This window comes from Ricinus communis, chromosome 1 (assembly GCF_019578655.1).
Source record: "Ricinus communis isolate WT05 ecotype wild-type chromosome 1, ASM1957865v1, whole genome shotgun sequence".
Classification (NCBI taxonomy): Eukaryota; Viridiplantae; Streptophyta; class Magnoliopsida; order Malpighiales; family Euphorbiaceae; genus Ricinus; species Ricinus communis.
Window position 1 is genome coordinate 1,084,424 of NC_063256.1, and position 123,614 is coordinate 1,208,037.

The 123,614-nt window shown below is 33.9% G+C and overlaps 23 protein-coding genes, 1 non-coding gene and 1 pseudogene across 37 annotated transcripts; 9 read left to right on the forward strand and 16 right to left on the reverse strand.

The window, feature by feature from the left end:
* Positions 1–666: 666 nt before the first annotated feature.
* LOC8270617 (pentatricopeptide repeat-containing protein At2g45350, chloroplastic) lies at positions 667–3,177 on the reverse strand. The gene is made up of 3 exons (XM_015727934.3): positions 3,157–3,177; positions 2,832–2,838; positions 667–2,768 (listed from the first exon to the last, which is right to left on the reverse strand). The coding sequence occupies exon 3, from the start codon at positions 2,727–2,729 to the stop codon at positions 810–812; it is 1,920 nt and encodes a 639-aa protein (XP_015583420.2). The 5' UTR covers positions 2,730–2,768; positions 2,832–2,838; positions 3,157–3,177; the 3' UTR covers positions 667–809.
* A 1,417-nt stretch (positions 3,178–4,594) lies between these two features.
* On the reverse strand, positions 4,595–7,319 carry LOC8270618 (annotated as a pseudogene).
* Positions 7,320–8,409: 1,090 nt separating this feature from the next.
* Positions 8,410–12,030, reverse strand: LOC8270623. 5 transcript variants are annotated; one of them, XM_002511659.4, is made up of 7 exons: positions 11,632–12,030; positions 10,572–10,695; positions 10,331–10,453; positions 10,010–10,227; positions 9,642–9,785; positions 9,161–9,378; positions 8,410–8,842 (listed from the first exon to the last, which is right to left on the reverse strand). In XM_002511659.4, the coding sequence occupies exons 2-7, from the start codon at positions 10,645–10,647 to the stop codon at positions 8,455–8,457; spliced, it is 1,167 nt and encodes a 388-aa protein (XP_002511705.2). In that variant the 5' UTR covers positions 10,648–10,695; positions 11,632–12,030; the 3' UTR covers positions 8,410–8,454. The 5 variants fall into 5 exon arrangements, with proteins under 5 accessions (XP_002511705.2, XP_015583435.2, XP_015583440.2 ...); XM_015727949.3 differs by having other exon boundaries at positions 10,572–10,707; positions 11,632–12,029; XM_015727954.3 differs by lacking the exon at positions 11,632–12,030 and adding an exon at positions 11,144–11,623 and having other exon boundaries at positions 10,572–10,707.
* A 3,359-nt stretch (positions 12,031–15,389) lies between these two features.
* LOC8270624 (LRR receptor-like serine/threonine-protein kinase GSO1) lies at positions 15,390–19,145 on the forward strand. The gene is made up of 4 exons (XM_015727927.3): positions 15,390–15,974; positions 16,756–17,016; positions 17,149–18,015; positions 18,342–19,145. Exons 1-4 carry the CDS (start codon positions 15,554–15,556, stop codon positions 18,821–18,823), a joined length of 2,031 nt encoding a protein of 676 aa, XP_015583413.2. The 5' UTR covers positions 15,390–15,553; the 3' UTR covers positions 18,824–19,145.
* A 2,818-nt stretch (positions 19,146–21,963) lies between these two features.
* LOC8270627 (pentatricopeptide repeat-containing protein At2g45350, chloroplastic-like) lies at positions 21,964–24,247 on the reverse strand. The gene has a single exon (XM_015727938.3). The coding sequence runs from the start codon at positions 24,024–24,026 to the stop codon at positions 22,107–22,109; it is 1,920 nt and encodes a 639-aa protein (XP_015583424.2). The 5' UTR covers positions 24,027–24,247; the 3' UTR covers positions 21,964–22,106.
* A 2,654-nt stretch (positions 24,248–26,901) lies between these two features.
* On the forward strand, positions 26,902–28,151 carry LOC8270628. The gene is made up of 2 exons (XM_002511664.4): positions 26,902–27,081; positions 27,173–28,151. The coding sequence occupies exons 1-2, from the start codon at positions 27,022–27,024 to the stop codon at positions 27,782–27,784; spliced, it is 672 nt and encodes a 223-aa protein (XP_002511710.2). The 5' UTR covers positions 26,902–27,021; the 3' UTR covers positions 27,785–28,151.
* A 1,541-nt stretch (positions 28,152–29,692) lies between these two features.
* LOC8270629 lies at positions 29,693–32,140 on the reverse strand. Its single transcript, XM_002511665.4, has 2 exons — positions 30,643–32,140; positions 29,693–30,555 (listed from the first exon to the last, which is right to left on the reverse strand). Exons 1-2 carry the CDS (start codon positions 30,697–30,699, stop codon positions 29,962–29,964), a joined length of 651 nt encoding a protein of 216 aa, XP_002511711.1. The 5' UTR covers positions 30,700–32,140; the 3' UTR covers positions 29,693–29,961.
* A 146-nt stretch (positions 32,141–32,286) lies between these two features.
* On the reverse strand, positions 32,287–35,344 carry LOC8270630 (myeloid leukemia factor 1). 3 transcript variants are annotated; one of them, XM_048376995.1, is made up of 7 exons: positions 35,188–35,344; positions 34,396–34,709; positions 34,134–34,297; positions 33,966–34,046; positions 33,457–33,532; positions 33,274–33,366; positions 32,287–32,634 (listed from the first exon to the last, which is right to left on the reverse strand). In XM_048376995.1, the coding sequence occupies exons 2-7, from the start codon at positions 34,706–34,708 to the stop codon at positions 32,501–32,503; spliced, it is 861 nt and encodes a 286-aa protein (XP_048232952.1). In that variant the 5' UTR covers position 34,709; positions 35,188–35,344; the 3' UTR covers positions 32,287–32,500. The 3 variants fall into 3 exon arrangements, with proteins under 3 accessions (XP_048232952.1, XP_048232947.1, XP_048232950.1); XM_048376990.1 differs by having other exon boundaries at positions 34,134–34,300; XM_048376993.1 differs by having other exon boundaries at positions 34,134–34,300; positions 34,396–34,718; positions 35,188–35,332.
* A 1,247-nt stretch (positions 35,345–36,591) lies between these two features.
* LOC8270632 (probable protein S-acyltransferase 14) lies at positions 36,592–40,560 on the reverse strand. Its single transcript, XM_002511668.4, has 7 exons — positions 39,879–40,560; positions 39,334–39,553; positions 39,158–39,249; positions 38,206–38,329; positions 38,039–38,124; positions 37,730–37,795; positions 36,592–37,098 (listed from the first exon to the last, which is right to left on the reverse strand). The coding sequence occupies exons 1-7, from the start codon at positions 40,086–40,088 to the stop codon at positions 36,973–36,975; spliced, it is 924 nt and encodes a 307-aa protein (XP_002511714.1). The 5' UTR covers positions 40,089–40,560; the 3' UTR covers positions 36,592–36,972.
* A 1,898-nt stretch (positions 40,561–42,458) lies between these two features.
* LOC8270634 (protein BRI1-5 ENHANCED 1) lies at positions 42,459–44,801 on the forward strand. Its single transcript, XM_002511670.4, has 4 exons — positions 42,459–42,764; positions 43,413–43,940; positions 44,120–44,315; positions 44,422–44,801. Exons 1-4 carry the CDS (start codon positions 42,644–42,646, stop codon positions 44,564–44,566), a joined length of 990 nt encoding a protein of 329 aa, XP_002511716.2. The 5' UTR covers positions 42,459–42,643; the 3' UTR covers positions 44,567–44,801.
* A 1,411-nt stretch (positions 44,802–46,212) lies between these two features.
* Positions 46,213–47,995, forward strand: LOC8270635 (vestitone reductase). The gene is made up of 4 exons (XM_002511671.4): positions 46,213–46,381; positions 46,492–47,016; positions 47,211–47,406; positions 47,490–47,995. Exons 1-4 carry the CDS (start codon positions 46,213–46,215, stop codon positions 47,629–47,631), a joined length of 1,032 nt encoding a protein of 343 aa, XP_002511717.3. The 3' UTR covers positions 47,632–47,995.
* A 453-nt stretch (positions 47,996–48,448) lies between these two features.
* On the forward strand, positions 48,449–49,952 carry LOC8270636 (vestitone reductase). Its single transcript, XM_048370428.1, is given in 5 exon segments — positions 48,449–48,459; positions 48,881–49,404; positions 49,507–49,578; positions 49,581–49,701; positions 49,802–49,952. Coding segments are annotated over 5 exon segments (879 nt in total).
* Positions 49,953–50,362: 410 nt separating this feature from the next.
* On the forward strand, positions 50,363–59,171 carry LOC8270637 (protein transport Sec1a). 2 transcript variants are annotated; one of them, XM_002511673.4, is made up of 21 exons: positions 50,363–50,614; positions 50,813–50,871; positions 51,044–51,125; positions 51,214–51,292; positions 51,534–51,584; positions 51,691–51,787; positions 51,895–51,927; positions 52,247–52,375; positions 52,891–53,082; positions 53,180–53,263; positions 53,366–53,464; positions 53,611–53,684; positions 55,167–55,263; positions 55,601–55,726; positions 55,815–55,910; positions 56,290–56,406; positions 56,514–56,591; positions 57,322–57,542; positions 58,542–58,632; positions 58,739–58,828; positions 59,085–59,171. In XM_002511673.4, the coding sequence occupies exons 1-21, from the start codon at positions 50,542–50,544 to the stop codon at positions 59,145–59,147; spliced, it is 2,031 nt and encodes a 676-aa protein (XP_002511719.2). In that variant the 5' UTR covers positions 50,363–50,541; the 3' UTR covers positions 59,148–59,171. The 2 variants fall into 2 exon arrangements, with proteins under 2 accessions (XP_002511719.2, XP_048231983.1); XM_048376026.1 differs by lacking the exon at positions 50,363–50,614 and having other exon boundaries at positions 51,527–51,584.
* Positions 59,172–60,187: 1,016 nt separating this feature from the next.
* On the forward strand, positions 60,188–65,290 carry LOC8270638 (transducin beta-like protein 2). Its single transcript, XM_002511674.4, has 10 exons — positions 60,188–60,597; positions 60,779–60,884; positions 60,954–61,014; positions 61,100–61,395; positions 61,993–62,132; positions 62,605–62,679; positions 62,863–62,953; positions 63,656–63,859; positions 64,496–64,540; positions 64,848–65,290. The coding sequence occupies exons 1-10, from the start codon at positions 60,385–60,387 to the stop codon at positions 64,931–64,933; spliced, it is 1,317 nt and encodes a 438-aa protein (XP_002511720.2). The 5' UTR covers positions 60,188–60,384; the 3' UTR covers positions 64,934–65,290.
* Positions 65,291–65,493: 203 nt separating this feature from the next.
* On the reverse strand, positions 65,494–65,566 carry TRNAK-CUU. The gene has a single exon. It is a non-coding gene; the product is annotated as a tRNA-Lys (tRNA).
* Positions 65,567–65,650: 84 nt separating this feature from the next.
* LOC107262576 (methylsterol monooxygenase 1-2-like) lies at positions 65,651–67,822 on the reverse strand. 2 transcript variants are annotated; one of them, XM_015728741.3, is made up of 5 exons: positions 67,462–67,822; positions 66,472–66,794; positions 66,129–66,276; positions 65,967–65,999; positions 65,651–65,812 (listed from the first exon to the last, which is right to left on the reverse strand). In XM_015728741.3, the coding sequence occupies exons 1-5, from the start codon at positions 67,789–67,791 to the stop codon at positions 65,702–65,704; spliced, it is 945 nt and encodes a 314-aa protein (XP_015584227.2). In that variant the 5' UTR covers positions 67,792–67,822; the 3' UTR covers positions 65,651–65,701. The 2 variants fall into 2 exon arrangements, with proteins under 2 accessions (XP_015584227.2, XP_015584229.1); XM_015728743.2 differs by having other exon boundaries at positions 65,651–65,869; positions 67,462–67,820.
* Positions 67,823–69,236: 1,414 nt separating this feature from the next.
* On the reverse strand, positions 69,237–74,374 carry LOC8289177 (glutathione S-transferase 2). Of its 5 annotated transcripts, XR_007214289.1 has the most exons (11): positions 74,233–74,374; positions 74,031–74,124; positions 73,737–73,793; positions 73,510–73,595; positions 73,121–73,192; positions 72,584–72,637; positions 72,426–72,501; positions 71,968–72,029; positions 71,400–71,459; positions 70,305–70,486; positions 69,237–69,551 (listed from the first exon to the last, which is right to left on the reverse strand). XR_007214289.1 is itself a non-coding variant. In XM_015729088.3 (10 exons), the coding sequence occupies exons 1-10, from the start codon at positions 74,248–74,250 to the stop codon at positions 70,388–70,390; spliced, it is 675 nt and encodes a 224-aa protein (XP_015584574.1). In that variant the 5' UTR covers positions 74,251–74,374; the 3' UTR covers positions 70,108–70,387. The 5 variants fall into 5 exon arrangements, 4 of the variants coding, with proteins under 4 accessions (XP_015584574.1, XP_048225642.1, XP_015584575.1 ...); XM_015729088.3 differs by lacking the exon at positions 69,237–69,551 and having other exon boundaries at positions 70,108–70,486; positions 74,031–74,121; XM_048369685.1 differs by lacking the exon at positions 69,237–69,551 and having other exon boundaries at positions 70,108–70,486.
* A 704-nt stretch (positions 74,375–75,078) lies between these two features.
* On the reverse strand, positions 75,079–80,863 carry LOC8270640 (ATP-dependent DNA helicase 2 subunit KU80). The gene is made up of 12 exons (XM_002511677.4): positions 80,693–80,863; positions 80,104–80,196; positions 79,865–79,916; positions 79,288–79,419; positions 78,386–78,789; positions 77,510–77,796; positions 77,219–77,414; positions 76,884–77,090; positions 76,376–76,543; positions 75,977–76,285; positions 75,417–75,547; positions 75,079–75,318 (listed from the first exon to the last, which is right to left on the reverse strand). Exons 1-12 carry the CDS (start codon positions 80,705–80,707, stop codon positions 75,258–75,260), a joined length of 2,055 nt encoding a protein of 684 aa, XP_002511723.1. The 5' UTR covers positions 80,708–80,863; the 3' UTR covers positions 75,079–75,257.
* Positions 80,864–81,013: 150 nt separating this feature from the next.
* Positions 81,014–82,645, forward strand: LOC8270642. The gene is made up of 7 exons (XM_002511676.4): positions 81,014–81,191; positions 81,277–81,333; positions 81,404–81,529; positions 81,747–81,813; positions 81,983–82,075; positions 82,161–82,274; positions 82,362–82,645. The coding sequence occupies exons 1-7, from the start codon at positions 81,031–81,033 to the stop codon at positions 82,413–82,415; spliced, it is 672 nt and encodes a 223-aa protein (XP_002511722.1). The 5' UTR covers positions 81,014–81,030; the 3' UTR covers positions 82,416–82,645.
* Positions 82,646–82,831: 186 nt separating this feature from the next.
* LOC8270641 (proteasome subunit beta type-1) lies at positions 82,832–85,511 on the reverse strand. Its single transcript, XM_002511678.4, has 7 exons — positions 85,340–85,511; positions 85,131–85,238; positions 84,334–84,415; positions 83,736–83,865; positions 83,513–83,655; positions 83,335–83,421; positions 82,832–83,092 (listed from the first exon to the last, which is right to left on the reverse strand). Exons 1-7 carry the CDS (start codon positions 85,384–85,386, stop codon positions 83,018–83,020), a joined length of 672 nt encoding a protein of 223 aa, XP_002511724.1. The 5' UTR covers positions 85,387–85,511; the 3' UTR covers positions 82,832–83,017.
* Positions 85,512–90,765: 5,254 nt separating this feature from the next.
* Positions 90,766–91,793, reverse strand: LOC8270643. The gene has a single exon (XM_002511679.4). The coding sequence runs from the start codon at positions 91,615–91,617 to the stop codon at positions 91,009–91,011; it is 609 nt and encodes a 202-aa protein (XP_002511725.3). The 5' UTR covers positions 91,618–91,793; the 3' UTR covers positions 90,766–91,008.
* Positions 91,794–92,376: 583 nt separating this feature from the next.
* On the reverse strand, positions 92,377–98,086 carry LOC8270644 (AT-hook motif nuclear-localized protein 1). Its single transcript, XM_002511680.4, has 6 exons — positions 97,736–98,086; positions 96,864–97,290; positions 95,297–95,364; positions 94,698–94,829; positions 93,105–93,266; positions 92,377–92,956 (listed from the first exon to the last, which is right to left on the reverse strand). The coding sequence occupies exons 2-6, from the start codon at positions 97,207–97,209 to the stop codon at positions 92,690–92,692; spliced, it is 975 nt and encodes a 324-aa protein (XP_002511726.1). The 5' UTR covers positions 97,210–97,290; positions 97,736–98,086; the 3' UTR covers positions 92,377–92,689.
* A 1,994-nt stretch (positions 98,087–100,080) lies between these two features.
* Positions 100,081–104,414, reverse strand: LOC8270645 (65-kDa microtubule-associated protein 4). 2 transcript variants are annotated; one of them, XM_002511681.4, is made up of 12 exons: positions 103,927–104,414; positions 103,615–103,815; positions 103,285–103,536; positions 102,983–103,192; positions 102,747–102,902; positions 102,460–102,619; positions 102,026–102,177; positions 101,844–101,931; positions 101,574–101,647; positions 101,326–101,400; positions 100,981–101,215; positions 100,081–100,785 (listed from the first exon to the last, which is right to left on the reverse strand). In XM_002511681.4, the coding sequence occupies exons 1-12, from the start codon at positions 103,999–104,001 to the stop codon at positions 100,286–100,288; spliced, it is 2,178 nt and encodes a 725-aa protein (XP_002511727.2). In that variant the 5' UTR covers positions 104,002–104,414; the 3' UTR covers positions 100,081–100,285. The 2 variants fall into 2 exon arrangements, with proteins under 2 accessions (XP_002511727.2, XP_048230020.1); XM_048374063.1 differs by having other exon boundaries at positions 100,942–101,215.
* A 3,727-nt stretch (positions 104,415–108,141) lies between these two features.
* On the forward strand, positions 108,142–110,677 carry LOC8270646. The gene has a single exon (XM_002511682.4). The coding sequence runs from the start codon at positions 108,421–108,423 to the stop codon at positions 110,311–110,313; it is 1,893 nt and encodes a 630-aa protein (XP_002511728.2). The 5' UTR covers positions 108,142–108,420; the 3' UTR covers positions 110,314–110,677.
* A 2,830-nt stretch (positions 110,678–113,507) lies between these two features.
* LOC8270647 (LOB domain-containing protein 19) lies at positions 113,508–117,816 on the reverse strand. The gene is made up of 2 exons (XM_002511683.4): positions 116,288–117,816; positions 113,508–113,944 (listed from the first exon to the last, which is right to left on the reverse strand). Exons 1-2 carry the CDS (start codon positions 116,564–116,566, stop codon positions 113,612–113,614), a joined length of 612 nt encoding a protein of 203 aa, XP_002511729.1. The 5' UTR covers positions 116,567–117,816; the 3' UTR covers positions 113,508–113,611.
* Positions 117,817–123,614: the final 5,798 nt, after the last annotated feature.

Sequence of the window (123,614 nt, forward strand, 5' to 3'; positions counted from 1 at the left end):
TGGATCTCTGTTGTCCTTGTATAAGCTGCTGATACAGCTCTGCTGTTGTTGATGCTGTTTTGCTGCTGCTGATGTCGTTGTTCTGCTACGGAGGCTGCAATCTTGGTCCACATTGAGTTTTGATCTCATTTCTGGAGCATTTCGTTTGACACATTGTTGTTGCTTTCAGTTTTCGTTTTGGAATAGCATATTTATGCTATTTATACTGACTATGATTCTTCTTGGGTGCTTCAGCAAAAAGTTGGTAGCTAGTCTGCTACTTTGTTGCTTAGATTAGGTTGTGGTTTTCTCATCAATATAAGTTGGTTTTTCCCCCATTTAATTAATAAAAGCTCATCTGCTTATCAAAGAAAATAATAATGTAGAAAACACCACGGTTTTTAAACTAACCTGGTTATAACATGAATTTTGATATTAACAACCAAATATTTTAAGCTTTATCAGCAAAAATATACTGAACTTGATTTAATTGGCTTGGATAACGCCTGTCTGGCTCAACAATATTTGTAGCCCAGAATAATGACTAATTTGATGGCCCTTTAATATATATAGACAAGATAGGTAGACATATATACTTAAAATTAATTCTTTTGTACCTTTTTTGAGATGTAAAATTACTTATTAAATCTCTGTATTCAGGTTTAGAAAGTAAATATTAAACATATGTACAGAATTATGAGCCATTAAATCTTGTAAATACAGAATTAGTAATTTCTCAACTTAATCCAGTTCTACAACTATATCGTGAAGGACTTACATAGTGACTATTGATAAATAGTACAACATATTCACTCCTTATATACAACGAATCAGCCATAATTTCCAGAGTAACTGAGCTCTGAATTCGGCGTGGGAACACTATCCAGCAATGAATAGATCTCCGTTACTTTAGGATGGGACTTGTCTTGCACAGAGAATTCATGAGTAATACCCTCTAGGTCAATCCAACTGCAACCAGGAATTTTCTTCAAATTTCTTTCTTTCATCATTGTCCTAACCCTACTGGCCTCATCCCACATATGAAGACCCGCATACATATTAGACAGAAGCACATATGAACTCGAATTAGAAGCATCTAGCCTTATTAGATGCTCAGCTAAAGGTTCTCCAACAGTGAAGGTTTGATGAGTTTTACAAGCACTGACTAAAGTCCTCCAAATCACATCATTTGGTTCAATCGGCATTTCTTCTATGAATTTGCTGGCTTCTTTTAGATGCCCTGCCCGGCTGAGGATGTCAACCATGCACCCATAGTGTTGCAGTTTTGGCTCCACTTTGTAAACTCTTCTCATAAGCTCAAAACATATCATACCTTCCTTCATCAAGCCAGCATGGCCACAAGCGTTTAACAGTCCGATGAACGTTATATCATCTGGTTTGCTCCCCACCCTCTCCATCTCTATAAGAAAATGTAAAGCTAATTCACCCATGCCGTGAATGGCCAATCCATTTATCATGGCATTCCAATGATCAGCAGTTTTTCCTTTTATGCCCTCAAAGACCAACATGGCATTCTCTGCGCTGCCACATTTAGAATACATGTCAATCAAAGCAACACCGAGTTTCTCCTCCAGGGAAAACCCATTTTCCTGTATATAGCAATGTATTTCAACCCCTTTTTCAATATGCCCTAACTGAGCAATTGCAGAAAGAACAATCAACAACGTGGCATTGTCAGGACACAGATTACTCTCTCTTTGCATATCATGAAAGATACCTAAAGCTTCCATGCAGTAGCCATTTTGTACGTAACCACTCATCATGGCATTACAAGCAACAACATCTCTATCTGGCATGTTATCAAAAAATTTCCTAGCAATATCAACATAGCCTAATTTAGCATACCCATCAACCATGTTAGCCCAGCTAATTATAGTCCTTTCCGGCATCGTATCAAACAAAGCCTGAGCATCTTCCATCCTCCCACGTTTCGCACACCCATCAATCATTGAGTTCCACGAAATCAGATCTCTCTCAGGCATTTTCTCAAACAAATTCCAAGCAAGCTCGAATCCATTGTCTGACCGCATATACCCACTTAATAAAGAATTCCAAGAAACTAAATTTCTCCAATTAATCGGCATAACATCATACAATTGACGTGCCAGGTCAATGTTACCATGCTTGACATAACCAGCTATCATCGAATTATATGAAACAGAGTCTCTCATGGGCATTTTATCAAACACTTGACGTGCGTAATCTATGCATCGACATTTTACATACAACCCGATCAAGCAATTTTGCAAAAACACATCAGACCCGAATTTTAATTTTCTCAATAACCCATGAATTTGCATTCCTTCCTTAACCAACCCCAGTCGAGAACATGCTTTCAAGACCAAAGAAACCGAAAACTTGTCCACAAAAACCCCATTCTGAAGCATCAGAGAGAAAATTATTAACGCTTGTTTTGGGTCATTTCCATGAGAGTGAGTCTTGATTACAGCATTCCAGAGAAAAGGGTCCTCTTTTTCTCGTGCACCGATAATATAAGCATGACGTGTAAAGAAAATATAGCGAGCAAATTCGTGAAGTGCCACGTTTGGTGAGGAAGAGAGAGACAGTATGATTTTAGTAGTTAAAGAAGTGTTTTTGATAAACCCAGTTGTTATCATCCTTGCATGGACTTGATTTATGTCGCTTGCAGTTTTGCATTTTCGGACAAGAATCAGAGTTGATAGCGGTGAATTCCACGGCTGTTGATTTGTACTGGCACAGATAAGCATTAATTGAGCTAAACTTCTCCGATCTCTAATTATTCAGAATGAATAGCCTGTCGCAGAAGATAGGGTTAAACGGTATTCTAACGCCTATTCCGCGCGTCACTGGATAGGGCTGGGCATGGCATGGCATGGTAGGCCCAGACGGCTGAAACAGGTCTAGTAAAATACATTCGAGGTAGTTAAGTAATTCTCATACGTAAATAGTAAAAATATAATATTTTTCATAAATAAAAATCCAGATTTTTGGAGCTCTGAGTTTTAATGCAACCGGAAATTTGGATTCTGTTTTAGTTATGGCCAAATACCTATTAAAATGTTTCAAATCTCAACAGTGATATGACTTAATTATATATATATAATATTCTTAAGAAAGTAAGTCCCGGGTGAATTTAATTAGGCACACAAATTCAAAATCATACGAAAACGAGACTTTAATTACATGAGTAGGAGTAGTTTTTGTTTATGTCAGGGATGTAGTTGGCCAGCTAAAAAGTTTGTTTCCACATTGTTCATGTCTCTCCGTTTTCATTTGTTACATGAAAACAATAATTCTACACCAATTTTTCAGCTGATGAAATCTATTGAATTTGTTGCCAACTTATCTAATAAGGCATTTTTTTTAAGAAAAATTATGTCTTAAGAAAAAAGAAGAAGAAAACGGATGGACTTTTTCTTTTTTTTTTTCCAATTCTTTTAAAATCATTTTATTGATATCTTGATTTGGTTCTATGTTATGCAGTCGAACAAGACAGGCGGGTGATCTTTTTCAACAATGAGGAAGGTCAAAGCAAGGCAATTGTTTCTATATAATACTTAATTAACCGTTGATCTATTCACTACTGTAAGAAGCTGATTTTTTATAAAACAAAAAGACATTGTAATTATAATAAGCAGAGAAATATCGAAACCTCGGATGAGAGCAAAAATCAGGGATGATACTCAAATTCAAATTTAATAACACTATTCTCAATATTAACTGTCAGATTTTAGACAATATTTACGATCTGCAAACGGTAGTTCGTTTCCACCCCTCTATTTCCGCACGTCTTTTAAACGAATTGGCGTTCCATTACAATCCAATTATGGTTTGATAATATCTTATTGGTCCTTCATATATATATTTATTTTCTTTTTTTTTTTCTCATTTCAAACTAGTGATTGTTTTTGTCTAATTCAAATGCTATTTTAAATTCAATCAATTTTGTCATGCTTTGTTTGCCGATAGAAGTGTATCCTAGCTTGTCAGCAAAGATTTTCAGTAAATAATACGAATGCAGAGTTATTGAATTTTCATCTTTTGTCATTATTTATGTTGGGTACATCCTAATTAGATTTAACTAAACACCTCATGATTCTTTGAACAATATTAAGGAGAAATACTACCTCCGGATCAAACTAAATAGTATACGAAAGTGCTTGAACCCTATAGTCTAGGCCTCATTGGCTTGAATTTTTAGTCGCATATCACATACAAATTCTAATTATTAATCAAATTCTTCTTTACACCCATTTCAATGAGAGACCATGTTTCTCCTGAATCATAAAATTATCGATCTTTTATCCATAAAACATGTCCAACCAATTGCGAAAATACTACAATGTTTATTAGGCAGACGACATTACAAATAACTACTTCACAGCTTCGATACAGGAATGCGATTGCTTAACATTCTTTGCTTCGCATTCAATTACAAACAGAAGAATTATGCAACTAAACTCCCTTAACCAAGTAATTCCAGCACTAAAAAACTTCATACTTTCTCATCTAAATACCTAAACAGTCAGAATAGGTTACTTCCAAAACTTTCTTCATTTCCCTCAGAAATTTGGAAATCAGTTGTACAACTTAAAAGAATGTCTATATCAACCTATGTACATATAAAACATCACTCACAAAAATTAGATTCATCAAAAGTTTTAATTCTACTTTTTCATTTTTGATGCCTGAATCAATTTCATTCATTCACCATAAGCTATATGCATAGTGTAGCATGCCAAATACATGACACAAAACAACAAGGGCCTTTCGTAACTAGAACCGATCATTTCATGGGTGTGAAAATAATCATAATCATGTTATGTTGAAAACGATATTGGTAGTCTATCTGGCCATCAATCGATCCTTTCAAAGTACTTTACGAGCACAACACCATCAAAACCTTCAGTCAAGATCACCCTATTGTCCGATATGTAAAGCTTCATTCCATCTGAAGTCAACAAAACAACAAAAAATGTTTTAAAAGAAAGAACAGCAATTTTCATTCATGAATTCCTAACTAGCAAATGAAAGGTAGAAATTTTTTAACTTGCATACTGTTCACTATATGCTAAAGATGTCAAAAGTTAGGCTAATCTACCTTCTAGAGCCTTTTTCACATCAAGATATATCAAAACATTCACATTCCGCCTCATACCTGAAAGACAAAAGAATCAATTCAATCATCAAAAGATGCACTTTCTACAAGAATCACTAGAAGAATTGATCTTGTATTTGAAAAACTATAATATATGCTCTGATTGCTACTACAGTGATCCTTCTTGTTTCCCTTTATCAGCATCCTTCAACTTAAACTACAAATGACCTTCAGCATAAATCCACTATTTGACATGTTGAATGCTAGACACCGAAGGATCATCTAGTAAGCATGCCCAATAAGCTGTCAGGTGATTGCACAAAATTATCCAATAAATGTACGAATTCCGAGGAAATAGAATCCTCACATGATCGTAATACTTAATTAGGATCTTCAACATGCACAATTAGAGACCCAGTATTATTACTAAGTTTGATAATTATCAAAACAAAATTGACGGAAAATAAGATGGAGGTAACACAGCACGTCTTCACAATACAAGGTCATGAATAGTAAGAGAATAATGAATTATACGATTGAAGAGAAACCCTACCACTAATTTCTTCACCATCAGTTGGCAAGCCACATGAGAAGTGAATATGCAATCTTTGCATGCGCTTTAAGCCAGACTCCAAAATAGATTCCAAATTCTTCTTATAGGTTCCATGTACGCACACTACAACCGCATGAAAAGATCAGTAAATATATACAAAAACCTTAGAGTATATAAGTAAAAGAAAAGGGAGAAGTATCATATGATAGAACAATGATATTGCACAAATTATTTGTTTCCACCTGGTATTTCATCAGCTAAAATAATTGGCTTCAGTAAACTTGCAGATTCAACTGTCTGCGCACTCATAAGAAAGGCATTCAAGCATACATTCAATCAAAGAGAAATCAAGGCATGTCAGGATTTATTACAACAATGGAAAAATCTAACAATTGTACCAAAAGGATTTGTCACCTTTATTGTGTGGCCTTGGTTTGCACGTATCAGAAGCTCCCCATTTTCCTATAGGAGGCTGAATCGCTGCTTATTATCCCTTCTGACAGCCTGAAATTTCAAACATACAAAATTATAACCTAGGGCAGCTTGTGCAAGAAAATATAATTTGATACAAGAATTAAGAAGTAGATGGTGAAGATAAAGGTGTAGATGTCAGGCAAGCAAAATATATCAACAGACCTGGAAAGTAATAAAAGCAGACCAATGCTTATTATCCCTTCTCTAAAATCCTTTTCAACAATGGCTAGATTAAGCAAAAAAAAAAAGAAAAAAAAAAAACAATGGCTAGACGCACAGCCCTTGGTAGCACTGGACATTTTATGATCTTTCGTTAACATTTCTATGATCGTTAACATTTTGTGATTGTTCTTTCGTTAACATTTCTATGATCGTTCATTGCCCAGTTATTGTCTTTTCATATATGTTAATTGATGCTATATACGGAGTATCATGTCCTGTGTCCAAGAAGATTTTTGTTGAGCTGTATCAAAGAAAAACAGAACCTTCATTTTCTTCTATTTCTATTTTTGAAATATGTAATTGTTGTAGTTTTGGCATTGTAGAATTCATGACTGGTAGAACATATGCTGATTGTTGGGCATGTATTTTTTCCTGTGCAACTTCAATAAAATTGTACACGTTGATTTGGCATTGTGCTTCTCTAACTGGATGAACTAAAATATTGATTCACTCATGTTTTCACTATCTTTTTCTTTTCCTGTCATTTAAAGGCTGCTTTGTTAAGACTATGCGCGCGTGTGTGTGTATAGCAATGTGTTCGGTTGCATTTACTTCTTATCCTTGTTTAATGCAAAGATCTTTCCTTTTAGAACACCCTCCCTTTAATCCGAGGGAATTGTAAATCCTTGTTCCATGATATGCTGGCAATTATTAGCAATCTGTAGAAGCATGACGCTATGTGGTTACATGTTCTGGCTTAAGTAATCTAATATATGTGTGTGCTATGTGGTCACCTGCAATCCTGAATTTTGTTTTGAGGTTTGCCTTCTTTTCTTCTTAAAACCTATTTTTCTATCATCCCACAGTTTTATGCTTTGTGACTTCGAGTTAGAATTCATTGTGGGCTTCTGGCTTATAGGATATGAGTACAGTATGTATGTTGCACTGTGCTGCAATCAGGATTGCTTCCTTCTCATAGTTCTCAGTATCCTGAAAAACAAACATTGTTGGGTTAGTTTGAGCTACACTGCTCTTGCGTACTCCAGCCATATAGTGTTTCCAATGTAAACCATGTATTGCATATATTGAATTTCATCATTCAATTTTAGTTATTCACTTGCCATATGAAAATATATGAGTCTGTTATTGAGCAATGAATTTTTTGTTACTGAGTTTCCTGCTGCCTTTGATTTGTCTTTCATTAACTGCTTGATTGTTTTTACTTCTAATCTGTGTAACTGGCCTAACTATGTAGGAGACTGAAGTGGTCCTTTTTTTTTTCTTTATCTCTTTTCCCTTGGAGACAAAAAGAATCACTAGTCTTTCTGAGCATCAACTACCATCATCCTGACTATAGTCTAGGCTAGAGAGAATTATGATAAAGTTGGTTGTGCAATGAATGTTCTTTCATGGAAATGTGCTTAGTTCACAAGATAGGAAGAAAAGTTTCGAGGATTGGTTTGCACATTCATATAACTGGAATCTAGTAGCAGGAAACTGTCTTTCTACAGACCTGCACTGTAAAGATATGATAGGCAGAACCTCTTCATCCCCACTTGCTTAAAACTTAATATGTATATATATATATATATATATAGTCATGGACGGTATATTGTTGAGAAATTTGAGCTCAATCTTCACAGATGCGTAGATTTGTAAGAGATGCATGGTTAAGTACATGAACCATAATTTTTTCAATATTGTAGATCCCGTGACACTGGTAATAGTTTTTGCATTTATAAGGTCAGGACCAGCTTTTTGAACCTTACCAAAACTACTTACTACGAAGACAACAGGGTTCAATCTGAAATGTAGCATTACCTTTCTTTTTCTCATATTAGCATCAAAACTTTTCATTGGGCGCAATGCATTTTGAATCATCCATGCTGATTGCATCACACTCTATTCAAATAGTGAGTGAGTTTGTAACATCTTATTGCCGCAGAAGCACTCCCCAATTTCCCGATGAAGAAGTCTAAACTACATACTAGAGCTCATACTGGCCTTTCATAAATTATTAAGCAAGCATCATAAATTAACTTTTTCATTTCTGAAGTTACGTGATCAAACAAAACTGTAAACGCACTTTTATAAGAAACCTATCAAATGCTAAATAAGTAACGATTGCCGCCAGCCAAAATAAAAATCAAGAGAATTTAAAAAAATAAGAAGCAAGTATTACATATCAGAAATCATACTTAGTTCTACCACTCATTAAAATAAGGCACAACATATCAGAAATGTCAGAAGCAGATCTGAAGAAATTCCATGATTCGAGCATTAGACGTTTCCTTGATCCCTTAAAATGCACCACCTTGACATCCAAAGGCATTCCGTGAAATTGACCTGCTCCCTCAGGTGGTGTCCAATTATATGTAGCACATGGTAGAAAGAGGACTGATGCACCTCCCATCTCATCCATAAAAGCCTGTGCTTTACGAAATCTCGACAGATCAAAGCCAGGGTGTGATCTTATGACCCACGCAAGAGCTAACTGATCTCCAAGCATTCGAGAAGCATTCATGTACTTGGAAGTGTAGACTTCTAGCACATGCTGAAGGAAAATCTTTGCTCTACAGCCAATTTATATCATGAGCAAGTGTCAAAAATTTAACAATTTAATTTCTATTTGCCTAGAATTTGGAGAACATAAGGAAAGAAAAAAGAAGGGGAGAAAGCCAAATGACAATTGTTTCTCCCAAGTTATATACCAAAAAACCCAAAAAAAGACTCAATTTAATCACTATCCTAGCTAACCCACAAGGTTGTGCAGGATCAGAATTAGAGTCTGAAGAACCTAGGCAAACCAAACAAAAGAATTATCCAAACAGTTTTTGCAATCCAATTAATCACAGTGAAAAAAGGAATACTAGCAAATGCAAATTACATACCTCAAAATTGACTCGGCAGTCCCCCTTACTGCAATAAACCCAGAATTTAAAGGCTGCTCTTTGTTGTTGCGGAAGGTGAGGGCTATATGGAAATTTCGATATTCATGAAAAATGCGCCCGAGGTCATCAACCACAGCTATATCTGAGTCTGTAAAGATGTAATGGCTTTTATGAACTGGGTTCTTAGCAAGCTCCTTGAGCTTCGTGTCTAGAAAATTCTACATAAACAACATACAAATTGCAAAAGAGAAATTCATACGCTCATCAGCAGTATGCATATTTTGGAAGAAAATAAGATAAAGCACTGCAATGGAGTTAATTAGGACTTGTTGGCTTGGTGGGAAGTAAGAATATCAGGAAATCTTGTGCAGGATAAAAACAAAAGCAAGAATAAGAAGGTTCATAAAAGATGCCATAGAAACAAAACAACAAATTCAAAACAGAAATATTCTACCTATTTGGCAATGCGATGAGCTCTTACAATGTAAGATCTGATTCTTTGAAGCATCAACTTTTCTCTAGAATATTCTCCCTGAATAGGATACAGAGTAACTTTATCTCTTTGCAGCAAGAGATCAGATGCTGGATCAGTTAGGATGATAACATTGCTTTGAGGCATAGTCACCTGAAATTGTACTTCTGAAATAAGAGTCGCAATAACTACATAATGGAAGCAAGTGGACATGGTTCTGATAAACTATTACATAGATATGATTCGGTAGATATTAGGCAGAGCATACAAAATTGAGAAGAAATTATATAACTTCCAAAGGCTAACAAAATGTCATCACATATATTATACATTTCGATTAAAACATTTTCAAGCATGACTTCAACGGAATCAATTACCTGAATGAAATTAATGAATACATTCAAAATGGCCATTGACCTCTCTGTCTTACTGTAAGAAACATTCCCAACAGTGACAAAGTTTGATGATCTATCATTAGGAAGAGAATCCAGTGAAGTGTTGTAAATGGTAAAGACGGTAACAAATGCAACGTTATCTCCAACATTGGAGCCAGAGGAAGAATCCAGCAAATGGGTTTTGTTGAGAGCTTTGGAGCCTAGACAACATTAAAAACATGAATCACATATACAACAAGCAAAACAACAGTAACTATGCAAGAAACAATAACAAGTAAAAGAAAAGTAAAGACTATAAGAAACCTTCACATTGCAACCGATCAGGCAAGCCTTGGCCAGCAGCAGGCCCAAGAACCAGATGATCAGACTTTTTATTCCGATTCTTCTGGGGAGCTTCAGTGACCGAGTTCGAATGCAATTCCAGCACTAAAATCAATTTTATTTTTTAAAATTTTAAAAAATAAAGCAACAATTTAGTTCATGTATCGGATAATGAATAAATAGAAATATAAAACATAAGGAGAAGGGAGGGAGGACAAATCACCAGAGAAGATATGAAAGATGACGAGAAGCAGAAAGAAAGAAAGGATGAAACGACGCCATCCACTCCATGTTCTCATTCTTAATCAATATTTCTATTGGATCTTAAAGTTCAATAACCATACGCACTGAAGTTGTTCCTAAGAAAAAGGGAATATTAAATACTAGAGAATTAGCAAACCAAACCATAAACAAACACGATAGAGAAAGCTGACAAGTCAAGAATGAATTGATTTCGACCCTAATATTTGAAACTAACTGCAGAATTAAGCAAGTCGTATAAAACGCTAATGATAAATGTAAAACGATATATATTTTTTTTTATAAAACAAAAAGACATTGTAATTATAATAAGCAGAGAAATATCGGAACCTCGGATGAGAGAATACTCAAATTCAGATCTAATAACGCCATTCTGTATATTAGCTGTCAGATTTTGGACAATATTTAAACGGTAGATCGTTTCATGGTGGTGGATTGCAAACGGAGGGAATTTATTAGGGTTTTGAGGTTTGCTAAGTTGAGTAATAAATGTGCTGTTTTAGTACAAAAGAATGCCTATCAAAGTTGTTTTACCGGGTTTAGATGGCATGGAGTGCTAGAGAGAGGGACACGTGTTGTCAGATCAGTGTTTTTGTCAGTCGGTAACAGATTCATATTGGGAGCACCACCACTACTATAGCCGGTGCTGCGAGTTTGAAAAGGAGCAGTAGCCGTTGGATTAAGTGCGTAGATCAAAAGTCAGGCGAGGAGCACGTGTTTCGTGGTTAATTTTATGATGGTGGGTTTTCCAAGTTCAATCGAATTAAGAATATGGCAATGACCACCCATTTAATTTCACTAATTGGATACCAAAATCAAAACTGTGGAGTAAAAGGGTGTAAGCTTTAGAAACCAGATGTCATGTGCTATGGTTCAGGTTCAAGAAAAAAGATGAATATATCCTTGTTTTGTTAGTTAGATGTATTATATGGGCTGGCTAATTTGGTTAGTATCGATTGCATGAGAAATTAGGAAATGTTTTTGAAGATGGTGACTGTGATTTATAAAATGAAATGACTAACCCTCTACTGTGCATGCGTCCCATGGTGGCGGGTTGTGTTTATCCGCAGCCTTTTTTCGCGCTTTCTGGCTCACACAACACAAACCCTACAATCAGAAGAGAGAGAGGCTTCAAAGGATAGGTTAGGGATTTTATGTTTTGTTAGGCACGCTGAATGGTTTAATGCTTTCCGGCCCATTTGAGTGTTTTGTTGAAAATCAGCAACCTCGAAACGTAAAGCCCAATAAGATGCATCAAGCAAGAACCCGAGTCCAATGATAGCTCTCCTGTTTTTTCATATTTTTCGGTGTTTAGCAGCGTATTAGCTGATTTTAATATGTAACGCTCGAGCCAAAAGTGTTTGTTTTTTATTTTTTTTTGTTTTTTAAGAAAGAAAGAAGCACAAGTGTTTGATTAGAATTATAAAGCAGTTATTGATGAATTAAAGCAGCTTATTAGAATTATAAAGCACTAATATTATTACAAGAAATATAATTATCGTAGAATCTTGATTTTTTTAATTAAATGACTGCAAAGGTAATTAAAATTGTCAAGCATAATTGATGATAAAAAGGAATTAATGATGAAAGAGAATAAGTGGTGGTATAAGGTAAGAAAATGATAGCGAGGGAGAGAAGAGCAGAAAAGAGAGAGGATGAGAAGAAATTTTGTTATGAACAATTTCATCTTTTGTTTTTCCAATAAATCACACTCAAGAAGCAGCCGTATTTTTGGCATAAAATTAGAGAAGAAGGTCGTAGAGAGACATGATTCATGTAATTATATATGGTTTTATGATCTAAGGCTATTCCATTCATCTGAAAAGCATTGTAATGGGAACGCAGCCTCCCCTTAGCACAGACATAAAGATATTTGAAACTATCTCAAACGTTCTTTAAGAAAAAAAAGAAAAGAGAAAGTGTAATAATTTGAGCAGCTACATAAAGCAAGCGCCTTTCTGAGAAAGTAGAACGTATCCCACTTTCAAAACATAGAAATAAAAATGGTATTGCATATCTTTTTTCAGAAAGAAATTGATGTATACTGTGTGTGTGTGTGTTCATGGCTGGCTTGGCTTCTTTATTTGGAGTCCTCCAGCGTAATAGAAGATAAATACCTAATGATGGGTATTTCTCTAACAATACCTTTCGTAGGATCACTGCTTTAGAAAATGAACTCTTTCTTTTTAATTTTTTAAAAATCTTATGAATAAAACCGAGCAAATATGGTCAATTTGATTAAATTATAATTGATGGATTTTCTTATTTTTGAATTCTAATTAGACTGAACTTGCTCAATTAAAACAGTGCCTGTGCTGTGGGGTAAGAATACAAGTAGAAAAGACCACTGACTACTCCCCCTTTGAGGAGTTATTATCAAATATAGCTTTTCATTTGAATATGCAATGTGTGCTCACAGCCATACAAGGAATAAAATGATAGTTGTAAAAGCTGTAAAGACAGAAGAAGGAAATGAGCAATCCAGCTAGGATTCTGAGACTGTGGTTCAGTTTCTTCAGACCAAAAGGCTAAAGAAAACCATTTCAATCATTGTTTTTTTCCTTTTTGCTTTACCTATATTAAATTAAAATCATAACAAAAGAATATGATCTTTCCCCATTAGAGTCACAACTTCGATCATAACTAGTCAAACCTAAAGCTGTTTTCCATGGCAGGTAACGAAATTTGGTGTGTGGGGATCTGTTGAATTATCATCGTCATCTATGACTAATTACGTAGTCTAAAAGGAAATAAAGCAATAGGAAAGAAATAAAATGATAAAACAAAAGTTGGGTTTAAGGGGAACAATTTCTACATATTCACACACATTATGATGCAATTCTTTACCTTAATCTTTACATGAGATTAACATGGACAGCTAGGTGAACCTACAAAATCTGTCCTTTGGATTGTTCACAAATAATGGGTTTTCACAAGCTGTGAAATGAGAAGCTTGGGTCCTTTAGAGACGAGGAAACATGGAGTCCAAGTTCACATGGAGATGAGACACATAATCAAGAGTTTTCTCAACCGCTTTAGAAACATAAATTTGGAAGATTAAGCACCTTCTTTATTGGTAAACATCAATTATTATCTCGTGCAATAAAATTGCCCCCTGCCAAAGGCTTGTAATTTGAATCAATTATTGATTATGGTTTCTACACATTGTATGGAGAAATTTATTTATATTTTTAAATTGAAGAAGAGGGAGACAAAGTGGAAGAATCGCTCAGCAAGTTGAAAAACTGGGGAACTTTCAATTTCATGACATGTGGTTGGACATACATAATTGGAAATTTATAATGAATTTTCTTCCACCCACCGCACACCCTTTTTGTCTCAATGAATATATTATGGTAGTGTATGCAGTGAATCTGACCTCTACCATCCAACCTACCTACGTTTGGCATGGGCCACACTCTACAGCTTTCCCTCGAAATGGAGGGAGGTATGGAAAAAGCACCTTTTGCGTTCCTTGTTGGCTTCATTTTCCTTTTGAAACTATCCCTTATTGTTTTTAGTGTTATACAGTCGTATTGGCCTGCAATCAATCAAGGAAAAAGACTCTCCATTTCAATGACAAAATGATTAATTGGTTGAATGATTAAAAGATTTAGCCGTCTTTTTTTTTTCATGATTAAGTTCTTTTTTTATAAAACTGATAAATAAAAAACTAAAATTTAATTTAATATTTATAAAATCAATAAACAGAAAAATAAAATTTATTTAAATAAATAAGATATAAAAATAAATATTTTTATACATATTTATTTATTTTTAATATTTATTTTTAATTTTAAAATAATAAAATAATTAAACTACGATTGTTTCCAATTTATATGTTATTCCATATATTTTATACTACTCGTATTTAAAATATAAATTAGAAATAATTTATTTTAATATTTCACTTTCATCAACAAAAAAAATTGTTAATCTACTAACTTTGATACATTTCTAGTTTTTGAAGGTTTTACTTTTTTGTATAGGAATTTTCATTAAAAAAAAAGCCACGGAATAAATTCATTGTTTAATGAATAATAAGTTATTATTATTATATCTTTTATTTCAAAAAATTTCATGAATTTATAGATTTTATAATTTATTTAAAAAGTATAATTTCTGAAATCTTTTAGTATATGATAAATTTAATTAAATTTATAATCTTTAAAAAATTTTAATCCAAACAAAGCGATTTTTATTTATCATAATCACTTGGCTTATTTATTACGCTATCTAATATTCCATTAAAAACGAACTTTCAAGTTACAAGACAGAAGAACAAAAATCAACCTCCCAAATTGTACTCCCAGTAAAATCTCCGCATTAGTGATCCCCGAAGCTAAGGGTTTTGTCTCAGTTCAAATAAAAACATCTAGGGATTTTGACCCAGTTCAAAATTTAAAAGTTAGGGATTTTGAATTTCCGGAATGTTACTTAAGATTGGTAGCCCTCTCCACTCTCCATACGCAATCACGTGGGGATGAGAATTTTTGAGTTAGGCAAATGTAGGAAATGACAATTGAGGACCAATGTCCAAAACGGCCCCACATATCAGACCTTACTGTAAAGCCGATTGTACTATAGCTTTCTACGTTCTCTATCTATCACTCACGACGCATCTGACGGTTATCATGGATCAGAAACTGGAACCCAGCATCTCCACTTTGATAACAGACCCACACTGGATGCTTTGGGTCCCACCATTTAAAAAATCACTTTTTAATTTCTATTTTTTTTCTTTAAACTTGAAAAAATGACTTTTAAATTCTATAGAAAAAGAGAAAATGTAGAAAAGAGTTGCTGTAGTTTGTGGATGTGCGTGTGACCAGTTATTTATTTCTACACTCCACCAGTAACTCAAAAACACTTTGCTACTGAACTTAAAGATTCGAATTCCTGCACATTTTCCCTCATTTTCCTTCGCTTTCCTTCAAGCCAAACATGCACAGTCTTCTATTCTACCTTCTCTCCCTCTCTGTCTTCCTCTCACAAACTCTGTCATCCCCAACTGAACTTGAACTCCTAATGCAAATCAAGGCCAGTCTTGACCCAAATAACCGGTTCTTGACCTCATGGGAACCCAACACTAACCCTTGCAGTGGGTCTTTTGAGGGCGTGGCTTGCAATGGGCAAGGCAACGTAGCTAATATATCTCTTCAGGGAAAGGGTCTTTCTGGTCAGATACCGGCTGCTCTAGGTGGGCTCAAGAGTTTGACTGGTTTGTATCTACATTTTAATGCATTGAATGGGGAGATACCAAAAGAGATTGCTGAGCTTACTGAACTTAGTGATTTGTATCTCAATGTGAATAATCTATCTGGGGAAATTCCAAGTCAGATTGGTAACATGTCTAATCTTCAAGGTCAGTGTTTTGGCTATTTTTTGAAATTCTGCAAATTTGGTTAGCAAAATTTGTGTCTGTTTCTCAGTAAATCTGAAGTTACTGCATTTGGATTTAATAGTTGTCCATTGAAAAGCTTCAATCTATAGTTGATATCAACTTTTCCATTGAAAAGCTTCAATCTTGTATAACTTACATGTTGTTTCAGTATTTGTTTCTAACCGGGTTTTGTTCTGTAGCTTGGAGTTATTGATCTTGTTCTAGTTTATTTTTGAAATGAGAGAATCTCAAAATTTAACTGCTTATCATGAAAAAGCTTAAATCTTGACTAATTAGAAGTTAAAAACTTTCTGCGCTTAGTTAAATAACTGACTTGTGTAGAGAATGAAATGAAGCTTTTGCATTAATTTTCTGTTGCTGGATATTAATTGTGTAAACTCTACAGTATTTTAATTTTATTCTCCTTCATCGTGCTGCCTGCTTTTATTTCTACCTGAATAATTACTTGAATAGTTGGCCCCATTATTACTTAGATAGTCAAGAGGTCCTTATTATTTTACATTATTTTAAATTCCAAAAATCATTGTTGTTGCTCTGTTGGGTCAATATTTCAACTAGCATGCTGGGATCTTTCTTTCAATCACCGGCACTGGGGAATGGATTGATTGGACCTTTATTTCAAATAGAAAAAAGGAATGGCCTTATTTTCTGTTTAGAACATTAAATGAGCAATCGTCACACTTTCAGGTTATAACTGCAAAAATGGAAAACTTTTACCTGATTTATGCATCTTCCTTTGCAGTTTTGCAGCTGTGTTACAATAAGCTGACTGGGAGTATACCAACACAATTGGGATCTCTAAGGAAACTAAATGTCCTTGCTCTACAGTATAATCAGCTAACTAGTGCAATACCTGCAAGTTTGGGGGATTTGAAATTTTTGACAAGGTTGGACTTGAGCTTTAATGGCCTTTTTGGATCTGTCCCGATAAAATTAGCCAGCGCCCCTATGCTACAAGTTCTAGACATCCGTAACAACAGTCTCTCTGGGAATTTACCTGCAGGTATAATGGTTTCTCAAACTCTGAGACATCCTTGCATTTGCTTTGCATTATTTCTACATTGATTTTGCAAAAAATTGAGTTGAAATTGACTTTGACATTATAAGTTTATTTTCTTGTTGCTGAAAATTGAAGCTCTAAGGAGGCTGGATAATGGATTCCAATATGACAATAATCCCGACTTATGTGGAATTGGGTTTCCTAACTTGGAAACATGTACAGCTTCTGGTAATTTGAACCCGAATAGGCCTGAACCTTTCAAACCTAATGGTACTTTGCAAAGAGATATCCCGGAATCTGCAAACTTTACTTCTAATTGTGGCCAAACTCATTGTTCAAATTCATCCAAAAACCCACAATTTGGTATCATCTTTGGTGTAATTGGAGTTTTCATTGTTTTAACCATCATTGTACTTTTCACGTTCACATGGTACCGCCGTCAAAAACAGAAAATTGGAAGTGCTTTTGATGCTTCAGATGGACGGCTTAGTACAGACCAGGCCAAGGAAGTTTACAGGAAGAGTGCCTCTCCACTTATTAGCCTAGAGTATTCCAATGGGTGGGATCCCTTAGCCATAGGCCAGAATAAAAATGGACTTTCTCAGGAATTTCTTGAAAGCTTCATGTTCAATTTAGAAGAGGTTGAACGAGCGACTCAATGCTTTTCAGAGGTGAATTTGTTGGGGAAGAGTAATTTCTGTGCCACCTATAAGGGAATCCTAAGAGACGGATCAGTTGTTGCTGTAAAGTGCATCACCAAAACAAGTTGCAAATCAGATGAAGCTGACTTTTTGAAGGGGTTGAAGATTTTGACCTCATTGAAACATGAAAATTTGGTGAGGCTGAGAGGCTTTTGTTGCTCCAAAGGAAGGGGGGAGTGCTTTCTCATTTATGATTTTGTCCAGAATGGAAATCTGTTGCAATACCTTGATGTAAAAGAAGGCACTGAGAGGGTTCTTGAGTGGTCTACCAGAGTATCTATCATAAATGGCATTGCCAAAGGTCAGTATATGTGCTTTCCTATTAATTTACATGAATTGTTGCTGTTCTTGTTTTTCCTTCTTTGATGTATTAATGTTTTTCTAGAACCAGTTACCTATCATGTCATTCCATGTATTTGTTGTTGAGAAGCTTTTACACTGCACATCTGGGGAAAACTAAATAGTAGCATATCGTATGACCATTACAGTAGTGATTATTGTTAATTTCTAAATGATTGCATGGCCAAAATAAAATTGAATGAAATAACTTATGCAGTACTAAGAAGTATATAATCATCTTGTATTTATGGCAACTAAAGTTGTTCTCTTTATCATCTTTTTAAACAGGTATTGGATATTTACATGGGAATAAAGGAAGTAAACGTGCTCTATTTCACCAGAATATATCAGCTGAGAAAGTGTTTGTTGACATACGGTATAGTCCATTACTCTCAGATTCAGGCTTGCACAAACTCCTTGCAGATGACATTGTTTTCTCCATACTCAAAGCCAGTGCTGCCATGGGATACCTAGCTCCTGAGTACACAACTACTGGTCGTTTCACTGAAAAGAGTGATGTTTATTCATTTGGTATGATTGTCCTCCAAATCCTCAGTGGAAAACAGAACATCACAGCAATGATTCGCCATGCAGTGGAATCATACAAAGTTGAACTTTTTATTGATGCAAAGCTCGAGGGGAAGTTCTCAGAATTAGAGGCAATCGAACTTGGGAAATTAGCTCTTCTTTGCACTCATGAGTCTCCTGATCAAAGGCCAACCGTGGAAACTGTATTGAGAGAAGTAAGTGGATTTACTGTTGCTCCTTAATTGACATGCAGAATCATGGGAGTTTCGCCTCAATTTTCAAATGACAAGAGGCGAGGGTTTGATTTGATCCCTCACTAACTACTGGCTGATAATAAAGCTGCGTTGCTAATATCTATCTAACTGCATTGTCCTTTCTTCAGGGCTAAAGTTATTGTAAACATTGGCTGTTACTGATTTACTGTAATCCAAGGCTCGAAAGTTGTAATGAGCTAGATTTAGGTGCAAGGATGATTTTCTCTTTCTTAGTGTTCTGTTCGAAGTTTTTGTATGGTTACCCAACTAGAAAATGTGCTATCGGCCTGGTCCTTCCAGAATTTGCTAAGGTTGCAATACCCATAATGTTTCCAACATGTGATACTCTGGAAAAATGTTGTGGACAAAGAAATGGACAATAAATAAATGGACAAAAGAATTCCTAGAATGTGCCAAACAGAGCGAGCCTTAACTTTAAACAAGATGGCCTATTTGAATTGATGGGACTAGGCTGTCTAATTTGGCACATGCTACATGAATCTTTCTAAACAAGAAAAAGGGTCTCGAGACACAACACAACGTTTGGCTTATTATTGTTTTTGCTCACCTGTGAATATTTCTTGTCCTCTTCATCTTTGCCTTTTTCCTTTTCTATTTTCCGTTCTTTTGAAACACAACAAACCAAAAAATGCCATTAACTATCAATAGAATCAGCATATAAAATGTTTGTAATTGATATGGATAAGTATTTCAAGTTGTTCTTTTATTTTACATTCATAAATTTGATATATAATTAAATTTTCTTTATTAGATTTGCAAAAAGTCAGAAGGGGGTATTGGCTTGCGCCCCCAAGAATTGGCAAAAATCCAATTCAAGTATAAATTTATTGATTCCCTCCTCCTACGCGTGAAATGGAATTGGGACCAATCTAATTCCATTTTACATAGCTCTAGAACTCCTTTTCTTTTATAATAAAGCTAACCAATCTAATGGACACAAACCCCTGTTGGTAGCTTTAGCCACCCAATCAGCAGCCCTGTTAATGCTAGTAGTCACTATCACGGCTATAATTTAGCTACTTCCCTGCAGCAAGAAGTAAAAAAAAAAAAAAAAAAAAGGCTCCTTCAACTTGAACCTGGCTGTTTGATTAATTTCCCCAACATGGCAATTGGCAAATCCATTTTATTACCTGTGCGTTAAGGCTAGATAATAACAACAAATGATTTTGACTACTCTTGTGGGAATGAATTTTTCATTCTTGAATTTGGCAGGTCAGAAGAGAATTCTGTGCTTTATTTACGAGTCCCTGAACTTGTCTTTCAATTCTTCCGATTCGCTTTTTAAGTTTTGAAGCTCATCTTGTGTTGCAAATTGACCTTTCTCCATTGTTTTGGTTGGGTTCGGTTGGACTTCTTTTCCTGCTATTGCCAAGTCATCCATTGACAAGGAACATTGTCGTATTAAGCTTTTCTAATTGCAATATAGTAGCGGGTGAACAGTGTCATGGAAGGTTGGTTGCTGTAGATAGATTTATTGTTCGTTTCAGCAGTTTAGCTGCTGCTGCTATGTATTGTTGGTTTGTGTTAATGTGTTTTTATTTACGGCTGCATGGTATATCTGCTTTTCAGTTTTAATAATATAAGAAACAGACGAGTGGGCCAATGAGCCCTTTATCATAGGCAATACAGATGGGTCACCTATAATTAAAAGGTCATGGATACAAATTTTACTATCCTAAATGGTTTTCTTTGAAGCGTTAATTTAGATGTACAGGATTAACAATCGGTTCTATTGTAGTTTTTTAGGGTGAATTTTGTATGGAAGAACCCCTAATCTATATAATATCTACTGCAGGACTACTGTTGGCACCTGTACGACCAATCAAGTAACTAGTTATAATAATTTTGGTATTGGCTTTACATATTCACTTCACTACCACCTTAATCATTTAGTTCCTCCATTTCGTATTGATGTTATTATTTCATATAAAAATCGTGTTCAACTCTTTATGTTATTTAGAGAATTATTAGATCCATTTTCCACATTCTTCTAGTTATTCTTATGTTGTACGGTTAGTGTTCATTTTCCAGTTTGTCGAGAGATGGATAAATTATTAGTTGGAGATATAATTGCTTTTTGCACGGCGCAAAATGTTCTGGTTATTAACAGCAAATACGAACAGGGAAGCTTGTATAGTTAGCCTGATAAATGAATCTAATCATGGTTTTTGGCTCCATTGATGCTGATGGAATGATTTGGTGCTGTTGATATAACTCTGAAAGAGTGGCAATGTACTGATCTGGTGTTTTATTTTATGCTGATGTTGATCCATCTGTTGCTGCTGATGCTGTTCTAATGTTGTTGCTGTAACTATGTTACTGGTGCTTTTACCTGCTTTTGCTGTTTTACTGTTGTTGACCGCGTTCCTTGCTATTGTTCTTCTGATGCTACTGCTGCTAGGGTAGTTGCCATTGGTTTGGTTTAATCTGCTGCAATCTGTCTGGATCTCTGTTGTCCTTGTATAAGCTGCTGATACAGCTCTGCTGTTGTTGATGCTGTTTTGCTGCTGCTGATGTCGTTGTTCTGCTACGGAGGCTGCAATCTTGGTCCACATTGAGTTTTGATCTCATTTCTGGAGCATTTCGTTTGACACATTGTTGTTGCTTTCAGTTTTCGTTTTGGAATAGCATATTTATGCTATTTATACTGACTATGATTCTTCTTGGGTGCTTCAGCAAAAGTTGGTAGCTAGTCTGCTACTTTGTTGCTTAGATTAGGTTGTGGTTTTCTCATCAATATAAGTTGGTTTTTCCCCCATTTAATTAATAAAAGCTCATCTGCTTATCAAAGAAAATAATAATGTAGAAAACACCACGGTTTTTAAACTAACCTGGTTATAACATGAATTTTGATATTAACAACCAAATATTTTAAGCTTTATCAGCAAAAATATACTGAACTTGATTTAATTGGCTTGGATAACGCCTGTCTGGCTCAACAATATTTGTAGCCCAGAATAATGACTAATTTGATGGCCCTTTAATATATATAGACAAGATAGGTAGACATATATACTTAAAATTAATTCTTTTGTACCTTTTTTGAGATGTAAAATTACTTATTAAATCTCTGTATTCAGGTTTAGAAAGTAAATATTAAACATATGTACAGAATTATGAGCCATTAAATCTTGTAAATACAGAATTAGTAATTTCTCAACTTAATCCAGTTCTACAACTATATCGTGAAGGACTTACATAGTGACTATTGATAAATAGTACAACATATTCACTCCTTATATACAACGAATCAGCCATAATTTCCAGAGTAACTGAGCTCTGAATTCGGCGTGGGAACACTATCCAGCAATGAATAGATCTCCGTTACTTTAGGATGGGACTTGTCTTGCACAGAGAATTCATGAGTAATACCCTCTAGGTCAATCCAACTGCAACCAGGAATTTTCTTCAAATTTCTTTCTTTCATCATTGTCCTAACCCTACTGGCCTCATCCCACATATGAAGACCCGCATACATATTAGACAGAAGCACATATGAACTCGAATTAGAAGCATCTAGCCTTATTAGATGCTCAGCTAAAGGTTCTCCAACAGTGAAGGTTTGATGAGTTTTACAAGCACTGACTAAAGTCCTCCAAATCACATCATTTGGTTCAATCGGCATTTCTTCTATGAATTTGCTGGCTTCTTTTAGATGCCCTGCCCGGCTGAGGATGTCAACCATGCACCCATAGTGTTGCAGTTTTGGCTCCACTTTGTAAACTCTTCTCATAAGCTCAAAACATATCATACCTTCCTTCATCAAGCCAGCATGGCCACAAGCGTTTAACAGTCCGATGAACGTTATATCATCTGGTTTGCTCCCCACCCTCTCCATCTCTATAAGAAAATGTAAAGCTAATTCACCCATGCCGTGAATGGCCAATCCATTTATCATGGCATTCCAATGATCAGCAGTTTTTCCTTTTATGCCCTCAAAGACCAACATGGCATTCTCTGCGCTGCCACATTTAGAATACATGTCAATCAAAGCAACACCGAGTTTCTCCTCCAGGGAAAACCCATTTTCCTGTATATAGCAATGTATTTCAACCCCTTTTTCAATATGCCCTAACTGAGCAATTGCAGAAAGAACAATCAACAACGTGGCATTGTCAGGACACAGATTACTCTCTCTTTGCATATCATGAAAGATACCTAAAGCTTCCATGCAGTAGCCATTTTGTACGTAACCACTCATCATGGCATTACAAGCAACAACATCTCTATCTGGCATGTTATCAAAAAATTTCCTAGCAATATCAACATAGCCTAATTTAGCATACCCATCAACCATGTTAGCCCAGCTAATTATAGTCCTTTCCGGCATCGTATCAAACAAAGCCTGAGCATCTTCCATCCTCCCACGTTTCGCACACCCATCAATCATTGAGTTCCACGAAATCAGATCTCTCTCAGGCATTTTCTCAAACAAATTCCAAGCAAGCTCGAATCCATTGTCTGACCGCATATACCCACTTAATAAAGAATTCCAAGAAACTAAATTTCTCCAATTAATCGGCATAACATCATACAATTGACGTGCCAGGTCAATGTTACCATGCTTGACATAACCAGCTATCATCGAATTATATGAAACAGAGTCTCTCATGGGCATTTTATCAAACACTTGACGTGCGTAATCTATGCATCGACATTTTACATACAACCCGATCAAGCAATTTTGCAAAAACACATCAGACCCGAATTTTAATTTTCTCAATAACCCATGAATTTGCATTCCTTCCTTAACCAACCCCAGTCGAGAACATGCTTTCAAGACCAAAGAAACCGAAAACTTGTCCACAAAAACCCCATTCTGAAGCATCAGAGAGAAAATTATTAACGCTTGTTTTGGGTCATTTCCATGAGAGTGAGTCTTGATTACAGCATTCCAGAGAAAAGGGTCCTCTTTTTCTCGTGCACCGATAATATAAGCATGACGTGTAAAGAAAATATAGCGAGCAAATTCGTGAAGTGCCACGTTTGGTGAGGAAGAGAGAGACAGTATGATTTTAGTAGTTAAAGAAGTGTTTTTGATAAACCCAGTTGTTATCATCCTTGCATGGACTTGATTTATGTCGCTTGCAGTTTTGCATTTTCGGACAAGAATCAGAGTTGATAGCGGTGAATTCCACGGCTGTTGATTTGTACTGGCACAGATAAGCATTAATTGAGCTAAACTTCTTCGATCTCTAATTATTCAGAATGAATAGCCTGTCGCAGAAGATAGGGTTTAATTACAAGAGTAGGAGTAGTTTTTGTTTACTTTCAGGGGTGTAGTTGGCCAACTAAAAAGTTTGTTTCACATCATTCAAGTCTCTCCATTTTCATTTATTACATGAAAACAAGAATTCTACACCAATTTTTCAGCTGATGAAATCTATTGAATTTGTTGCCAACTTATCTAATAAGGCATTTTCTTTTTTAAGAAAAATTACGTCTTAAGAAAAAAGAAGAAGAAAACGGATCGACTTTTTTCTTTTTTTCCATTTCTTTTAAAATCATTTTATTGATATCTTGATTTGGTTCTATGTTATGCAGTCGAACAAGACAGGCAGGTGATTTTTTTCAACAACAAGGAAGGTCAAGGCAAGGCAATTGTTTCTAATGCGTTCCTATATAATACTTAATTAATTGTTGATCTATTCACTGTTGTACGAAGCTGATATACTGAATATGAAAGTAAAAAAACAACTGAGCATGATACTGATTAAGATATATAATAAATTAATATAATATATTGTAGCAAATTCATCAACATTTTTTTCATTTGTGTGAGATAAGTCAGCGCACATAGATTTACATTAGTGGTTTGGTTTCATACTTAGGTATTTTTGTAACATATGATGTGTCGGATAATGATTTTGATTCTAATTGCTGACAGAGAAAAGATTGAAGAATTGGGCATTTGGATCATTAATTTGGAGATAATATGCCAACACTTGATTCATTAATTTTATTGAATTCCACGGAAAATATTATTGACCAATTAATTCTATTATTTCCTTAAACTATTAGTTAATGATATATAAAGCTTAATACAAGTGTATTATATAGTTATGAATTTTAGATTTAATAAAATTACAAAACAAAAATATTAGAAATTCCGTCATCGGTATATCAAATTCAAAGCGGGTTGCGTCTCGCCCTGCCCCATTACCACAGCTTCATTTAAAAGGTGCTGATAACTAAACAATGACGGGAACGGGAGTCCAATGCTACGAACACTAAAAATGACTCTGTTAGTCTGATAAACACTAAATTCAAAACTTGTTCGCATCATCGAGGACCAACTTTTTTCCTATATTATTTTATCAGAATTCAAAGAAATATAAATCTATTCTGCAAGTTGGGAGGCAACGACTTTATACAGTAATTTTCATAAGCATCATCATCTTCTATATCATATCATATCATAACATATATATATATATATGGGCCAAAGCGTCAGCATCAATCCTGCTCACAGCGACTTTTGCTTAGCTTCTCTTTTTTTTTTTTTTTTCCCCTCTTTTTGTTTATATCTGTATGACGCAAATAGATTGAGAAAGTTGATAAGAGTACCGCCGAGGTACAATTTGACCATGTCCATGTACACTGTACAGCAGTAGTACGACAACGAAAACTTAAACAAATCTGAAGCCTGGTCATTATGTTATTTTCTATATTTAGATGAAAATCTTGACTATCTTTAAACTATATTCTCCATAAAATTAATGTTTGATGAAGCATCCATGGGATATGACAAAATCAGATGCTTTAATCTCCACTGGGTCGAAGCTCATGTCATATTTCAGTTTTTTGTCATTATAAATTTGGTTAACTATTTACATGCTTGGAATATTCCCTCCCCAGAAAACAAAACAATTACATAATTTTTAATAGCAGAAAAGGAATATTATACTAACAACAGAGATAAAATATAAATCTCAGAAACACTGTGTATACTACTACAACGAGTAAGTAAATAACATATATTATAATTAAATAATGAATAAATAATATGTATTGGATTATTTATGCTCAAGCAGATGAATGAATAGCAGTGGTACGGTTGATTGAGTCCAATGGGATTTGCTGCACCAATACGAATGCATACATGGGAACCAAATAGTTAGCTTGAAGACTGTACGGCCACTATGCGGGTCAATTCCACGATAATTAAGCAGAGTAAGAAAAAAGGAAAATCTAGCCTTACTTGAAATAAAGTAATCAGAATTATGAATTAAGTTGTAAATTAAAACGTCTACGACTCGTCCAAATTGCAATTGGCATTAAGTTGTTACATAAACTAAGAATAATAGAAAAGTAGACCTGCTTATAAAACCTACCCTCTTACTTGTTAATTATGAGTCTTATCAATTAGGGATGTTGCATGCATCGATGCGGCAAGTTGTGGCCTTAAATATTAGTATTACAAATAGAATATACTATCATTTAGCTAATTAATTACAAGGGAATGATAAGATTAAGAAACTAATGCAAACTGTCACTCGTCATTCTGATGGGTCATTTCCTATTAATATAGATTCTTTTTTTCTTTTTTTTTTTTTTTTTGGGGGGGGGGGGGGTAATCAGGCAGTATAGGTCAACTTAGTAACAAGCTGTTAATATGTAATGAATAGAGGTTCAATTTGATCAAAATAAATGGATTTGCTGTTTATTTGACTACAAATGGGCACATAAAGTGGAAGCTGTGGTGTAATTAACAAAATTTTCATATAAGAATGTGACTTTACATTTTTTTGAAAAATAATAACTTTCAACTTATTCATTTCTCATGCAAACACTCGACCAACGTACCAAACAAAGCGACCTTTTAATTTATGTTACAGGTCAATATTGACAAATTAGAATAGATTAGGCAGAAAAGGTAATGTAAGGAAGGCCATAGTTAAGAAATTCAAAACCCGAGGTAAGAAAGAGGGAAAGATAATAAATGTAATTTTTATATTATTTTTTGGGGGTGTAGATGTAAGCACACGAGGTCATTAACTCGATATGCATGTGCACGCAAATGTCAACGCCTGCAAAAAATGAATAAACCAACAAAATCCCCCTCTCTCTCTCTCTCTCTCTCCATTTTACCCATTTATAAACCCTAACTGCCTAACCACAAACTCCTCCGCATCATCACTCTTATCAAAAACAGACAAGAAAATATGAAGCTAGTTTGGTCTCCGGATACCGCTCTAAAATCTTATATCTACACCGTTAAATCAGTAAGAACTTATCACTTGAATTCTTCTTTCCCCCTTTTCAATTTCATTTACTTCATTTCTCATTTTATTTTATTTCTTACTGTTGCTGAAGTGTAAGAATTTAAAAGAATCCGGCGTTCCTGAGCTTCTCTCCGCCATGGCTGCCGGCTGGAACGCTAAAATGATTGTTGAGTCGTGGTCCTACGGTAATCCTATCGCCACGAGTATCGGCCTAGCTGTCGCCGCTACTCACACGTGCGGAAGGCACGTCTGCCTAGTTCCGGATGAACGATCAAGAGCAGAATATCTAAAAGCTATTCGAAGTTCTGCCGGCATGGCGATAGAGACCGAGGTGATAATAGTCGGGGAAGCTGAGGAGGCGGTGGCGGGGCTCGTAGGGGTAGATTTCATGGTGGTGGATTGCAAACGGAGGGAATTTATTAGGGTTTTGAGGTTTGCTAAGTTGAGTAATAAAGGTGCTGTTTTAGTACGAAAGAATGCGTATCAAAGTTGTTTTACCGGGTTTAGATGGCATGGAGTGCTAGAGAGAGGGACACGTGTTGTCAGATCAGTGTTTTTGCCAGTCGGTAACGGATTGGATATTGCTCATATTGGGAGCACCACCACTGCTATAGCCGGTGCTGCGAGTTTGAAAAGGAGCAGTAGCCGTTGGATTAAGTGCGTAGATCAAAAGTCAGGCGAGGAGCACGTGTTTCGTGGTTAATTTTATGATGGTGGGTTTTCCAAGTTCAATCGAATTAAGAATATGGCAATGACCACCCATTTAATTTCACTAATTGGATACCAAAATCAAAACTGTGGAGTAAAAGGGTGTAAGCTTTAGAAACCAGATGTCATGTGCTATGGTTCAGGTTCAAGAAAAAAGATGAATATATCCTTGTTTTGTTAGTTAGATGTATTATATGGGCTGGCTAATTTGGTTAGTATCGATTGCATGAGAAATTAGGAAATGTTTTTGAAGATGGTGACTGTGATTTATAAAGATTTGATCATTGTTAATAGTTTGCTAGTGTCTTTGTATACTTTGGTTTGCTCGTATGTAAAGAATAAAACACTTCTTTTTTTCCTCTCCTTGTGCTCCTATTTTCAAAAAGAAACAAATGTTTCAGTAGCTTGTTTTGAGTAAATATGATTAATCTCTTTCCCACTTTTCTTCTCATTTATTCCGTAGCTTCAACACCCAACTCAATATTATCGATTCTAAGAAGTTTTCTTTTTTGTTTTGAAAGCAATAGAGATATTCATTAATAATGAAGTTTGAATAGTACATCTTAATATAATTTAAGAAGCATTAAAAGCAAAGATTTACTTGAAAATAAAATAATTTTTTTTCTTTTCTTATATATATATATATATATATATCTCTTTTAACCTTGTCGTTAAAATTAGTCAATAAAATTCACTCGCAAGGCAGACCTCAAATGATCCCAAATAGATTATAGAAATTAACATAATTTTCATAAACATTAAACCAAAAAAAAAAAAAAACAACAGTAAACCAATATATATACACACACGTAAACATCAAAATATGTACGGATCCAAAAAGACAAGTCTTATTGCATAATAAAACAAAACAAAAAAGAAGGGCAATAAAAAATGTGGAATAAATTTATTCTTATTTACTATTTTTCAAAATTGACTCAGCAGTTAACGGTTGAATGAATTATAAAATATATAACTAAATTAGCAGTAAGATTATCAATGTAGAATTGGAAGTATGCAAACTTTTCACTAGAACATAGCAAATCCTAAAGGAATCATTCCAGCACCTGAGACACTGATAAATAAAAGAATAAAAAACATTAAAGAAATGAACTTTACAAGCAAATTTTTTGTATAAAATAATATAAAGGGAAGAATTTAGGAATTCCATCTTAATGTTAATTTGCATGAACTTGAAACAGACTATAAAAAAGAAAAGCTAAAGAATAGAGTTAGAATGATTGGATTGTTATTTGTTCCTGAAAATTTAAAACTGAAATCGAAAAACGAAAAAGGAAATCGATTTCCTGCTTTTCTTTTTAAATGATAGAAAGTCTAGTTTGTTTCATCGATTTTGTTTAAAATGTCTGAAATTTGAAGTCCTTACAAGATATCATGTGAATATTTTGTTTTCGCGAAGAAGAAGACATTTTCTAGCTTTTCTCGATTGAATGGAACAAAATTACAAGTATGGTTAACAGTGATGATGACCAATGATAAATAAAACAATAATTAAAAGTAGGGGCTTCAAGGACTATCTTCACTTGCATATTCTTTTTTAAGGGAATTAATAGAAGGCGCCTTCACTGTACAATTAGTCCATGACAGAAGCCCCGAATTTACCCTTATCAAAATGGATACATGCAAGACTCACTTTAGGTAAAATCAATAAAACTGTAATTCTTTTTTAAAAAATACTGTTTTCTAATTTTTTTAAATACAGCGTGATTATTTTTAATTGTTTTTTTATTCTTTAATTGTTTTAATATTTTAACACATTAAAAAAAAAAATTTAATACCAGAAATTCGATCAAAAGTAAAAAAATAAAAGTATTTTTGTAATTTTTCCTTTTAGGTATAAGGATCAATTAAAGGCTGTTTAGAAGTGATTATTGGGTATAAGGAATAATGTGAATCTGAGCTCTTTATTAGTCTCAAAAGAAGAGCCCATATATCGACACTTTTGGGCGGAATCAATCTATTGGATTTGAATCCAAGCGATTCAACTGAACTTTTTTATTTATTTTTGGGTATGTAGTCGTCTATGAATTCCTCTCGGCTTAAAAATTAGCAAGTCGACTTGCAGTACAAAAACTAACTCCAGATGGGCGCTGCTTCTCGTTTGCTATTTACAGCTTGATAAAGAGATCGCTAGAAAGTTAAAAAGAAAAGAATCTACGACCAGGCTTCAATTTCTTCTAGCGGAGAAGTCACTCTGTAAACATGCTCCTCCCCAGTACACCTATCAACTCTAGTAACCCATTTACTTCTTTTTCTATGCCCACCCTCCTCACTGACTTTGCTGCCTATTCTGGTGACCATCAGTCCTTCTCCAATGGGTAAAAAATGAGTCTTAAACGCACTAGGCCAGGATCCTTTATGAAATGCGTTGTACCCAACTATAAGCCCCCTTCCATGCTTTTCGCATTCTTGTGCAGCTCTAAGTACTTCTTTACAACCATCAATTTTGCAATCGATAAGCACAAAATCTGCTTCTTTATAGTCATTTGACAAAAGGGTCTTGGCATCTCCTATGACAAACTTGACACAATCTGCATAAGTTCCTAGAGCGTTTCTTGATTCATAAAGATCTGATTCTGCGGACAGAATACACACTGCTTGTCCACCTGTTTGATGTGCAGCTGCCACTAATGATAGTCCGGTGGATCCTGCTACTCCAGCAGATGCCATCACCATTAGTCGTGCATTGTTTCCTGCTGCCAGGGCAGATATGAACTCAGCTATATCAGGCTGCTTACTTCTTTTGCCCTGCAAAATTAAGAACCCAAAAATGAGAAAAAAAGAGAAACAAATGAAGTTTTTCACATATAGAAAGAGTTCAGGAGATGTAATTACCATCTTAAGGGCTCTGAGATAAGCTTTAGTCGCATTCTCAGGTGACCAAGAAGCCATTATCTTTTAGTATGAAAATGTATTAGACACACGCTATAGAATATTTGGCAGCAAACTATATGCTTCAGCATGAGAGGCAACGCCTTTTATATGTGAGAGCAGGAGAGTTAACATCTCTTATGGCATTAAACTACGTGTACAAAAATATGAAAGCAACTAAGGGAGGTCTTTATTGAAAAAAGTTCTTCTACGCCAACTGGCATCATTGAACTTTGAATTGAAAACCCATCGACAAAAACAGTCTAACTTTTAATCCTATACTATAAAATTTCTCTCAGCGGAAGTTTAGCCGGATAAGGACAGGTGGGCTTACTTGTTCAATATCTATTTGAGTAAGGACATTAGTGGTTTCGACCAAACCACTTATTCCTTTTAGGGTTCCAAGAGAGAAGACAAGGCAGAAATGATAGAGATCAATTAACTTCTTGTTTTGGTCTCCATAATTTTTCCATTTTGGTTTTCAAGTTGATGTTCGTTGAAGCTTGTGCTAGCGGGGGAAGAATTATATCTTTGGTACTTCGAAATTTTAAAGATGAGCGAAACTCTTAGGGATTAAATGCAAGCAAAATATATACAAAACCCGAAAAGGGAGTCAATGACAGACAAAATAAGTAAAATATTTTATCGTCCATCGAAATCCACTGGATCTTGAGGCTTGAGCTATAGTTGATGAATAATTTTAGATTTAGCCTATTTGATACTGCAACTTGAACGCGGTTGTCTGATGAATAGATTGGGAGGCAGGTGTTGAATCTACGTACTTGTCTCGGAACCAGGAAATAGAACCCGAAAGCAACGATAGGACATGTCCCTTGTGTCGCCAACTCGACCATGAACTGTGGGCACTAGGGCACTACCCATAAGCCATGCCCTGTATTGCTATTATTTCATGAAACAATTATTGAATCACCCTCCTGGGTAGGTAAAGTCGATCAAGTTTCGTTTTCTTTTGCGTTTATTATTTAATGCAAGAATCTTGATTTGGATTTGTTTGGATGCCTCCGACTTCTGAGGTTCTCCAAACCACATTAAAAATTAGAGAAATACTGTTGGTCCCAGCAATATAAGCGTATATATGCATACAAGAAAACAGACAGGACAGACTGCCTATAAAAAACACTAAAATAGAAGATCACGGATGTCTTCTTTGATAACCAATGTAACAGCCAACACTAAGATCTAAGTTGGATCACATAGCCATTATTAATGCCTGTGCATTGATTATTGCAGCCTTCCCTTGACATTGTATAGCATCTTCGAGAGGAAGGTCCTTGCTTGTTTTTTTCGGTTTGCAAGTTATTGATCCCAAAAATTAGTGGGGAAACATTGGGGCGTTGTGTCGCTGGTCGGAAGCATCTGCAGGTCAGCATCGTTTCATATATAACAGATTTCCGACTGATATGAAAATAGAAATGTACATATTTCTGAGAAATTGAGCACACTAATAATCTCTCTTATAATTGTTTTAGAACCACATAGAAAAAGAAAGCATTACGGTAGCAGACCTTAACTTTTCTGCAGTATTGCAAAACAAAATATTTGGTATGACATATTACCAATTTTCGACTACTGTTAAAATCACAAAGAGAAAGTCAAAATCACCTTCATACAACCTGAAAACCAAAGCTCCAGAAATTCGAGCATGGAACTTATTGTTTAAGCCAAACAATTGTTTTTATGTATAGTCTCGGAATAGACAAAGATGATACCACCAAGACCTCCTAAAACACTTGGCCGCTCCATTACTAATTCTACTGTAGGAACTATATAAGCAAGCACCATAATTTTCATTATGTATCTCTCAATCTATGTTGATCCTAACAACCTTTTTGGTTCTTCCTGCAGACGTTGGTTCAGTAATATGGGATTGTTCTGCAGATGGAAGTGCCCAGCCTCCCCAGGTTGCCATGCCCTTCTGTTTGCTGTTGCTAGAACCTACTCAATCCAAGTGGATAAATGATTATGCCAAACAACACAATGCCAGTGTCAGTTATCACATAGCAGACTTGAAGACTACATACATTAATCGGAAAGAGATGACAATACTTGAAACAACAACACTAAACACAATAATAAGATATGAAACAGAGGAATAAACTAAACATAATGCCATATAATGCAACCCCCATAGATTGATCTCATGTTTTGCAGTAAGTGAAACTCAAATAGCCATAAGCATGCCTATGAATGTTACACCAAACAAAGATCTCATACAGCATGGGCATGCAGAACAAAGATCATGCAAAGTCCCACTAAATTTTAAAGTAATCAATAACTACCTATTTTCATGCAAGGAAAGCACTTTGCTAAGACTGCAGCAGCACATTTATAATGGTCATGGCCCATAATTGATAACTCTCTACACCAAAAACAAGCCTATTCCTAGGTTCCAACCTTTTCCATCTAAAGGGCTAACTGCAACCCAAAAGAAAGCCTAGACATGGCATGGCCCCCATAAGTCTGAAGGGAATATGACCTTTAAGCAAAATGACATACAGTCAACAAAACAAGAAGCAACAAGGTAAATACAGAACCAATCGGACGTATTCATGCAATGAGGAAATTAGTGGTTACCTGCAGTACCATGCATATCGAATTGATCACTCCGGTCAGGCAACTGTCTTTTGCCATTACCCTTCCATGCTTCTTCAAAACCAGCAAGTTCATCTGACAGGCCGTTGCAAAGTTAGTCCTACTGCACTATTAACCAGAGGGAATTGAAGATGATCCCTCATCACATAAAAAACAGCAGCACACCTTCATTCAAATTGTGCAGGGTTTGCATTGTGTCAACCTTGCCATCTGAAGTAAGCTTCCTTGTGACTGAATGGCCCTAAATAAAGAAGCAAAAGCATTTCAATCCACATGCAACAAGGAAGTACTAATTGGTTCCTTCTTTGCCTACCAACAAACGACTGGGGAAGCAATTACCAGAACACATGGTATGCGACAAAGAAAGTAATCACAAAAGGCAGAAAGCTGGCAGATGAATAACATCAGATTCTTAAGAAATTTACTGAGACATATTTCATGAGTCTACATTGTACCTAAGGGGCCCCAGAAAAGAATCCCATAGTACTGCAACACATCAATGACATGAACTCGTAACATTGTGTACACATGGAGAATGCAGTGAAGTGCAGTAATGAACATTAACGGTTGACATAGATTTATGTCACATAGATTTTAACATCTGAGGCTTTTAGTTGATGATCTAGAATTTTATTCAAAGTTCTGAAAGAATGCATCGTTGACAGGATACTAACCTTATCATGAATCCCTCTAGAGATCCTATGTGTTGCTTGGCCTGTTGTTTTGTCTGCTTCTTTGCTCTCCTCAACAATTACCTAATGCAGAATCACAACATTACTACAAGAAGAAACTGGAAAACAATTCAACTCGCCTAGAAATCTTTTCAAAAGAAAGTTACTTACTCCATCGTTGCCTGCCCTTCTGGTCCTTGTAGAAGTGTAATACGCTCCATCTACTCCACCATATGTGACTTTGCAAGTCTGGAAACTGAAACTGCGAGCCTGAGACTTAGTCCCTTCTATCCTGTTATAATCACTCCCATGATTCACAGTCTTGCTCTTCTCTTCTGCTAGACCAGCCACAATTGCTATTCTTTAGAAACACATAATTGTTATAAGCAAGAAGGAAAAAAAGATACATATCTCAGTGAAAAAGTTCATCTACCATCAAAACCGTCATCGGGATGCTCAACTGATGGTTCATTCTCCAAGCCAGTGTCTGTCTCTTTCTCTTTTTCGCTCTCATCATCAGAGTTTAATTCCTCTATAACTATTCCTTTTGCTCCATTGGTTTGCGACACATCACTAGTAGAAGAATTTGAAGATTGAAACATGCTCCTAAAAGGGCGAGTAAAGAACGGGTCATCAAATGGATCCCGCCCTCCATATAGGCTGGGCCTCATGCCAAAGCCACCGAAATTACCAAAAGGGTCAGCCATGCCAAAGAAATCATCTCTCCTTTCTCTTCCCCTCTGCATCCTATAAGAACTAAACTTTTCAATCGCCAGAGAGAGAATAATAGTTTAAGCAAACATAGGCACATTTTTAAAAAGATGATCCCCGGAGAATAAAAAGAAAAGATGGAAAGTAAAATTCATGGAAATTAAATTTCAAAAAAAGAGAATTACTAGCAAGAATTTTAATAACCGAAAAAAAAAATAATCAGCGATCATCGAATTAACGCACAGACATTTAAAACCATACATCTATTCCATTTGGCTGCTGAGAGATGGCGGGAAAAGAAAATAGAATCTAACAATTTAAAATAATTCTAATGAAATCCTAAATAAACTAATCAGGCATTAAAAATCTGAAGGAGAAAATTAAGAAGAAGTAAAACGATTGTATTGCATCAACATCAGAAATGATAATAAAAAAAAAAAAACCTAGATATGCTAGGGTTTGTAAGCTCCAAAGAAACTGCGAGGAAAATGGATAAGAAAGCAGATAGAATTACCTCACGTGGCGTCGAAAATCGGCTGAAATTTAGCGAACAGAGATTGTCCAGGCGATGGTGAAGGAACCAGAATCATCTCCAATTGTCGTAATTCGAGGATAATATATGGCGATTATTCGGTGTCAACGTAAGTGGTTAACGGGTAATTTTTTGATTTTAAGAATTTGAGCTCGTGACACGTGTTCATTAGTGCTCTCTTTTTTCTTTTTGAACCATTCCATTACTACTCTCTTTGCTCTGCTAGAATGTTCGGGTCTAATCTTATTTATATATTATTTATTATTTATAATTAAAATTTGTCCTTTTTATTCTCTTAAATTAAGTAAAGGAAACCAGAAAAAAAACTACCAGTAATTTAATTTATTGACGGATATAATTTATCATTTATTTTTTGACAAATAATTATCTATCTTGCGGTTAACTCATTAATTAATTTACTACTAATATACTATTGCCATTAGTTTCATAATTTTTATGATTTTATACCTTATAATTATTTTCTTGATATTTTTATACCTTTTCTATTTATTTTATTATTTATAGATTTTCAAATAGACTGAACGGATAAGTCTACTCATTATATGTAGTCACATTTTCCACCCATATTACATGAACTAAAAATCAAGTAATTTATACAATTTTTTTCTTATGTTTGTTCAATCGGTTTTACTTTCACCCATTTCCTTCTCAACTGAATAATCTAGCGGAGATAAAATTGTTTACATTTTAAGCCATTAATAAAAACTTTTTCAATTCCAGCTTCGCAATTAGCCACTAAAAACATCATTTTCGTTCCTAATAATACACAGGTACGAAAATTTTCCAAATTTATTGCCAACAGAGCAATGAATTAGTAAACAGTTTAATACAAGAGATTAAATAATATAGCAATGTTTAACACATCTAAAACTTAGGAAATTGGACCCGAGACGCACAGCCCTTGGTAGCACTGATCTCCGACCCAGAAGTGTCCACACACGAGGAAAACTTGGAAGAGGTGGCTATTTCCTGATCCACCCATATTACATTCTATGGCTGGAGTACATCCAGTTGCTTCTTTAATGGCTTTTTCAATGCTGCTTAGTTCATAAAATTCATCGTTTGGTTTGATTCCTGTTAGCAAAGCCTGAATGTTAGAACTGTAACGGCTACGAACTGTAAAGAAACTACCAGTAATTTAATTTATTTGACAAAAATAAAATTCGCACGCTACACTCATTAACTGTATATATATGGAAAAAAAATACATGTCCTGGACCTGAACGCTTTGGACGAAGCATCTCTGAAAATGCAAAAGAAGCGTTGATATATGGAAATTGTGGGAGATATTTTTGCAGCCAACGGTACGCAATTGCATTGAGACTTTCTCCAAGCACAGGATAAAATGCAAAACAAGCCGAAGTATAGATAGATCAATCACCTCTACCAGGTCAGCAAAAGCCATATATTGATTTTCTATCCCTTGTAATGTACAACAAATCCTACAGAACACATGGGCGTGCCATTACATTCCCTTCTTTTGTCGTTCCCCGGACCCCTCAAAATTACAAGAAAAAGAAAATACATCAGATGACTATCCCCTGCTAGTATTCCTCAAATGTAGATTTTGGTCTCTCTCTCTCTCTCCAGCTATTCTGGAAAGATGCCCGTGGGAATGAATGGTTAGAAGCCCAAATTAGCAGTAATTTGTTTATCTGATAAGACATTGTGTCGCATCTTGATGCAGCTCTATATCTCTATTGTTACACCAAAAGATTTTTCAGGTCCACGTGGCACAACTGGCTCCTAGAACTCTTGTGAGTCTAACTCAGGCTTTGATGGATATTCAAGACCCTGAAGTGCAGGCATTCGTCGCAAATCTTCCTCTGAATAGGCCGGAATAAACCAATATCGTTTATCTGCCCCAAATACCTGGTATACAAATATCAACATGTTTATTAAAGATCAATAGTGTATGAAGATTAATAGAGCACATAAAATGCTTCCGACAACCATGCGACCTAAAACTTGAACTAGACAAAGGAAGTTTTAGCGACTTCACAATGAGCTTTTGTGACGCAACTTAAATGATAGTCACTTCAATACATCATTAGTAAGATGCTTGATGATGTGATAGAAAATGATTAGTTATGCTTCGACATGACACAGACTGCCAGCAATTTGCTGATGACATGCATTATCACTCCATAGCTCTAGCCTAAAACAGCAATAGTTACAAATTGATAGCAACACACCCCATGGCAGTAAGGAGGAGAAACCATTCTGCACCAACCATGCCTAAGATGCTCATTCAGATTATTTCAGGTGCCATTCATATGCAGAAACATCTAAGAAGAAATTTCAGAAGGTGATACACCCTCAAGAACCTCAAATATAATACAGAAAAATGATTTCAGTAAATTAGAACCATGCGCAGTCGAGTGTTTGAGCATGATATATCATTTCACTACAAGGAATTCCTATTTCCCAGGATTCATACATGACAGATTAAAAAAAAAAAAAAAAAACCAGCAATAACAATAAATTGCAAAAAGAAGATCACCTGTTCAAAATTCTTCCTTCGACCAAGGTCATAGCGCCACTTTGGTGTGGTTTTCTTCTCATACGCCTGATTACAAGGCAAACAGGAAACTTAGCAGATCCCTTAACAATATAGCGTCAGTAATCTAATATACTATATCTAACTTTGTGTACTGCGAGCTCCATAAGAAAACTGTGGAAATTGAGCAGCTAAAACCAGAAAGGGAGAACCAAACACAAAACTCCCACTTAATGTTTAAAATCGATAAGCCAAAGCCAAACAAGCATAACATCTGATATAGCACAGACCAAGTTAAGCAAAAGAAAGTACCTCAATAGTTGTGGTATTAGCAGAAACCAATGATATGTGCATGATCAGAAATCCAAGAACACTTAATGCAAACGCCAGATTCAAAACTGTAAAAGAGACAGTAGTTATAGAAAGATATAGACTTTACTGATTAAGTAGGTCATATGAATAAGCTAAGTAGATCCTACCGAAGGCAAGAAATGTGGTCGCAAGAGTCCCAGGTGTTCCAGGAATCTCTCCATCACTAAAGAATGCTATAAAGTGTGGCAGCAGCGACAAGGTCACAAGACTTGTCTCAAGAAATGTGTAGAACTGCATTAACATTCAAGATTATAGTTAAGGAAATTTAAATTAAAAGATCTGCTAATGCCCGAGCCAGGAAACCAAACACATATTTACACCAACAAATAAATTGAATCTGAGTACAGAAGTGTGACCATTTCTTTTATGAAGACCTCTACCACTGCTACATATTTCCCAGGATTTATCATTGAATGGATGTTTAAAGTATAATATGCTTTCCAGCTTCACATTTCAGAAAACTAAAATTACAAAAACTTGTAAAGAATAGCCATAAAATGATGCCTGTTCTCGGGAGGAAAGATCTTGGTCAACTGCTAATTTTTCAAGTTATACAACAGGCTAGCGTGCCATTGGTCTAGATCAACAATTGCATTAAATGAACAAACTCTAAACAGCTTATCAGACACATGTATAGCAAGCTCATAATTTGTAAAACTTTTCTAAACTTCTCATACATTGCATATAAACATTAATGGGGAAGCAATGAGAACGGTGAAATAAAGGTGATGCATGAAAAGGATATAACTCTAAATAATTTCAGTCCCACATGCCACAATCTCAACTGAAGGCATCATTCCACCTACTCATGAGAAAATATAATTGCCGAATCAATCATCTATAGGTTGACCATAATGATTCTACTGTTAACCAAAGCTAAATCCAATTGACAGTTCTTCTCTAGCAATCTAAAAGTTTCATCACTAATCAAAATTATACAAATAGATATATTTCTAGTGAAATGTACAGTTAAGAGACATATCCCTACTTTAGCTATAATCATAGAAAGCACGTTATGAACATAAAACATGCAGGCTTCAGCAGAAAATCACAACTTACCAAAAATAGAAGGAAATATTTATAATTCAATGCCCCAACACAATTTACAACCCACACACAATGATGGTCCATCTTTAGCACACACCTCCCACCTGAAAGAAGCAAAATGACCAATTAATATTTTTCTGTTAGCAAGATTGGAGTCAAAAACCAGAGAACATCATAAGAAAACTCACAAACAGAACAATGGTGGCATCGAGGTGGTTTCTGCTGGTTGCATTTCCGGCAATAACGAATTCTTTGATTGGATGAGTCGGTCAGCACACCACTAAAATCTGAGCCATTCAACGGGTCAGCCTCACCTCTTTCCTCGTCAATAGCAGGCCTCCAATTAGGAGGCACACCACCCGGATCAGTTAGAACAACAGAAAAGTAACTCCATAATAGCATCACCAACTGAAAATTAAAAAATGAAAAAAAAAACTCTCCACTTTTATTTGAATTTCTGAGAATACTCAGTCAGATACTATCTTAACACTATTTGATGCTACAAAAATATATTCTGAGATCCGCATCTATCCAATCCCAAGTCAATTAAATAACAAAAAGAAACAAAATCACACAAATAGAAAATGACTAAACTTACCATTTGTTTGCATTACCATTTACACTAAAATTGACCAAGAGTATGGAAAGTTTTTATGTGTTAAAAGACTCTTTATATATTTAAAAAAAAAAGAGAGAGAGAGGAGGAAAAGTGCTTGAAGCAGTATGATCTTACCAAACAATGAAATGGGATCAAAACAGCAAGAGCAGTGCAAGAATCAAAGCCACCATCTTGCAAAGCAGGGCCGTAATTGGTCAAAACGACAGCGTAATAGGTGACACCGACAACGCCAAGAACCAACAAGATCATGATCGAGCCAAGGCCGCGAAGGGCCGTACAGAATTTGAATACATTCCAAGCCATAGCAGCTCCAGATCTATGCATACTAAAAATTAAACAAAAGTAAAGAGATTTAAAACCCCAATTCTTCTTTTTTTTTCCTTTTTGCCTTCTATTTTGGTCTTGAAGCTGGAGGATTAAAGAGTATGGTTAGAATTATATATCTAAATAAAATGGAACTCGAGAAAGTGAAGGAAGAAAAGGAGAAAGCGATAATTTCTTCTATATATGTTAGTGTTATGTTGTGATCTGTGAATCTAGGGTTTATCGGATTTAGGATTTGAGGAGGCGGGGGGTTTGTGTGGAATCCATGTTAGAAGACGAGGTCCATCAATGGTATGGGAGACAGAGACGGAGACTGAGAGAGAGAATTTTTTATTTTTTCTTTTATTAGTTTTGATTTAATATTATATTAAATTATTTTGATTATAAAATTAAATTTATAAAAATAATTTAATCAATCGTTATAGACAAAGTATAATTACGGGATGCTTAAGTAAAATAATAAGGATTGGAAGATCTTTTCAAAGCGTATTTATGTTAATCAATTTATTGTACTAAGTGTATTGCTATTAGTTTATTTAAAAAAAAAATATCAATTAGCTATAGATACATGTATTATATATTGGTTAAAAGATATTAACTTAAATAGTATTATTTTTTATTTTTCATTAAAAGATTATTTTTTCTTTTTAAAAAAAAAAGAAGAGGAAAATTAAATATAAAATTGCGATTGTAATTTAATGCTTTTAATGAAAATTATTAATGATTTTACTTTTGTAACGAACGCTTTTCTGATTTGATATTTTGTGTAACAGTTTACTAAAAGAATACTATAAACGGGAGATGCTTCTATTGTAATTATTAGCGGCAACCTATTTGTTATTCCTGGTGAAACGCTTTGTCCGTGTCATAATATTGTGCATTGTATTATTGTAAACACTCAATTTAAGAGTTCACTAATGTACTTTCCCAGATTTCTCTACAGTATATATTATCTAATATCAAAAGCAATCAATTTCAAGAGAAATAGATAACTATTATATTTTCAAAATATTAATTAATTAAAAATATATTATATTTAAGGGAAGTTGGTGGGTAAAGTTTGTTGGCTCGTGTCTTTGTGTTTAATAATAGTTTGGCGTTTGAAAGACCCCTCTGTTCTGAGGTTAGATTTCAGAAGCGTTCGTTGCTAACTGAATAATTATGAAGATCTTTTTCATTACCTTTCATGCCTTTTAAGCACAAAACCACAATTCTTTTAACCTTTCGAAAGGGCTGAAAACATAAATTTCCAATACAGCCCGCTCTAGATATCGACTTTGGTCGGACGAAATGGGTCCAGTGCTGCAGATAGAACTCTGCCCTCCACCTAAATCAAGCCTACCAACAAGCCCATAACCATTGTCTAACATCTGCTATTATAATAAAAAATATATTAACCATCTTCCAAATTTATACTTAAAAATACAATTCTTTTGTATATAAATACATCTAGAACGAATTTAAAATTTATCACATAAAATTCTTTTGTATATTAATGAAGTTTTCTTAAGATAATTTTCTGAAAGATGGGCAAAATCTTGTCACAATTATATGTGTTTTTCTTTCTAGAAAAGGAAAAGAAATACACACATAATTTAATGGTTTGTCTAGTTTATTACGGTTTTACTGCAAAGACTGGCTTGCCTATTGTAGCTGCGGAACACAGGCTTCATTGCATTATGGATGAGATGAAGCTTCATCGATGCCAGCTGTCAAAACATGCCAAAACTACAGTTAGGTTTATTCTTAATTACATGTGTTTTAAACGTATTATATGAATATTATCCACAATATTTCGTCCTACTATTTTTATATATGAATTCATATGTATGTCTCGTTTTTTCATTTCTGAGCTATCGCTTGCCACAGATCCAACTTTCTTAATTTGGTTTGTTGGTCTGAAGCAAAAAAGAAAATTTGTTGAAAAGATTATGAATACAGGAAAAATGTTGACCGAATAGTCGAAAAACTAAAGAAAGATGCAAAAAATGATGCCATCTGAACACGAAAAGCACAACTGATGATAAGCATCTGCACAATGACAGTTTTAGCTGCATCACATTACATCTAATTTTTAATCTGTTGTTTTGGGTTCCAGCTGCATAACAAATTCTTTTTTTCTTTTTTTTTTTTTGGTTTTAAAACGAATTCAAACGGTGACGTATACGAAAGAGAGAGACCTAATAACAACCCACATTTTGCTTTCCTGTAGCATTGACATTAAATACAAAATATATATTAAGGAAATGCAGTAAGACTAAAGTATATAAGGCAGATGATTTAAGAAGCAGATGACCCCTTAACTAACGCAGATTTTAGGGGGATAATAATTAATGAGAACAGTTGTACAGTAGGTGGCTTGAAGAGGATATATATATATATATATATATATTAGTCGCACACGCAAAATAAACAATAGCTATCATAATAATAAATAAGAGTGGTGTATAAATGCTAGCTGCTGCATGTTGTGACATGTAACATTTATAAAATTCTTGTAATTATGGGGTTTTTAAGGAGGTAGCTAGCTAGGTAAACGAGATCTACTACAGCAGATGGAAGAGGAGAAAGGCACAGTTTGTGTAACTGGCGGAACCGGTTATGTTGCTTCTTGGCTGGTTATGAGACTTCTTCAACGTGGTTACTCTGTAAGAGCCACTGTTAGATCCGACCAAGGTAATTTCTTTTCCCTTTGTTATGTCGCAGAGAATTTGATTCAGTTTATATGGTTGTTAGATAGACTATTATTCTTATTATTATTTAAACTTTTGGATAAGATAATGCCTCTCCCTTGGTATGAAAGAAGATTGATATGGGTAATTACAATAAATATTTTGATGTTGAACTCTTTCTTTTTTTAGTTTGTATTTAAGCAGAACAAAGTCTTTGCTTGGCATTTGGATTTGAGATGTGTTATTTTGCGGTAGATTTTGTGTGTTTCTTGCTAAGAATTTGATACGTGTTTCGATGACTTAAACAAGTTGAGTTTCAAATATTTCTTTGAATCATTATATGCACAAAAACAAAGGAAAAAGATGCATAATTCGCATATTATTACCCCATATGCATTAAGGAATTTTTAGTATAAATAAAGATGCACTTATATAATGACATTAGTTTATACATTAAATTTATGAGCCAAGTCTTAAATGATTATGTATTATTCTGATGTGCATAAATTTCATGGACAGTTGACTCTTAACAAATTTATGCTTAATGAATTTTCTCATGTTGCTGTTAAAAGAAAACAAAAGAATGCGAGTCTCATCCAAGAAAAACTGTCTTCTCAATCCTAACTTATTCGGCACTGAGCTGCCATTGCAGAAAAGAAGAGAGACCTCAGTTATATAACAAACCTGCCAGGAGCTGCGAAAAGGCTAAAAATTTACAACGCAGAACTGAACAAGCCAGAGAGTTTTAAAGAGGCAATTGAAGGCTGTGTAGGTGTGTTCCACGTGGCTCATCCGATGGATGTTGAAGGGAAAGAAGCAGAAGAAACTGTGACGAACATAGCAGTTGAAGGATTGTTGGGCATACTGAGTGCAAGCTTGAATTCAAAGACAGTGAAAAGAGTTGTTTATACTTCAACCGCAGCAACAATAATGTACAATGACAAAGGTCTAAGCGTAACAGATGAAAATACATGGAGTGACCTTGACATTTGTAGAAGAAAGAAGCAGTCTATAAGTTCTTCGTATTTGGTTTCCAAAACAGTAACTGAAAAGACGGCCCTGGATTTCGCAACAAAACATGGGTTGGATCTTGTCACGGTTGTCCTTCCCTTGGTTGTTGGACCCTTCATTTGTCCTTATATCCCCGGTTCTGTCTACTTCGCTCTCGCTGTTATCTTTGGTACTTGTCTTTCTTCCTTTATTTTCTCTCTTTATTTATTCAAGCCTCAAGACCAGGGAATCGGTATATTACTTTGTTTTATATAGTATAAAGTTGCAAGACATTAAATCTCATTTATTTATTTATATACTCACTGCCCTTCACATTTTCATGTAAATGGTATTATACTTTTGGTATAGGGAATGCAGAGCTGTATAAAGATGTTAATAATTTCTATATGGTGCACATTGATGATGCGGTTGGTGCACATATATTCCTCCTTGAAAATCCTAATGCAAAAGGGAGATACATTTGTTCTTCCATTCAAATGACCACTCACGCAACGGTCCAATTTCTTGCTTCGAAATACCGTCAATTTCATATACCCGCCATGGGGTGAGTTTTATTTTATCCTTTTTTGTATTTCTTTTTCCACTTATTTTTACAATAGCTTGTAAGAACATTACATGATTTTTCTTACCATTTAGAGATCTATTGGCAGTGACTTGAAGGAAATAGAGGAATCTAGCATATCCAAGCTCTCATCAATGAAACTCTTGGACTTGGGTTTCAAGTATGGGTTTGGCATTGAAGAGATGTTTGATGGAGCTATTCAGTGCTGCAAAGATAAAGGGTTTCTTAGTTAGTTGATGATTCAAACAACAAGTCAAAATTTGTATAACAAATTCTTTTTTTTTTTTAACAAAATAACAATTCTTTTTTTTTTTAATATCTTTTGTTGTATAACCAATCCACACAAAGTATTACATGCTTTGTGCTCCTGTATTGTAAAGTATACAACACTCATTTTGAAGATTTTTTAGATAGATTCAATTTACCGTATTATTTTATAGATAATAGTAACATGTCGTATTTATATTAGTTAATTTTAATTATGAATGATTAATAATAACATTTAACTCAAATAATATAATTTATAACTAGTGATTGTTAAATTTACTTAAAAAAATTATCTGCTAACAAAATGTGTATATTTCAGTAAATAATTGGATAAAAGAACAAGCATTTATAGGAGATGAAAAATAAAAGAAATAAAAAAAATATTTACTATGGATTTTAGATTTGCTAACTTCAGAAACTACCAACTAAGTGCTTTGAGCTTTTTGTGATATATAAATCATCAAATCAGTTATTTTAATTCATTGGATTGGTTTTTCAGTTTCTCACTAGTTTATGAGTTTATTTAAATAAAATTTACCACCTCCTATTAAGTAGTGACTCTATGGTGGGTGTTGTTGCTGTTATACTAGTCAGGTTTAAAGGTGCTGAATGAGACAAAATAATTTGATGAAGAATTCAATTTCTAATTAAATGATCAAAGTGCATTCTTGTTAGGTTTTTGAACGTCTTTCTTTTTGTAGTTGATGGTAAATAGGATGATAAACTTAATTTCTGATTAAACAATGATAATATAAATTAATCTTATTTTAAGAGAGGGTAGAGTTGAAGCAAAAATGGTAAGTTTATTCCAAAAAAGGAAAGGGTTGAGTGCTCTTACATCACATTACAGGAATTGGAAAAACACCATTTATTATTTGGTTTGAGAAATTCAACATAGTTAAAGAGCAGAGAAAATGAGAATATACGTAGTCCAAGGAAACGACAATCCTGTTGTCGTTTTGCAATGCCCACAACGTACAACCTAGCCCACAACCCTTTCGGAGTTCCAGACCAACCAAAAAACATTAAAGACGCTAGGAGAGATAACAGCTAATTTGTGCTTCATCTTTCTTTAGATACAGAGAGACATGGAAGGAAGGAGATAAAAGCTATATAGGAGATGCTGGTTTTAGCATCATGGTTAGGCTCCTTTTCACAGCTTAATTCTTTTTCTTTTAAATTTCACAGTTGAAATTAATAGTCTAATACGTACCTTTTTTTTTCTCTTTGGTAAGCCAAAGAGATCAAGGAAAAAAGGTTATTATGAATTTCTGTATTTCAGTTGGCTTTCCTATTTGGGAAATCTTTTCGCATTATCAAATCATTTCTTTCTAGTTTGTACTGAAAAGTACTGTCTTTTGTTGTCTTTCTGTATATTCTTCAAGTGAAAGAAATGATTATTTATGACATGAACGTTCGATCAACTTAATTTGCATGCTCTTACCTAACAAGAGAAATCGCTGGCCTTCCCTTTTTTCTTTTTGGCAACTAAACTTGTCATGACTGATCAGTTATATTTGCACCCAAGGAAATGAGAAGGTCACACGTTGTTTTCAATTCCCGAACAACGCTGCATTAAGACCCCAAAACAAGCAAAAACTAACACAAATGAATGTTTGTGCTCCATCTTCCTATAGCTGCAGAGATAGAGAGATGGGGGGAGACACAGACAAAGGTACAGTATGTGTTAACAGGAGGTACTGGTTTCTTAGCGTCCTGGCTGGTCATGAGACTTCTTGAGCATGGATACTCTGTTCACACCACTATCAGACCCGACCCAGGTAATTTTTTTTTTCTTAATTAGGAATCGAGACAGTGTCTTTATTTATCCTTTGTCATTTGAATTGTTTCGCTTGGAATCGAGCATTTTAACGTTTTGACGTGTGATCAGAACATAAAAGGGATGTTAGCTTCTTGACAAGTTTACCAGGAGCATCAAAGAAACTTCAAATATTCGAAGCTGATCTCAGTGATCCAGACAGTTTCGAAGCAGCCATTAAAGGATGTATCGGTGTGTTTCTAGCAGCTACGCCTGTTGATATTGAAAACAAAGAACCTGAAAAAGTAATTGTCAAAAGAGCACTTGATGGTGCATTAGGCATCTTGAAGACATGCTTGAATTCCAAGACAGTGAAGCGAGTTGTGTATACTTCAAGTGCATCTGCAGTTGTGTTTAATGATAAGGTTGCGCATGCAATGGATGAGAGCTTTTGGAATGACACAAATTATATTAAATCCCTTATGTCCCCTTTTGCTTCTTACTTGATCTCCAAGATATTGACAGAGAAGAAAGCTCTTGATTTTGCACAAGAACATGGATTAGACCTGGTGACAGTAGTTCCTTCTTTTATTGTTGGTCCCTTTAATTGCCCCAAATTTCCTGGCTCAGTGCACACATCATTTGCTATGATACTGGGTAAGTGCCAAAAAATTGACCATAGTTAACAACTTATATTTGGCCTAATATTCTAGTATAGTTATTTTGTAGTGCAAAATTAAGATATGAGAAGGACGATAGCTGTATTTTTCTTTGAAAGTGGCTTCGTATTTTGGTTCTAGGCTAAGCTTTTATATGAATCTGCTAATGTGATTTAGTTAAACATCATTCAGGCGAGAAGGAACAATATAGTGCTCTGCTCAACATGTCAATGGTGCACACCGATGATGTGGCTAGAGCACATATCTTTCTCCTTGAAAATCCTGATGCCAAAGGGAGGTATATCTGTTCTTCAAACACCATGACCATTGAAGAGCTGTCTAAATTTCTATCCCACAAATACCCGGAGTACCCAATACCTACAATAGAGTGAGTAATTTATCTTTGCCTTCCTTCATTTGTGAAGTCATTATGAGAATGTTGATTTGATTTTACTTTCTTGATCTTGACAGTGCTTTACAGGACATTAAAGGCCATAAATCAGCTAGATTGTCGTCTCAGAAATTACTGAAATTGGGTTTCAAATTCAAGCATGGGCCAGATGAGATGTTTGATGATGCTATTCAAACCTGCAGAGAAAAGGGCCATCTTTAGTTCAGAATAAGTTGGTTGTGATCATTTTGTAAAAGCTAGATTAAATAGGGGACTGGACTTGTGTTTCTCAGTTCTTTATTGATTAAGTTTAAGAGGACAATTTAGTGAAAATGTCTTCATAATTGTGTTTCCACCAAGTCATTTCTTAATTTTATTTAGACATTTTATTCTTGTGGTTTTTTTTTTTTTTTTTTTAAATATAGCAGCCAGCATCGGTGTGTTTCATGTAGTAACACCTGTTGATTCCGAAAACAAAAGAACCTGAAGAAGCAATCATCAGGAAACACTTGATGGAACATTAGGCATTTAATTTTTGAAATCATGCTTGATCTCGAAACAGTAAATGATATAGAGAATAAATCTTCTCCAGATTTGGCACCTGATTAGGAAGTCTATATTACATCTATTTAGTAACCATTTACTTATAATTTTCCTATTCTTTGTTATCTTCCTAATTAGAGTAGGATTAGACACTTTTCCTGTATCTATTATACTTGTCATTGTAGCAGTAGTCAACATTCAAATATCATTATGGTATCTGAGCCTCTTTTGCTCTAAGGATGTTTTTCCCTTTTCCACCATGGCCTCCTCTTCTACCAAAAGACTCGTATTAAAGGCTATAAAAGCAAAGGTCGTTCTGAATTTATTATTTTGAAACAAAATATTTGAATTTTGGAGCATTTTAGCGTTCCGTTTCAAACTGTTTTGGATTATATATATATATATATATAATTTAATTTTAAACCATTAAATTGTTATTACTAAATAATATAGATTAAATCACACAAAAATTTTAATAAATTAGTGAAAAGAATACATGGTTAAACAGTAAAGCACAAAATGAGATGCAGAATTTTAAATTTTAAATTTTAAAATTTTAGATTTAATTCGTTCTTATTGATAAAAAGAGAAAATATTTTATTTAGTTAGGGTTAAATGTTATTAAACTACTTAATTCAATTCAATGATATAATTTAATAATATAATGTTTTTATATAATATTAATTCATCTCGGCTTATTTCGTTAATCTCGCCATTTCAGTCCAATCTCGATCGTTCCGGTCCGAGATAATCGAGATTTTAGCCGATACTAAACAAGAGATATTTTGTTCCATTTTTTTTTTAATAAAATGAGACATTCCGGTACTGAATTAATAACCTTGGTCCAGGCTCATGACTTTTAACAAAAGAATCCCATACCAACATGCATGCCATTGTTAATTCTTTGAAACACAATATACTTGAACAGAGAAGAAAGAGATATCAGCTTCCTGACAAGTCTACCAGGAGCATCAGATAAGCTAAAAATCTTGCATACAGATCTTTGTGATCCAAACAGCTTTGAAGTTCCTATTAAAGGATGTGCAGGTGTCTTTCATGTGGCTGCCCCCACCTATTTTGATCCCAAAGAACCTGAAGAAGTAGTCCTAAAAAGAGCAATAGATGGAACCAATGGAATCTTAAAGGTGTGCTTGAACTCAAGGACAGTGAAGCGAGTTGTATACACTTCTAGTGCAGCAGCAGTTGGTTTTAATGACAAGAATGCACAAGTAATGGATGAAAGTTTTTGGAGTGATATCAATTACATTAAGTCACTAAATCCCTTCGCGAGGGCTTTCTGGGTTTCCAAGACATTGGCTGAGAAAAAAGCTCTCGAATTCGCTGAGGAACATGGTCTGGACCTTGTGACTGTAGTCCCTGCTTTTGTTGTTGGCCCCTTCATTTGTCCAAATCTTCCTGCATCAGTGGAGGCAGCATTAGCTATGATTTTTGGTAAATATCTCCACAACAATTTCTTTTCGGCTTTGTCAGGGTTGAAATTTGACTACTAGAGATACTCCAGTATCACTGAGCCAAAGTTCACTTTATGTTCAGGTAAGTCAGATCTATATAATCATCTGTTACATATAAGAATGGTGCACGTTGATGATCTTGTAAGAGCACATATCTCCTTCTTGGAAATTCTAGTGCAAAAGGGAGGTACATTTGTTCTTCAGACATTATAACTATTGAAGAGATGTCTAATTTTCTTTCTGCCAAGTATCCACAATATCCAGTACCAACAGCAGAGTAAGTACTCTATTAGTCCTTCTCCATACATCCTTCTTCTGGTCGTGCAAGCAAAATGATCATATATATATATCTATATATTTTTTTTTCTTGTTGGCAGATCACTGAAGGGTATCGAAGGAATTAAAGACCCTCTTATATCATCCAAGAAACTAATAGATTCTGGTTTCAAATTCAAGTATGGACTTGATGAAATCTTTGATGGAGCAATTCAATCCTGCAAAGCTATCTCTAGTTTTATAATTACGTAATGATCCTTGGCATGTAGGTATTAGTTTCTTCTCAACCTTATATAAAGTGAATTTCCCAGTTTTGTAATGCTTTTAGACTAATAAATACAGCTCTAAAAACGTCAGCATTTGCTTACTAATTTATCATCATTATTTTTGAATAAAAATGCCTTAATGATAAATTTAATATTTTCTACACTGTTTATTGTGATCGTAAAATAAAAATCATGATCCAAAATCAATATATTTAACATTTAATTGGACTCATAAAAATTGAGGAATAAATCTGACAAAATTTCCCCTAAGTTCGAAAGTACAAATACGCTGTCGTAGAGCAACAACGTGTTGATCATCACTTGTCCATTCAAAGCGCGAAGTACCCGCTGCAAGAGACATGTTCCCACACACACACACACAAAATGTAACGGCTTTCAATCTCCATCCTTCTCTCTCTCTCTCTCTCTCTCTATTCTGTAATCAACACAACGCACAAACTTGTGTCTTTCTTTTTCCAAACAGATTCTCTCTCTCTTTTTCTTTTAACTTTGATTGGATCATCGCTGTGTTTTTTATATTGAAAACAAAAATCGTGGGCTTAATTTATTTTAGAATGTCATTATCCGATTCTGAATCTTCTTCTCATGGCGGAGAGTACAAATTCTTTCGTCAAACCAGCCGCGATCGTAAGTTTCTTCATGTACTCGTGCCATATTTTCTAAGTTCCTTTTTCTTTTCATTACTGTTTTTGGCGGGAAACTGTTAGCAGAAAATGAATACACATTTTGTAATTTATGTTACTTTAAAATTTTTTGCTTCTCTCTATTACTCGAACCATTTTGAGTTTCTTATTGATAACGTGTTTTTTTTTTTGGTGTCGTCAGGTTTATTGCTTGAAATGCTTGGATCAACAAGAACAGGGGAATCGAAATCAACATGGAAGGTACGCTTGATGTACTAATTATTTTATCGAATTTTAAATCTATTAAATTGCTTGATGGAAAGCGTTAAGAAAAATTGTATTACCTGTGCAAATGAATCTAAGATAAATTTTCCATAGTTATAGCTGTGTATATTTCCTTTCGCCAGACCTGAATTCACAATCTTGTTTTCAGGTACTTATTATGGACAAAGTTACAGTGAAAGTCATGTCTCATTCTTGTAAAATGTCAGATATCACAGACCAAGGAATTTCACGTAAGTTTTATCGTTGTTTTCAATATGACTAAATCAGCTCCTGGAAATTTATACTTGAATCGGATAAGAGATTCTGGTTTTGTTGCAGTGGTGGAAGATCTTTTCAGGAGGAGAGAACCTTTACCCTCCATGGATGCTATCTATTTTGTCCAGCCATCAAAAGAAAAGTAATTTGTTTTTGTTCAATCAAATAATAATATAGTTAATTTTTGAGAGAAAATGCACATGAAAAATGTTCTGTATATAAATGATCAGTATTGCCCCTTACGTTCTGGCATTTTGCTTCATTCCATGCGCAGTTTCACTGTATCTCAATTTCCCGTAAAATTTTCCTATTTTTCCCTTGCGCTAACATAAATGCTGAGAAGTGTGGGACCCACTTTAACTCTGTCTTTTACTAGCATGCAGTGTCGTCATGTTCTTGTCTGACATGTCTGGAAGGGAGCCTTTATACAAGAAGTATGTCAAAGATCATAGTTTTCCCGAACTGTAGCTGTATTTACTTGAATGTTTTATATTTATTACATTTTGATTATTTTTCTTCCACCTCTGCCTTGTTTTCCAGAGCATTTGTTTTTTTCAGTTCACCGGTTCCCAAAGAATTGGTTAATCACATCAAGTGTGACACAAGTGTGTTACCTCGCATAGGTGCTTTGAGAGAGGTCAGGATTTCGTTTTCTTTTTTTCACCTTACTGATACCTGAGACATGAGAATGAACTATGACTTTCATTTTGTTTGCAATGTTCTTCTTTGATTGATAATATGCAGATGAATCTGGAGTACTTTCCTATAGATAGTCAGGTATGTTCTTACAACTGGCTTTTCATATCTGCTTGTTCCAAATTTATCACTATGTTACTTTTCTAGGGGTCTTCATCCCGTCCATTTTGGTCTCCAAGTAGTAAATGCTATCTTATAGATCCTCTATCTTCAGAAATGGATGGATTAAGCATACTCATATTCTCAGATATCTCTTCTAAATATTTTCTATTGTCTATGCTTAGCCACTTGATTTAATTAGTTAGACATCTTATAATCTCTAACCATTATACTTTATTTGATGCTCTGGCTATTAAAAGAAGAGAGTTAACATGTTGTCTTTGAGACCGTTTTGATGCAGGCATTTACCACTGACCATGATGGAGCATTGGAAGAACTCTATGGTGAAAATGCTGAGAACTCACGAAGATTTGATGCATGCTTGAATGTGATGGCAACTCGAATTGCAACAGTGTTTGCTTCATTGAAGGTAATCGATTTAGAAAATGCAGTGTTTATTGATAATTATCAAAGACTTTCAGAAATATGACGTTGTATGGCACAAAGTGAAGAACAGATTTTATTAATTCAATAAGGAGTGCTTATCTTTCCATTATCTTGGATGTATTATTTTCATTGGTGACACGCATGTCCTTTTCTTTGAGGGTCTACGACTTCCTGAACAATATGTTCCTTAAATTTATGAACTTCTTATTCGAGGACTCGACAAAAACTCTTATGTGGACTGGCAACCATGGGTCTTGCTCTTTTTCTAGGTTTGCCTAAAAGTTGTAAAATACGCTGAACCTTTTGCACCACACAGTATTGAGAATATAGCCTGCCTACTTTCAGGCGATATTAGGGACTTTGCTGAATATATGGACTAAATTATCTTATATCTTTTCCATATCAAACTAAACAAATTGCTTCTAAGTGAATGATTTTCTACTTACCCTTTTTCTCCCTGTTTGTTTAGAATTCATTGTTTCTTTTGCAATTACTTAGGAGCTCCCTTGTGTGCGGTATCGTGCTGCCAAGACGCTAGATGATGCATCAACAACGGCAACCTTTCGTGACACAATTCCGACGAAGCTTGCTACGGCTATATGGAACTGTATGTCAAACTATAAATCCATTCCCAACTTCCCGCAGAATGAGACATGTGAGCTGCTCATCCTGGACAGATCCATTGATCAGGTCACCTACAGCTTTTCTGTGATGATTACTCTGCTTTAATTAGTTTGTCAGTTTTCTTTATAATAACAGTTGGATGTCATGGACTTCTGTGCTTCAGATTGCTCCTGTCATTCATGAATGGACTTATGATGCCATGTGCCATGACTTATTGGATATGGACGGAAATAAATATGCGCTGGAGGTAATTCGTTGTGGTTGGTTTGTCCTTTTAGGGATTTTGGGAATTTATTTTTCATTTCTATGTTTTTGTTTTTTTGGTGTGAAATGAAATATTGCATGTTAGGTGCCAAGCAAAAAGGGTGGTGAGCCTGAGAGAAAGGAGGTCCTTTTAGATGACAATGATCCAGTCTGGCTTGAGCTTCGTCATGCACATATAGCAGATGTATGTTATGCACTTATATTATCTTTTATGACTTGGATACACCGTGAGTCTAGCCAACCCAACTTGGGGCAAAGGCTTGGTTGAGTAGTTGATTTGGGTACGTTGTGAATCTGAACACTCTTTTCCATTAACTTGGCATATATCAGGCTAGTGAACGTTTGTATGACAAGATGACCAACTTGAAAAAGAACAAAGCTGCACAAATGCAACAAAATGCAAGGTTAGAGTGGCCCAACTTTCTGAAAGCTGTTTTGCATTTGATGCGGATATATGCAATCTTATAAGGTTCTCTCGGTTAATAAGTTAGTAACTCATTGTGTACCTCGATACTATTCTATTCATGATATTTCAGCATTGACCTTTTGAGTTTATCCTTTAAATCTGAATTCATGGCTCAAGAATTTACCTAAAAGGAACTCTAAATTTATAGCATTAGCAACTTTTTCTTCTGCTTTAATGGTTGGGGAGAGGGAAAATTCAATAGGCATTTGATCACCGAGCTAGTGCCACAAAAGTTATAACTATGATTCTGATCCGAGTATCATGGCAAGGAACTTATTTGAAGTTTTGTGGGCTGAAGTAAATTGAGAGGGACCGCCATAGAAAAAGGCCAGTACTCAATTGAGTGGCATGCGACTAAGAAGAGGTTTGAAGAGTATCTCCTGGATGAAAAGACTTCCTGGGATATTGTGATTATTGTATAGACGTCGGTCCCTTCAGAGGAGACAATGATTAAGTTTTTATTTTTTTTAATAAATTCAGAACTTTGGATTAAGCTATTCTTTAATATTATTTTGACCTGGATCATGGATTAAAATAATGCTCGAAATTCGAATTTCATATCACTGAAATTTGTTTCATATGTTTCTGCTTGACAATAAATTTTCCCCTTCTGAACATGGTATGGTCAATTTCAGAGGCATTGTGGCTTATTGGTATAATCACCAGTTCCGAGTTCAAGATGATTTTACAAGGCCTGGGTTCAAGCTGCAATATTGGGTGGAAATGGACAAGTGTAGATCTAGAGGTGGATGGATAGGAGCAGGGAAAGAATAAGAATATTTGTTGTGGTATTGATTGGAATTCCTACAGCAGGGTGACATATAGGCACTTGTTTTAAAGACCTAGAGAGCCAAGGCCATCTAGTTTGAGACTGTTAAACAGTTAAGATAATATCTAGGAATGGATAATGGGAAAGATGATATAGAGAAATGTATCAATTTGATAATATTTTGAGGAGCGGTGGTGAAAATGTTGGATTATGATGTTAGAAGCCTACTCTGGGTAAATCTCTGCGATAGAAAACGGTACCTGAAAGCACATATAGTTAGCAAAAAATCAAGCCCAAGTACAAAAAACTTTGGACAGTTTTATGTTGCATATTATCGTATTGTATTTGGTAGAACATAGATTCAGTTCGTCACTGGTACTGCATGTGCTTGTTAAACTTTTATCACTTGCATATTTTTAACAATTAAGTTGAAGCAGCATTAGGTGTTACGCACTAATCATCCACGAGACATATTACGCTTTGCTTTCTAGAAATGAAAATTTGCATGTCCCATTGATTTGTAGATAAAGCATGCTTGCTTTAACTTTTCTGCTCTTATGGTTATCATTTACTTGTGGGCTGAATAAAAGAGTTGGGCCATCGAACTTCCATTTCCTAACAGTTCTGATGCTGAAGTTTCACTTTTTGCAGAGATGGTGCTGAAATATCTACACGAGATTTACAGAAAGTTGTTCAAGCCTTGCCAAAATACAATGAACAAATTGAGAAGCTGTCTCTTCATGTTGAGGTTTGCTTCTTCTCGAAATCAGATACTTCCCGTTCAATGATGTAACTTCGTTGTTACATATAAGCATCATAGATTCTAGCCTTATGAAATCCAAATGCAAACTGATAAGTGCAATTTGCATACACATAAAATGAGAAACTAAGTTCATACTTTGTGTACTCAATATTTGTTTATACCACTAGATCAGTTGCGACTAAATGGAACTGAAAAACGTAAAATTCTTTTTAGTAGTTAGGCTATTAAAAATTAAGAATGAGAAATTATCAGGAAGTTCTCAAGGTGTAATTTTCTATTATGTTTTTCCCTTCTGGTTTGTTAATTGATTATTTCACTGCAGATAGCTGGAAAAATTAACAGCATTATCACAAAATTGGGCCTTCGAGAACTTGGGCAACTAGAGCAGGATCTTGTTTTTGGAGATGCAGGAGGTGTAGAAGTTATTAACTTCCTAAGGACAAAGCAGGTGATAAAGCATGGAGTTGTGATCAATAAAGTTGATGTGCTTAATGTCTTATATAGGGTTGTTATAACAAAACACTTCTCCCATGCAGGATGCATCTCCTGAAAATAAGCTTCGTTTGTTGATAATTTATGCATGCGTGTACCCTGAGAAATTTGAGGGTGACAAAGCTACAAAGCTAATGCAGGTAACTACTGATTTCCTATTCATTGACGTGAAGTGCTGTTTGAGGAAATGATGCATAATTATGAAAATTGCAACCCAAGTATTTTCCACATTAAATATGATGATGCGGTGCAATCTGAATCTGAAGTAGGAAAAGCAAATTAGTAGCACATAAAAAGAATGGAATGGGAATCATCTGCAATACTGAAGCGGAAAAATTAAAACAAAATAAATTTGTAATCCTGTACTCGATTATAATTTACCACAATGCTTCTGTTAGATTAGTCTTCCTGTTATGCCTTGTAAAATTAGAATTGGATGTGAATTAAGATTCTTGGTGATGGAAAGTTTTACGTTCAGGCTAGTTACATGTTTTTATTCTTTGATCGGTCATTAATCAGTTGGCCAAGTTATCGGAAACGGATATGAAGGCTGTGAAAAATATGCGATTGCTTGTGGGATCATCTGTTACCAAAAAGGCATCGGGCAGTTTCTCACTCAAGTTTAATAACCAGAAGGTACAATATGCACTTACTTGGGGTGCTCATAATATAATATATAGTACTTTCTGCAATATTTTCGCAAGTAGGTCTAACAGGCAAAGAATGCTCCTTATGGTTCTCAGACAAAAACGGCAGCCAGAAAGGATCGAACTGGTGAGGAAGAAACGTGGCAACTCTTTCGATTTTATCCCATGTTAGAGGTAAGAATTAAGTCATAAAACATGTCTGCATATTGTATCTTATTGAACTGGTTAACAAATGAGGTATGCTGAGATAGTTTTATGATGAAGTAAAGGATGCTGAATTAGAAGAGGTCCTAAACAATTGTGATCTATCCTCTGTTTTAAGTCCTGTATAGGCAAATATGGGTATTTTTCATGTTGTATAGAAGAACTTCTAGGAATGGTTTTCTTATTCTCTTATTTGCTCAGTTCTTAAAGAAACATACTGATTTTCCTGTACGTGTGATGCTGCTGCTTGTGATCAGGCCACCTCCTGTACCTATTCTTAGGATGGTCAGTCAACTAAGCAATGCTTTCAATCTTCTTTCATATAAGTTTCTCATTTAGTTAGGATAAACAGGATGAATGGTATTTACTGTCTAGTCATGATCCTTTTAAACGTTTGTCTCAAAGCTGGAGGATTAGTGGTTACTTTCAGCAATTGCGGAAGTGATATTGCAGTTGTTTTTCTGTAGCTTCAATCAATCAGTGGCTGGAATAATTTTGCGAAAATGCTGCGGGAATTTGGTGAAGCCGTCATTTAAAAACAGAGAAAAAGAAAGTCATTTGCTTTATCACGGTTGATGCATGCAAATTTACTTTTAAATAGCATATATTGTAAAGAGTCGAGGAGAAACGAAAGTTACTAATGTCGTCTGTTATATGAGTGTTTGATTGGATGATTGAGGTAACTGAGTTTCTGGTCCAGGAGCTTATTGAGAATGTTAACAAAGGTGAATTGCCGAAGAATGAGTATTCGTGTATGAACGAACCAAGTTCGGCAGTTGAGCCGGAGGAGACCAAGAAAGGATCAGGTCGGACAAGTAATGCCCCCGTCGCTCCAGAAAGAAAAGCTCCTGCTCATTCAATGAGATCAAGACGAACTGCAACGTGGGCACGGCCTCATCTTTCTGATGACGGATATTCAAGGTATGCTGGGCTCTTATGCGTGTTTGTTTATCTCTGCTGTGACTTAAACATCCAGCTCATCCGTTCTGTTGTGATATTTTCAGGAAGACATCTTAATCTGTTAGGGTGTTAATGCTGAATATTTTTTTGATAATAAAAATTGGTTCAGCCTGAAACATGTCACCGAGTGTCCACGGATGAGATGTAAAATCAGAGTCTACTAGTAAATTAAGTGGTATAAAACAGAATGGAGACTCACAGACCCTTAAACTGAAAAACACTCCCTAACCCACCTCTTAAAAAATATACGCAGTAAAATAAATTGAGCAAAGTTTTTATTGTAATAGATGACCTCTAAAATACAGCTTAGTGAAGTAACCCAAAAGAGACAAAGGAGATTTAAAGGCAAGTGGATGAATTGATGTCTAAAGGCTATGTGCGAGAGAGCTTAAGTCCTTGTGTTGTTCCGGTTATTTTGGTTCCAAAGAAAGATGGCACTTGGAGAATGTGTATGAACTGTTGTGCAATTAATAAAATAATAGTAAAGTATCGTCATCCTATCCTTAGGTTAGATGATATGCTTGATGAGTTGGATGGTGCATGTTACTTTACTAAGATTGATTTGCATTTAGCATATTATCAAATTTGCATGAAAATTGGGGATGAGTGGAGAACAACATTTAAGATTAAGTATGGTCTTTGTGAGTGGCTTGTAATGCCATTTGGGCTTATGAATACACCTAGCATTTTCATGAGGTTGATGAACCATGTATTACGTGAATTTCTTGGTAAATTTGTAGTTGTCAATTTTGATGATATTCTAGTCTATTCTAGGTCTTTCGATGATCATGTTATGTTATGCATGTGCATAGGATCTTAGATATTCTTAGGAAAGAAAATTTTTTTGGTAATCTAAACAAGTGTAGTTTTTGCATGGATAGGCATTAGCGGATATAGGTAGCATCTCGAAACTTGTTATGCTTGAATTTTTGTTGGCAAGTCTTCATTGCCTTTTTGCAGTGATTCAGTGTTGAAGAATGCATCAACGGATTTGAAGAAAATGGGGCAGCGTATATTTATATATATCATTGGTGGTGCAACTCGATCTGAGGTAAAAATCTTCACTTCTCTCTTTTTCAAACTGATTCAACTTTCGAGTTGCCGCTCTTTCCTTTTGTGGATCTTTCCTGATGCCTATTTGGCTTTGCTATTGTCAGCTACGAGTTTGCCACAAGCTCACAACCAAACTCAGGAGGGAAGTTGTTTTAGGTTGCACTAGTTTGGATGATGCTCCACGATATGTAACGGTATCGTGTTCTTAATTAGGAACCATTTTGCTAGACATACTTAGAAAATTATGGATGCTAATTGGTTACCTGAATTTAAGTTGTATGATCCGAGAAACTGCACCATATCCAAGTTCATTTTCACTCTTTATCCTGTATCTTTTCTTTTGTTCTTACTTCTTTTTTATAGTTTTAATCACGCGATTATGGGACATTAATAAAAGTAAAAGATTTCAAGCGTAGTTCTTGCTGCTCATTCATTTCTACGTGTTGACAGAAATTGAAGATGTTGTCGGAACGCGAAGCCCCCCCAACTGATGGCCCCAGATTCCAAATTTAGCTCGAGAGAAGAACGTGAATAAATGTACTACTCCCAAATTTCTCTGTGTTGTATCGCGTTTGGCTTTCTGTTTTGTTATAACACTCTCCTGCTAAACTAGGTCAAACTTTCATGCTCTGCAGATAAAAAGGGGAAGGGGGCATCAGACTGAGCAAGGTAGTTTTGTTTCTCAAGAATCAAAGCCTGGCGGTAAAGGGAGCTGGAACACGATCCGCAGTTTGCGTCCAGCAGCCAATGCGCCTGTCTTAGCCTACAGTATCATCTTCTTTTCTTTACATCAGGACAGGGATGAACTTTTTTGGGGGGCCCTAGGATGTCCTTAGAAATTGAATCTAGCCCATCACTGTAACTATTGTAGTAATATGCCTTTTTTTCTTTTTAACCCTTTTATAATGATATCAATATGGAAATCTATTGTTTGGGTTCAGTGAAATTGATGGTATACTAGAGCTATCTTACAGGTTTCTTAACAAAACCTGCAAATACTAGTTTTCTCAAAAGGGAAGAAATTGTTGAGGTGATAGAAATCAATGATACTCAAATGTTTTTCTTCTCAACCAATAAAATTAATTTCGCAATTGGTTGGCTATAAACCTCTACAATAAGTATAATTAAGTGTATGAGATTTTTAAGTTTATTTATAACGAGATATATGAAAAAATTAGTTTTGAGAATACTAAACTTAATTTTTAATAATAAATTCATTTTATAAGTAAATGTCACGTTGACTCATAAAAATGCTCATTGAATTATTATAATTTCATTTTAGTTATTATAGAATAAGAAAATATAATAATAATCATAAGTTATTAGAAAATGCTTTCGAAAAAAATTAGAAGTATAAATATATACTTTAAGAATTTAAAAATAATTTAATAAAATTATTTAGAGATATAAAATTTTTACTGTAAAAATTATTATTAAAAAATAAATTAAAAATATACATATTTATTTTAGAAATAATTTGATAAAATTGTTAAAAAAATTGTAAAACTTACCATGGAATTGGTATTTAGGTCCTCTACATAGAAAATAATTAATCTTTTCACTTTCCCTTAAATATTTTTTCCTGTATCGAAGACGCACTATAGGCGACACGTATAAACTCCCCCGCCATTTTCATTCTCTCAATCTTCAACACATCCTCTACCTTGCCACGCTCACGTTTCATTATCTACAGACAATCTCAAAAACCCTAACCAATCTCCTCCCTCTTGTTTACTCCATAGTTACGAAAATGGATCCGGTTCTTCCGATTGCCATTGTTTCTATCCTTCTTGGAGCTCTGATCGCTATTCTCTTCTTCAAAAGCTACTTCCTCAAGAGAAAATCCGAAATTAAATCCATCGCCCCTCCGGAGCTCCGTTCGGATCCTAAGAAGCCTACAAAACATTCTCAGCCTGTTACCAAAAAATCTCACTCCAAACCTCACTCTCATGCCGCTGATAAGGTATTCCTCGTTTAATATTTGGTTTCTATGTTTAATTTACTGTCCAAATTCTTATGAGTCTGAGATTTGAGTTCGATCTCAAATTCTTAAATTATATTGTGCTGTGTGCATTTTCATTGTAACGAAGTGAAACGGTAAGGTCATTCTATCAACGTGTATTATTTTGATTATGCTTCTGTAGGAACAAAATAGGCGACATCATCCTTTGGATTTGAACACTTTGAAAGGCCATGGAGATGCAGTAACTGGGTTATGTTTCTCCAATGACGGGCGGAGTTTGGCAACAGGTACAAAAGCAATTTGTTTGTTCTTTTGGTAATTATTGTTGCTTAACATTATTTCTTGCATGCAAACAGCTTGTGCAGATGGAGTGGTTAGAGTATTTAAGTTGGATGATGCTTCAAGTAGAAGTTTCAAGTATGAGATCAATATTGTCTCTTTATAGATGATGTTAGTTGTTATTAATGGAATTTATATTTATTTATACTGAACTCTTCTGCAGGTTTTTGAGAATTAATTTGCCAGCTGGAGGGATTCCAGTGGCAGTGACCTTTTCTGATGATGCTTCTTCTGTAGTAGTCGCTTCACAGACTTTGTCAGGTGCATCTTTATATTTGTATGGAGAGGAAAATCCCAAACCAAGTAATGATTCTAAGCAACAACCCAAGCTTCCGCTCCCAGAAATCAAATGGGAACATCGCAAAATTCATGAGAATAAGGCTGTGATTACTCTAGTTGGAACTGTTGCAACATATGGAAGTGCAGATGGAAGTTCAATTGTTGCCTCTTGTTCAGAGGGTATGTGCAAACAGATATCTTCCCATGTGTCTGATTTAAGTATCCATTTATGTGTCTCATATGAATAGCTCCTTGAGTTCTTGGAATTTTTATATGTTTGGTTTTGTAAATATAGGTGAAGTTGGTGCCTGCTACCAGATGGTTCACAAAATGTGTTTTTTTTCTTCTAAAAAAAAGCCTATCCTTTTTTCTTGTTTTCCCCTTCATTTCTAGTGAAACTAGGAGATAATATCCTGCGCCACTTTCTCCTCCAATCCTTCGTTATAACTTTGAAACAAGGGTAAAGTAATTTCTATAGTTTTCTATTGTCTGATGACTACTTGACATCATAATTACGGTCATAGTAGCCTCCCATTGAAGTTGTCGTTTTAACTTGTCAAAGTTGATTATCTGTTTCAGCATGCCTTAATGTATTTTATTATTAAATGCATTTTGTTTTTCAAAGAGCACGGCTAATTGCACCACACACTTAGTAGTAGGTGCATATTGCAATTTTGGGTAATGTCTCAAGTTTGAAGTCCCCTCTCATTTAGAAGCCAAACAAGAAAAAAGAAAGAGCGCTGCTGATTTTCTGCACCTTTTGATGCTACCTTGCAGGTACCGATATCAAACTGTGGCATGGGAAAACTGGGAAGATTTTGGGGAATGTTGATACTAATCAGTTGAAGAACACCATGGCTGCTATTTCACCAAACGGACGCTTTGTTGCTGCTGCAGCTTTTACTGCAGATGTGAAGGTGAGTAATTTGTGATGGTGTCATGTTAAGAGTGTTGCATAGTAGGCAATTATAGACACGTTTATAGTATGGTTGTAGTAGTTATGAATGGATAGTCTCAAAAAGGCTTGGGCATGGACTTTTTGGCGTGCCTCTCATAGTATCCTGTGAGAATGATTGTTACTCATATACCAGTAGTTTTGGTGGAAACATTAGATATATAATGTTGCAAGGACTAGGAAAGGGACATGATAAAGACGGCCATTGCTCATCCCTTCCCCCAACCCAAAACTCACGTCTCTTTATTTGATCTTTCAGAGTTCGTTTCATTATGTTTATGCATGGCCATGTTAGGTCATATTAGCATAATGGCTCTGCCCTCGGATAAGTATAACCTATCACTAGCAACCGCATAATCTGAACTATCCTTTTGGATCCTGAAATACAATGCTGAGCTGTTAAAATTGTCATTTTCTGTTCATTTTCTTGGCAGGTTTGGGAGATTATATACTCAAAGGATGGTTCCGTCAAGGAGGTTCCAAAAGTTATGCAGCTTAAAGGGCACAAGGTTACTACTTAATTCAGTGCTACAAAAGAGTGTTTGTGTCTGATGGTTATTGGGTTAAATTCTCAATTTAGCTTAAATGCATTATTTACTGTATTTTCCTTATACTTCTTTCCTGATATCTCTCTTTGTAATCTGCTCTTGTGATAGGCTTCTTATTTCTTTCTTTCTTTTTTAAATTTCCAGAGTGCAGTAACTTGGCTATGCTTTACCTCAAATTCAGAGCAAATTATTACAGCCTCCAAAGATGGTTCGATAAGAATTTGGAACATAAATGGTATGTTCATTGATAGGCTTTTATTATGTTTTTGTACAAAGTGCTTCTTAAGCATTAGAGCAAATATCTATATCTAAGGCCCCCTACCACCACCACCATATACCAATAAACCAAGTCAAATATTCTTTGCCAGTGGGCTTAGTAATTAAAAGACGAGGATTGGCTGGGCTGTTTTTATTCAGTTTTTAACTGCTAATTTAGTTGAAACTCCAATGCTTAAACATTTGTTCTTGTCAGCATTGAATTTGAGAATTGGGTTTAATTGCCTCTTAGTCTATCCCATGTTGTAGCATATTGTTCATAACATTGGGTTTTTCATGCTATAGGTGTAACTGATTTCGTCTTCAGTTTGCTGCCTAGTTTTGATGTTTTTCTTGATAAGATAAGGTAGTTTGAGAAAGCAGATATCATTGTCTTGGTAGGGAAACTAATGATTTGTGGACTGTGCTTCTCCATATTTACCTTTTGTTCACTGCCTTAACCACAACCAAGCCTCGTTCCCTTTTCTCCGTTCCCTAACTACCAATGTATAGACGTCAAAAGGAGATGAGAATTTAAAGTTTTACTTATAACAAACTACCATTTGAAATAGTTATGCTGCTAAGTTAGAATAATTTCTCAGATACCAGTGACATGTTTCGCTTTTGTTGATAACTATCTATACGATCATTTTTCTGAGATCCTTTATTGATGTTCTTCAAGTTCGATACCATCTTGACGAGGATCCAAAGACCCTAAAGGTGTTTCCAATTCCACTCCATGATTCACATGATGCTACTTTGCATTGTGATCGACTTAGTTTATCCCCTGATGGGAAGATACTGGCAGCAACCAATGGTTCAACATTGCAGTGGTTATGTGTTGAAACTGGAAAGGTTCTAGACACAGCTGATAAAGCACATGATGGTATGTTTTCCTTCTAATTTTCATCTGTATTTTGATAAATGTGTGTGGGGTTTGTGTTTCAATTGCAACAAATGAATTCACATTTAATAACATTTATATAACATACTTGTTCTTTTTCGTGGTGGAATGGAGGAAAGATGATTTTCCAAGTAATTTAGGAATGTGGCTTACTCGAGTTCAGTTTTTGTTGTTGCTAATCAGCAATCACAATTTTGATTCAATGATTTGTCTTGATTAGATGTCAGAGAGAAAAAGTAGTTTTCTTGCAATATGAGATTAGCCTGCCATCCGAGGATTACTAATACTTGAGAATTCTTTAGTGTTGACTGTCAAAGTACAGTCAGGTTTTGTTAATGTAGTTTTTATATGTATCGTTTCTGAAGCTATACATGTAAACTTCGATCAATCTGGTTAATTTAAAGTAAATATGCTGAATAGAATTAGGTGTATAGTATAAAATATTTGTTCTTGATGTGTGGATCTGTGACTTCCTAGTTTCAACTTTTACTATCGTTGTTTTCTTTTCTCCCGACTACTTTAAACACATATGTGATTGAATCACACTTCACACACTTTTGCCAAATCCTTGAGATATTCTCCTAGTGAAACTTGCATTAACAGCGTTATATAATACAGGTCAAATCACATGGATCGCATGGGCGCCAAAGACCATCCCAAATGGTAATTCACCTTATCGAAACTGAAACTAGTCTATTATACTTTCACTGATGCGCATGCCGGATTTTGAAGTTTAGAGGATTTTGATTCTTCAACAATCTAGCTGCTTTTATCAGTAGCCATGTGGACAAATTTGATAGAACAGTAGCACGCTACAAACACAATAATTAATGGTTTTAGCATCACAAGTGGGCCTTAGAAAAAAAAATACTATATCTATAATGCTTCTAATTTGATTGGTTATGTGCAAAATGTTGGAGATGAGTAGCCAGTTTTAATAATTTGATGTTCGAGTCTTATCGTGTTACAGGTGATGGACAGGCTATGGTTTTGGCCACAGCTAGTGTTGACAAGAAAGTAAAATTATGGGCTGCTCCATCGGTGGATTCGACCTAAAGGAATATTTGATATTGCTAATTTTAAGCTAAGGGCAACGAGCTTCTGATTTGAGTTGTCGGTGATCCTAGCTTCATGAGTTTTGAGGCTTACATTCCTCTTAGATTAACCACTTAAAAGGAAGTTAAAGAGTAGCGGGGAAGTGGCAAATTATGGGATCAGGGCGGATTTCAAATTTGAAATTGAGAAACCTAACTCGTTGCCTAATCCGACTGAAAATTTTGGTGGTAAACACAGATTTAGATAATGAGTTTGCTTTAAATGGTGTACAATTTATATTGCGATAAACAGAATTGTACCTCTTTTCGAAATCAAGTTCGCAGAAACTCGATGCCGGGATCTGTTTCTGTTGGCCGACGATAACTTCTTTTCTCATATTTTCTACTGCCATATTTGTTTATTGCATGTGTCAATCTTAGCGGGAAAAGAAAAAAGAAAAAAGCTATCTGATACCTCCTCTCATATTTTCTACCGTCATATTTGTTTATTGCAAGTGTCAGGATTTAAAGGGAAAAGAACAAAAAAAAATATGTTTCTGAAGCAGTTATTGCAAAAAATTTCGCCCACCGTGGGGCTCGAACCCACGACCACAAGGTTAAGAGCCTTGCGCTCTACCAACTGAGCTAGACGGGCTTGCTGTTACGTTCTATTTTATTAAATTAATGGAATACGGTTTATATATTTGGATTCCTGGACATGATTTACAACATACGACGATAATGTAAAAGCTTTCTTTAAAATACATGTTTTAGGTCCCAATTATGAGCTTTATAACATCACAAATTCATTTACTATTTTGGAAGGAAAATGCATAGGAACATACGCAAGTTCTCCACATCCCCACGTACTCCAAAAGCTATCCAAAGTGAATTTGTGATACTGAAAATAATGCCAATTTTCTGTCACCATTTTGTACGTAAATTGTTTTCAAATTTCCTTCACGAAATAAATAGCTGTTCAGAATATATATTAATAAAGCGACTTAAAAACAATGACTTTTCTTAAATAAGTATGGATTATTAATTTGTAGTACCTTTTTGAGGGTGGACCTGTGGTACCGGTAGCCCTGATAAAAGAACAAAAGGGGAAGTTTTAGTCATGCATTAGTACCATCCTGTAGTTTCAGACAACAAAGCTCTTCAAAGTAATTTTTCTTTTTCTTCTTAAATGTAAGTTTTGATTGATATGTACTCACACTATCAGTTCCATAAATATAATCACAGTATGTGAAAACTGATGCAAAGTTGTTATGACTTCGGCCTCCAACATAATGATGATAGTCGTGATACTCTGCCCCTCCATAAAATGGAATATATTTTGTAGGACTCCATGGAATATCATATCTGCATTATACAATCTTTCTTTTTATTAATTATTTTCATCTTAATAATTAGTTAGCATTACATATAAAGACCCCTTTTCGTGCCATTGAAAATTAAAGAGTTAAGAATGATTGAGATGTTATTATATATTTTCAAACTGAAAAAACCAAAGCAAGCAATATGTGCCAAGAATATAAAGGTTTCAAGTTAGAATACCCGCTATGAGTCTCAATAGCTTCCAGTTGCCTCAAAATGAACCATAGCCAATAAGTGATAATGTGTCCAGGAACTAAAGCAGGACCAAGAAATGAAGGGATCCCAAGTATCAAAATCTCAGCCCAATGTGCATACGGTGCTGCTAGTGCTATTGGAGCTTTGTATTCATGGTGAACATGATGGATCTTCTCGTATCCCCATTTACAATGTAGCAATCTGTGTATCCAATAATTAAAGTAGTCCTCTATCAGAAAATACACCAGTAATTGCCAAAATAGTTCCCACCCTGTGGGAATTGCCAAATCAGTTCTGATGCCAATCCACTGCAACAAAACCATTTACAAGATTTATTTAAGGGGATTAAACAAGTAACTAATTAGCAATGAACGGACAGAAGTTAGATAATCTCTTGCTTACTAAATAGATTGATTAAGAGCTCTCTTAGATCAAACTAAGAATAGTAACAAATTTTTATTGTTGATGAGTCTTTTCAGTTTTATGAGAACCCACAAAAGGAATAGCTCAAGAAATCCCAAATGCACCTTAAAAAGGGTGAATACTAGACGCACAAAATTATTGAAAAAAAGAGACAAGGTTGCTAGACTAACTGAAAATAAATGAGAAACAAAAGAAAGGATACAGGGATGGGCTGCCGCCAGCCAAAAGAATGGTATCCCTGAGATAAGAATGCTTAGGGGTTTAGTTTTCTCAAGAGGAGAGAGGGAGGACAGAAGTAAGAGATCCATTTTATAGTTTGATAGCTACAACATGTATAATATTATTGTCATTATATTTTTGTATATTATATATATATATATATATTAACTGACTCAGAACTATAAGCAAATCAATTTTAAATATGAATCCTGAAAACTCGATCCGTATATTAAATTTGGAAAAGAAAATCATAAATCCAAAACCATGCAACAGCACATCTCGAAAAGAAAACCGAATAGTGTTCTACATAGATATGCATAATAATATATATACCTTAATGGTAGGATAAGTAATAACTTGGACAGGGCCAACAGCAAGAAGAAAAGTAAGCACGACATGTTTGTAGCATCTGAACATGTCGGAAAATGATTTCTTGATTTGGGGCTGAGTCTTGTACCTTCCCAATTTCTGGGATCCACTTAGCTCCATCAACACATAAGGTAAAGGAAATATGGAGTAGAAGATGATCAAGAAAAGGATGTTGTGATAATGAAGAATATAGTCAGGTTTATTAGCTGAGTAAGTAAACCATAATTTCTCAGCTAAGGTCAGCTCTCTACCTAAAGCTGCCTCTGCTTCTCCCAAATTCTGATAAGGCAGCATTGTTATTGAGAAAGAGATACAATGGGAAAAGTACAGATGCATATGGCTTTTATTACATGGAATTTAAGTAACTGTTTACTTTTAGGATAATTTTTTCTATTTTCATCTTTTTATTTTTATAAAAAAATTTGTAAAATATGTATAGAAATTTTTTTTATTTTCTATTTTAGACTTTAAATAAATAAAATGAAAACTCCTTAGTCTTCATTTTAAAACAGTTAAAAACATTATTAAAAAAAAAAAACATGGTAAATTTATTTTCAAGGTTTTTTCAAATTTAGTTGTAATTTTAAAAATATAAAAAATTTGTAGTTTTTATTTTAAAAAAAAAAATACCATAAATAAACACACAATTCTATTGTTTTTTTTTGGGTTATTTAAATCGTTGTTAATGTATTCTGGTCAATTCTATCTATTTTCATTAAAGTGGGGGGACAAAGTCCCATTAATGATAATACCATTAATGGAAACACACCCAGCATTACCATTTGAGGTAGAGGCAAAATAAATAATAAATTAGAGTTAGTCGAGTTTTAGATTAATGGAAGTTGTTAGTTAGTAACATATAAACAACATCATATGTACATGCCAAGTGTGTGAATAACAACCAAATTTTTCATCCTCTTATATATCTTATTTTTCTATATATATATAACTGTAATATAACCATAGAAGAATTTAAATAATTCAAATTCATCAGGTTTGGTGGATGTATTAAATAGACAACATTCAAGGAGGTGTGGCACGAACGGGACCAGGACTAAATGAAGACGTCGAGCGTTATGAGCGTGTCTTATTCTTTTTTGGAAATATGAATATTTATTAAATCCATATTTTAATATAAAAATAAAATTAAATATTAAATATTAAACAATATTTATTTTAAAAAAATTATTTTTAATAATTATCAATTATGTTGATAGAGCAATTAACTTTATATAACAAATCTGACTGTTTGAATACTGGATTAAATTTTTTCTTTTTTTTCTATCACTTTTATAAAAAAATTTAATATTATGTAATGGAAAACCATAAAATTTCTAAAGAGGTATATTAATATCGAGTTTTGGTATAATAAAAATAAAAAATAAAAAAGAATTTGCTTTTTATTTTTTCTTTCCTTTAGCAGAATTCAATTAGTTTCATTGTTGGGTAATTGGAAGCCCCAATTTTCTATAAGTCAGGGGCAGGTGTGAGAGATATTATATCTTTATTTGGAAAATATAAGAAATAATCTTTTTCTTTTACTGTGTGTTACAATATCAAACATATAGTATTTTTATTTTTATTTTTATTTTTCTATCAAATATAAGAAACATGTGTGGACAGACCATCTTTTCCATTATTAGGTAGTTTTACAATCACGAACATTGATTTTTGTATCTGCAGAAAGTCCATGTTATTCATTCATCATCTCTGAATATAATAAAATCGTGACATTTATCTCTGAATAAAATATCACCCGGAGTGGGTTATTATTACACAGAGGACCTCATCCGATCCGATTACATTTCCCAAAGCTTGCATCAGAAACTCAACCTATATAAATATATATGTGTCCAACTCTTCAATTTAACCAAGAGATGAATTTAGAGCTTTTCTGTGATTTTTGCACAGAGCAAGAACTTGACATCTTTTGTTGTTACCGGTTCTCCTGGCAGCTATATCTTCAAGGATTTTTTTTCTTATGTTTAAGCTTGCCTCCGCGTGTGCCAGATTTGCTAGCTTCCAAGCATTTTGCAAGGAAGCATTTCGTTTGCCTGGACATTGATGTTAATATAATGAGATGGTATTATTTCCTTTTCTCAATAATGAAATTGTCTTTTCACCAGAAAAAACAAAAAAAAAAATAAAAAGAAAAGGAAAAGTTGGGTAGATCAATGGCACTTTCATGCGTAGTACGCTGAAGTATAGACCATTGGATGATAAGCATATAAATCTTAACCATCAATTAATCAAAAGATTATTTAATGAGTGATAACTGAAAAAGTGATATAATTTCTTGTCGGTTATCTGGTATAGTTCGTGGTTTAGAATCCAAAAGCCACCCGGCACCCAATCAACCAAGCATATAGACTACACAACCATAAACGGGATTCAAACCGTAGCCAAGGGAGGGGGGATGAAATCTCCAAGCATCTATCTTTCAAGAAGCTTAATGTCTAACTTCAACTGCTGGATTTGAGTTTCAGTAGGCCATTCCAGGGACCCAATTTTCTTAGTCATAATGTCAATTTAAATTATCAACTTTGTTGAAGCATAGCATCTCCCCAGAATGTATGTGTGCTTTTACTACAATGGCTAATCAGATGCAAGTTTTGCTGAAAAAACACTTGAATGCAGCCATCATCTTTAGCATGCAAAACTCCCATAAAAAAATAAACTAGATTAAGCGTTATTCATCCGCGGCATACCAACCACTGTTTATAATATTAAAAATAAAAATGAAATTCAATTGATACAACAGTTGGAACAGTAGTACAGATTGCAGCACATGACAACGAATACCATACCTGACATATGATAACAAGTGTTGGAAACCAGATCTAAAGCACTGCATTAGGTATTGCTTGTGAGTGAAGCTTCAACACCAGAGTTAATGCACTGCATCAGGTTGTGATTGTGGGAGTGCAGCTATGAACTCCGGCAAGGCCTTGCATGACTCGTATATCCTACCTAAAGTAGGGAATTTGGACTGCATAAACAGCCAAAAGAAATTTATGCTTTTAACTTCAAATCTTTCATCTGATTTTCTGCCCTCACACCATCTATTTTACATTTAACAGAAGTTATAGCAATGAAAATTAAATAGACAAGCTGAGATTCATTAAAAGAAGAATTCATAGTTTGAGAACCAGGCCCAGAATATAATCATGAAGTGACAATAAAAAACTGACAGACAAAAACTCTATCATCTGAGAAAAAGGTAATACATGAAAGGATTCTAGACAAATTTGGTTAATAAAATACTGTCAGTCATCTCCTCCTAGATGTAGCAATGGGGCGGCTGATACGCTGGGGAAGAAAGCCCTTTCTTGTTCTAATCTCTGTTTTGATCTAGCTAGTCAACATGTATGGCTAAATCAGATCCTGAAGGTGTAATGTTTATCTATCAGTGAAACTTCCAAGCTTTTGTCCAAAAGAAATCTCCTCCTAAGGACCATCATTATGATTGAGGAATATATCCTTTGTTCTTCACAATCTTATGAAAAATTAAACTTGCAGCCTGATAATGATGGTTCTTTCTCATCAATATAAGATTTTTCGTCTTGCTTTGTTTCACTTTTTCTAGACATAGACGTAAAGTTTATTTGAAAATTTTGATGCATCATTCAGGTTAAATTATGTTTATCCGATGTTTTATGAACCAGAACCACAAAGTAATTAATCAAAACTATATGAACAAATAATATCAGAAGATTAACAACTAAGAGAAAAATGAAATGAGTACTCGAACATTACACAATAAGCAGTAACTCAGAAGCATAAGCAGTTAGATAGAGATAGCATTAAGTATTCCTTTAATATTGAAAATAACTAGTGTTCACTTTGATATTGAAAAGAATTGTAAGCTAAAGAAAGGAAATAATTGAGAAAAAATGTTTTACCATATCAAGTTTGAATCTCATCATAGCCACAGCTATTTGTGGGGCCAGAAACACATCAGCCTGCAAATTAAAACCTTGGGTAGTCAGGTTAGCCTACAAAGTGTATAATTTCGATCGCCTGTCATTAAAATCTCTTTCATTTCTTTAATGTGCATAAAATTTAAGCATCACAGCATAATCAACAACTTTGGTAGGGTTCAAAAAGTAAACTATGTCCATAAAGTAGTTTCATATTACAAAAGTCACATAGAGAAATTTAGAAAAGTATTAGTACATAATTTGTTATGTCAATTAAAGAAAATGAAAACAAAAGTAGAGAAAAGGAAGGAGGATATACAAATGGGAAAAAGACATGGACGGTCTAAGAACAGGTTTCCAGAAAATCAAATAAATGCCCATCTGTGAGGCACAAATACACCTCCAGATGTGGCATCCATTATATCCACTTTATATAAGTTCTTGCAAAGAGTGCATGAACAAAACATAGCATCCAAAGCAAGTAGAAGCATTCAAGCATTATTAATTGTAGCCAGTCCAATCAAAGATAAACAAAATGTTAAAAAGAGACCATATACACTGCTTCTCCAGTGGCATATCTGCTGGCAACATCTTTCAACAACTTCTCAAGAGCTGTACAAAGCGTAAAACATCTCGCATTAAGTGGCAATCAAAATTCAATAATTTGGAATCAAGTTAACAGAAAATTAATCATTGAAGACAACACAAGCTTTAAACAGAGCAAAATGCCTGATGCAACTTTTATGCTGCCGGAATTCAGTTCATAACAGATGTAGCTTTCAAGCACAATTTAACTTGACTGTTTCATAACAAATCTAGCTTTCATGCAAATTTAAAAAGTTTCGCAAGTCACATGGTTTTAGATGTTTTGATTTCCAAATAGCAATACTTTCAATTTTTGCCTCGCATATGATTATGGATATATATTTTGAAAACCTTCACATGTTGGATTAGAGCTAATTAACTCATGAGAGAAAGAGAGAATATGCCAGTAATGAATATACTTACCAGCAAAGCCTTTTTCAATGCTAGACTGAGCCCATAATAATGGCTCTTCAGGACCAACTTTTTCTTCAACTACTTTCTATGAAAATGAAGAGCTATCGTAGTGAGCCATTTGTTAAAAACTAGGAGAAATAAAAATCATTCATGTGAATAACAATTACCAATACAGACACCATGTGAAGAGGTTGTATGCTGGAGCTGACTATACTGGCAGCCTGTGAGATGAGATACTGATCATCCACTGTTGCACGAGGATGAGTATGAACAGTGCGAACATATGAAGCTTGCAAATGCATGTCTAGAAATGCATGACAAGTACAATATGGCCCATAGTTTTACTCATATTTTCTTCTAAGAATGAAAGTACACAAGTATGTAATATTCAAACTGTATGGTACTGGCCTTGCATTTGATGAAGTTAAAAGCCATTAAATCGTCAAGTTTTGAAACTTTAAAAAGCTTACCACTATTTTCTATTCACATGACCAATGCACACGGCTTATGCAATGCACATAAGATTACTTGCTCAATTTGGAGCCCAAAATGCAGATATCACATTAAAAGATATGGACCTCAGACCAATACGCTAGTTCCAAGTATCCAATTCCCCATCTTCACATTCTGCAGATTTATACTCTTTTTTATTTCATAATCACATAAGTTAACATTGAAAGAAAAGAATGAAGACAGCAGATCACCTGCATATTCAGAGCTCTTCGCTGAGGATCTTCTGGCAATAATGCCTTTTGAGGATACTTTTCTTCCAAATACTAGCCAACAGTACCATTAATAGCAATTACAATTGAATATCAGAAATGAGTTATAACACGACAAATATAAGATAACAAAAGGAGTGTTAAAGATCTCAGAGACACAAAACTATCATGACTTATTTAAGTACCGATTGAATTTTATAAACACGATAAAATGGCATGCAGCCACGAAAGAAATGAAGAAAAATAAAGAGCATTTATTGGTGCGACTCTGCAGTCAGTCACTCTATACTTGTAAGCCTTGTGTTAATGTGGCTCTTGTATACATATAATCATATTATACATATTTACTTATTAAAGTGAAGAACACTGACCAGAAATATAGCATAAGAGTCTGAGACTACCACATCACCGTCAACCAAAACCGGAACATAATGGAGAGGATTTAATTGTTCAAACTCTGGGACGCATGCACAACACTCGATTAATTCTATGAGATAACAGCATAGTTGCTAACATTTTTATTTAATCAGAATTTTTATTTTTTTTCAAAACCTTTCTTGGTAAGGAAAATATACAAAAAATCACTTTTGACTCTTACCTGGAGAGAACTGCTCTCCTTTAGCAAGGTTCACTGCTTTGTACTCATAAGCAAGCCCTAAACATCTATTACTCATCAGTCGTGCTTAGAAACAAATCAAAGCGTCTAGACTAACATTCTCTTGAAAAAGAAAAAGTAAAGTTGCTAATAATAATATAGACGACCTTAGCAGTTCCATTTCTTGAATATATTATTTTATTATTGTTTTCAAATTTGAAAATTGGAACAAATTCAGTATACTTTGTGAAAGATACAAAGAGGCTTTCAACAACAGGAAAAGAGTATAACAGATACCTTTGAGGTTTAAAGCAAAGCGGATACGCCACGCACAGGAGCTCTGCCAGAAAGAATACAGGACAAGCTTTGGCGATGAACTGTTCGTGATCTGCTACAAAATACGTAAAAAGGAAACTCAGAATCAAATAAATAAGAAAGGATGTTGAAGTTATGATGAAATCGACCCTCTAATTTGAAAGAGATTAGAGAGACAGGTCACCTGGCTGCTGTCTTCCATTATAAACAAGGTGAGAAGCTTAAGCAAAAATCTGATTCACACTTGGATAACTAGCACTCCAGCTGATAGAGCAATTACGAACAACAGACCAACTCCACTTTTCTGTCACAAGTTTGAACCAACGCGCATCTCCTTTTCTTTTGCACTTTCCAACTTTCCTGCGTGTTTTTTTTTCTTTTTGTCTCTGCGAGTCAACAAGCGGGCAACATCTTTCTATGTTAGACTTCTTTTTATTTTATATTGAATTTAATTATCTACTAATTTTTTAAGAACTTAATTCACATTTAACTTGTTCATTTTATAAATTTATTAAGGATTTCATAATATACGTGTACTTTTAATTAACATATAGATATTTTCAATTATGAAGTTAATATAAAAGTTAAGTTAAAATTATAATACTAATTTATTTCATAAAACAAACATTTTGATATTTATTTTCTTTCCACTTCTTATTCTATTTAAATCTTTTTTTTTTTTTTGACAAGAAAATGAACTTGATTAAAACGAAGAAAGATTATCATTATTCTCAAAAAAAAAAAAAAAAATCAAATATCAAAATGAGGTAATTCTGTTTTGACTAGAAAAACTTTCAATTTGACTAAAAAATAAAAAATTACATGTATATATACGCATAATTTAATTTTAAGAATTAAAATATATTTTAAACAAATAGACCATTCACATGATGAAATGATGCTCGTCCAACTTTCACGGTCGTGTTCACGCGATCAATAATGAAAATTTCTAGCCTCTAGGATTTTCTCGATTAAAAACCTGATACAGCTTGCAAAATTTACCATATACCAGCACGGCTATATCGAGAAATGACGAACTAATTGTTTTTTTTTTTCAGTTCCGAGTAAAAGCCTGTAACAGCCGAACCAACTTCAGATTTACATGCAATCAGAAGTTTTATCAAAATTATGATGCCTGTACATGTACATATGATTTTCGTCATAAAAACGGCCACAGAACTTTATGCCTAACACCAGGAACTCTTGTTCTCACTCGATTTTTGGCTCCTTTTTAACGAAAAAGCTTCTAGCTTCATCATCCGTAACCTCACTGCTTAAACAAACAAAATAGAGCCACACATGATTAATGGCTAAGATTACAAATGCTTTTAAGACCAAACTAGGAGAATAAAAATTGGGAAGAAAAACCTGTCTATGGCTTCAGACTTGGAAATCAATGTGAGCTCCTTTGATGCAAGAAATTCACAGAAACTGCCAAGCTTTTTCCCCTGGCAGAATCTGAAAAGATCGTGAAGGAAATCATTGAACTGTTTTGGTTCCTGCCACAGGAAGAAGCTTTAACATTTAACCCAGATATCATTCGTCTAGCTCTAGCTGTCAAACAGTCAAAACTTGGAAGAACTAGCTCAACCTAGATGATGGTTGCACAAAAGTGCCAGAACAATAGCCCCCCTCTTATACCTTTTGGTTTAAAAATCACCAGGGATTAGAACATAGGGAATATCCACTTAAATCACAACATAGGAACCGGATAGAGTGAAAAAAGTGTCAGGGGAAAACAGTGACGTCACTACATACTCATGTCCATTTCTGTGACCATAAATATCAAATAAGATACTTGCCCTGAGTGAAGGTAAGTAATCTTGGAAATAATTGGGTAAAAAGAAGAAAACGAAAAAAAAAAGCTGAAAAAATATAATTTATATGAATTTGTAAACCACAATTCGAGAAAGACTAAAGATACATACTTGCTCTAGAATGCAGCCTTTGCGAAGGGCAGCCAAACATTCCAGTGCTCTAGGATAATTATTCCCTTCATAGCAATTCTCCACAATGCTGTATATCTTATTCTTCATATCCTTAATAGCTTTACCAACCCAATCTGGGTTATCTCTACGCGACAACATGGCTTCAAAATCCTGGACAGGATTTGAATCCCCAATTTTCTCAACGTCGCCAGACTTGATAGCTAGAGCAATAGATGAATCTCCATAATCCCTATCATCATCTGAGCCAGATGGCTTCTCTCGCAAAAATCGCCTGGTTGATTTTTTTCGCTGCAAGCAAGATAAAATTATCAATACCTCTGACAACCTTGGCAGGAAGATATATTTTTCTATATTACAATAAGGCTCAGTAGTAATGACCTTTGGATTCTCCTTGACCTCAAAGCTTCTACAAAATGCATCAATGACAGATTTGTTTCCCGAAAGAAGCTCTGGATCAGGTTCTGTTATTTTCTTGAGAGTTCTGTCTAGTGGAGGTACAGCTGCATCTGGGTGCTTTGATTTTAACTCAAGGTGATGATAGAAACGCTGAAACACATATGCCTGAGTTTACTTAAGTGAAACCACAAATACCTCCCACTGGAGGAAGATCAAGAAGCAAAGACTTTCCTTGATCATCCTTTGGAGGCTTTTATCTAGCAAATCTTTCAAAAGATGTTAATACTAATGATTGCAACACGTGAATTCCTGCTATATATTGGTAAATAGAGACAAAAGAAACAACTCATGTTATAAGATAAACTTGAACAGGACATCTTTCTACATCAGGACACCACATGTCTGGATCTATGAACAATGCATGAAACAAAGTTAATGTTCCCATTGTGAACTATCTCTACTTGGCCTACACAAAACAATTTCAAATTACCTCCAGAATAGGATTTGGGGTGAAGTCAGGCAGAAGAACTTCCTCTTTGCCAGGTGTTGCAAGGTCGAGCATCATTACAAGGTTATCTGCTGCCTCTTGCTGTTGTTCACTCGGCTGCCATGAGGCAGGAAAATTGCTGAAAGAAGGAAACTGAAATTCTCGGACATCCTCAGCAAAAGGAAGCACATTGAAGTAAAACGAATCAGGCTGTCCAACCAAACCAGCAAGCACACTTGAATGGGAAACTGAACCCAAAGCTATAAATGAAAGGGAAAAAAGAAATAGACAAACAATTTTGATGTGAGGGAACTATAATAATTCATATCAAAACCTACAGTCTTGTCTTTCTCAGATAGGTTGGGTGTCAAAACACCCACAACAACACTCCCCTGGCCTTGTCTCCAAACGCATCGCACAATTGCAACCTTATCCATCTCCTTCATTGCTCTTGCTAAGGCAGAAACAGCAATTGTAGCCCTCATATTACCCGGTTCAGCAATGAAGATGTTGACATCTTTCATATAATAGTGTCTTGAATGATCAACATGTGTTCAGGAGAAAAGAAAATGTAAGACAAAAAGTTATTTTTCAAATCATATTGACTGGGACCAAAGGAGATACTTCACCGCAATATGTTTGCAGCATCAGTAAAACCAAGAAGCTTCACACTCTTTTCCGGTTTAAACTTGACAGCATCCAACTCAGCAGATGAAATAGGAATCACTTGGGGTCCATATCGATAACCTTTGATTCTTTGATCTGGTGGTACAACCTTATTAGGATCTTCAACACTTTTGTACTCATAATCCACTTTGACCTCGTGTGTGGCATATTTATCAGTTGGAGGTGCTTTATCAGAACGTTTCTTGAGAGTGGGAAACTTCTCCTCTGAGGTTTTTTTATAGACCCATACCTAGTCATAAATAATTTGCATAAAAAATAATACCAGAGTTTTCAATGAATTTTATAAACAAAAAATGCAGTAGTATCAGACAAAAAAAGTCCAGGACTGAAACATTAGAAAATTAGATGCTAATACAAAATGTAGAGTTGTTCATGCAGAAACCATCATGGCATGATGATGGCAAGAATGACATAGAACCCTACTACTGTGGCATAGCCTTGTAATGCGCATGATTTCAATTAAACATTGCACCTAGAGTGAGTGACTTGATAAGACCTCACAAAACCACGATTAAGGTCAAATAGTTGGCTGCCTTCTCCACACTAAACCTTAGCAGAGGCCAGCACACATGCCAAATATCCCAGACAACACATTGCCAAAGAGCAGTGCCACAAGACTTTAATGTCATAGACTCTGATGGCAACACAAACAAAGAAAAATGACAAATATTGAACAGTAATTACTACAAGGAAAAAGAACAAATGAATTGCTATAAAATAAAAGACACAATCATTCTGCATACATAAAAATTAACACACGGATCATGTGTCAAGGATGAACACTTAAGATATACAAGAATAGAAACAAAGTATCTTACCTTAATCTTCAATTTGGGACTGATTTCAAGATCGCCCCTGAAAATTGTGACTGGAGAAATGTTTCGAGTTCTAAGTGCACCTAGCAATGAAGTTGGACTTTCAACGTATACAGTTTTAGCAGATGTTTTCTCCGAAAATAGATGCAACAGATGGTCATTCTCATCCACTATTCTCTGATCTATATCCTGGCTTGGTCTGCCCCTGACAACAATAGTTTCCATTCTAACTCCATGTGCAGCCATTTGTAGAGCTATAGTGCTCACTTGATCTTCTTTGGTTCCTTCATATGGTTCTTTAATAGGATTTCCTGCATCTGTTATAAGACACAGACGCTTTTTTCCTTTGTTTGTCAGTTGATACTTTTTTATCATCATATCCATACCAACAACAATCGCATCAAGATCTACTAAGTCAAGGCGCCAAACACTGGGAAAATAAGGAGTGAAATGCTGAGCATATATCAGGTCACTGATATCTAATTATAATATTACCTCAACCCACTAAAATTTGGATGCCAATATTTCCTAGAAAGATTTATTTTAGAACCAATAAAAAATGTCAAATTCAGATGACAGAATATTAATATGACATTAAGACCTCAGAAGTTTTAAGTTTAAAATGCATTTTAATCTAGAAATGACCAATATACTTTTTAATTTCACTTGACAGAATATAAAGGACATCCGCCAATTAGGTGCGCACACACACACATGCAAGGATCTCAGGCAATAGAGGATAGCATTGCAAGGCATAATCTTGCTTAACATAGATGTATTAATGGAGTTTATTCCACATAATCCCAAAAATTCCCATTAGAAGAACAGAAATTAGTGATAGTAGTAATGTGATGCACTAAGCAGAGAATAAACTCCCACAGAAACTACTGTAATTTCGTGGATACAATCACCAGCAACAGTTCCTCGCGGAAGATGGTGTAACGCTTCAACAAGATCTCCATCAACAACCTTCATATTCTGTAAAACCAGAACATGCTCATATCCACCCACTTCCACCGTCAGCTCATTGACAGTTTCTGAGGAACTCAAGAGAACATGGTTAAACAATTCTTCCTTAAGAAGAAAATCCAACCCAAAATGAATATGTACTGTGAGAATATATATATATATATATATAAATATATACTTATTACCATTAGCTGTCAATATAGCTCTAACTAGTAGTACTTAGTGTAAATTTCAGAGTCAGCTTAGTGTAGTTGTACCTAGTTTACTTGTTAAAGCTTATAAATAGCTTGTCACTATTCTCATTAAAGATAAGTCATTCAGTTACACATTTACTTTTCTCTCTCTATTTTACTATTCCGCTTATCTGGTCAATCTCCTTCTTAGGTCCTTTACTTTTACATGTACATTATCTGTACAACTGCATAAAATTAGCAATCAGCTACGTACACTTATTATTACTTCAACAAAGTATGAACATCTCTGTCATCTATAGCATGCTGAGCCAAAACATACCTTCAGTTCCGAACACGACAATTCCAACTTCATCAGATTTGCTGTAAATCAGCTGCATATGATAAAGGAAGGCAATAAGCACCACTACTGACGACAATTGATAAATATGTCTAGCCCCTAACACATGAAATGGATCTATAAATTCGACGTGAATAAAGGAAGATAAAACAAGATGCAAGAGATTAAAAAGAAAAGAAAAGTAAAGAGAAATAAGAGTAAGTGACAAGGGGAAGTGATACCTTTTTTTGTATGAGCATAGAACAGATTCTTTCAATCTCAGGAAGAACATTGTGCATTGATGGACCAACATCGAGTAACAATATCAATCCTTCCTGCTTCCCAAAGTACAAAATATAAATGTATCTCAAATCTGCACTCAAAATGCATATGGAGGGTTCTTTTTTTTGTTCCTTTTTTAACTTTGAATATATATAAAAAAAGTATTGCAAATAACACATACCAGTTGAATAAGAAAAAGACTTACTCTTAAAATTACGTAGAGATAATTTGTGAATAGGAACAAACCCTATTAAGATATTTATCTTCATATAACTGACCCAACGTTTTGACCCAAAATATAAATTAGAAAAAAAAAGAAAAAAAAAAGGCCACGGTGATCAAGCGCACTCTGAGTGAAAGATTCGGTATCAAAAATTTCGTGATGCAGGCAGTGAAACATAAATCATAGATAAAAGCATGTGAAGTAGTATAGACTAAGAAATTAATACTAGTAATTTGTGAGAACTCCAAATATTTGCAAATTAATCGAAATAAAGGATGGAAACAAATAATTGTGGATAAAATAAGGTAGCTAGAGAATTGTGTTACCCGATTTCGAGCCATTGCATAGGCAGAAAGGAGCAAAAGCTTGTTGCAGAAGCTGAAAATGGGAAATTCGTGTTTCACTTTGTGATTTGGTTGTGCTTTACACTGCTCTTTCTTCTTCCCGCCTCGGTTACCAAGTTAAAGTCAAATTACCGAAAAGTCCATAACTCAGTGAAATTAAAATTTAAAATAATAATAATGACAAAACGGAACCGTTCCAAACAGTCAACGCGGCATCGCCATACGCCAGGTGGACTGCCCGCTCACAGTCCGGGTCAGAGATAAAAAGAAGGTCCACAGAGGCTCAAAAGTATTTGCAGAGGCAGAGAGAGAGATTGAAAATGGTATCAATGGCAGCTCCAACAACAAGCGCCTATTGTGGCTACTATTACAAGACTCGCAGCAAAAACTTTAATGGCTTAATCCGTCCACGAGTTATCCTTTCTCAACAGCAAAACGACAACGACAACAACAATAAACCAAGCGACCAAATTGCTCGAAGGTACCTCTTCCACTCTATCTCTCTCTTTAAGCTTAATTAAGCCTCCGGTTGGAAGTTTCTAACAAAAACTGTCACAAATTTGAAGGGAAATCATATTGAGGAGCAGCGAAATAGCAGTAGTTGGTGCCATTTTCAATCTCAGGTTCGTTAATTTTAATTGTTTCTCTGGAAAAATTCCAATGGTTTTGGATTGAATTACCATGTTACTGCAGTGGAAAAAAGCCTGAATATTTGGGAGTACAGAAGAATCAACAAGCATTAGCTCTGTGTCCGGCTACTAAGAATTGTATTTCAACTTCTGAAAATATCAGCGATCTTACTCATTATACTCCGCCTTGGTAAGCTTCCATTATGTTTAAAATGAAATAAAATTTAATTAAATTCGACAGAGTTGCGTGTGGCTTTTACTTTTTTTTTTTCTTTTCTTAATTGAATAAATTATAATTCTAACACGTGAAAAAGGAGCGTCCACCATTACTTTCCTTGTAGTGGCTGGTGCCAACTACGACCTGTCAAGGACAGCGCAAGTCCTTACTATTTGCTTATTGTTTGTAGGAATTACAACGGGAACAGAAAAAAGCCGGTGAATAAAGAAGTGGCAATGAAGGAGCTTCTTCAAGTGGTAAAAGAAAACCTTTATTTTAAATTACGGATTAGGGGTCTTTTTTCTCTGTTTATTTTCACTGGATTTAGCTAGTTGGACAAAAAATTCACATGCTTGCAAATTAAAACTTAAAAAACTTCCTAGCTGAAGCGTAACTGGACAAAACATCTGGTTGCCCTTGTTGCAGATACAATCAACAAAACCGGATAAATTTACACCCCGGGTTGCAGAGAAGAGTGATGATTACGTGCATGTGGAATACCAAAGTCCAATTTTAGGGGTAAGTTTCAAGTTTTCACACTTCACCTTTGCTGCCAGGCACAGAAAATTGTTACTCTTACTAATCTTGATATTGTTTGAAACAGTTAGTGGATGACGTCGAGTTTTGGTTCCCACCGGGCAATAACTCCACTGTGGAGTATAGATCTGCATCACGGTTAGGGAACTTCGACTTTGACTACAACAGAAAGAGAATCAAGGTGAGATTTTGATGATAATTGGGCTTTTTCTACTTCGATTTGCCACTCCCATATGCTTGCTTAGTGACCCTGGCTGCCATTCATTAGACATTGCGAGAAGAATTAGAGAAGAAGGGATGGGCTTCTGCAGACAGCTTCTAAAGATAACAGAGACAGGATGGGCTTCTCGAGCAGTGTTCATTAGCTGATCCCATACCGTACATCTCTAATATTGTTGTGAAATAAGGAACAAATTGATACCATCATTCTTTCTTTCTAAAAACTATGATAATTTTGGGGGACAAAAAGATAATGGATTCTTCCCAGGCTGACTACAATCAACAATACATTTTCAAGTGAGACTAATATACATGTTAAATTTTTCACCCTTAGAATTGAAGTCCAGATGTTTATCCTTAATGTGATATATCATGTTGGCTTTCACCGTCCATCTCATCTCGATCAATTGAGGTTTATATATATATTTATATATAAAGATCCATTACTATTTTGAAAAAACAAAGCATAAGACTTTCAAGGTTCATAAAAATCTTAGCCAAAAGGTAAAAAGAAAAAAAAAAAAAAAAAAGAACCTTTTAATTTAGATGTCAAAAGGATGTCCCAACACATGAACTGCATTATCAAATCTACAGCTAGGAAATGTACTCGTCGTCCAAATGGACTGATTTTAAGGCTACACTGATCAAGATCGAAATGCTGAAGTGACGACCAAATTCCAGAAAAACAGCAAGCTTTTGAGCAGATCAATCTTTCCTAAGTTCCATATACTCCCGACGAATACCATCAGCATTTAGAACGACAATTTCAACCTTGTCTCCCTGTAGCACAGGCATGATAGTTTAAGGGTTAATGGAATACATGAACTACATAAACTGTGTAATCACAAATAAGCAAAATAAATTTGTGGCACTTGTATGAAATGAGTGTGCATATAGTCCCGGTGAGGGTGTATCTGTATGTATACAAATGAGCATATGCATGTGTATGACATTTGAATAGTCTCCTCCATAAGAATGAGAAGTATGTATTCCAATAATTGTAAAGGGAACCAAAAGCCTACAGTATATATATCCCTCTCGGTTGCAGAAGCAAAAACAGTTTTCACCAAATCAACAGCTTCTGGTTCTGAAAGAGGAGTTACAGCATCCTGCATAGGTCATACAATATAAGGATAAAAGAATTGAAGAGTAAAATACAGAAATACTTCTTTGCAAAGAAGATGAGCCAAGAATACACACCTGGGCAGGCAATAAGAGAGGGCTGGGAGACTTTAGTTGATTGTCCAGAAATGGCATAATAAGAGTGGAACCAGAACCCTGGGCACTGTATCCAACCCTCTCATAGGAACCAACAGCATCATAAGTATAGACACAACCTTTTCCTACAGTTTGGTTAAGAAAAGGCACATTACTAATGCCAAGAAACAGCTTAGAACAGCAGCACCAGTTTCTATTAGTTTACCTTCACTGTCAAGGCCACCTAGAACGTTAAAAGCATAATAAGGAAAGAAGCGTTTGAAGTAGAGAGTGTTGGATAGTAGCTGACCCATGGCAGGGCAGCTCATCTGCTTGTTGTGCTGATGCTGATATATCTGAGTTTACAAAGAACAAAAAGAAATGACCACATCATAGAAGAACAAGTGTCCAACAATCCAACATGGCTAAAAGCTGTTCACCAAAATCATAAATTCACAAATGTTAGGACATATAGTTATAGTGCAGCAAGTCTCACACAAGACCTAGCATGAGAAGACAGTCATACATCATAAACTATATACATTCATTAAAACTTACCTATTGTCAGTGATATGCATGCACATAAACTGAAACAGAAACGACTTATAAGGGTATTAGAATAAGACATCATTTGATATCAGTGCTCCCCTAAATTTAGGTTATGCCCATAAAACTGAAGATTTGAGTATCTAAATAACAGACATAAAAGCTAAGAACCAAGGTGATATTACAAGAAGAAAAATTAAAGTAAAACAAAAGGCCACAGTTGCTACAAAATATCCTTGGTTTAAGTGCCAAAAAGAGTAATCAAGTAAAAGTCTTACCAAGTGCTTTGCTTTTAGATGCTTCTGTAGAGCCTGGACATCAGCTTGAAAGCCAGAAGATGCCATTACACTTTTTTCAGCACTAAGCATAGCAAAGCACATCCAGTTAGTCTCTCTCAAGAAAAAAAGAGAGAGAGAGAGAGAGATCAAGCATAACAACTCAAAAACAAATATTAAATAAATAAACAAAAAAATTCTTTTTCATAAGTTGACTTAGGACTTCAAACTCCTGTATCATTACCAACATTCAATTAAAGCCAATATTAACTAAATATCTAATAGAAGTGTCGTAAAGGTGCGGACATTCATATGGGTGAGCAAGTGAAAATCAATATTCAAAAATCAAAATAATTATCATTTTACGGAACATAAGTTCAGCTGCAAAATCAAATATTGTCACAATATGCAGTGGTTGAGCAAACTATAGAATCCAAAAGATCGAATTCAATTTCATCCTGCCTTCTGATAAAATTTACTGGATTACTGAATGAACATGAACTCAATCCCAAGACAGAAGGCAAAATAAACTGATTCATTTCCCGAGTGGTCTACTAAACTAGTACAAGTTGAAAAGTGTAAATAACACTAAACATTATGTTCTGTGCCAAATTCAGACCACAACAATTTTATTTTACAGGGCATATAGCCTAGTTAGGAATTAGTGTAAAAAACCAAGCCCTAGCAGCTTCTATTAAAACCTAGAATTACTTTAGAAACCCACAGCAAGTGGCAAGTAGGCATATCAGCAATCAATATACGCACACAAAAGATGCAAATCGAGACTGGAAAAAACATACAGTTGACAGATTTTGGAGTAATCTCGAGTGAGAATATTGTATCCAGTGGACATACGTGTGTCAGCAGCGATAACACAGTAATCGGCGCCGGCTATTGCAACACAAGATCTGTGAACGATCAATATTTTTTTAAGAAATAAAAATAAGCTCAAAATCGCAATAGAACGGGATTAAAACAAAACTACAATAATGAGAAAAAAAAACCGTACCCTCCATTGTTATCGTAGGGCGACCAGTTAGCTTGTTGCTTAGTCATGGTGTACGGAAGAAAACGAGAAGATAAAGAAAGATAGGGCAAAACAAATTCCACAACTCAAACTGAAGTCTTAATGATGGTCTGCTTTTTCCCCTTTTCTATTTCTTCAGATCTTGTGCCTTGTCTTTTGGATCAAGAAACCCGCAAAGGGAACGGTAATACGACGGCGTTTTGGATTTAGATTCGTACGTTTTATCTCAGTCCAGCTTAAACGAATTGGTGGCCCATTAAACGAGTTGGACTCCGAATGTTAACCAAGTTTCGGCCTGTTTACACCAAAAATAATTTATGACTTTCCTTTTTTAATATAAAAAAGTACAAAGGAAGGCCTCTTGCCCGAAAACAACTCCGACACAGCGAAATCAGGGTAGAAAAGCACAGAGTAGTAACAAGTAGCAACGTCGCTCTCTAGCATATAAGACGGCACAAGAGGAACATCTATTTGCCAACCAAAGAGCAATTTGATTCCCTTTTCTATACACATGAGAGATCCTCACATTCTAATTAAGCTGTGGAAGCCCTATACAAACACTAATCAAGTTTGACTTGAAACTATGAATGCATCAAAGTGATACGGTCATGTCCTTGCTAGTTGTGTTCCGTCGCTATGGCGGCAAATGTCATATCCTTTTCACTAATATAGGACGACATTTGATGTCCATGCTAGTTGCCTGTCATGGCTCATTGTTTTGGGAACGAATTTCATGTTGTCACTAGTTGTTTGTCGTCGCTATTACTTATCATCGCAAAATTGTTAAAGTGACAAATATCTCGTCGTTGTTAACGTTTTGGCGACAATTATACAGTAAAGAAAAAGACTCTGGTTCAATACACGATAAGCGACGGATCATTGGGCAAACAACATATGGACAGGCTTGTACTTAGAATGAGAATGTCAAGCCCAAAAAATTCCCTTTTCACTTTATCCCCTTTTAAATGGACAGCATATAGATGAATTCTCAAATTTGAAAATTGTAGAAGATTTAAAGATGAAATTTGATTGAAAATAAATTTTAAAAAAAGAAATTGCGAGAAAAGGAACAGACAGAGAATTCAAGTAGAGTGACAAAGAGAGGAGGCAAATGTGGATCATATATGAATGGCTGGTTAACTTCTTTCTGCTTATATCTGTCATCGGCATTATCGGTTATCAGGTCATTAATTTTAATTTTCATTAATTTCATAACTGAGTCAAGCTCTTTCATATACATATCTCGATTTGATTTCAGCTAATGCACTTGACGGATCTCCAATTTGATTACCTAAACCCATACGATTAAGCATCTCGAATTAACATGGTGATTTGGCCGGAGTATGTAATTCAAGGACTCTTGTGCTTCACCTTTCTAGTAACAGGACATTGGTTTTTTTCTCTTTTGTCTCTGCCTTACCTCTACTACAACGTCAAATTGTAAGTCCATTATCTTTCATGATTTCTGAGTTAAGATTACAGGTTTATATGCTACCCAATCGATATTTAATTGTTATCATAACGAACCGGATCACTATTTTATTCAATTAGTAAAAGAAAATGCTTCAGGAATGGATTCAAAATAAAGAAATGTTAAGCATTTAATTATTTTATCTAGGATCATAAATGGCGCTTTAATTGATTTCTGGTTGAAATTCTTTTCTTTTTATGCCATTTCTGCCATATGATTTGTAGAACTATGTCAGGTACTTGCAGAGACGACACTTAGTTGATGTCACTGAGATTTATAATCAACTAAATCGGGAAAAGCAGCAGAGGATTTATAAGCTTGGTTTTCTTGTTGTTCTTTTAGGCCTTTGTATATTCTGGTAATGTGGCAAAGATCCACTAACTTTCATTATATTGCTGAACCGATTTAATTAGGTATAGATTGCCTGTTTCTGTAAATGTGTTTTAGGTTTCTTTGGACGATTGGAGAAGCATTGGGTTAATCAGGGATATTATTGCTCTGGCCAAGTTTCCCTGCTGTGAGTCCTTGAATTACTCTCTTTGCAACCAAATTTTGTGCTTTTGATTGGGTCATTAAAAAAGGAATAGAACCAGTATCTGCAATCAACAGACTTAATAGTAATGAATATGAGCTTTAACTGTATTTTTCTGCATCCTTCAGATTTGATGGATAACTTGGATTAACATCAAAATCGGATGAATAGTTTTTGCTGCATCAATATGAGTTGTTTGGATGTGTGGATCCGAATCCATCTCGAAAGTTATTTGTGCTGATGTCAGTATTAGGGACGGCAGCAGTGACAACAAGAGGTGGTTTTCGGTGGGGCTGCCGCCGCTACAATGGCAGTGACTGTCATGGTGTTGGTAGCTGCATTAGGAATGGCTATACTGATGACAGACATATATGATAGTTATGTGGATATTCCCTGCAAAATTACCAGGATCTGTGTTGTTCATTGGACTATATAATTGTCTTAATGTTTCTTGGGCCTAGGAATTGTACAAGAATGTGTGTGTAGCAAGTGTAAGCAATGTACGAACCAGTTATGCAAAACATAGTTAAGTTTCTTAATCCGTGCATCGGTAACTCTACCAAGTTTTCCGATTGCTATATTATAAATTTGAAACTATTCCTTATTTATTTCAAGTGTCAATCCTTGCATTGTCGTTTTATAATCTCAAGTATTGCCTGCTTCTGTATGTTTCTACTCACTTCTCCTGTTGATTTCAGGTTTTTTCTTTTGGTGGAAGAGTACAAACTTTGGGAGATCGCACTCAGGGTTTTCTGTAAGTTTAGCATGAATTTGACTCGTAATGCAGTCTGTTTTAATCACATGCTATATGATGTTCAGAATGGGAGGGGAGGGAATAGGAGGTAGAAATGAAATGCAAATAGCACCATTATCCCTGTTTCTTTTTCTTTGAAATATTTTGCTTTCAGTGATTTGTTAATATAAACGTATCTTCTGCAATTTTGAAAATGATAAGCATCAGTATGGTATGAATGAAAAAGCTGCTTGTATAATATATTAGACAGCATTAAGATGCGTATCCATCCTTACGAATTTTATAAAACAAAATGGAAAGTTCTATAGAGTATTAAAGATTCAACATATGATTGAGGAAGTTAAAAAGCAAGCAGCAATGAAGCCAAATATAATACAATAAGTTTATGGATAGTCAAGGATATGATGTTAATTAGATTGCCTTTATAGCTTAAATGGGCATCAATTTTGCACTAAACCACAGCATATCAAACAAAGAACCAAATGTGTCATTTGAATATGCATAAATAAATTTACCATTGTTCATTGGATACTTGCATCTTTTAATCTCAGTACAGACTTAGTATTTAGAGTCTTCTTCCCCTCCTTTTATTATATTCAGTCTTTATATGTATTTCTTAAATAAAATGAATAAAGAGAAAATGAAATGAACTATATTTTCAATATACAAATCTAAATGAACTGAATCTAGAAGTTTTAATCAAGCCACTTTGCAAGTCTAAACGGGCCAAATAAGTTAAAGCTTAACTCTTTTCTTTTCTTTTTTTAATGACAAACTCGTGTATTAGACTCGAGTTTTACTCATTAATCTTATCAAATTTGTTTAAACAAATTCTTGCTCATTTATAACTTTAACTTTACTTCTACTTTATATGGGAATCTATATATTCGAAATAAAATTTTATTTAAAGTTATACATAAATATTCTATGTGTCAAAATAAATATTCTATGTGTCAAAAATTAAACACACATATCAAAAAAGTTTAAATCTCAAAAATTAATATATATATATATATATATATATTGAATTTATAAAATTAGTTATATCCAAATTAAATTTTAATAAAATAGATAGATTTTAAATTAATTTTATTTTGTAAGCCAGAATTTTCATAAAATTAAAATATTTTTTCAATGTCAGTATTTTATTTTTATCTTATCTCTCGTAAATTATTTTTATTATTATTATTATTATTTATTTTTAACATAATTTTCAATTTATTTAAAATGAATATTATAGTTATTAATTAACACCTTAAATAATAAGGTAAGACTAGAAGATTCTATTCAACCCTTGAGCTACGTGGCCCAGTGATTATTCAACCATTCATACAAATCCTAACCCATCAAGAAAATTGAAGGCAGGTCATGAAGACAAACATTCTACAAAAAGAGAAGATAATTTTGATGCTAATTTTGAAGATTAGGGACGTAATTATGCACACGTCACTTGCAAATGATGCCCTTTTAGAAATAAATTTCAATTGCTTCTGATTTATAATCCTAACTAACCTTATTGACTATGTCCCCTGTAATCAGTAATTGATGGTCTGGATCCCAATTAATTATAATTAGGAGAAACTATTAACCCTAATTTAATATGAATTCTTCCCCGACAGCATAGGGGGTGTTTAAATATTTTATTACTATTTTAGTTGAAAAAGGTGTTGATTGATTATAAAATTGCCAAAAACTTTTCTCTGGTTTAAACAAAAATCATTGGTTCCAAATATACGGTAATGATGTCAAAGTTTAAGTTGACTTCAATATAGAGTTTTTTTTGAAATAGATGTATGTATATCCCATGTGGCTACTTCAACTATATCATATTTATTATTTAATAATTGATATATTCAGAATAATTACAAAATTTTAAATATATATAAATAATATATTTTATTATTTAAATATAAGATAATTAAAAAATATTTCAGTCATTTAAACCGTTAGATGCAATACATTAAAAAAAACATAAAAGTCTAGGCTAAGTTTTATATTTGGTTTTGATAGTGAATAAAAAAATTTAAATCAAGAAAGCAATTAAGCAAGTTGCAGAACCTCTCATATATATATATATATATAACTAAAGCTCAATAATTTAATAAGCGAAAGAAAGAAAAAAAGCATAAGAACTCATTCAAATCAATATGACAATATGCCACTAAATTTTATGCATTTATTTACAGATAAGTTTTTAAATAAATTTATTTGCAAATCAGTTTCAATGATCATTATACTTTATATAATAATATGAAACTCATTTTAAATAAAATAAATTTTGTGTTTGGTTTAAAGGTGATATTCAATTCAATATTTTATTTTAAAAAAAAAATATCTGTCCTGTATATCATATGTTTCTTTTTAAAATAATGTATATTATATTTATAATTGAAGTATTTTAAAATAGTTAAAATATGAGAGAGGAGAGGAAAAGAGAAATAAAATATTTGAATAATTAAGGGTACTTTTATTATTATAAATTCAATTTTTTTATCAAATATATAATAACAAATTTCATTAGTTTAATATAATGAGATAGAATTCCAAATAAATACTATTCATATCAAACATTAAATTTAGATTTAGAAATAAATTCGATAAAAAATCATATGAACAATAGAAAATAAAGAAATCTAAAAAGCAAGATAAAATAAACAGAATCTATTTTCTGCTCATTTATATCACATAATACTTTACAAGATACAGACAGTTTCTCATCAGCTTACCCCTAAATCTAATGCATGACTTGCAACAAGAACACATTCCTTACTAGAACTTCACATGTCTAAGAGGAAATGGGGGAACTATTTAACAACATTTATTTGCAGAAACTGGCCATGTACTTGAAATTTCTCATTTCATGTTAAAAGGACAAAAAGAAGATATATATAACATTAATAAGCAGCTGGCAAGCAAAGAAGCCTGTCAGTAATCAACTCCTCCCTCCATTTCTGATTCACCTTTGCTATAAACTCCTCTATCCTCCTGTCCAAATCTTTATCATCATTCTCACCTTCACTATTATACAATTCCTCTATATCAATGCCAATATCATCTTCATTGTCCTGTTCATATCCATCATCTTCCTCATAGTCATCACCACTACTACTACTACTATCATCATAATATTTAAGGAGATGATCCTGATCAAGCTGTTCTTCTTTCTTGATGATCATGTTATTCATTTCATACACTAAAGAAGAGTAAGGAAAAAACCCGTCAAGATGATCTCCTGCGGTACGAGGTGTAGGAGAACTGTTACTTCCACTTCCAAGAGATATGGTGATAATGATAAAGCTAAGCATGAAGAACAAGGATACACCACTGGACTTTCTCATCACAACCATAAGATCATAGGTGGAGACAAGAAATTTATCATGTTTATCAAAAACTGATGATGATGAGGAGGAGGAGGAGAGTGATGAAGAGAAAAGAATCAGAAGAGGGAAACTAAGAGAAGGGAAGATATATTTTACAAATGTAGGCACTTTTCCTGTCTTCATGTCCCAACTGGGTCTGTTTCTTCTACTCTTGTCCTTTTTCTTGCCTAGTGCAGAAGAGTATCCCTTCTGTTGGGAGATTTTATATAGCCATCTTGATAAAGATTATTGATTTTTCTTTTTTAGTATAGAAAGGCTATGAATTAAACAATTAGAAAGAGGTTTACCAAGAAAGTTACATAAAGTCTGCTTCTGGACTTGGAAGGAGTTTTGGTTAATTAATTGGATTTAATAAATTGATAGCAGACAATGAAATCTTGGTGACTCTAAAGCATTACTATTCCTTTACTTTTCTTCCTCTTAAAAAACATTGTTTCTTGAGTCATAAGAGAACCAATTATTAAAAAGGATTCAATGAACAAAAGGAGTCAGATAGATAGAGAAGTTCATTACACATTAGATAATTTAACAAATAAAAAAAGCAATGTGAACTGAAGAAAAAAAAAATGATATTATATATATATATTCAGCCAGTGACCTGAGTCTTCCTTTTTCTTTTTATAATTAAATCTCGCATGTCACCAAGTTTGCCCAGTTGCCCTTGAAGAGGACAAGTAAGAAGCCTAATCACTTCTTTGAAAATATATATAATATATAGAGAAATCGCATTATAAGAAAATCCATCATTGCAGTCAATCCAGCCAAATTATATACGGAATTTCTAGTGACAGTTTCAAACTTTCACTAACATCGTCTCTCTAGAGCAAAATAAGTCTCAAATTTATGCTTTAAGTTGAAAAATGCAAAGAAAAAAAGAATTGGTTAAAGATTTGCCAAGGGGAAAGGATTTTAGAACTGTCACTAATAAACGCAGGCAAACCAGCATTCTTCACATCCAAATATTTCTACCCATGACAAACTCAAGAAGCCTACTCCAATTAGCTTAATAATCAGAAAGTTTGTCTAGTCAAAGAACAGTATGTCCTGCCTGGCACCTACTTCATGCTAAAGCAATGCTTAAACAAGCGTACAGATAACTGTGATAAGAGGAGCAGTATAAACTCCTTGTGGAATATCAGGATCAATCAATGTAGTCGGTTAGAGATCTTGAGATTCTTGACACAGGCTTATGAAATTAACCTTCTGGTAAAGATATGTTGATATCAGTTCCTGATGTTCTCATTTCCTGCACAGGTTGCATGGTGGTCCAGTTTTCCCTTCGAAATGAAGAGGAATTTTGCAGCCCATGTCCACCCATACTGTCATCTCTTTCTGCATTAGTAACAGGTATAGGAATAGCTATTGTTTGGGCTGGTGTAATGCTTGCAGGTACTGGATCAATCTTTATCTTCTTTGGTTTCTGGTCTTGGTGGTTCCCAGGTAGGAAACTACCTACCACAACCTGGTAACAAAAAGATTAGGCAAGAACCTTAAGCCTTGATCCATTCTACTTTCGGAGTAATGAAGGTCAAGGCATAAAAAAGAATTATTTAATATTGATACCACTATGTCATATTTCCTACTGCTACAATTAAAGAACAGAAACTTACCTGCACAGGACTAGCAGCTACTAGAAGTCCAGCGACACCCCCTCCTACAACTCGACCATCTGGGCTCGCCAAAGAGACACTCATCCCACCTGATCTACTCCTAGTCCCCTGACTCTCAGTTGGCATAAATGAACCAGACAAAGAAAGAATTTCAAAGCGGCCCTACAAAAAATGATAATATTTAGACCTCTATGCAGAAATTAAACTTCAAACGGTCTAGGTGTTTAAAGATACGCATAGATATACATATAGATACTGGAAAATATACAGGAACTCAGAATTCAGTATAATCAATATGAAATTTCGAGTATACTTTGCCACTATACTCTTAATATTAAAGCTCAACTTCAAAAAGTTTTGCTTCGTCTCTTTCTGTTCTCCCATAGGCTCTTTCTTTACTTAACCAACAAACTAATAGCACCATTAAGACTATTAACAAAGTGACATGTACAGAGAGAGCTAGCAAAATTTTCTTCTATCTCTAGAAATTGACATGTATATAGCACTGGCTAGTATTAATTAATGACGCAAACTGAACACTGGACACTCTTTTTCTCGCCAATACCAAAAGACGAATCAACTTCAAGGTGATTCTTTCAGTTTTGCAATATGCAGTGTTTTTCAAAGAGAGGTGAAAAAAAGGAATGTACTTTCATCTGTTATAGGTTGAACAAATGAGAATAACTAGGGTAATAAATTATCCTATATAAAACAAGGACCCAAAGGAATGTTTCTATCAGCACCACCCCCACCAATTTAGAATGGTTTGATTCTCAACCATTTTTTCACACTGAACTAGCTTCCTAACTTTTATGACCAGGCAATGAACCATTCTTAGTTCAAGGAATAGGTCCATCATTTAACTGAAGTGATTTCTCAAGGCCAATAAAAACAGCCTCAGGCAGTCATGCAAGTGCTAAATGCTGCATGTTACTAGAAAGGCCAATGCAAAAAGGAAGAAGAACAAGAAGCAGAAGCAGCTGACGGATAAGGAATGAACTAATTGGGCAGTCTGGGGAATAGAAGAAGAAGCAGGATCAACACTGGTATGTTGTTTCTAGGCTCTCCTGTTAATTGCTTCTGCATAACACTTTCACCTTCTTCTAATTCAGAAAGAACAGAAAATGAGTTAAACCTTGCATCTCTACTTTTAATTGTAGCAATCTTTTGTACTGTATGATCATCTAGGTTTTATCAATTTCAGCTGATATTGATATCATGTCAGAAGATTATCCAAAATCGGACTTGGGAAAAGCAATACAGACGTTACATACATACTAACCAGATTTCAATTAATGCTGGCAGAAATACAAGTATATTAACTGTACCAGAAATTATACTATATAACTTATAGTGCCAACTTATAATATTGGATTTTAGTTGTCAGCCATCAAAATTGATTTGAATATAATACCTTGGTTTCATATGGCATCAAATTCAAGTCAGATGTGAACACTTAAATGTGAACTATAATAAGCACAGATGTGCATTTCAGAGGCAAGTTATAGCAATAATGAAAATCAGCATTAATATATCCAGAATTGCATTCCTTTTGAATAGAAAGGAGGAGTTAACCAATAATAAATGGCTTACCTCATACGTCAAAGTACCCCCCGAAGAGTCAGGTTGGCGAAGTGTAACATTTGAAATTACTCCATTAGCAGATAGAATGCAAATAGCTCGAGGTCCTTGTTGTGAAAATGATATCACCTTCATAGTAACATCCTTAACCAAAGAAAATCACTAGCAAAGTGAAACAAAGCCTTATTGGAGAGATAAAAAGTTGCAATTGGTCTATCTTATGAAACTTCCAGTTTTAAATTAATACTACAAACCAATGAGTCCATGACTTAATTCATGCAATTAGCAAGCAAATTTTCTTTTTTTATATATTGGTGGGGCAGGTTGGGAGGTAGGGGTAGCATAAATCACCAAGCATAAATTTGACAAGTGCTCCACAAGAGCTGCTGCTGAGAGAAATAAATTTACTTTTTTTCTTTGAATGACTAACAAATAGTTATGCAAACCATAGAAGAGAAACAAAGACATAAGTGGCATAAGAAGTTGTAAAGTCGCTGCAAAAGCAATTTACAGCAAATATCTTTGCAGTATCCTGCCGCTTCCCTATCAGCAAAATAAGTATAAAAGTTTAATTTTTACTGAAAGTTCATTTTCTTTATGACCAACTATACCTCTCCTGCGTTGACAGTGATGACATGGGGAGTAAAATTTGTACCAACTGACCCAGATGCCCAGTCACCTACAAGATAACAGCAAAATATTAGAAGTAATTTAAAAGTTAGCATATAAAAGTAATTTCCTAGTAGACATTTATAGCCCTCTTCATTCTGAAAGCAGAGAGTCAAATTACTTCCTTTATTACTTGGTAATCTACTAATATATCTACAAATGGGATAACCGCCTTTTTCCCCTTACATCATAGAAAAGGGGCACTAGCTAGAGCAGTTCACACAAACAAATGAAAGCGGCTTTAAAATGGAAGTTTAGGCATACACATGAAACAAACATACTCTTCTTTACCACTCAGGCAGTAGAAACTTCCACATCTCAAGATGGTCTTGTGGATAGAAAGGAAAATGCTATTAGGTCCGCCATACCCGAACTTTGACCAGAATTTGAAATTTACAAGTTCGACCATTTCTAATTTGTCATGGAAGCCACGGAAATATAAAATTTGAATGCACCAAGCTGTCAAAATGAGTTTCAAGACTTGACAATTTCCTAGAAAAAATAATTTTCTGAAAAAATATCACCATGTAGGAACATATACATATCACCTCACAGTGAATAGATGACATATCATAAGTCATGTGATATTTATATAACAGAATATATTTAGCACAAAGAGCCGAAGTCAGACACTCGCCAAAATTGGCATACTTGAATACAAGAATTTAGTTTCTTCTCAAACCAGAGTTAACCCCACTTCGCACCATCAAGGGGCTTAGTCGGTAATTTCAGTTACAATCATCACTAATAAGCTGAAAAAGAACTGACAAATGTCAACCTAGAAGTCTTGACTGCAAGAGAAGTAACAAATGTCAACCTAAAAGTAACATTTATTGCTTTAGACGTAATCTTGATGAAGCCATGCATACATGCGGTAAAGCTGTTTCTATGAAGTACTAACATTTCAAAAGCAGAAATTTTCCAAATGAATCATAAAATCTAGGGATAGTAATGGTGGCTAGATATTTTTATCCTACTTCCTTCCCAAGTCAATATAACCTACAGACATTGCCAATGAATGAATCCTACATAACAAGTTTCATTCTGTTTCTATCACCGGATATTGCTGTATTATTTATCAGCAAAAGGCAAGGCCAAAATCTTTTGCCACAAAGAATATTCTCATAATCTCATTCATACAGCAACCCCACAAAAACCCATCTTTTCATTCTCAGAACCAGCATTATTTTTCCAAATTTAAACAAGAGCATCTCCCAAGGTCCCACATAAACTTCAATAAGTGTTATAATTAAGCAAGGGAATCTTTGAAGGCAGTTTAGAAGTCTAACAAACTGATTAAGACGCTAATTCCAAATCCCAGTTGCATAGCTACAAAGACCCATTCCACTATCAAAAACAGAATCAATGAACAACAACTCACTAAAATGAAACCAGAGTCATCAAAATGAGAACCTTTACCATCTCAAAAATGTGACATGCACATTCAAATCCTATTAAATAAAAACATGCTTCAATTTGAATAAAAGACTCCAAAAGGGCAAAACATACCTGAATTCTCCATTCCCATTTTCTTGTACTTCTTCTTCTCAAAACCACCTGACCAAACTTTACCAGGCTTTCCAGAAGAGAAATCTCCACCAGGAGGAGCTGAAGAGGAAATTGGCATTGGTGATAATGCCCTAGCTACCGTCCCATCGGGTCCATATTTCCTAGGCCTACCTCTCTTCTTCTTTTCTGTTGTTCCAGTCAATCCTAGACTGGCTTGGGACATAGCCACTGCTGGTGAGCCAGCAATCTGGCTAGAGTTTTCAGTCCTTGGCGCCACATGATAAGTTGATGGAGCTTCAGCTCCTATCACTGTAACTCCTGAAGTTAATCCTTCTCTTGTTTCCATGCGCAAAAATTCACAATTGTACTCAGATTCACTCTATCAAACAACCAATTTTTTAACAAATCTAGATCATCATTCCAGTATCTGCAACATTAGAAATAAAATAAAAAAGTACATAAAAAACTGGAAATGATTGCCATAATCCTTACCTCAAAGCTAGATTTTCTTGAAAACTTAAATACCAGAGCTTATATGCAAACTAATCAAGCATTTTAATCAATATTGTTAACGATCAAAACTTTGTAAAACAAAAGATTTGTAGAATTAGCAGAAACGAATAACAAAAATAAGTGAATACGAAGTCAGGTTCACTTCAAAATCTTAAAAGATTCAAAAAGAAAAGATGAAGTGAAACCAAAATTCACTAAAAAATCATCGAAAAAACTATAAATAAAGATAGAAACTTTAATAAACACTTTAAAGAAACTACTCCACTTAAAAACTACACACAAACTCAAATTTTGACAACAGAAAACCAAAAAATGCTAAAGAGAAAAAAATAAATAAATAAAAAGAAGAAGATCATGACCTGTAACAGCAACTTCCAGTCTCCAAGAAGCACTTTTGAAGCTTTAACTGAAACTGTTATGACACAAAAACTTTACACATTTGCTGAGCTCAAACTGTACTAACACAAGTTCCACTCAATTTTCACTCAAAACAAAACCAAAACACATCAGCTAAATCAAAGTTCTTTCCTTTCTCAAAGAATAAAGGTAGGTAACTGGTTGTTTCCTGAGAAAATGATTTCTCGAGAAAACAGAGCACCGGTTTTCACTTCCTTTCCAGGTGTCGGGAAAACCGCTGTCCGGTATTTTCCCTGTCTGAACAGAAACCACTTTGAGGAAATGTAAAAAAAAAAAAAAGGAAGTGAAAAACTAAAAAATAAAAATAAAAATAAAAATAAAAATAAAAATAATTATTATTTATTACAGAGAAATGAAAACGGAAATGAAAAAGAATTAGAAAAAATAAATCTATAAAATAATAATATAATCAATTATTCAATTATTTGCTAAACCCGATAAATACAATTGATTTAAGAGAAATTTCACGTCCGTGATGAGGGGAATTGAATTTTGAAAATTGAGTTAAAATATTGGTCAGAATAGTAAATTCAAAAGCGAAAAAAGAAATACTAATAAGAAAAGAGAAGAGTATGTGAAATAAGGTAAAAAAAGTAAATAATAAATAATAAAAATAAATTGGTGTGTTTTATTTAAAGCTGCAAAGATAGCGTTTTAGGACCACCTTTTTCTTGCCGCTGACCTGCTTTTTGTCTTCTTCGGCATATTAAAACATGAGATGTTAACATTTGCCCTTCAAAAGGATTTAATATTACAAAATCATGCCACTGTCGGGAATCGTAGCGTAGCGTAGCTTTAGTTTCTTCCTCTTTTCTTGGGAATTCTTTGTTTTCAAAAATTTCCAAGGTATATTAGCAAATAAACAGGACACTTGCTGCCTGTATCAAGAAAACAAGTGGTGATTGCGTCACCTGCAGTTGAGCTTCAGGTTTTCTGACGGTCGTAATCTAAATGGACTCATTGTCTGGAACTGAGGAAAGACCATTTCCATTTGTATTCCATTTTTCTTTTGCTATTTACTCTTTTCAAAGTATTTAATTCGGACGACTGATGGATATTTTAAATATTTTATACTCTCTTCACTAATTTAATTCAAATAATAACTAAAGGGTATCTAAATAATTGAACACTGTTCACATAAACTGTATTATTATAATTTAATAAATTTCTAAAAATTATATATTGAATGATAACTTGAGGCTTATTACTTTAACAGCGTGGGCAGTGGTCAAATTTGGTATCACGGATTGGCGTGATGGATCTTTTGCTAAATCTTTGACTGCTCTTTTTGTAGATACATTTTTTATTTTATGCTTTGAGCTTATCTCCTTTGACGATAAGATGTTTAAATGCTAATCATTACAAGTTAATCTCTAAAGAAAGAAACCGGCCGGGTGTTTGTGGATGTCAAATTCAGGTTTTACACACATACTGAATTATTTGTATTGTATCCCTTCACTTTGTACAGTTTTAATACCAAAACTCAAAGCCCAAACTATGAAAATTAAGGCATGATAGTTAACGTAAAGATATATGATTAATCTAAATTCTAACTTTATGGCTTAGATTAAAAAATTTAAACCCAAATTAAGTCTGACGAGAATATTATTTTTAGATTTATCTGAAAATAAAATAAATTAGTGGAGACCAGATAAAACTGATCTAGAAATCACTTGCTATTTTATTTGAATAATAATAATAATAATAATGGGTGTGTTAAAGACATTGTGTTGTGGTGAGTTAACATACCTGCAAAAATCTTATTGGCAGGGGGTATTGACTAAAGGGCGTATTGCTGTACGGAAGCAAGCGGTCAATTATAACAGACCCTGAGTCCCTGACCTGGGCAGGTAGCTGAGTAGTTACAATTGTCCGAGGTTGCTTGGCAGTTGGCACTATTGTCTTTCAGTTTCAGTTCTATCTTAGTGCACTGCACATGCCCACCAGACCAAAATATTTCAATGGGCCCGACATTTTGATTGCACAAGATATTAGTAACTAAACTCTCCTGTCTCCATCTTAAACCTATCCAATCCACCACCCACCTAACCAACTTAATAGTGTTATTTTATGGCGAAACACAGATAAAAATAAGATTAGATTTAAACGCCACCCCCAAACTCTCTCATTCCGGATTCTAAAATATATATATTGTATTTAATTGGCTACTCAATCAAAGACTATATATTTGCAGACAAGAGGGCTACAGAATGATAAGGAGGATTTACATAAACCATAATTCAATTAGTAGATGGACAGTAAATTCTGATGAACTTATCAGACATAATAAAACCAAATGTACCACTATTTCATATAAAAGTTTCACTCCCTGTAATACATGTGCCCAGCTTCCATAAGCTGGCAAACCACCAACCTTTGGCGAAACTGAACCCCACAACAACTTCCTTAATATGCTGGGTGTACAAAACTGTCGAGCAGTCTAAATTTACCTCAAAAATTAAAGAATACAAAACAAAAGAACGGTCTGAAATTCATTTTTCGGCTGCAGATATGTCAAACTTGCAACAGTGTTTTTGTGTTTGTGTTTGTGCTCCTTCAGGATAGAGAATACCAACTCTTACCTCTTCGAACGAATACTCGATCTGTTCCACAACCTTCTCAGCTGTACTGGCAGCAGAAGAAACGCAAGGGGTAGCTGGTGTTGAAGCCATCAGCATTGGAGTAGATATTGTAGTTGGAGTTGTTGGCACTGGAATTGGAAGTGTCTTCGGAGTTGTAGTTACTGCATCTCCAGCAGATATCGGTCTGGTAGGTGTACGAATTGGTGTCTTAATACAGGGATCCGCTGTCTGCAATTTTTCATTCCCCATTCCTTTCTGATCTTCTACGAAATTTGCTATGTTGGCCTTATAAGACAATGTTAAAGGAATCGGAGAGAGTGGCTTTCTGATTAAGTCTGATTCGCTTTGGCGGACTTTTGCAGAAGAATTCTTCTTTACCAAATGACCAGCAATCTCTGAGGTTCTCCTACCTGCAAATTTTTAACAAAAATAAACACCGTTCAAGTTTTCCATGTATTCCATTGTGTTACTTGTGGCTACCCAAACAATCATAAATGCCAAGTAATACGAAGATATTCGATTAAACTATATGGCATAATTTAAGCTCTGATTAAATGAAAACATACTGAAGGTCTGGGATGCAAAACCACCATATTGCTGATTACCTAAATAGCTGTTCTGATTCACACTGTCACCAATCTTGTTCAAATCCACGTAATCACAAGATGCATTTTGAGCTTTTAAGTTCTGAAGCATTGCTCCACCAAGGGAGAGCCTTTGATTACGTGCTACTCCTATTGAAGTTCTAGAAGGCTTCTTTCCGCTCTTTGATGGACTGGGTTTTGCTCCAAAAAGTGCTTCTTGCTCTACTATCAGCTGGACCTGACGTTTCTTCTGGTCCTAAAATATAAGAAGAATAAACTTAACATTGAGTTAAATCCTGTCATATGTGTCTCGGTGTAGAGAGAGAGAGGTAAGAAGAGAATGTAGCTCTATACAAATTCTCATACTCTTTGTCTAATCCTCTCTTGTTCCTTCTCTTTCCTTAGGTAGTTGTACTCTTCCAACCTAGAAAGAAGTCGTTCCTGAACAATCAAAATTCATAAACTTAATTAGAGTTCAACGAAGATGTAACCCAAATCAAAATAATAGACATGTTGAAGTAAATCCAATACAGCTCATAAGGACCAAATCAAGATTCGGAACGAAGATACCCGTCTCACATTAATACTTGTAGGACTACGGAGAAAGTGCTTACACCATCATATAAAAACTGAGTTCCTCGTTCTTTCTCCCAAACTATGGTTTTCGAAGTCAACGCCTCCACCATTGCTGCTCCACCACAAACAACCAAATCAACGAAATTCATACACAGATGGGAAAGAATCAAAATAATAATTTTTAAGTTAGGGATACTCTCAAGAACATTCTACTAGTGAAGGAGCAGCATTATGAAACCAAGGTCAAAAGAATGCTTTCATAACTAAAATGAAACCATTTTGAGAATGGCAGTAAGCAGTATCTTTACCAGGGATTTTGTTGACAACTGCTCGAGCTCTCTCAGCACGTTTCAGGGTAAGATGTGCACCTCTTCCAGCATTATAACGATTGTCATCCTAGGATCATACAAGGTTTGGATAGGAGATTCGATCGAGGATAGGTTATATTGAATAAAAATATATCCTTTTAGAAGCAGAAAAACTGCCCTACCCTGTTATACTCTTCGAGCCAGCACTCTTCTTCACGAGCAGCCAACCATTTCTCCACCTTGTCAAGTATTTCCTTCCTACTGAAAGCCTCCTCTTTAACCCTTTCAATTTCGAGTTCAATCTCTTCAAGTAGATGCATAGGGTCCACAGCACCTGAAAAATGATATCACAAAACAGTAGGACAACGTCAGTTGCTAATTTCCCGGCAATTCAGGTCCTTTTGTTTTCGGAATATTCCAGCAAATTTACGACTTTTACATCAAGAATTATTTGCACCACGTGCATTATAAGGGTTTCAATTGTTTCATTACACAAAAGGACATTTAGCCTTCATGGAAAATCACTGATCTTGGCATAGACTTCTTAATAAGGGTCTTCAGTGTGCCGCATGGATAATATTATTAGAAAACTTCAAAATACTCCACAAACTCTTACCAGATGCTAACACTTCTACTGAAAATTCTGGAGCACCAAGTGCTTCTGTTACCATGTGTATGTTCCTGCATATCTCTTCTAGTTCCAACCTCTTCTTAAGAACAAGCTCTTTCACTTTGCTTGATTTAAGCTGCTTAAGCCTAAAGACTTCGTCCTCGACCTGCGCTCAATATAGAGAATGTTGTTATTTACTGAATGTCTTCGTTCTTGTCCTCAATTCGGCTAGTGCAGGTGAAGTTAATGTCCCGAATTAGGTTTATATTTTCACGCTAATGGTTACAGCTTACTTGATTAATTAAGTCGATGGAAAGCATATTAGGCTCAGTAATTTCACATTCTGAAGCAGCAATACTACTGGTAACTTTCTGAAACATCAGTTGCTCCTCTACTGGTGTACCCATCAAATCCCAAAGCTCCAAAAGAACAGCTCCAAGACCTCGAAGCTGGAAGAGTTTAAAAAATTAAGTGCAAAAGAAAAAAATTAAAATTAAAATACCCAATGATATTTTCCCATAAGACCAACCCTCTTGATTCTCTGTATCTTGACATCATGCAAGCTCTGTAATGCAGTAGTCAACCTCTCAATCGTGCCATCTGTTATGTCTTTGGATCGATCAGAATCATCAAAAGTTGGATGGATATTATGCATTATGTGTTTGAAATCGACGCCAAGCACCACAGACAGGGACTTGAGCGTCTCCATGAGACCCAATACTTGCTTCACACGGTTGCTCTGTAGGTTAAACACAGAATTCAGCAAAACGTAATAATTTGAGAATAATGATATAAACAGTGCATAACAGTAACAGTATAGGAAACCAAAACCTTGTCGTTTTGAAGCTCGTGTAACTGATTCTGTAATTCAACTAGTCTTTTCAAAGACAAGTCGGTTCCATCGTCCACAATTATTTCGGGGTTAGGACCGAAAATCTCTTTGGAAATTGTGTTCAATTCATGTACAACTTCAACAAATTGCTTTTTCCTTTCTGATTTTCTCTTCCGCATTTCCTCTAACATTGGATTAACAATTTGTAGCTTTTCATGCAAGTTTTTTCGACCATCATCCTTCTGTTCATCCTGACACAAAAAATCAACAATTAAAAATGGGGAGAAAGAATTTCATAAAAGAACACGTCATTCCGAATTTCGGCTTACTTTTACATGTAGATCATCACCCAATGCAGACAAAATAGTCTCGATTTCGGCTTCAGCCAAAGCAATTTGTCGTTGCAATTCAGATCTACACCTATTTGCTTCGTTAACTTTTCCCTTATAAACCTCTGCGCACTCTTGTTCAATTTCAAACACCATTTTATCTCTTTCCACGTCATTCTCTCCCACTTCATCCCATATTTTCTAATCAACAAAACAAAAAAAAATAAAAAAATTAACAGCAATAGACTAAATTATACACATTCAATTCAAAAAGGACACTTTCTCAGAAAGAAAATTTAAGAAAAAGAAAACCTGCAGTTCTAACAGCAACAATCGGCAAGTTGTTTTAATACTGGCAGCAGGGCCGTCGTGGTTGCGGTTGTACATGGCGTAGTAAGACGGCGAATTCTGCGGCGGGGATGAGAGTGAGATCGACAATGCAGTGATGTTATATAAAGGTTTTTTTGAAAAAAGGAAAGGAGGGAAATAATACCCAAAAGAAAAAAAGAAGAAAAAGAAAAAAAAGGTTGAATTTGGATGATAAGAGAGGGAGGGAAATAATGGATGGTGTGGGTTTTGGAGCGGGAGGAACCGTTACATTGGAAAAAGGAGCAGTAATAATAATAATAATGCGTGATTAATTCAGAAAACGTAACTTTGACGCCTTCATCATTTGTTGGAATGGGGTCTTCTTGTCGTTTTGATTTTGGTGTGTGCTATGCGCATTGGACAGGAGCGTATTGCTTCCTTTCTTTTTTTATGCAAGGACAAGGCGGTTAACGTGTGCCTTTCTTGACTGACGTGGATTCATTGGTTTTTTCTTTTTCAGATATAAGAAACAATCAGAAAATATAAAATAAAATTTTTGAATCTGAAATATGGTTTTCTCATTGGTGGAAATATTCTATCATTTCGGCCTTTTTTGGAGCCAAAACTTTGCAAGGTGCAAATTTGCTTGCCTCCCTGTAGAGAAGCATTAATTCCAAAGGAAATATTGGCCTGTCCAGTCAACTGTCTTTAATTTGTTGCAAGAGAAATTTTAAGAAACCAAAGATTAGCAATGTCAGCACATTTAATTAAAATAAATTAATGTTATAAAAAAATAATGATAATATGTTGCAGAATTATAAATTGAAAAAAAGAAAGAAAAAAAAAATGGTTGTCGATTGAATCCATTCTAGTGTGTCTTATAATCACTTGGCAGAGTGGTCACGTGATAATTGACATGGCAGAGCACGGAAGGATATTGTTAAGAGTTAATTTACGGTAAAGCCCCCTGAAGTTTGTTTGAAAATTGAATTAGATTGCCCTCCTCCACACTCGCCATCGCTTTTCTTTTCTATTATTACCCCTTTTCACTAAACTTTTTTATTTTTTTTAGGAGTTTTTATTTTTAATATTAAATAGTAAGAATGTTTGAAAGTCACTTAATCATTAGATATATCATATTATATAATATATAGTTTTTAACATATATACTGTTGATATTTAATTATTATTTCTATTGTTATTACCATTTATATGTAACATTTATATTCTGAATTTATTTATATGGATATGATTAATGTATTTATTTATAAAGTTTTAATTAAATATAATATTAATTCTAAAATATTACATAGAAGATATTATTATTAAATTATTAACTAATTAAAAAATAAAAATATTTTAAAAACTATAAAATTTATTAAAATTTAATATAGTTAAAGAACACGAATTCAATTAATTGTATCATAATATTAATAGATACTGATAGTTTAATTTTGAATTTAATAATTTATAAAATAGAATATATAGATACATATTTACAAACTGATAGAATCGTAATTATATTTCACTTTTTATTATGATTAATGACATGATTACCGAATTAGGCTATCTAAAGATGCTTAAACCACACGTGCTTCGACAACAAATGCCAGAAAATTAGTCTAATAATAGAAAGTGTTTAAAAACTATTTTAATTTTCGCGAATTTCTTAAAATAAAATGAGATTCCCCGATGGTGATTTTGATAAAATAATTTATTGAAAAGTTTGTTAATATTTTTTGAAGAATTGTTTGTTGGGGAAGAATTGTTGAATGGTTATTTGTGATTTTGACTAAATATTACAAAATCCAATATTGTATTTATTGTGTTGAAATTTTGTTAAACCGAGTATCATTCTTTCTTTTTTTTCTTTTTTAAATAAAGACTAACAGTAATATATAAAAAGATAAATCAAGAGATCAAACACTTGAAGAAAAATAAAATTCAGGAACCGAATCATGAATAAAGAGAGAAAGAAATTAAACGTATGAATTTAAAATAACTAGTCGTGTATCCATGCGTTACACGATCATTATTATTATTTTAATTATAAAATTAAATTGATAAATATTATTTCATAATTTCTTTAATATTTAATATTAATTTATAATATTCAAAAATAATAGCAAACTAACTATATTTAAATGTTCTTCTTAATTTTTTAAAATTATAAAATTTTATTAGTATAATAATATAGAAATTATTTTAAATATTTATTGATTAAAAATTAATACTATCAATATAATGATATTACAATTTTCTAAAATTAAAAATTTATTAAATTAATTAATTATTGAATATAATATTAAAAAGATAATTTAAAATATTATTTTCTAAATTAGCATTATTATCTAATTAAAAAATTAATGTATTAATTAATATAATATTAAAATAAAATTAATATGTAATTTTTTAAAATCGAATTAAAATCATTATCTGATTAGAAAATTATTTTTTAGTTCATATAATATTAAAATATAATCAATATCTTATTTATTAAGATTATAGCCAATGTTAAATTAGAAATATAACTTATTAATCAATAAATTAATAAAAATTATAAAATTATATATGAATTTAAATTTTATATATAAAAAATAGTACATATATTAAAATAATAATATTATATATAAAAAATTATACATATATATATAAAAAAATTAAGTCTTAAAAATTAATATATAAGTAGATTGATAATACAACTCAATAAGTTTGCTCTTTTTTATTTTGTATGCTGCTATTAACAATACATATTTAGGATACACTACTTCACAAGGCATACAAGTAAATAATTAGATTGTGGCTTCATTGCTTGAAATGTCAATCCCATAATGTTATCTTTTTATGCTTTTCTCTTTATAATTTTTTAATATTAATTTATTTAAAGCACAATATTTTATTTAAAGTGAAATTTATAATATTATCATTTAATATATAAAAATTAAATTATAAATAAAATAAATGTGTCAATAAATTTGAACCAAATATCACGTGCTCTCTCTTTTTATATATAAAACAATAAAGTTATTTGTAAACTATATGAATAGAGCAAATTAAATTAAATTTAAATGCTCAAAATTTACATATTAATTTTTGAGATCTAATTTTTTGACATGTATGTTTAAGTTTTGATACATAAAATCTTTATTTTGACATGTATACTTACTTTTGAGACACATAAAATTTAAATTTATATGCAATTTTATGATTTTTTCTATTAAATTATTGATTAATAAGTTCAATTCTTAATTAGACACTCAATTTAATCCTAAAAATAAACATATTAATAATGATTAATTTTTCAATTAAATAATAATTAGTATTTTAAGTAAATAGATTATTTTAAAAAATAGCATATTAATTATATTTTAATTTTATATTAACTAACAAGTTAGTTTTCTAATTAAATAATCTATTATAAAGAATAATATTTTTAAATATTATATTTACTGATAAATTAATTTTAAATTCTAAAAACAGTAATATCAATTATACTGATAGTGTTAATTTATATAATATTAAAATTAATAAATAAAAATTTTAAAACTATATTTATATTATTATATCAATAAAATTTTAAAAAAAAGTTAAAGACATTTAAAAATAGTTAGATTGCTATTTTTTTAAAATATTATAAATCAATATTAAAAATTAAAAAAATCTATTAGTTTGTATCTATAAATTTGATTTGTAATCGAAATAATAATAACAGTTGTACAACACATGAATAAAATGACTAGTTAATAATAAATTTAAATATTTTAGAATTATCAAATATAAAATCCTTTCATATATAGAGAAGAAAGTAAAGCTGATAATCAAATTATCTATTAAAAAGATAATAATTATAAAATTATTTTAAAAAATAATTTTATTATGATAATTGTTTGTTAAACTAAAAATTAAATACTTAAAAAGAATTTATAATCACTATTTAATAATAAATTATAATCCCACCATCTCAATTCTTATTTGTTATGAAACAAGTAAATAACAATTGTGTTTAAATAGCGTTTTAACAATTTAGATTTTTTTTTTTTTTACTTTGTCAGGAAGCTCCATGATCATTTATATTGAGATTAGAATTTTGAAATTTAATTTTTGATTTTTGTGTATGAAATCGCAATTTTGACGTGATAAATTTCATGGTAATTTATTTATTTTAAGTAGATAATAGTTGTCACAGCTCAACTTATTATATAAACTTGTGATTGGTTGGAAATTGGGTAAAAGAGAAAAAGAAAAAAGAAGGAGAGAGGAGTGTAAATGCAGGTGAGAGTTTCGAAGCTTTTATGCAGAGAAAGAAAAAGAAAAAGAGAGAGAGAGAGGGGGCAAGTAGAAACCCTTGAGTTCCAAAATGTCAGATAGAAACTGACCAAAAACAAACTCCGCGAACTTACTTAGAAACCCCCCCTCCCTGCTGTTCACTACTACACTCTTCTTCTTCTTCTCTTTGGTTCTTCTCCTTCTTTCTTCTTCAATTTCAAACTTCATATAATGAATCCACACAAAACCGAACAGCACGATCTCTTCCACAATCATCATCACCACCACCACCATGATCTGGTCCCACCAACTGCATCCTCTCACCAGATTATCCCTCCTCAATCCTATCCCTCCCTCCAACACGACGACGTTTCTTCTCTCCCCGAAATTGTCCTTTTCCGCTCTTCCTCTCCCGACTCCCCCAGTCAATCCTCCTCCGACAACGATGACTCTCTCATTAACCCCAAATCCGATCTCCCTAACCCACCCGCTTACATTAACCCGGAGCCCCACATCTCTTCTCAGTTCTACACTTTCAACGCCGACTCTCACGCTCTCATGATTCGCTGCATTCTCGAGCACCGTCTCGCTACTCCCGACGAGATCCGCACCGCTACTCCTCGCTCCGTCCTCAAATCGTGGCGGTCCGTTTGGAAAGACCGCAACGAAGATACTGCTTACATCACGGGTTGGAAACGAATCCAAGAAAAATTAACCGCTCATGTCGACCCTACTTCTGGTAATGAATTTCTCTGCTTCAAGAATAATTCGCAACAATTTGTGTCTCATATTAATCAATGGCAAGATATTGTTATGAGTTTTCATGGTGATGCTGATTTAAAACATTTAGGGTTAAGAGAAACAATCGAGAGAATTAAACAAGTGTGGACTGTAGGTGCTAAGTTTTATGGGATTCCTGAGAGTTATATTAGGGTTTGTGTTGCTGCCTGTCCTGTTTGTTCTGCTTCTGAAGGTTCTGGTTCTAGAAATAAACGCCGTCGTTTTGAGTATACCGAGTCTTTTGATGTTCCTGCTAAAGAAGTGCCTCATAGGCTACAGCAATTAGCTGCCAAACATAAGGTCGTGCTTTGTATTAGACAAAAGTATATTAGGTATAAGCCCTTCATGGCCGAGGTTAAGGATTATGCTTGTCATAGAGCTGGTGAGCCTGTCGCTAAGAAATCCAGGATGTTGAAAAGAGAGCCTTATGCTTCAAAGAGATGTGGTTGCGGGTTTAGGATTAGAGCTATAGTGCCAATTACTAATTATAATGAGAAAGATAAGACTTTTGTGTATCAGGAAGAGGGGATGGCAGTTTTTAAACTGTATGCTGTACATTCTGGTCACGAGCCTGGTCCTTTAGATGGGAATGCAAGGATTATGCATCGGGTTGTTGGGCATAAAGGTAGTTTTATTATGGATCAAGAATTTGACTATGGGGTGCGTGAAGATTTGGAGAATGAAGGGTTTGGTTTTATAGGGAAGGATGATGGAGAATTGCAACTGTCTGTATTGCAGCAGGTGCAGGAGTTGAGAAATGAAATTGGGTTATTAGAAGGGAGGTTAAGGAAAATCCCGAGTGAATTATTGGGTTCTGTGTCGCAGGAGTTGTTTGATATTGTTAATAAAGTTAGGAATGTAGGAGAAGACAGTTCAAAGACAATTGGGCTTCTTGTGCACAAACCTCATTCGGATGATGTGCTGGTGGGGGATAATGATCTGCCACGCTGGAGTGATCATCATCATGACAGAATATATGGGAACGACAAGGAAGCTGATTTGATTGATGATGATGATGATAGTTTTGGACGGACGCTTGGGGATGTTGTTCCTTGGGACCAGATGAGAACAGAGTGTAGAAGCGATAAAGATTTGATGAGTGAGCCTTGTAAGCCTGAAAAGTGGTTGAAGTGCAGTGATTTTGATGCGAAGAGCATTCTTGACTGTGAGGATACTAAACTAACCAAGCCCTTGAGACACGACGAGGCTATAGTGACAGATGTAGGTCTTATACAGGTTGATAGTTTCTATCAAGAGAATCCGAAATGGTATGATTCTCCTTGTGGGTTAGACTCCAGTGCAGATTGTGGGGACAGTGGATTTAGACATGGGGAGATTGTATAGCCCTGGAGAGCTAGTGGAAGCTGGTTCACCCACTCTAACATAGTCATTGAGTTTATATTGTGCCCATTCGTATGTTTTCTCTACGGGAACTGGGCTGTACATTTATCTATACTTAAGAATGGAGCTTCTCACATGCTTTTAGGTATCCTTCTTCTGTGTTGTTTGTAAAGTATGCCCAATTGGCTTTTCTGCACATACCTTATTTATGACTATTTGTTGACCACTCTCTGGAAATTCATGATTCTCAGCTGGATGATTTCATATTGGTGTATCTTTCAGATCTTTAAGATTCATGTATATATTATGTAGTGCTTCCTATTCCTAATATGACGTACTGATATATCTCCAACTCATTTAATTATTATTTGTGCTTTTATGTTTGTTTTATTAATGTTTATGAGCCAGTTCAGTCAATACCTTTTTAGTTGTTCTCTTTAAATCATCATTTTTTGTTGTAATCCATGAAACTATGCAAGAAGTTAAAAGCCATTTGGTATTTTGCTTATGCTAGCAGTAAGAGTTTGGCTTTCATGTCCTTGGATCAAAGTCCTGGAAATGCACAGGTGGTATCTTATTCTAAGAAATTGCTGTGTTATTAGCTACTTGAATTTCGAACCTATGTGCTATATCAGCCAATAATAAATACTTCATAGTCTTCTGTTTTCAATGTAAAGCTTCAATTTTTCTTGTGGCTTGTTCTGGAATCTGGATAATTGTTGACTTCTAGACATTCTTAAAAGTGTTGGTCAATACGTTGGCATTATTTTTAATTTGAAAAAGATGAGATTTAGTGACATTTTATCACTGAGTTTCCACTAATGCATATAAGCTATGACCAATGGTTTTGGAATTTTATATAAGAAAAAAAGAAGCATTGAGCGAGTTTTACTGGACACCTTTTGCCTAATTAGTAAAGAGGTGTGTACTTAATGTAACTGTATATAGAGGATTTCATTTCTGTAGTCTATAATGTTCCTTCTTTGTAATCTAAAATTCGAAGATAACAAAGAAAATGAATGATTTTCTTAAGATCCCATGCTCTATTAGTTCTTGAAATTCTTGCTTAAAGTCAATCCTGCTAACAGCCTTGTATTCTTTGGGTTGAAAGGGCAGATATCTATGGAAAAGGAGTTGCTCTATCACATTGGTTACAATGTTTGCTGATAGTGTTTGATGTTTTCTGTGCTTTATTGGTTACATCTTTCTGCTCTTGAAACTTGTCCGCATCATTAGTGCTTTTGAAAAATACATAACATTTCTTTCAGATGGGCTTTACAACTTAAGGGTTGTGAGAATATGTATTTTGCAGGTTTATGGTTCCCTGCTTAGCTGTGAGAAGTTTGTGGTCTCGCAGGTCCATGATTTCCTCCTTAAGATTAACCGGTCTTGCATAGTGCAAATTCTACTTCTCCTGCACCTCACATTATTTCTTCCCATCACATTCAAAGTTTGTAACTTGTACAGAATTTCTATATTTGTAAATGTGCTTAGCAGATGATTATACTAGCATAATGCATTACAATTTGGCTTGTTCAATTTTTCAGATGGAATTTGGCACATCCATTTTGTATTAGATTATATGATAGCTTCTTTTTTACTTTTTAAATAAGCTTTTCTAAATGTTACTGTCCTTGTTATTTTATCTCCACTTGTAGGTTGCTGCATGCTGTTGTCATGTAAATAACTTTTGTGATTGTTGGAGTTGGTTCTTTTGTCTGTAAAGGCCATTCTGCCTTGAAAAGAATTATGGAGATATTGGAGTGACATTACTTCAAAAGTGAAAAGGTATGCTTGGATAATAAATAGGGAAACTAGGATGTATAGGAGTTCTCTAAAAGGGTCTTTTCTTTTTCTTCCTTCAGATAGTAATAGTAAGCATGTCTCTTACATAAACACATGGTTTGGTTAGTATCAAATCTATGTGGAAGATGATGGATTTACATGAATGCATTAAATCCGTGTTCGCATTTTCTTCTGTTATTATGTTTTGTAGGTTTCATAACACTTCACCATGAAATCATCATTTACATCATTAGACATCATTGAAGCTTGAATAGTATTGTTGCGAGGGATATGCGAATAGCAAAAGTATGTTTTCCCATGTGGGGGATATGTGAGTAGCAAAAATATGTGTTTCCATGTGATAGTTACTAAAGTCTCCTGAATAACAGAGCTTAAAACTACAATGGCTCGGCTTTTATCGATTTTTATTTCTTCTCCTATTTCCTGTGGGTTATGTTCTACATATGCTCTGGCAGATTAAATGAAGCAGTGAATCACTCACTATAGTTGATAAATAGCGTTTCTATTTGTCATCCTTGATGATAATGATTTCAAGTTTAGAATCTCAATTAGTTTTTTACTTGGCCTTTTGTCACATGAAAGAAACAGCTGAATTTATAATCACTCTTGACTCCTTATTTTTCATGTGTATCTTAATGAGATCCTTTCTTAATCCCTTGCTTTACTGAGTTACTGAATTAGCAAAGAAGGTGCAATAGAATAGGCATAATTATGCTTTTCACATGGTAATTAGTCTCACTGTGATCCAGAATCATGTTTTAATAGGTATCTTATGAGATTTCTTGTTGGTTTTTCTTCGTGTTTGAATGCTATTTTGAATATTCAATAGGCTTTTGGTAAGGAGGTTAATGTGCTGTCTTTTGGAGACTTTTTACTTGATTTGGGTGCTTGAAGTTAAAGGGTCTGCTTCTTTCTATGAATGGACAACACTTCATAAAAACATTCCATCCAATTCTATCCATTTATTCTTTTTCTTTTTTTTTGAAAAAAAAAAAAGAAAAAGAATAAATGGAAAACGGCGCAAAAGCCCCATGAACTTCATACCGACTGAGCGATCATAAGAGATGCCACATAGCAAGACTCGGTCTAGTTTCATGCCAAAATCATCAACGATATTATCATTGGTGCATTACTTTAAATTGTTGTGACTCAAATGTCTCACAAGTTTGGTCGAAATAATAGTCATATTTTCAGTTAGTCTATTGCCAATGTATGCTAAGATAGGCCCTGTAACAAATTGTTTGTCAATTCCCAAATTATAGATGGGCTGATTGTTTAGTGGGCTTTCATCACGGTTTAGAGCATTTTGGACATGAATTGGCAGGTGTCCCTACCCACCTAAAAGTGACAAGAGTATACCAACGAGGAAAACGTGTTCAATCTCCAGAGACTCTCAGGAAAAGTGCGATTTCATTACGCTTGAAAACAGATACAAGATGCACTAGTAATCAAACAGAAGCTTAAACCCAGTTCGACAATGGTTAGAAGCTTAATTCTATTGAGAGCTTGTAGGTTTGAATCTCACTCCTGGCAAGTATCTAGACACAAAGTCACGGGCCAAAGCCTGAAGCTCATCATTCTCAAGTTGCGGACCCAATGGATGGCAAACATTTGTCAATTCTGATTCTGATACTGCTACATGTTGAGGTTGTAGCTGTAGCTGATCAAAATGCATTGACATGTTTGAATTCGATGGCATCTCCGAAGTCGACGAGGAAAGAACACTTGTTTGAGAGTGGCTTTGAGCAGGTTGAGATGGGTGTTGATGCCGCTGCAATGTTGAAAGTCGGGCCTGAATGTAGGCCAACTCTGCCTGCAGACTCACCACCTACACTCATAATACAAATGTCATGTTGAGTTCAACTTAAAAGTGTAGGCGCATTTGTATATATTTTCATCGCTTATGCATTGGCGTACTTTCTTTTTTATTTTTTCTTTAATCTGTCAAGCTGTAAACCTGGTGCTCTTCTTAAACAGGTTTCACTCTACCATTATGCTAAGATACTAACTAATTATGCCTTAACATACCGGAAAATTCTTATCTAATTTTTACTTATGTGTCTACCTATACACTCAATATATAAATAATTAATATGAATTTATCAATTTTTAAATAATTAAATGTGTTAATCATTTAATATAAAAATACAAAATAGTCATATATATACGTCATTTTTATATTTATTCCATCACATACGCATGGTATAAGTAAGAATCAATTATCCCATTAATGTTATTATTTTCTTCTCAAATATATTACTATCATATTAAAAAGACCAAAGGCTTTGAAGTTTGCTCTAAGAGTAGGTGAATCAATTAACTAATTAATTCAGATTTGGAGAAGAATAAGATGCTCCTCGGCAGACTGTGCAGCCATTGACCGTGAAACCGGAGAAGAAAATAAGGTTTTATAAAAACTTATTCAGTTAAGATATATAATTCTAATAATTAATCAAAGCAAGGTGACAAAACAAATGTAACAAGGTCAAACTAATCAAACTTATCCCCCTTAAGGCATTGCAGAATCTGCATTAATAAATCAATTACATAGCTGTGCATGCATGAAATATAAAAAAAAAAAAAAAAACCCAAAGCATTTAAATTATTCAACATAAAAGGTGATGGTATTTTCACCTGATATAAGCAACAAACAGCTCACTGGTGGTTATCTTACCTAAATAAATCTATAAATTACTAATGAGGTTAGCTCAACTGTGAAAGGAAAAAAAATAATCTTGAAATCCATTAGAGCACAGTGCTATTTATGGGTACTAAGAATCTACTTGGACTCTTCTAAGGTAAAAAGATTTCATCGAGAAGAAAATGATTCTGACAAGTAAATCGATGATCATCCCCCCATGTGATTCATAAAGACTTTTGATACAACAGATTTACCACATTAGAAATCAACACATGGGTAGGACCCAAGAGTACAATCATCCATACAAGGAAACCTTCCTTTGCCAAATTTATTTCATTATTTAAGCTTCTTTTTTTTTTCGGTTCCACATTATGTAAAGATTATTCAATTAATTAAATAACGTGCATTAACATAATTACTCATTAACTATACATGTCTCCTACCCCAGATTACAAGAAAGAACGAACCACCAAAGTCAAGAATTGTGAATATTTCAATATTTCTCGAGCTTCTAAAATTTTCTTGCTAGATCCGGCAAGCAATTAGTACCCTTATTAGTCGTCAACCCCCTGTACATGGCGGCTCTTTCTCTCTCTCTTTCTGCGTTGTGTTTAATTAATTAAATACTAGTATTAAATTCTCAAGTTAGCATGAGTTTCACGCAATTCTGTTCTGTGGAAAACCCACGACCCAAAATGATAGAATAAATTGTTACTCTCCATAAATGCTAGATATATGTATAGTATTAGCAGTATGAATTTCTTTCACTCAAAAATTTATTGCTATATGGAAAAACCAAGACTAGAAAAGAAAAAACCCTAGGTAGTGCCTGAGTAGTCTATGGTAAAACTTGTCCTTGCACTCTTGGACCTAGAAAGCTGACAGAGTTGTGAAATCAACAGTGATGTTAAATGTGAAAACATTGACCATCGACTAGATTTGTTTACCTCTATAATTCACGACTTTGAATGACTAGCTGTTACTAGCTACTGCCATGAAATAAACTTTAACACACCAGTTTTGTTTGGAGACATGAATGCCGATTGCTGTTTGCCCGACTAAAATTTAGCCTGTCTTCAGAATTCTTTTCGTGGAATACTTTAGCGGATTATTGGAATGAAACTATTAGCTAATATTCTCAACTCATGGCATTATAGCATATTAAGAGGGTTTGAGACCAATTATCTACGCCCAAAAAGAACTTTTAGGGACATTTAAGAGATTACTAACTTTAACACATATGGTTATAAAGAAGAGAATGAAATTTTTAGGAAAAGAAAGATCTTGAAGAAGCCCTAATAAATTGAAAAATTTTACAAGCATAAGGTAGAAAAGTATTAGAATAATTTTCTGAAATCTATTTTTACAACGCATGTTTGTATTCATTTAGTCTTCTTGTTTCTGTTTTGGGTGTGGGGGTCATAAACCCTAATCAGGATTCGCTGAAGCCGAAATCCCTTTAACTATATTTGCGGTGCATGTTAAGAAGGGATGATTAATACATGTATGATGAAGAAAGAGACTAATTACCTGCTGTTGGAGAGTGAAAAGGTGGCCGACACAGCCGTAAACAGGGTCTCTAACCCTAGCCAAAGCTTCATAACAAAGAGTAACAACCGCATCAAAGCGTTTATGGGCAGGTATGCGCAAGAGCAGCTTAGAGGCATTGCTAGCACCAAACACCTTGTGCACTGCTGCGAAGTGAGCCGTGCCCTGGTCCGAGTCAAAATAAGGTGCAAAGATGCACCCTTTAAGACACTTTCTCCGCAAAAACTTGCAGGCACCACAAGGCCCACCTCCACCATTCATCTTTCCTTTCTAAGTCTTGCTTCTTACAGAGATTATCCACTTGTGGTTACTTTGTCACGTGGGGTCTATCTAGCTAGCAAGTAGTAGTAAAGAGAGAAAGAAGGAGAAGAAGAAAAGAAAGAAAGCTAAAGAGGAGAGGGGAAGAGGAGGTGGGCATTTAATTAAGAGAAAGATAGGGTTTAGGTTTGTCTGTTAGTGAGTTTGATAATTATAAGTGAAAAAGGGAAGGTCTTTTGGTGGTGGGTCATTTGAAAGGACAGGTGCAATTGTTCTTTTGTTTTAAATTTGTAGCGAGAGAAGAAGGTTATGGTTATGGTTATGGTTATGGAGTACTTGTTTCAAACTTTAAAGCCACGGCAAAGAGAAAGAGAGAGAGAGAGAGAGAGAGAGCAGTAGAAGCAAGAAAGATTGCGTGAAGCAAACATACATGCGGGAGTGAGTGACAGTATCAACTTCCAACCGCCGCAGTTGCAGCCACGTGCGAACTCTCCACGTGGGACAAACATCCTATCTTTTCCATTTCCATTGTCATTTCCTTTTCACCTTTCCTTTCTCTGTCTCTTTCTCTCTCTCTCTCTATTCAGACATATGGACGTAGAAAAGATTGATTGCCTTCCCCTCTCCTCTTCTTCTTCTTCTTCTGCCACCCAGTGTTTTTTTCTTTTTACTTCCTTTCTCTTTTTTTTTTCTTTGAAAAACTTCACTATAGTGATCTTGAGTTACCTCTTTTAGCTTAAGCCTGAATGGTTTTTTTAACACTTAACTCTCTTATATAAGGCAAATCTTGCTTCTCTATTTCTCTTGCTCCATTGAAATACAATAGTCTGTGTCCGGTGTCCTCTAATCTCCAAAAGTTTTAGCACATCTCTAACTCATAATCGATTTTTCTTTTCTTTTCTTTTTACTCTTTCAGGTATATTTCACTCGGTGGTCGAATCCCTGATATATATGAAATAGAATGCCATTTTTTAAATTTATTAAATATAAAGCATCCATGATAAGTATCACTCTTCTAAATATAGAACAATTTGGTTATTCTGACAAATAGTTCACTTATTCTTATTAATATTTGCTTTTAAAATTTAAGCAAAATGTACCATACTGAATTAATTTTTTTGTTTTTTACTTTTGGATGTTTTTATTAACCAATTGGGATATTATTAAGCGAGCTTATTATGTTAATTAAGATTAAATTCATCTCTCAGATAATATAATTACAAATAAAAGAATAAACTTTTAGCTGATTGCCCACATTAATTTATAATGAAGTCCCCACAGCAATTCTCACGTGATTTGATATTTTATAGTTAGTTGACAGGAGTATGGTCCAAAATCAATTTTGAGAATCAAAAATTCCTTAATTTCTTTTTATATGTAAAAATAAAATTGTATGAAAAATTATTATCTCAAATAAGTATATGTCCGTATTTATATATCAAATGATTGATAAATAATAAAATATTTATCAATTAATATATAAAATATTTATATATAATTGTGTTACAACAAAGAAAATAAAAATAAGTTATTCAGAATATGATACAAACTAAGAGGGAAGGAAAGAAAGTTTATTTATGAAATGATTTTTTTTTTCTTACTTTTTTTTTAGAAAAGATAAATTATAATATTACATTTTGATATTTAATGATTTAATATATAATTTATTAATAAATATATATCAGTTATCTATGAGTTTGGTGTATAAATAAAAATTTATGAGCAATGTCGTCGCCTACTTGAAGTATGGTACCCGTATCTACAATCTTTACTTCCCTATTATATTGCTCAATACGTTCACAAATAATATTACTAATCTCGTTCCCTCGAATGGTTACCATGAATATTTCTTAATTTTTTTTTAAAAAAAAATTATCTACAATAGAATAGAAGGACTAATCAGTTATTTCTTTTATCGCCACAAACATGCCAAAATTAGCATTGATGGTACGTAAATGTAACTCGTTGGTCAAACAACTATTCAGAGTTCCTAGAGCTCCCTGTAAAGCTTGTTGGAAAACCCGTTGTCGGACTTGATTAATCGTCCTTTGTTGTTCAAAATGAATGGTTTCATTTTTGTAATTTTCTAATTGTTTCAAAGTTTTATAAGTTGAATTAATCAAATTCAACTTTTCTTATTCTATCTCGGAGTATCCATTCATTCGAAGTCCAACCAAAAGTTTGTTTTAAGAAATTAATATTATATCAAAGAAATACAAAAAGAAAAGGGAGGGGGTGTTGGTGAGGGGGGAAGAAAGTATGGAGAAAAGATGAAAGAAGGAGATAAGAGTAATGTAGTCTGTCTGTGAGTCAGTGAATCAAGAGCACAATGACTGGCACGAAAAAACATGCTTTTCATGAATAATAATAATAATAATATTCTGTTCGCCTCATTTGCTTGCGATGAATCTTTAACTTTTGGGTTTAAAAAAGATGGTTTATTCATTCCCTGCAAGTTGTAATGGACGCTCCAATTGGGCCTTCTTTTAGATTTAGAGCCTCAAAATGTTGGAATAATTCCCCTTTTTTCTTTGTTGGAAATAATTCTAATATTATTAAATAAAAGCTAATTGAGTGGGAGATTCCCCGACTGCTCCCTATTGAAATTTATACAAATAACTAATTTTGTATCATCCTTAATATTGATTTTAATTATCTCTTAGAATTAGAGTCCATATTTAATCAAAAATCTTATTTGTTGATTAATAAATTAATAAAAAAATTATAAAATTATATATAAGTTGAATTTTATGTGTCAAAAATAGTACATATATCAAAATAAAATTTTTACGTGTCAAAAGTTAAGCACACGTGTCAAAATAATTTTAAATTTTAGAAATTAATATATACTAGTCGTTTACTTATACATTGCACGACCGTTATTATTATTTCAATTATAAAATTAAATTGATTGATATAATTTAATTAAATTTTTAATATTTAATATTATTTATAATATTTTAAAAAAATAATAGCAAACTAACTATTTTTAAATATTCTTTTTAATTTTTAAAATTTTATTAGTGTAATTATAAAAATTATTTTTAAAATATTAATTAATTAATTTTAATATTATATAAACTAATGCTATCGGAATAATTGATATTACTTTTTCTTAACGTAAAAATTTATTGTATAATTAAAAAATTATTTTATAATAAATATAATATTAAAAATATAAGTTAAGATGTTATTTTTTAAAATTAAATTATTATCTAATTAGAAGTTAATACGATATTAAAATATAATTAATATGCTATTTTTTAAGATAAAATTAGTATTATTATCTGATTAGGAAACTAATTATTAGTAATATAATATTAAAGTATAATTGATATGTTATTTTTCAGAGTTGGAGTCAGTATTTAATTATGAATGTACATTATTAATCAATAAATTAATAAAAATTTATAAAATTACACATAAACTTGAATTTCATGTGTCAAAATAAATAAATGTACATATCAAAATAAAAATTTTATGTGTTAAAAATTAAACACACGTGTCAAAAATAATTTAGGTAGCATAAATTAATTTATTATTTCTTACAATTCTTTTTTATAAATTTCATGGCCATTCACCATATTTAGTGAAATATCTTGAATCTATTTTTTTAAAAAAAGATGAAAGATAACATATTTAACAAAACCTACTAAAGGTTAATTCTATTTTTATTTTAATAAATAATTTAAATGTATAGTTATACATACATATAAAGTTTTTTAAATAAAAAAAGTTGTGAGTAAATATAACTATATGAATTATCAACTTCTTTCGTTGGCTTTTTTTCATGATATATCTTACATATTAAATAAGGTTAACATAATGCAATCAAATTTATTTTGCCCTTTCTTTCACATGTTATGTGATTTATAATTAATTTGCATTATTCTTTATTTTTTAATGGAATTATCATTTTCAAAAAAAAAAAGAAAAGAAAATGTTATTAGTCATTGATAATCAAGAATTTGCCTTTGCTTGAAAAGGTGGAAAATACCTCAACAGATTCACATGTTTCTTTAAAAGCCATACTTAAGGTTGGCATTTCTTTTCCATCTTTATAATAATTTTTAATATAGAATCTATGAATTATTTTTCTACATATTTTCCATTTATGATCCAAGTTTTCTCTATCTTTCTCGAGATTAATTAGTATGCATTTTTGTTACTCTTTTTTCTTTATTTTATTTTTTCTGAACAATCTTTTAGAAAGAAATGATTATTTTGGTTGTTTCACATTGAAACTTAAGCATATGATACAAATATCACAACTGTCCAAAGAATGGTCAACATTATAAACTTCCACATAATTTGACTAAGACGACTGAGCATTCCTTAGATTTTCATATTCATAATCATAATATTTATTGCTGTCCGGTCCAAAATCATTCTTTGACTTTTTATTTTATTTTTATTTTTTATAAATATTTTATAGAGCTTGCAGTATTATAATATAAATATTTCCTAAAGTTGCTTAAGCCTTAAACAATAGAACAAAACACCTGCTTTGCTTTGCCTTATTTTAAGGCGACATCTTGTAATTTATTAAGCATTTCTTTCATCACAAAATTAGCAAAGAAAATCACTGATTTTAATTTAATAAAAAACCTTAGGTGTTGACCGCACGGGTGGAAGGACTCGCAGTGGGGTCTTCTTCTTCTTCTTCTTCTTCTTCTTCTTGAGTCGTCGATGTGCTTTTATGTTAATAAAAGTTTAGGCAAACCTAATTGCAGGGTCGCAATTTATGATTAAAATATAAGAAACAGAGTAATTAGAATCTTTTAACAGCCAAAAGTCTGTATATTACTAAACATGCTTCCAGATAATTGGGCTTTTCTCAAATTCTGTAGGGACGTTTTGTTGTTAGAATTTCCAACATATTATTATAATTAACACTTGCTTGTTCTATATTGAAATGATTCCTTTCTACAAACTGAGCCTTATAATTAATATTCCCAGTATTTTTCAATGCTTATTGGTTCTATCAACAATGCCAAAAGTTGATATGCTGGACTTCGAAAATGATGCAATATTATTTCTCTGAGTTTGACCAAAATCGGCTATCAGAAAATTTGGGAATACAATATCAATATAAATATTAGGGAAAATAAGATTTTACAATAATTAAACATGAAGAAATGGATATTCTTTTATTTTGAATTGTGCCCCAGCATTTTGGCGTAATAAATAGAATTATTTATTTAAAATTGTGATTATTTTGCATGTGGTTTTTATCTTGCAATTTAAGCTCAGTATGCTGCACTTTTATAATTAACCAAGTAATGCAGATTTTGAACATGATCAACTTTTATAGTTGACGTATAGATGCCATTAGATTTAATAGCGTAGATCTAGAAAAATATTTAAATTTGGCTTGTGCAATTATTATGAAATTTGGCTCGAGTAATTATATGTATATTAGTAATTAAATCAAATTCAAATGGGTACAATTTAAATATAATAAATTGGGTTATATATTTTATTAATAAATATTTAATATAGAAATAATAATTATTAAAAAATATATGTAAAAGTGTAATTTGAATTTAAGAATCGAATATTTTGATTCAAATCAATTAAGCATTTATTAAATTTTTTTGCTAATAATTATTATCCCTTTATATATATTTGTTTTTTATGAAGATTTGGACCCTTAGTTTGAAATAAATGATTTCTCTTAATGTATTTAATATTTGAAGACGCAAGCGGACTAATCTTTTAAGGAATTACGTCAAACTCTTCCATTTTTGGAGACAAAATAGACAACTCGTAATGAGGTATAAAACAAAAGCAAATAAAAACAATTAAAAGGAGAAAAAAAAAAAAAGCTTAATTTTGGGAAAAGGGAAAAGGAAATCGCACGATATAAATAGGAAAAATAAAACAAGAGAAGCTGTTAAAACGTAAGCATCCGGTAATAGAAATCGTACGGGAGATTATAGAAAGACACGTGTCGGTCAAAATGATGAAAACAGAAGAAAAGGCTTCTGTCATTGCCTCCTATTCACTGCACACGGATTGGACAAGGGCCAAACGGCGCGGTTGACGTTTTCACCGACTGTTATTGATTTTACACATTTCGGTTTTCTTTTTGTCATAAAAACATAAAATTCTTTTTTCTGTTATAATTACAGTTTAAACAATTAATTTTTGTTATGGAGATAGGGAGGCGTTACTTTCTTTTGAAGGGAACGGCGTATGGGTCTCTCAATTAGTATGAGATCATATTTACCCGGCCGTTACGGTTCGTAGTCACCGCCTCATACGTGGCCTTCTCACATTCGATTGGCTTGTGCTGCTGCATTGAATGTCGAATTCTTTTTATTTTAATTTTTCTTAATTGGGCAGCTACTATTTATATATAATGACTGTATCGACCACCCCTCTTATTCAATTTTTGATCTTTGTATTAAACCCTTTCCTTCTAATCATCTATCATTCTGTCCTTTACTTGTATGCATATTGAATGACACTTCTATCCCTAATTAAGATTTGCTTGTGCTCCATATTCTTGAGCAATTTGTAGCCAATGTTCCTATCAGTTTATTTTACCTAAATGCTCAACAAGGGATGTATGTTTTACATTTGAATAATCATTTTAAATTTTATAATTATACTTTATATATATATTTAGAATTAATTTAGAGGATAAGATTTTTACGAGTAACGCAACACTACTTCGAAAGGTTTAATGCAGCTATATACTCACTCAAGATTTGAATTGGAGACCTTAATTAAACTATAATAGACCATTATTGTTTCATCTAAACACTTTTAGATAATTCTAGAACTATTTTAATCATTCAATATTGAGTATAATATATTATCAAGGAAATTCTTAATTAACTTTTAACTTGTGTACAGGATATGTACATTGCTAATTATGTTTAATTTGCAGGTACTTGTCCTCTTCATATCTTTCAACTTTTTTCACAATATTTTATGTGTCCACAATTTATTAATACTTGATTTTTAGACTTTAATTAAATTTTGATATATGTATTTGTTTATAATCTCACCAAATTTATAATTAGATCATCAAAGAGATATA

Coding starts and splice junctions, on each gene's coding strand:
- LOC8289177 (XM_048369685.1), bottom strand. Junction 72,502..72,583: donor TTCACATGGTGTCTGTATTG/GTAATTGTTATT, acceptor TCATTTTCATAG/AAAGTAGTTGAAGAAAAAGT. Junction 71,460..71,967: donor CTGGAGAAGCAGTGTATATG/GTCTCTTTTTAA, acceptor TTTAATTTGCAG/GCTGATGTGTTTCTGGCCCC.
- LOC8270634 (XM_002511670.4), top strand. CDS start 42,644: ATGGAAGAGGAGAAAGGCACAGTTTGTGTAACTGGCGGAACCGGTTAT. Junction 42,765..43,412: donor CACTGTTAGATCCGACCAAG/GTAATTTCTTTT, acceptor CTGCCATTGCAG/AAAAGAAGAGAGACCTCAGT. Junction 44,316..44,421: donor TTTCATATACCCGCCATGGG/GTGAGTTTTATT, acceptor ATCTATTGGCAG/TGACTTGAAGGAAATAGAGG.
- LOC8270632 (XM_002511668.4), bottom strand. CDS start 40,088: ATGCATAGATCTGGAGCTGCTATGGCTTGGAATGTATTCAAATTCTGT. Junction 38,330..39,157: donor AATATTTCCTTCTATTTTTG/GTAAGTTGTGAT, acceptor ATGTTAATGCAG/TTCTACACATTTCTTGAGAC. Junction 38,125..38,205: donor GACCACATTTCTTGCCTTCG/GTAGGATCTACT, acceptor TCTCTTTTACAG/TTTTGAATCTGGCGTTTGCA.
- LOC8270638 (XM_002511674.4), top strand. CDS start 60,385: ATGGATCCGGTTCTTCCGATTGCCATTGTTTCTATCCTTCTTGGAGCT. Junction 63,860..64,495: donor AGCTGATAAAGCACATGATG/GTATGTTTTCCT, acceptor TATATAATACAG/GTCAAATCACATGGATCGCA. Junction 64,541..64,847: donor GCCAAAGACCATCCCAAATG/GTAATTCACCTT, acceptor ATCGTGTTACAG/GTGATGGACAGGCTATGGTT.
- LOC8270617 (XM_015727934.3), bottom strand. CDS start 2,729: ATGCTTATCTGTGCCAGTACAAATCAACAGCCGTGGAATTCACCGCTA.
- LOC8270643 (XM_002511679.4), bottom strand. CDS start 91,617: ATGAAGACAGGAAAAGTGCCTACATTTGTAAAATATATCTTCCCTTCT.
- LOC8270630 (XM_048376990.1), bottom strand. CDS start 34,708: ATGCAGAGGGGAAGAGAAAGGAGAGATGATTTCTTTGGCATGGCTGAC. Junction 34,301..34,395: donor TCCCGATGACGGTTTTGATG/GTAGATGAACTT, acceptor TGGCTGGTCTAG/CAGAAGAGAAGAGCAAGACT. Junction 33,533..33,965: donor CTAGAGGGATTCATGATAAG/GTTAGTATCCTG, acceptor TTCTTTATTTAG/GGCCATTCAGTCACAAGGAA.
- LOC8270647 (XM_002511683.4), bottom strand. CDS start 116,566: ATGAATGGTGGAGGTGGGCCTTGTGGTGCCTGCAAGTTTTTGCGGAGA. Junction 113,945..116,287: donor TTTTCACTCTCCAACAGCAG/GTAATTAGTCTC, acceptor TTATGAGTGTAG/GTGGTGAGTCTGCAGGCAGA.
- LOC107262576 (XM_015728741.3), bottom strand. CDS start 67,791: ATGCTGCCTTATCAGAATTTGGGAGAAGCAGAGGCAGCTTTAGGTAGA. Junction 66,795..67,461: donor TTACTTATCCTACCATTAAG/GTATATATATTA, acceptor GTTTTGTTGCAG/TGGATTGGCATCAGAACTGA. Junction 66,277..66,471: donor GCTATTGAGACTCATAGCGG/GTATTCTAACTT, acceptor TGTATAATGCAG/ATATGATATTCCATGGAGTC.
- LOC8270644 (XM_002511680.4), bottom strand. CDS start 97,209: ATGGAAACAAGAGAAGGATTAACTTCAGGAGTTACAGTGATAGGAGCT. Junction 95,365..96,863: donor AATGGGAATGGAGAATTCAG/GTATGTTTTGCC, acceptor GTTATCTTGTAG/GTGACTGGGCATCTGGGTCA. Junction 92,957..93,104: donor TAGCTGCTAGTCCTGTGCAG/GTAAGTTTCTGT, acceptor TTTTGTTACCAG/GTTGTGGTAGGTAGTTTCCT.
- LOC8270637 (XM_002511673.4), top strand. CDS start 50,542: ATGTCATTATCCGATTCTGAATCTTCTTCTCATGGCGGAGAGTACAAA. Junction 50,872..51,043: donor AATCGAAATCAACATGGAAG/GTACGCTTGATG, acceptor TCTTGTTTTCAG/GTACTTATTATGGACAAAGT. Junction 56,407..56,513: donor TCAAGTTTAATAACCAGAAG/GTACAATATGCA, acceptor TATGGTTCTCAG/ACAAAAACGGCAGCCAGAAA.
- LOC8270635 (XM_002511671.4), top strand. CDS start 46,213: ATGTTTGTGCTCCATCTTCCTATAGCTGCAGAGATAGAGAGATGGGGG. Junction 46,382..46,491: donor CACTATCAGACCCGACCCAG/GTAATTTTTTTT, acceptor ACGTGTGATCAG/AACATAAAAGGGATGTTAGC. Junction 47,017..47,210: donor ATCATTTGCTATGATACTGG/GTAAGTGCCAAA, acceptor AACATCATTCAG/GCGAGAAGGAACAATATAGT.
- LOC8270641 (XM_002511678.4), bottom strand. CDS start 85,386: ATGACTAAGCAACAAGCTAACTGGTCGCCCTACGATAACAATGGAGG. Junction 83,656..83,735: donor AGGTGGCCTTGACAGTGAAG/GTAAACTAATAG, acceptor ACCAAACTGTAG/GAAAAGGTTGTGTCTATACT. Junction 83,093..83,334: donor CCGAGAGGGATATATATACT/GTAGGCTTTTGG, acceptor CCTGTGCTACAG/GGAGACAAGGTTGAAATTGT.
- LOC8270629 (XM_002511665.4), bottom strand. CDS start 30,699: ATGGCTTCTTGGTCACCTGAGAATGCGACTAAAGCTTATCTCAGAGCC. Junction 30,556..30,642: donor ATCTCAGAGCCCTTAAGATG/GTAATTACATCT, acceptor TTAATTTTGCAG/GGCAAAAGAAGTAAGCAGCC.
- LOC8270623 (XM_002511659.4), bottom strand. CDS start 10,647: ATGAGAACATGGAGTGGATGGCGTCGTTTCATCCTTTCTTTCTTTCTG. Junction 10,454..10,571: donor CATCTTTCATATCTTCTCTG/GTGATTTGTCCT, acceptor AATTGATTTTAG/TGCTGGAATTGCATTCGAAC. Junction 9,786..10,009: donor TATTCATTAATTTCATTCAG/GTAATTGATTCC, acceptor GTACAATTTCAG/GTGACTATGCCTCAAAGCAA.
- LOC8270642 (XM_002511676.4), top strand. CDS start 81,031: ATGGTATCAATGGCAGCTCCAACAACAAGCGCCTATTGTGGCTACTAT. Junction 81,334..81,403: donor GGTGCCATTTTCAATCTCAG/GTTCGTTAATTT, acceptor ATGTTACTGCAG/TGGAAAAAAGCCTGAATATT. Junction 82,076..82,160: donor ACCAAAGTCCAATTTTAGGG/GTAAGTTTCAAG, acceptor TGTTTGAAACAG/TTAGTGGATGACGTCGAGTT.
- LOC8270624 (XM_015727927.3), top strand. CDS start 15,554: ATGCACAGTCTTCTATTCTACCTTCTCTCCCTCTCTGTCTTCCTCTCA. Junction 15,975..16,755: donor TAACATGTCTAATCTTCAAG/GTCAGTGTTTTG, acceptor CTTCCTTTGCAG/TTTTGCAGCTGTGTTACAAT. Junction 18,016..18,341: donor CATAAATGGCATTGCCAAAG/GTCAGTATATGT, acceptor CTTTTTAAACAG/GTATTGGATATTTACATGGG.
- LOC8270628 (XM_002511664.4), top strand. CDS start 27,022: ATGAAGCTAGTTTGGTCTCCGGATACCGCTCTAAAATCTTATATCTAC. Junction 27,082..27,172: donor ATATCTACACCGTTAAATCA/GTAAGAACTTAT, acceptor CTGTTGCTGAAG/TGTAAGAATTTAAAAGAATC.
- LOC8270645 (XM_048374063.1), bottom strand. CDS start 104,001: ATGTACAACCGCAACCACGACGGCCCTGCTGCCAGTATTAAAACAACT. Junction 101,648..101,843: donor AGTTGTCAACAAAATCCCTG/GTAAAGATACTG, acceptor GTGGTGGAGCAG/CAATGGTGGAGGCGTTGACT. Junction 101,401..101,573: donor CTCAGTTTTTATATGATGGT/GTAAGCACTTTC, acceptor TTGATTGTTCAG/GAACGACTTCTTTCTAGGTT.
- LOC8270640 (XM_002511677.4), bottom strand. Junction 76,544..76,883: donor CCCCAAATCCTATTCTGGAG/GTAATTTGAAAT, acceptor TATGTGTTTCAG/CGTTTCTATCATCACCTTGA. Junction 76,286..76,375: donor AGGTCAAGGAGAATCCAAAG/GTCATTACTACT, acceptor TCTTGCTTGCAG/CGAAAAAAATCAACCAGGCG.
- LOC8270627 (XM_015727938.3), bottom strand. CDS start 24,026: ATGCTTATCTGTGCCAGTACAAATCAACAGCCGTGGAATTCACCGCTA.
- LOC8270646 (XM_002511682.4), top strand. CDS start 108,421: ATGAATCCACACAAAACCGAACAGCACGATCTCTTCCACAATCATCAT.